The 143093-nt window shown below is 53.6% G+C and overlaps 1 protein-coding gene across 1 annotated transcript; it reads right to left on the reverse strand.

Annotated features, from left to right (window-relative positions):
• Positions 1 to 24578: 24578 nt before the first annotated feature.
• GRIK3 (glutamate ionotropic receptor kainate type subunit 3) lies at positions 24579 to 110743 on the reverse strand. The gene is given in 17 exon segments (XM_032594259.1): positions 24579 to 24649; positions 27263 to 27512; positions 28040 to 28262; positions 38598 to 38653; positions 38656 to 38755; positions 38758 to 38813; positions 41289 to 41407; positions 46421 to 46644; positions 60984 to 61187; positions 70149 to 70262; positions 73379 to 73486; positions 78728 to 78871; positions 79461 to 79634; positions 89172 to 89225; positions 91645 to 91826; positions 98965 to 99222; positions 110595 to 110743. Coding segments are annotated over 17 exon segments (2424 nt in total). The 5' UTR covers positions 110731 to 110743; the 3' UTR covers positions 24579 to 24627.
• Positions 110744 to 143093: the final 32350 nt, after the last annotated feature.

A 143093-nucleotide genomic window follows, 5' to 3' on the forward strand; every position in this document is an offset into this window, starting at 1 on the left:
TTACTTACTTACTAACTTACTTGCCTTAGGAAGTACATTTTAGTTGCTGGCAGTCACAAGATTCAAACCCAGTTTCTCTGGTTCTTACTGGTTCTAAGTAGCTTTGCCTTAGAGGGAGGGATGTGCACGCAGGAAGGTGGGGGTACAGGGCTACAGAGGAGAGTGAGGATTTGGAGGCACTCCTAACACTTATGGTTTTTCTGGGACCTGGGAGGCCGGTCCTTGGCTGAGCAAGAGAGAAGGAGTTGGTTGAATGATGGATTAGAGATTTGTGGAGAGCAGAGGCGTTTTAACATGTGGGGTGGAGTGGGGTGGGGAAGGATAGGAGAATTTCTTGATCAGCAGCACGTAGAAGGCATCGAGAGTGGAGGTGAGGGAGGTGCCTAGGAATCAGGAGAGACTCTAGGTCACATGGCGGTATGGTGAGCCACCAGTAGCCTCAGAGATAGAGGGGTGTGGACAGCCGCGAGGAGACGGGACGTTGGGCCACCTCGTGTTCCTCACCTCGAAAGTGGCAGAAGCGAGAGTCACATGGGTCCAGCCCGTTGACCGTAGGGGACCACACCCAGGCTGCCCCTACACCCCCATTCCCCTTCCCTGATCCTCCCAGAGCCACGTTCTGCAGGGTGACTGCAGAGTCCCAGCTCGGGGACACGGTTAAGGTAAGACGATTTTCCTCTCATTCCTGCTAATTTGCTGCTTCTGCTTAAGCTCGTAAAAAGTTTCCCAGCAAAACCATTCCGGCCTGAGTTCCTGCTGGAGCCCGCTGAGTTGCTGTAATTAAGCTTTGATTAGCCAGCTATAAATTCCCTTTCGGAAGCCAGCACGGCCCTTGGAGGGCCTCAGCAGAGCGTTCAGGGCACGCGTGCCCTAGAACTTGGGTCAAGTTGCCCAGCAGCGATGGTCAGCGAGAAGGTGGTCAGGGAGGGAGACGGGGGCGGCCTGCTGGGGCTGAGACAGGGACTGCCGCGTAAAGACCCAGGCCGGCCCGCCACCTCCCGGACGTGGGACAGCGGCGGGCTGGGGTTCCAGGCTCTGAGGAGGGCGACTCCGAACGGGAGGCCCCGGCCAAATATATTTTTCTACCGCCACAAGCTTGTTGCAAAGTCGGTTTTATGAATGCACTAAACCTGCCTTTTAAATTATCGTCAAGTGTAATAAAACGGCAGAAAATCGTCAATTTTCCTGAGAATGTGAGTAAAGTGAAAGTTAGTTACATGTCGGCGTGGGAGCTGCGGTCCAGCTGTGTCTATGATCGGAAATTAAGCCCTGAAAGCTTTGCGGGAACAGCTGTTTGGGGACAGAGCAGCCAGGCTGAGACTTTATTCAGAGGAGGTGAGGAGGCAGAGAACCGAGGTTCCTGCATGGCCGCACGCTCACCTAGAGGCCAAGGAGGAGGCGATAGCCAAGGTCCCACCTCCCACCACCGCAGCCCATCGGCTGCCAGCTAAGGGCCAAGAGAGCGTAAGACAGTCTATGAAACAGGGAGTGGGCAGTGGGGATGCTGTGTTTCGCGACTGGTTCCCAGACCCAACTCAACCCAACCAACCCCTGATGAGGTACAGGCATTTGCCGAGTTCCACGGTATAAATACGCCCCATGTCAAAGCACCGATGTGATGTCACTACCCTCAGCGACACACCCTTATACAGTGTTTCCGGGTTCGGTAGATGTGAATAAGCTCATGGTCACAGATGATGGTCAAATAACAAAGCCTTGATGACGGTTGAGCATTTATTACCTTCGTTCATAATATAGTTTGTTTAGTTGTTGGTTTACAGAAGTCAGTTTTTAATGATGGCTCGGTTTAACAGCCGGCTTGAACATTCGAGAAGAATTAACTATGGGCCCTTGCCGGCCGGCTCGAGCCCTCTGCCGCACCCCGCAGGGAGCCGGTCTGGGAGCGCCCACCGGGATCGAAAAGTCTCGAGGCACGGCCACGGCGTCTTGGGTCTTGGTGTTGCTCACTGTCGGATCCCTGCCACCGAGCTCAGTGTTTGGCGCTCAGTAAATGATTCCAGAATTTACGAATAACAGGTGGCAGGAAATGTTCCTTGCAATGCGTTTCGCAGTGGCAGGACTGATTCAAAGCCAAATAGCTCTTCTCTCCTCCATCCCGGAGCTGTCGGGAGACCTCAGCAGCTATCCCCTCCTCTCCTCCCGCACCCCCATCCTTGGCTGGGGTCGGCTCCCCTCAGGGCAGCTAACGCTATGGAAAGAGAGTGGACTTGGGAGCCAGATCGCTGGGGCTCAAATCCTGGCCCCAGCTCCTTCCCGCCACGTGACCTTGAGCAGGTTGATGATTTCCCCGAGACGCATCATCAGATGAACAGAAATGATCTCTTCTTCCTTCAACAAATATTTATTGAGCACCTACTAGGTGCCAGGCGCTCCCATGAGTGCTGCAGGCACTCAGAAGAGCAGAGCACAAAAGAAAAGGCAGACACGTGTACTTAGCAACCGTTTATAAAGCATCATAAATTGTATCATGCTACGGAAGGAAAGGGAATGGTTTATGAGAGAGAACCGGGGGGAGCATGGTGTAGAGGTGGTCAGGGACCTCTAGCGAGGGAACAGCATGCGGGATGTTGGGAGCTTGTCCAATGGCAAAGGGGTGGAGGAACATTCCAGGCAGAGGGAGCAGCAAAGACCCAGGTGGGCAAGAGTGGTTGGGAGGTCTAAATCGGTATTGCGGATGCCTGGCATACGGGAGGAGCTCAGTACACAGGCCTCCCTTGCCCTCCTCCCCGATCCCGATTCTCAGTGAGTCCGAGGGGGCAGGACAGCGACTTTCCCGGACAGGAGGCGCCAGCCCTGTCCACCAGCTGGAAGGGCCAGGGAGGGAAGCTGAATCTCCGGGGACAGGGCCCGGGCTCTGGATCCCCGCCATCTGTCCAGTGAGGGGGTGGGGCTTCGGGCCCAGAGAGCACTGCCGGTCTACAGAGTCTGGGCGGGGTTCTGAGGGTGGGCTTCTCAGGCTGGCTGTCGTGGAGAGCATTCCGATATCTGTGCGTCTCCAGACCAAGAGCACATGTGCAACCTGTTTGCTTTTGTTTTGTGGACCCCCACCCCCACCCCAGCCCGCCAAATCCAGCGACAGATCCCGTCTCCTTCTGCTTTGGCCTGGAACCAAATTCCTTCTAGTAACTTATGGTTTGTAGTTTCTATCCCGACCCTGCTCTGAATTTGCCTGTTCTCATTTCTCCTTCCCTCAATGTTCATTCAGTGTATATATTGTTTGAAGCCGCCTTGGATTCTTGATTTGACTGTGGTAGGAGAGATTGGGTAGGGAAGGAAGGAAGGAAGGAAGGAAGGAAGGAAGGAAGGAAGGGAGAAGGGCGGGAAGGAAGCAAAAAGGGGAGAGAAGGAAGGAAGGAGGGAGGGAGGGAAGAAGAGAGGGAAGGAGGGAGGGAAAGTAGGAAGGAAGGGAAGAGAGAGGGAGGGAAGGAGAAAGGAAAGGAGGAGAGACAGAGACGGAGAAAGACAGAGAGAGGGAGAGATTGAGAAATGGAGACACCGGGAAAGAGTTTACTGTGGCCCACCTCAGGGACCTTCCAAGAAAGCCAAACGCCTGGATCAGATGGGCCACTCTTCCCCTAGGTGAGCCCGTTCTGGGCTCCTGGAGGTGCTAGGCAGAGCAGGAGAGATAGAAGTCTCTGGGGACACACAGACCCTAAATTCTAATGTCCAAGGTGTCTTGAAGACACTACTGGGGGTGGCTCAGCATTTCTGGGCCAGCAGCAGATTCCTGAGCGGACTGGCCGTTCCTGGTACCAGGAGTGGGTGGGCAACCTGGGCTGGGTGTGGACCTGGTACCCTGTGGACTGAGCCTCTGTGGCCCCATCCCCACCTGCCCTGGGCCCAGTGGCACCACCGAGATGCTGTGGGCAGAAGCCGGTCCCTGCAGCCTGCGCCTGCTAAAGCAGCCGCTGGGTGTGACCCAGCCCTGCCTCCCGTGGCGGCTGCCTGGCCGTCTCCTCACCTCCTGGGCTCAGCCACCACCCTCTCAGGCCCTGCTTGAGTCCGGGGCTGGGCTCGGCCCCCAGAGTCCTGACCCTGTGGTCCTGAACTGACCCCAGCCCCCGAGGGACGTGTCCTCGGCGCCCCATGCTCTTTCCTTCCTGAGGGATCTCATTCGTTAGAATTCTGTACAACATGAGGCTCTCGACCAGTCCCCCACCTCCTGTAGTAGGTGAATAATGGCTCCTCGGGGATGGCCTCGTCCTAATCCCTGAACCTGTGCCTGTTGCCTTGTATGCCCAAACCGCCTCTGTAGATGCGACCCCGTTAAGGGTGTTGAGATAGGGAGATTATCTTGGCTTCTCTGGGTGGGCCTGATGTAACCACAGCGGTCCTCGTGAGAAGGAGGGAGGAGGGGATGACGACAGAGCAAAGGGACAGAGGGGAAGGGCTTTGGGGAGGCCCTGCTGCTGAAGGCGGAGGAAGGGGACACAGGCTGAACACCGTGGGTGGCCTCTGGAGAAGACAAGGAAGCGGATTCCCCCTGGAGCCACGGGCCCAAACCAGCCCTGATGAGACCTTGACTTCAGCCCCGTGAAGTCACGTCCGACTTCCAGCCTCCAGATCTGTAAGAATATGCGTTGGGTGGGGCGCCTGGGTGGCTCAGTCGGTTAGGCGTCCAGCTTCGGCTCAGGTCACGATCTCGCGGTTTGTGAGTTCGAGCCCCGCATCGGGCTCTGTGCTGACAGCTCGGAGCCTGGAGCCTGGTCCGGATTCTGTGTCTCCCTCTCCTCTCTGCCCCTCCCCCGCTCATGCTCTGTCTCTCTGCCTCTCTCAAAAATAAACATTAAAAAAAAAAAAAGAAAGAAAGAAAATGCATTTGGGGTTTTAAAGACCCAAAGTTTGTGATAGTTCATTAGAGCAGGATTAAGAAAATAAGAGACACACACCCAGCGTCTCACCTCCACCTCTGGCCTCCGAGCCTGACCCGCCAAAGGCTCACCTCCAACAGCTGGCCTCTAGGGATCCCATTTAAGCTCTCCCTTCTAGGTCCCTCTGCCAGCTCTGCCCTCTCATGGCTCACTTCTGACCTCTGATCCTTGAGGCTCCTCTCTGACATCATACTCCCTCCCCCAAACGCACCTCTGATTGCCACCTCCTACGGTCCACTTCCAAACTCTGACTTGCCCCCACAGCGCCACATTTTTACCCCAACATCTGGCCTTGGGGGCAGACCTCCAGCCTCTCACGTCCTGCGCTTGCCTGGGGCCTCCCCTAGGTGCCCCGCGGACCAGCGTGGGCAGAGCCTTGCGTGTGGATGGCTCTCAACCCCTTCTCCAAGGGTAGAGCGAGCGGTGGGTGGAGGGGGCAATGACTTCCGGTGACCCTGCCTTCCCGGGGTTTTATACGGTCCAGTGGCTGGATCCACGTTAGCACCAGAGCAAGTGGTCCAAGGGGGAAACATTCAACATTTTCACCAACCAGGAGAAAAGAAGTGGCTTATTTTGACTACGTAATGAATTCAACCAAGTGGTCAATAGGTATTGAGCTGAACTGACCTGAATAATCTAATAATAGCCAGGGTGACTGTGTATTGAGGGCTAATAGGTCTGATGTGTCAATTAATTTTTCGTCTAAGTCCCATAGTGACCTCCTGGAGAAGTACTATTATTTCCCTCTTATTACAGGGGGGAAAATTGGGGTTAAGAGAGGTCATGGGACTTGCCCAAGGACACACAGCTAGAAGATAGAAGAACCAGGATTTGAACCCACCAGTGTGGTCCTACAGTGCCCATGTTCTCCACCCCAGTCTTAACTATTTCTTCCCATTTGAGCTCCCGTTTCCCCAGCTGTAGAAAGGGAATAAACACAGTACCAACCTCATGGCCCAGCATGTGGTAACTGGACTTGATCTGGGCTCTTGAAATGACAGGGGATGAGGGTGCTGTTCTCTTAGTCTTTGATGCCAAGACCAGACTGGGCACCGATTGCCTCTGGGTCCCCAGGGACCCTCCTCGCCTCGCCCGGAACATGCCATTCCCTGGGAACAGCCACACGTCTCCCACGGCCTCCTCTGGGTTTTCTTTCAAGAAAACCACTCTGTGCCTGCCTGCCTGGACGATGTTCCTTGTGAAGTGCTGTTTGTCTCAGAGCACCGAGGAGGAGGGGGGGCTGCCTGCTGCCTGAGAGCCGGCCCACTAATCCCCGAGCACTGACAGTTCTCTGTGCGCTCCCACCGCCCCTCCACTTCTCAGAAATGCTTTTTAAGTGGCACATCTGTTTATGTGTCCCCTGTGCCAACAGGGCACCAGGACTGCGCACGGTCCGACTTGCAGCCATCCCGAGGTGCAGAGGCAGCCTCCGTGGTCCTGGGAGATGCAAACGCTTAGGACAGAGGTCTTGAGGTGGGGACTCGGGTACTAGATCACATGGGGGGCCCTGCCGACAAGCTGACATCTACGGGTACGGAAAGGCTCCCCCTCACCAAAATTCCTCTCCGGTCCCAGTCTTATCTAATGTCTCACATCCACCCCCCGTCCCCCACCTCCTGCGTGTGTGCCCTTCCAGCAAAGGGCTGAGATCCAGAAGGCAAGTCAGAATACAAATGTGGTATCTAAAATGAGTGAGGGGCACCTGGGTGGCTCAGTCGGTTGGGCATCTGACTGTAACTCGGGTCATGATCTCACGGTTCGTGAGTTTGAGCCCCGCATCAGGCTCTGTGCTGGCATCTCTCTCTCTCTCTCTCTCTCTCTCTCTCTCTCTCTGGAATCTCTCTCTCTGTCTGCCTGTCTGTCCGTCTCTGCCCCTTCCCCACTCCCGCTCTGTCTCTCTTTCTCAAAAATGCACAAACATTAAAAATAAATATAAACAAATAAATAAATAAATAAAAATGGGCGAGGTTAGTAAAGCAGGATCCGGACTGGACCTGAGTCCCACTGAGAGAGGCACTGAAGCAGGGTCCAGAGCCCTAGCTTAGGGTCAGAGGTGACCCAAGCATCAGCGTAGCCTGAGTCTGCCTCCTACCAGCCCGTGACCCGGGGCCAGCCTCTTAATGCCGGCCTCACCCTTCCTCTGGAGCCGGTGGTGGGATCCGTCTCGAAGAGCGATGGGCAGATCGCATGGGAGAGCGTACATCACGGGTCTGTCTCCCTGGAAGTGACCAGCCCCAGGCTGAGACTTGGGCACGTGAAATTCACATTCCGCCTACCGGAGACCCAGGAGTGCCTGACCTCTGCTTTTCTTAGACGGAGCCCTTGAGCATCAAAGCTAGGGAGGGCCCCCCCTCCCCGCCCCCGAGATCTGCAGGCTCAACCCTCTCATTGCACAGCGGGGCACACTGGGGGCCTGGACAGGACGAGGACCCTCCCTCGGCCCTGCAAAATGCCGGCACATGGCCTGGAACTTCCGCTTCCTCTGTTTATCGGCAGAAGGTCTGGTTCTGGGGTTAGGCGGGGAGGGTATCGGAGAGGGACCCGGAAAGCCAGAGGAGCTGCCCAGGGAATTCAGGGATCTGGTGACTTTTGGAGGGCCCTGCCTCCAACGATGAGCTTTCCTGGAGATCTCAGTGAGAAGCTCTTCCTTCATTATTCCAGTTAGCCTCCAAGGAAATAAAAATATTTCACTCCTTTGACACGGTTTTTGTGCTATTTTGCTTTTACAACCATTCCCTTTTAAGTGCATTTAGTTTTAAGCTCCTCAAATCCTTTTTAAGGACATGGGGATAAGACTGCAATGAATGAAGCAATAAATAGAGAAATCCAAAGGGTTGCGAGTTTCCTCTTCTTCCCTGCTTTGCCTCTTGCTCTCCCCAAAGCTGGGCCGGGTGCCCTGACAACCACCAGATCTGGGCCGATCCCTCCAGGCAAGGGATCAAGGTTTACCCCAGGGCGCATGGCTGTATCTGGGCACGGGTCCGTCTAGCTGCTCCGCCTGGGACAGCCCCGGGTCCTGGCCAGCTCCAGGCCACCCCTGGACCTCAGATCTCGTTTCTTGGACCCCTGTTTGGTGTCTGTGTCAGATACTTTGGAAGCAGAGCATGAGATGGGGGTCTGAGGGTGCATAAGGGGTTGAGGAAATGCTCTCCAGGCAAGGGGAGGGAGGCAGCAGGGGCCTAGCTTCACACTGATCTTGCTGCCGAGCTCTGGAGCACAGATAGCATTGTGGCTTGGACCCATCTTAAGGACCTGGGGAGGCCTCTGCACGTCCACGTTGTAGGTCACCGGCTGCGAGCGGCTCCAGGTGCTGGGAGATGGGGAACGTAGCCCCCTGGGTGAGGAGGTGCCTGTAAAATACGCCTAGAAGCCATTACCAGCCGATACCCACAGACGCAGAGGAATGAGTGCACCTTCTGGGTGAAGGCGAGCCGGGCAGGGAAACTTCACCTACAGTGGCCCAACAGCTCTGGAACGGGCCTCTGTCTCCCTCTCGCCAGGCTTCCGCTTATGCCCGGGGGAGGTCTTGCTGTGGGCCACACCCTGTGCCGAACATTTCATATCCGTCTCGGTGCATTTTTCTAAGACGTTCACAAGGCACTTCTTCTGAGCACTCGCTTGCTGAGGCGGCTCAGAGAGGTTGAGCAATTAATCCAAGGTCACACAGCCGCTGCAGGGTAGAACTAGGATTCCGATTTAATTTCCAAAGACCACATGGGCACTGTGTTCTAGTCCCTGCACTCGTTAGGTCTGCGAGATTATGCTTTGTGGGACCTTCCCAATCTCCTGCAGCCCGGCGGCTTCGCATCTCCTAGTTTCTCCTCTGGGTTGCTGCGTCCTCTTCACACACCGTCTTCTCCCACAGAAGCCACTCATTGCTGGTTTCTGGTTCCCTGCCCTTCACCCCGTGCAGCCTCACATATCTACCCCCTGCTCCGACCTCCACTATCTCCAGAGCCCCACGTTCTGCCAGGAGCAGGAAATAACCGACTTGCCCGCAAACGACATCTCTCTGGGGAGGGATCCGTTTCTGTCACCACTGTCTTTACGGGCACCTCCATCAACACAGATCTTCCTAAAGACAACAGACATTTATCCCTGACAGCCAGAGGTACGACTGTAATCAGATGCTGGAGGCCTGAATTTCGCGTTGTCAACAAACTGACGAGGCCTCTTCAATCAGTGAGTGGAAGGGGGCCGGAGGAGAGGGCTGGGGAGTCAGTCAGAGATAGCCTGTCCTCGGCAAGAGCCGTTTCTCCTGGGTCAGGGCTGAACTGCGGCCACAGGGGCCACGGGGTGGCTCACAGGACACGTGGCAGAAACGAAGGGGGGAATGTGGGGTCTTGAGCACGGTGTCAGCTGGGTCTAGGCGAGCCAGCGGGATATGGGGGCGGAAAAGTATGGTGGAAGGTGTGACCGGGGCTCGCTAAAGTTGTTCTTCCCTTCAGCCCGGCTAGGTGGGGACACACTACTACTCTGTTGGCAGTTAGGGACAGTTATGGGTCTGGTCTATGAGATGCCAGTGGAAGGAATGTGTGTCACTTCTAGGTTGAGGCAGTCAAGAGCGCTTCAATGACCCTTCCATCCATTTATTCCTCTGTTGAAGCAATTACAGAGAAGGAGGCCTTCTCTCTAATTGTAATGGTGGGGCCACACCATCGAGTCAGCCCGGATCAGCGATTTTCACAAGGGAGGACAGCTGTCTCAGAGGGCGGCCGGACCACAGAGAAAGAAACATTGTCGTATCGAGTCACCACGCCATCGGGGCCGTCTGTTGTCCCGGCATAGCCCAGGCTGGCCTGACTCACACATTTATGATCACCTGCCGTGTGCCAAATACGTGGTAAGTGCTTGACGTGGATCCTCTCGCTAAATTCAGCACCTCACCCTCCAGGAAGGACCCCGTTGTCAGTTGCCTCTGATGGACGAGGAAACTGAGGCAGAGAGGGATTAAGGGACTTCTGCACGTTGTCCCACAGCTGGTAGATGGCAAGTTGGAAGTCAGGCCCGGCCCTGTGTGATTCCGTATCTGGAATTCTTAACACGAAAGTTCCAGGGAGGCCCCTGTAATTCTTCTGTCCTTACCGAGCTCAGGGCCCGGGGGAGCATGAGAAAGCTGTCCTCAGAGCATCGCAATCATTAGCAGCGTTGCTGACTGGGGTCTGTCCAGGGCCACACGCACATGTGTCTCTGCTCCCATGGCGCTCGAGGTCTGGTGGAGGCACGAGCCATGCCAAGTGTGGAGGCTGGAACGAGTAGCGTGTGTGCGCGTGTGAACGTGAGAGGGTGGGACAGATGTGTTCCGTGAGCAGACTGGCCTGGCTAGTCGGCCGGAGGAGGCAGTGTGCCGAAGGGGAGGGTGTGCCCCAGGCCAGAGAGCAAATGGAGCCCCCCCCACCCCCCTGCCCGCCCCAGCCTCTACTGGTGAAGTGAAGGTGTTGGGCTTACTGGGGGGTATGGGTCTGCCCTATATCCATCAATCCTTCCCAAGGGGACCCGGTACCCCGACCTTGTGTTTAGGAGGCAGGGGACTGACTATACAAGTGTACTTCTTCCTGTTTCTCGGACTACAGGGTGGGGCTCATGACAAGCCCATCTGTGGACAGCGGCCCCACCTCCACCCCTGGAAGGCAGCGAGCCGCAGTGTGTGGCTCAGTTTCAGCCCCTGATGAATGGAAGCCTGAGCCCTGAGCTGGGGGGAAGACAGCACGTAGGATAGAAAGAGGCAGACAGATGTGGGTTTAAATCCAGCTTTGACTACTTGCCCCCGAGTGACCTTGAAAAAGTCTCCATATTTTCCATCATCAATATCCTCATCTGATAAGTAGGAACCATCACTTTTCCCTTGAAGGCTGCTTGTGAGGACTCACTGGCATGAGGTGAGTTTTTTCTTCCTCCCTCCTTTCCTACCCTTTCCAGAATGCTCCCTCCAGCAGCGCCTGGGTGACCGGGGCCAGGCCACAGGTCCTCTCTGGCCAGCGGGGGGGGGGGGGGGGGGGGGGGCTCACCTTGGATCCAGCAGACTGGACCATGGACGAGGCCTGTCCCGGAGGGTCAGCTGGGGCCCAGCTGCAGGTGGCCCCTGCCTTCATCTGGAAAAGAAAGATCAACTTGAACATAAAGTACCCCCAGCATCTCCCAGCATTATGTTCCCAGAGGGAGTTTGCAGGCGGAGTAATGTATGGCTCCATTTTTAGATGTTGCTGAATTCCATTTGCCGGAGATCTGTGTTTTATTGCCGTATCAGTGTTTCTAAATTGCACTATATTTTCTTAGCTTGATGGGAATTTACAGCACCCGGATTGGAGCGAAATTGGGCTCTCCCCGAGGCTTGGAAATCACCGGGGTCGGTTGCTACGGCCTCTGCCCCCCCCTCGGACTGTTTCTGCTAATTATTCATATTAGGAAGAATCTGAATCTGAGAAAGGACACCCGGGAGGTTCACTCGGTGAGGCATGTTTGAAGGCCGGGAGGTCTGTGGCGGCTCCCCGTGGGGTCTGGGGTGCCCAGATGAGGTGGGAGGGCTGTGGTGCAGAGGGCTGAGGCGGAGACGGATTGGCGGCTGGGGGGCCGGGGGGCCGGGGGGCTGGGGAGGGCCCAGCATTTCCCAGGAGGCACTGGACATTAGGTTGACAGCCCAGATCACAAGACTAACAAAGCTGCACGGGGAGCATCCCCTTGCTGGGTCTCCAAGAACTTCCACGTCTTCTGGATTCCCCTGTGAGGAAAGGGGGACAGGGATTACCAGCTCCATGTTACAGATGAAGAAACTGAGGGCTCAGGGGACCAAGGCACGCAGCAGAGCCGCGATCAGAAGCCAGGGCTGTCTGAGCAAAATGGTGTTTATTCTCCCCTGCACCCGTGGTGGGTTTTGGCCCCTCTCCATGTCCACGCTGGGGGCTTGGAAGGGGTGCTCTCGTTTACCGAGCCTGCTACGTGACGGGCACCGCACTAAACATTCATGGCATCATCTCACCCGGCCCTCCTCGAGGTGGGTATTACTCAGCCCGCTTTAGCAGAACAGCCTGGGGATGTTAAACCACGTCCGCGAGCTCACACGGCGACCCGTAAGCGGCCAAGCTGAGATTCAGCCCCAGAAATATGTGATTCCAAAGCTCATTTTTAGCCACCTTGCTCCACTGCCTCTGGTGACACCAGCTAACGCAGCTCCTGCTGCTGTAGGAATGAGTGCCCCGACCGTGGGGTGGGAATCCTGATGCATTCTGGGAGTCAGACGGCACTGACATTCAGCAGGCTGCAGGCTCGCGTGAGGAAGGAAGGCCGGCCTGCTCGGGCTGCACCTGCATTTGCAAATCACAGCTTCCCCCGGCTCCAGCCTCCCTGCGTGAGGCAGTGCCACTCAGGGCGTGGGGCGGGGAGAGGACCGAGTCCCCACGACCCAGCTGCGGCCTGCAGGAAGTTCTGGCCTGTTTTTCTAGCAGGTCCTGGCAGTTTGTCTCACTTGGCAGTGATCCTCTGTCTAAAAGCACGTCCGACGTTTTGTGCAATAAAGTTAATGGACTTCTCCATCTTAGAGCAGCTGAATTCTCTTGGAGCAGATGCTGAGGGTTATGGATGTTCTAATTAGGACGCTGCCTTTGGCACTGAGGAAAGGAGGGGAGGCTCGTGACGTTGCACGTCCTGCGAAGATCCCCTGCCAGACTGCTTTCCCGGAGCTTGCCAGGGCAGACACACTGCGGCACAGGAGAGAGACATTCCTTTCCCCTCCCGTCTCTCCCTTCCTTTCCAGCACCAACGTCCTCCTCCCTTCCAGAAGGGACCAACGGGCCCAGGCGGGGTGGCCGCGGCCTCTCAAGTCTGAGGAACCACCAACAGGGTTTTAGTGTTGCCATCAAATAAAACTTACAACCAAGTTAATCTGACACATTTATTGATGTGCGTAATTGTTATTGGACTGCACCGCAATTAGGCATAAATGGTAGGTCGTTCCTGTGAGCGACTATAATTAGTAATTCTCATTTTTGGCCCAATCAAGTTTGGATTTTTTTTTCCCCCTACAAGTGTAGAAGTTCCCCAGTGTCTGTAAACAGCACGGGTTCTTGACCATTTTCTGATTCACTCATTCGTTGATTCACGTACCTACTTAACGAATCTGTACAGCAGAGGTCCCGCCCCGGAGGCCTCGTGCCCATGCTTTCTGGGTGGCTGTGGGTGAGTTGTTCTACTTTTCTTGGCCTCCGTTTCCACATCTGTAAAATGGGCATGGGGTCTGGAGAGTGCTAGCACAGTGCTGGGTCTGGAGTTGTCGCTCAGCTGGCTGGAATGTATTCTTCTTCTTCTTATTGATTCATTTTTATTTGTAATTAATGACATCTTCTCCTAGCAAAGAAAGATACCAGCACTAAGAGCTCTCAAGCTTTTGGTCATCTGATCAGAGACGGATTCGGAGGACAGAGCCGGCCCGTCCCCTGGACTTCACACGGAGCCGCAGGCAGGGTGTTACGAGAGGGCACAGAGCCAGTGCCACTTGGGTTATGGCAACTGCCCCGATGTCATCGTCACCCACAGGTGAGCGGGGGTGAGAAACTTCCGGTTTTCCACATTTCCGCATTTTTTTTTTCGGTCTCACCACTGCCCAGACCTTCGGAAATGTGGGGCCAAGTCAGACCTCCCCAAGGGGGAAGGTGCCCACATAGGGCGGGAGGCTCTTACTAAATGCTGGGACCTGTCTCTGCCCCAGAGGATGCCCTATCCGAGTCGTCAGTCACCTGAGGCTGGATGAGGGAGAAGCTGATTACCAGTAAAGGTTTCGGGCCAGAGGGGCTGGGCAGAGGGGGGCGCTCTCTTGGAGGGAAATCTGGGAGCCCACAGAGTCCTGAGGAGAGTGGGTACTCCCCCGACACACTTTACACTGGGAGAAGTGACCTGGAAGACAGGCTGGAGCGGGCAGGGACTGCGGGGCTCTCGGGGAGGCCAGAGCCGCCGCAAGGAGCACGGGAGAGGCCAGGGCAGGGCGCCAGCAGGTGGCGAGGCCCCGGGGGCTCCTTGAGCTGGCGAGGCGAACAGCCCTGGGTGAACTCTGCGCTGCCACTGAGTCACCGGAGCTTGGGCAAGTTACGTGGCCTTTCTGAGCCTTAGGCTGCTCGTCTCTACAGGAGGGTCACAGGACATGCGGTCCGTGCCTCGCATGTGTCTCCTGCCTTTACCACTTCCCCAGAAATGGCCCGGTTTCCTACCTCCGTCTCCTGCATTGCTTTCCAGGAGGCTTCATGCTGCCGCAGAGCCCGTCTTGCTGCCTGTGGCGTGCCGGAAGCGCCTGGGATTGACACCCCAGGGGACTAGCCTGGACCAAAGGCTGGCATATACACACTCCTGCTCTCTCCCCCTTGAATGGGAAACTGGGAGGCATGCTCCATGCTGCTCCCAGAGGTCCGTGGCAGGGCGAAACCCCAGTCGCCTTCCACTTTTCCCCTTACATCCTGCTGGGCGCTTACAACTCACTATTCAAGGGCCTCCAGCTGTTGAGGAACTGGGGACGGACGCCCGGAGCCAGGCTGAGCTGACACTTGGGTCTTCGGAAATAAGGGAGCGGGGAAGCCCGGGGGTAGAGGCAGGACGTGGGGGCTGCTTTGGCGGGCACCGAGCATTCCGGGGCAGATCGGATGCTCTGAAAGTCGTCTCCACGGGACCTCCTCGTCCCAGTTCTAGTCTGGAGGCCGAGGCAGGCAATAAATCCCCTCGGTGGAGCTGGTCCCAGCATGGGCCACCCTGCAGAAAGGCTTCATCGGCGGCCTCATTTGCATAAGATAATGAAACCGCAGTAAAAATAGTAAAAGAAAAAATGGCCTGGCAACTTTGTTTCCATAATGACAGATGCTTCTTGAACACTCGGCTTCTGTTTCCCAAGGAAGTGCCATCAAGGCCCCCGGGGGAGCCGTGTGTCCCTGCCGCCTGATTCTCGGAATGGTAACCTGCAGCTCGAGGAGTGCCCGGGCTCTGACCTCCTCCTGCTCCTCGCTCACTCCAGAGGGACCCGGAGGGGACGGAAGTGGAGAAGGGGAGGTGACTGAAAGGCAGAGAAGGACCCCCACAAACAGTAAGCCCGTTGCCTGACACCTGGCGAGCGCTTTCATGGGAAGCCTTTCCTTTCTTTGTCCCATGAGCAACACGAGGCACAGGACTGGGAACCAAGGCCGTGAGCAGTCCAAGGCTGCCCGCTTAAACCAAGGAGGCAGAGGGGCCTGAGGCTTGCCTCTGATTCTGAGTCCCTGGGTCCTGCCATGAGTGACAGGAGGCCTGTGCCACAGGAGGCGGCAGGAGAGGGAGCGGGTCTGTGACCTAGAGGGTGGTGGGGACTGGTAGCAGCCGGCTCGACGGGTCTCAGATCCCTGCGCTCCGAACGGGGCAAGACAACCAAGGTCAAAGGAAGGTGAGCCCTTAACATCAGGATATAGTTTTCTGGGATGGGACTCTCCCAGGCATAGAGGCCAAAGGATCTGCTTTTGGCCCGGGATCTGCTTCGGGACCATCTGGACCCATCACCTCCAGGCCACCAGGGCTCTGCAGGGACTGCACGAGAAGCAGACATAACAACCACCAACACAATAATCACGATGATGATGATGATGATGGTGATGAAGAACACAATAATGAAGAAGTGAGTTGTTCCCCCGGCTCAGAGGGAACATTCTTGTATAGTCCCACTTGGCTAGGAGTGTATTGGGGGATTGGATGCCATGCCACCGCATTCCCTCTAAGTGTTGAGGACAGAGGCCTGGTCCTGATTCAGTGAGAGAGGGCGTGGCCAGAGAGGGTGGGGAGAACGGGGTCTGAGTGAATTCACTGGGTACAGCTGGTGCTTTGCTCACGCAACTTGGCCAGTGGGAGTCACCTGGGTGCTAAGGAAGGTGTCCTTACGGAGGGGCTGAGAAAGACCTCTGGGGGGCACGTCCCTGCTCTGGACTCCTGCAGATCCCCTGGGATCCACTCCCTGGAGCTCGCAGGTTGGCAACTGAACATGGGCGCTCAGGCAGAAACTGAGGGTCCCCCGACACCTGACTCTGTTTCTGTCTGGTGGTTCCTCTTCCGGTTACCTCCTCGTCTTGGAATCTTTGGCTTAATTTGGGAAATGGTGGAGGGGGAGCAGGATCATGTGTCCTTCCAGATGTGTTGGGTCTTAGACTGGGGCCCAGATCTTTGCACTGAGTATTTGATCATCTTTGCTTTCTGATTCCTCTGTGTCTGGGCTCTTGGCAGGTTGGGGAGGGCTCTGCTCATTTGTTACTTTCTTCCACCATAAAAGCTCTCATTGGTTGAGTTGTATAGGTATCACGTAATACAGGCTCCGCTTCCTTCCTTGGGGAGGGGGCGGCGAGAACCCTCTCTGAAGGGACAGAAACAGCACTTCCTGCTCTCGGGGTTGAGGTGAGGAGGGAGAGACAAGGCCTAGTATCATTTGCTTGTCTCCTCGAGACAGGGCCATGGAGAGAGCTCAGTGCCCAGGAGGGCCAGCCAGGTAGAGATGGGCTCTGAGAGGTAGAGTCGGGGGCTCTGAGAGGCTCAGCATATAGTAGACTTTAGTTCTTTTCTCCCCTTCCTCCTTTTTCTTAGTGAAAATTGCTGTCACTTACTGTTGGCTTACGTACTATGTCTGTGCTAAGTACTAACCGTGCTTTTTCTCATTTAGCCTATACGACCATTTCATGAGGGGTGGTTTTCATGACTATGCATTTTGGATGAGGAAACTGAGGCTCAAGGATGTGAAGTGGCTTGTTCGAGGTTACACAGCTCGTAGGTGGTAGAGCTGGGACTCACACACAAAATATTTAAGTCTGTGAATGGATGGATGGAAGGATTGAGGGTGGTGGGCAGGCAGATGTATAGATGGATGGAGTAGTTGATGAATCGGTAGGTGGGTAGAAATGTGTTCACAGGAATGGGGATAGATGTGTGGATGGATGCGTGGATGGATGGATGGATGGATGGGGGAATGGATGGATGGGTAGGTAGATGGATACATGAATGGATGGATGGGTGACTGGGTAATCTACCTGTTCCTTCTCCCTCAATGTGGGCTTCATTCCTACCCGGTCTCTTCCCTCTCTCTTATCCAAGTTATCCTACTCCTTGTTGGACCTGGAGTCTACCCTGAACCCCAGTGTATTCACTCCTAGGCGATGGACTTTACCTCTGTCTCCCAATGACAGACACATATATTTCAACCCAGGGCCTCTACCTACCTCTTACCTGGCTTAGACCCAAAACCTCTTCCCGGGCTGTGGCTGTGGGCTAGACCAGGAGCCCACTGGGTCCTGGCCTCCTCTCCATTCTATAGGGATTTCTGGGACACTGGATTGGCACTTTGTCAGCTGACGGAATAGGAGGGTGGATATTTTAGGAGGTCTGCTCAACCCACATAGCTTTCTTTGGAATTCCGGGTGTTCTCAGCCCTCCTAAAGCAAAGAGCGTGGGTACCATGATTATATTATGAGACCCTTCACTCCCTCTGGCCACAGTTGATTGGGCCACAGGTGACCAACGAACCAGAGCTAGTCTAATAATAGTCATTCTCCAGGGAATTAGAAGGGGGACACCGAGATACTGAGTCAACGGTGGTGGACATTCGGACTGAATGTATGGTTGGGTCTGAGCTGTGTCAGGTTCTAAGGCAAGTAGTAAAGGAGATAATAATATATGTCAAGAGCTTAGCATAGCACCTGCCACGTAGGAAGTTCTCAATAAATATTAGGACTTATGATTGCGATGGGGAGCATGGAGAGTTCTGGATGCAAATCAGTCTCTACCAAGTCGCTTTGCATGAGCTGTGGAAGGCAGAAGAGAGGTGGAGGCCACCTTCCTGCCCCCTTATGGGCTGTCTCTGCCGTGGAAACGTGAGAGTTTTCCACACTAGTGCTTCCCAGGTGACGAGAAGCATCGTGATGGGGCCAGGGGTGACAGCAGCTTCCTGACCCTGGATTACAGGCTTTCTGAGCCCTGGATTACAGCTCGGGGCGTGACCTTGCAGCTCTAGTCCCAGAGTCTCCCTGGATAGGTCTGCTCTGTGTCGCTCTGGGAGCCACGGGGGGCCCAGCTGGCCCTTACTCCCTCATCGCTTCCACTGGTTTTGTACACGTCTGTGTTCAATCCCCTCCTGCTTAACATGTCCTGTCCTGAGCCCTGGTTATATGTACGGTTTCCATCTCCTGAGAGTAACTGACTTACAGCTGCATTATTTCCACTTTGAAAAAGCTCAGGCAAGACCTCTGACTGGTCAGGCTTGGATAAGAGACCCTCCCAACATCCCCAGCTGTGGCCAAAGAGGCAGGGTCACATAAGGACACAGTAACTCCCAAGGTAGCTACGTGGATGGTGATGAGTTCGGGACAGATGTGCCCACAAGGAGACAGAGGTCAGACGCCGTGAAGGACAGCCACCACACCCTTCATATCTGAAATAGGAACCAGGGGCCTGGGCTGGAGCCCCCCACCGGCTCACCACTAGGGGCTCCTGCCGGGACACAGTCAGTCGGGGGTGAAAAGGACATAGCGGCCCAGTACCCTCTGGTTCGAAAGAGAGAGAAAAGCAACAGAAAACACACCTCAAGGGGACCCTGTTTTCTAGAAACATGTCTTTATTTAAAATTTAAAACCATATTACTTCATACAGCAAACTGTGCACTTTAATGTATCACAGTGTCTTAAAAAGGAAAATAATCAGATTTGTTTGGAAAGTTATTTACATCAGCCTAGAATGATTGGCAAGTAACACAGTTACTATGAAACCCAAATCGTTACAAAATGTTTACAAAAAACTATATTCATAGAAATTCTGCATGTCCACAAAGGGCATCCCCTGAATGGCCCAGAGACCAGTGTGTGGGAACCATGTTGAGTGGGAGAGGGGGGCATCCAGGCACTCTGGTCTGGGTGGTGGGACAGGCCAGGGGTCTCACATGGCGCTGTCTGGGGGCTCAGCCCTGGGGCGGGGAACCCAAGTCCCCGACAAGGGAGGCCCAGCCAGGAAGTCGGCCCAGGCAGAGATGGGGTGGGGGTTTGGAGCACAGTGGCATGAGGGCCCCTGGAGCCAGGACAGGCCCCTCCTCGGGGGGCCGGATTCAGATGTGCTCTGGCAGGGGGGCCCCAGAGGCAGATTAGTGCACACCAGCCTGACGCGTGGGACCCGAGCAAAAGGCGGGCTGTTGACCGCACGGAAGTCCACTCTAGTACCTTCTCCCTTGCAGACTCCAGAGGTGCTCTGACCGGTGGCAAGGGCAGGACCACTAACAAAAAGGCTGGCATTATGTAGAACAGGAAGACCCAGGCGGGGCAGGGCCGGAGGTCTGCAGGTATGGTGGGGGGTGGGGGGGCGGTGCTCCCGGCCAACCGCCCTGCCGGGGGAGGTGTAGACAGGGAGAGGAGGCAGACAGATGGCGTGGGCTGTGCTAGGGCCAGAGGGCCTTGCTGGCTTCTCATCTTTCACCGGGTGTCACTGAACTGTTCGCATCTCTGGCTCCTCGGTCACTCCCTAACAGCTGGTCTCTGGGTCAAATGGGTCTGGGGACATTGTCTGCAGTGGGACAAACTTGCTGGCATGACTACAGCCGCTTCCCAGTATCGGGAGGCCCCAGAGTTTTGATCTGTAAAACAGAGACATACTGCAGGGTGGTTTGAGGTCTTCTGTTCTAGAAGGCAGGAGATGGGGACAGGGTCCATAAGTAGGGCACTGGGACACTGCACTGGCATGCTGACAGTGCCTCTGGGGTCATTCCCTCTGAAAAGCGTTTTTTTCCTAGCTGTGAACTGCGTCTCTGTGTGGGGGTGAGAATCTGAGGCAGAGGCCTTTGCCGCCTAGAATGTTCCAGCCTTTGAGGGTATTCCGGGTGGAGCCGGACACATGCCCGGTCACTGTGACAGGCGGAGGTCCTAGGAGCCAGGTCCCGGTAGGGCATTACTCCTCAGGCACAGGCCGTAGACACGCTCGGACTGACACAAGGCCTGTTGGTCTCTCCTGCCCTGCCCCCACCCCCAGCAGAGGCTGCCCGGGCAAGGCTCACCTCCCAGCCACAGGGTCCTCTTCTTCAGGGTTTGGAGCTCTGATGTGTGCTCCCCATCCCCGCGGGGCTCTCTGTGGCCCCTGCCCCAGGTGGCCTCCATTCCAGACTTGGCTGCTATCGCCCCATCCCTCACCTAGTCCCCACCCATACTGGCTGGGTTATGTACACTCTGTGTGCAGACGTGCAGGGAGGGGTGCGTATACACATGGGCTACGGGTCATATATACACTGTGCATATATATATACATATATATATATACAGCATATATATATATATATATCTTTTTACATTCATATATATATGGTACAGAACATTAACCTTCTACCAAAAACAGTTTTGTGACGTCACATATGGCCTCAGCTCTGAAATCTTAACTCCAGGGCAAATCCACGACTGAAAAATGAGAGCTCGATTCAAAGTGGCATGGGGACAAAGGGCAGGGCCCTTCTATGGCGGCAAGCAGCTGGGCCCCTTCCAGATGTGTCCACTCAGCCTGGGAGACTGTTCCGGATGCGTCTATTCCAGACCTGTCCACAGAACTGGGCTCATTTCTTGCATCTGTCCAAGGGGTTGGTCCGTCCCAGATGTTAGGTCCTTACAGCTGTTCGTCCAGATCCCTCGGCCCTTCCAGATGGCTATCCACACGGGACCAGTCCAGACATGGGCCAGAGTTTGGCCACCTTCCAGATGTTTGTGCATACAGCTGAGAAAGGCTTGGGGAGGGACCGGCCTCATGCTGCGCCACGAAGCAGCAGCTTTGCAAAACTCCACACAGTAACCCCTGGAAAAGAAAGCAGGGAGGGAGCCTCTGACTGTTCTCCATGAGCCTGTGCCTGGGTCTGTCCCCTGCTCGCCTCCGGTGTAAGGAGGGGAGTGACTTCTCACCACGTGGAAACTTCATCCGATGCTGCCACACCCCTCCCCCATTCTGGGCCATCACAGTCTGTCTGCCAAGTGCATTGGGGAGGAAGCCGGGATGTGCTCTTCTCGTTGAGGCAGTCTTGGCCGTGAGGTGGGGGTGGGGAGGCCCTCCAACCCTCCAGAGACTCGGAGTCAGCTCACCTGCCAAGAGAGCCTTATTCCCCTGGAGAGACGCTCGCAGAGTAGGGCCGCCTGATGGCAACAAAGCCGTCAGGGTTTTCTTAACTGTCCACAGCAGAGAGACCAGGAACGGGTCAAGGGGAGAGAGAGAGGAGGAGGGCTCATCGTCCCAAATCCCCAGGGTGGCTGGGGAGGGGGTGGCCCCTCAGTTTGGCCAGGCTGAGCAGGCTGAGAGGAGGCACTGGCATGGCGGGTGGGAGACGCGGGTGGAAGGTGGGGGTCAGTCTTCTGTGAAGGGAAGGCGTGTGGGGCCAGACGAGGGCGGTCCGGCAGGTGCTCGCGCGAGTCCCGTCTTCCGTGCCGTCAAAGCCAGCTTTTACAGTTCCATGGGCCAACCTCAGTGCCACCGCGTGTGGGCGTGCCCACGGGCACCCTCTGCAGCCCCGGGGTGCACCTGCTGGCAGGGCGGGCCCAGTCTTGACTTCCTCTTGGTCTGCCTCCACGGGAAAACCTTCTGCCCCACAAGTGCCGCCCGGCACCTCTTCTGCCCCGGGAGAGACGACAGCTCACGCTTGGGCAGAAGCGGTTTCCACTGCACTTTGAACACTGGGCTGGCCTCGAAGCCAAACAGAGGGCACCAGCCGGAGTCTGCCCATTCGCCGCACACACGGACATAAGGCTTGAGTGGGAGGGGGAGTCGGGCAGCATTGTCACCCCAATCACTTAAGTACTTTCTGGGGGAGAGGGGGTTCCCGAGGGAATGGTGCCTTTGATGCCCATGACTGTTCACGCCACCGATGAAGCCTCTTCCCAGCCCATGCCACTTCTCTTTCTCCCCCCGCCAGTCCACGTATGCGCGCGGCCCCAGAAGCACACGGCACGTTCACGGAGCGTCATACGCAAGAGCACACGATGTCGACAGATCCTTGTGACCGACGATCTCTCCCCCACAACAGAAGTGCAAATAGACCCTGGTTCCCTGCCTTGCTGATTGTCCATCTGTGCTTCTGCTGCGAGCTGGGAGCACATGTGTGAGTGTGAGCACACGTGTGCGAGCATGTTCCCCCCAACACTGAGAAACTCCAGTTCCGCATGGCTTCTTGCGTACATGCACTGAGCTGTGCCGGCCGTCTGTCTGCTTCTGTCCTCCCTCCTGCTCTCTGCTGCACACACGAGCCCACACACACGCCCACGTGCACCCCTTGATGACATGGCTTCTCCTTTCCAACATTTGGCGATGCTCCGGGTTCTATCCTGTCCTCCAACCTCTGCCACTGGCGCATAAACGTGCACGCACGTGCACACACACACACACACACACGCACACATAAGCATACCCACTTGTGCACGCGTGTGCACATACGTATACTCACCAGAACCCCATTAAGACATGGCTTCTTCTGTTTTTACGTGTATGGGGCTCTGCTGCTTGTCCAGATCTGTCTCCCTCATCCCAAATGCACACACATGGGTGCACACACACGTCAGAACCCAGGGATTGTGTTCATTTCGTGCCCTGGACTCCGTGAGACGTCCAAATCTGTCCTTCAGCCCCAGCCCCTAAAGCTCACGCACACACAAAGATACACATATATGCACGCACGCACACACTCCTACACATGGAAGCTCACGACAGCATGGCTTTTCCTGTCATTACGTGTTGGCGATGCCGCACATCCAGCTCCCTTCTCCCGCCTCCCAAGCGCACAGCCTGTTGGAGCTGCTGGGATTGCGGGAGCCAGCTGGTCTGGTCCTGCAGCTTCACAGCTTGGAGGAGGAACAGTATTAATCACGAGTCAACTGCACTCTCCTGCTTTGGGAGTCCCTGGGGGGTGGGACTGGAGGTTACCCTTAACCCCGACTGAGAAGGCCCTCGAGATCTCAATGGAGCTCTTCCCTAACCAGACTCCCCGAGCAGAAAAAAGACAGAGGAGCAAGGGCGGTGACTAGTGTCTTCTGGGTCCCTGTCCGGAACCTCCAGCCCTCCCTCCCCTGCTCAGAGACTGCCCTCTGCCCTCGGCAATGGGAAGCCCTGCTGGCCCCATCATGTTCTCTTTAAGGACACTTTGCTCCTAACCCTTCCACGTCTCATTCCTTTTCTAGAATCGTAAGACTTCTAGAGCATCCATTCTACCTAGCTGGAACCCACAGATCATCTGGTCCACCCGACTGTTACCCCATCTGCGAGTATTTCTTTGCTGTACCCCCCAACCCCACTAAGTCCAAGCTGCTCTGGACAAGAGACTGGGGCCAAGATGGCCTGTGTCTCTGTGTGGGGTCTTTGGTTAATTATCCAGGAGGCAGCTTTTCTTTCACCGTTCTTGGGGCCTCTATGAGCTCTGATATTCTGTCCCTGAAAACTTTCTTTTACTGGGGAGCATCTTTAGGTTTGGCAAGCCCAGGACACCAAGAGTTCTTTAGGGACCGTCTGGCTTTCCCCATCTACCCCAAAGTCAGCCTGTGCAGCAGGACTGTGATCCTTCTTTTGAGGAGGGGTGACGACGTTCACTTCAACCTAGGCTTCTCTTCTCCTTCCGAGATGACAGAAGGAGGTCAAGGTCAATTGGCCAGGAATGGAGAGTTGCTGATGAGTAGATGGCGAAGCGCCCAAGCTCTCAAATGCCACTAGGGTTTAGAAAACAGTCCAGTGACCAGCAAAATGAGACCCAATGGCTCGAGGGCCTATGGGATTTCCATGGAATCCATTGTTCTTCTGGCTTCAAATACTGACTGAATCTCTGGTCATCCTTTGTGAGAGATTCAGGGGGGCCTCTATCCTCGGGCCAGAAAGAAAATTTGCTCTGACCACTCCCCCCCACTTTATACTCCTGGAGACCTCCTTGAGGAATGGGAGCCACTGGACATTGTCCATAAGAATTCAAGATGGCGGCCTCTGTGCATTCTCCTCTCTCCTATACCGCAAACTCCTCTTTTTCTCTATGGGGCTTTCTGCCTTCAACTTTGCAAAGATGGGGGCTGCCTGAGACCAGGACTATGTGAGCAGCCTCTGAGGGTGAAGGTCTTCCTTCTGCTCAAGACGTGTGGGGTGGCCATCCCATCTTCAGCTCCTAATGGCTGCCACACTACAACCCTTAAAGTACCCAAGGTTTGTTTCTGGTCTCACGGTCAAGGCCCAGGAGGCCTGGGCTCATGGGGAAAGAGTGGCAATATAAGAGCTGTTTCTCATTTTCTTTGGCCTCTGCAGGGCCGTGGTAGAAACTTCTGACTGTTGAGGAGAATTGAGGGGCAGGTGAGTTTGGCCTGAGAGGCATGTGCTTCCTTTGGCCTTGGCTGTCTCGGCTGGCAGCTTTAGAAACCCACAGAAGAAATGAGAGGCAAGTGGGGGCCTGCTGGTCTCCTGGTAGGTAAGGGCAGAAGGCTCCTGGCCCAGCAGGCAGGCAACGGCCCTGGTCCCCAAGCCCAGTGTGGGCACGGGGGAGGTGCTTCCAGTCTCCTTTGCTTTCCTCTGCCCTGCCCCCAGGCCTTCGGTCCCCACCCCACCTGTGCTTAGGGGAATACAGGGGCCAATGGTGTGCTGCAGGCCATGCTGTCCTTGCCCGGAAGCCGGCGATCGTTGAATGTGTGCATGTTGATGACAGCGTCAGTCTTGACCATCATGGGAGGCTGCGGCTTGTGCTTGACCCGACGCTGGCAGGTGAGGGAGAAACGGATCTCGTCGGCTACGGTGCTGCAGAAGGAGCGCTGGGGTGGGGTGGGAGGGCAAGGGGCACATGGGTGAGGCTTGGCCTTGCAACCCCAGCCAGTGCCTCCCTTTCCTCCCCAGGCTGTGCCAAGGCTGCCTGTCTCTCTCTCACCTTCAGGCCACCCACCCGCTGCCCACTCAGGATGACCAGTTTGTGGGGCAGCCTACAAAGCATTACATTCTTGTTTGGAGACTAAGGGAGATAGGGCAGGTAGTATCATCCTAACCCCATTTCACAGAGGAGCAAACTGAGGCTCTGATTGGCATGTACCTTAAAGTTTGAGGAGCTGACCTGTCTGATTTTTCTCCACTAGATTCTGAGGGCAGGAACCAAACCAGCCTCATCCGGGTGAGCCCAGCTCTGGCCTGGCCCAGAGTCAAGCTTAAGAAACACCTGGTGAATGTATGGGTAACCTTTCCCCTGGGAGGGCTTCCAACTGAGGGGAGAATCACTGTGCTCCCACTAGGGAAAGTCCAGCATGTTTCTCAAGGTGCGCAACTGGGAGGCGGGTCCCTGCGAGGCAGCGGGGTGGCAGTGGCTTCTGGCCTGGGTCCCTCATGGGCACCCAGAAGGGAAGGCAAAGGTACAGCTTTGCCTGCAGGTATCTGAGGGCAGTGGCTCCTCTGAGCCCAACAGACGGAGGCTGTCCTGTGACTTGTCTGGCAGACAGGGGGCGCTGTTGATAGCTCAACTTCTGCATGAGGTCAGGGTATTAGCACACCCAGGCACCTGTGGGCGGCCGGTGTGGTGCAGGGGAATTCGAATTCTGGCTCTGCCTCTTACCCGCTTCCCCTCCAAGCTTCCCCTCCAAGCTTCCCCTGTTCACCCACTAAACACAGAATAGCCTCCCTCTTACCTCCCTTATTCATTCTGAAAATATTTATTGTGGGCCTACTATGTTCCATGCACTGTTCTAAATGTTAGGCATACAGACGTGAAAAAGACAGGTCTCAGCCCTCAGGGAGCTTAGGGTCTAGGATGTGATAGAAACAGGTAATAAACGTGCAAGCAAATAAATCACTTCAGGGAATGGTAACTATCTCTAAGAGAATAAACCAGTGGAATGGGATAGAGCGGGGGCTGGGCGTGGGGGCAGGTGGGGAAGGCTACTTGAGTGGTGGCATTTGAGCTGAAACCTAAGTGGCTAGAACAGGCCAACGACAGGGTGCTCTGGGGCAAGAGCATTGCAGGTGGCTGGAACAGCATGTGCAAATGGCCTGGGGCTGAACTGTGTTTGGTGTGTTAAGGACTAAAAAGAAGGCCGATGTGTGCGGAGCAGAGTAAAGGAGTTCAGTATGAGAGGGAGAAAGTCAGACAAGTGGACCAGGACCAGGTCTTGTAGGCTTTTGGGGCAATGTGGAGCTCATGCCAATGGTATTGGGAATTCCTAAAGAATTTGGTGGTTCTTTTCTAATGTATTGTAATTTTTTTTAGTCATTCTTTTTTATTGGACGTCAAGGGTTCCCCCCCACCCCATTCTTCATGTGACAATTAACACTTCCGTGAACATCCTTGTAAATAAAACTGCATCTACCCTTGGCCACTTCCACTGGGTGCTTTTCGAAAAGTAGAAATTCACTGTCAAAATGTGTGGCCACTTTCAAGACTCTGTCCAGACCGCGAAGTTGCCTTCCAAAAACATATCCGCTTGGACTGATCCCAGCAATACCGGAACATGTCCCTTTCCTCCTGCCCAGGAGAAATGCGACACCAAGAATGATCTTTCCCCTTCCTCTTTGCTGACTCTGGCTTTCTGATTATAAAGGGCCCTATTTCATTTCTGATGGATGTAAAAAGCGCCTGTTTTGAATGGTCCCTTCCACACGGGACTTAACTGCAGTCTCCTTCCACACTGGCCCTACGTCCCTTTGAACTTCTCTGTGAGAGGGACCTCTGTCCAGCCCTCAACTCACGTGCACATTTAAATCACCCTATAAGTACTCTTTCTTAAGACACCAACGCCAGGCTCTGCCACAGACCAATTAAAACTGTCTCTGGGAGTGAGGCCAGGACATTAGCACTTAAAAAACTCTCCCCCTGTGATTCTAATTTGCTACCAGGACCCAGAAACATTGCTCAACCACACTTGAATTAATCAGATGGGTTGAGCAGACTTCTCCTGCATGTACACTTGGGCCAGACCTCTTAACATTCTTTTCTTTTTTAAACTTTTGATTATGGAAATTTCCAACTATATGCAGGAGAGGGAAGCGTATAATGAATCCCTATGTAACCATCACCGAGCTCCAACAATTACCATGGAGGGTTTTGTGAGGGAACGACCGGTTTGAATTAAGTGTGAAACAGGGCACTAGCTGTGTATGGAGAGCGGATGGAGCGGGGAGGCAGGAAGGCCAGACTGGAGGCTGTCGCACGGTCCAGCTGGAGGCGAGGGGCTTGTCCTGGAACGGAACAGCAGCGGTGGGAGTTGTGTGCTTGGAGGTCAGAGCAGGGGTGGGGCCGGCGGGGCCTCCTGGTCGGGGGGGGGGTGGGCAGGGGGAGGCAGGGTGGGCTCAGATACCCCGTGCGCTTGGGAGGCACGAACCCAGCCAGAACCCTGTCCTCCCTTCTCCCTCCCCTCCCTGCGCAGGTCCCGGTCCTCGAGGCTCACCTGCTCTCGCTCCGCTGTTTGCGGAGCTTGTACACAAACTCGCCCACGGCCACCAGCACGGACAGGACCAGCCCGGCGGCCAGGACGATGAAGATGCCCCCGATCTTCTGGACGCCCAGGGCGCTGGCCTCTTTGTTTTCCTCCTCGGGACACCCGCTGCCTCGCCACCACTTCTCCTTCATGATGTGGAGCTTGTCTTCCTCCTGCAGCTGCAGGATGGCAATGGTGATCTTGTCCCGGTACGGGGAGCCTGCGTGGGGGACAGGGGTCCGGCTGGCAGCGGCATTCAGTGCAGTGTGCGTTCGCCCTGCCGGCACCCTGCTCGGTGCTGGCCACCATCTCCATAGGCTCACAAAAGCCCCTCTTTGAATGATCTACGGTGTTTGGGTGGGAGAAACGTCCTGATTTGGGGTGGGGAGTTTTGCCTAGGAGTCCCTGTCTCCACAGGCCCCTGGAACGCACGGTGTATCTGGGCTGCATCAGCAGGGGAAAAGTCAGGGAGAACAGCCATGACCTCTGAACGGACCCCACCCCCCCCCCCCCGCCCTGCCTCACCCCGCCTCTGGGTTGCCCCCAGCTCTCCTCTGCCTAGGCCCCGGCCGACCCCGCGAGGTTGGGACGTACGCCTTGGTCTCTGGGCTGAAGAAATGCCACCTTTTTAGATTCGGTGGGATGAGCTGGGAGAGGGGGCAAAAGACTGTGTGTGTGGGTGGATGTGGGGGCCCTGCCCATCCTCTGTCCCCCAAGCCCCACTCCCGCCTGCAGCCCCTCGCTCACCCATGGGTGTGCCAATGCCGTAGCCCTTGGAATCGATGAGGCCCCCGATCTGGGTAAGGTTGCAGTTCCTCTGGGTGACGTACTCGATGGTCGTGGACTCCATGAGCAGCGCATAGTCGGCCGTCAGGGTCCTCTGGATGCCTTCCTCGTTGTTCTTCACCAACGCCGAGGGCTTGCTGCTCATGAAGGCCCACATCTTCTCAAAGGTGGAGATCTTGGATTTCTGGGCCACGAGGGGAGGGGGGATGCACACAGTCACCGAGCACACGGGGGCCAAGTACCATACCCTCTACTTAGCAGCGCTCTAGCCACTGAACCCTGTCTACGGCCCTCAGAGGAAGGAATGCGACCCGTTGCTCAGACGTGGATACTGAGGCCCTGGGAGAGGAGGGCCCGACACACACAGTTGGGGAGTGATGAAGCCGGGATTCAGACTCAGCCCCCCCCCCCCTCACCTAGGAACGCCTGGCTCTTTGCCGTGGCGCAGTGGTTTTCGGACTGACTGTTTTTTAAATGGGTTTCCTTCCTCTGACATATATTAAAGGTCTACATGTGCAGGCCTTGTTCTAAGAGCTTTAGCTGCGTTAACTCGCTGATTCTCCACGACGATCCGAGGAGGCGGGTACTACCCTTGGCTCCGTTCTATGGAAACGGAAGCATGGCCAAGTAACTTGCTCAAGGTTAGTAGCAAATTTAGGCTTCGAACCCAGGCCATCTGACTCTAGAGTCCATGCTCCTAACCACTTGGCTTCACTGCCTCATAGAAACCTCTGTGAGGGTAGACAGGGAGAAGGGGATGCCAGTGAGGGCAAAGCTTGGTGGGTTCTGGCCTCCCCCCCCCCCTTCCACCGCGGCCAAAGAGGGCTCCCCCTGTGTGCCGTGTTCCAGGGGAAGACGAGGGTTTGTCTGTTGTGCTTCATTGAGGAGGGGGGGGGGGGCGAGAAGTGGGGGGCAGTCAGAGCCGGTGGTCTGCAGGCCCTTTATCTCCTGTGATTGTCCCCAGAGCATCCCGGGCTGGACGCTGCTGTGCGAACACAGCTAGCATGGCTAAGATCAGGCCTGGTGGGTGGGCAGCTGTGCTTGCCCCGGCTGGCTGGGGAGACTCAGAGAAGGTGTGGGGGGCAGGGAGAGGGGGCCGAGGTTGAATGTCCCCTGCTGCCGAGAAGAACGGGCAGATCAGGCTGCACAGCATTCCTGAGTTTTTCTCAGGAAGTTACAGCCAGCCAGCTAGCTGCTCCCAGCGGAGGGGGGGGGGGGAATGGCCCTGCCTCCAGGGTCCCCAGGGGAGCAGGTGGCTCTGTGAGCCCCACTGTGCCCGGCCGCTTCCAAGTCTAGCTGTGCCTGTCTGTGATGTCAGCCTGTCTCACTGGCACCCGGCCCAGCACCGGTGTGCGTGACAGCAGGGGTGTGCTTGAACAGGCTGGTGCAGGGCGGGGGGGATGGGGAGGGGATGGGAAAGAAGCTGTGTTTGTCAGGAGTCAGGGCGGTGGGGGCAGGGCCTGGGAGGAAAGTTGTATCTACTATTCTCCGGGGCCTTTCTGGCTATGGTAAGGGCTGTCCTCTCCAAAACTGGCTCCTGGAGGCCCAAGCATGCCTAGGGGAGCGGGGTGCCCCAAAGCGGCAGGCAAGACCCCACTCCTCCGGGCCTGAGGGCACCTTCCCAGAGAAGCAGCCACCATCCCACCTGCACATATACCTGCCTCCAAGCTGAAGGCCCTTGATGGGTTCCATTCGAGTGCAAGCTGGTTGCTCCCAGCAACCCAGCCATCCTACTTCCTAATCCTGCTTACAGCTACTCCACCATCAGCTACTCTGACCTCCTCAACCTTGTCTCCAAACCCCGTGCTCTCCAGCTACTCCATCTCGCCAGCTACTCTCCCCCCTCAGCTCCTCCTGCGCCACCCCCCCCACCCATGCCCTCTCCCGACTAGCCATTCTTGCCCTTAAAAGCATTCCTTTTTCGAGGACTTTCTGAGTCCTCAGACATTGCTTATCTTCTAGATAATTTCTGGCATCCAGACTCTCCTTCTCTGGCTCCTTTTATCCCACAGGGCCTTTCTCACTCTGCCCAGGTTCACTGTGCTAGGAAGCTTCTATCTAGCTCCAGAGATCCCCATCCCTGGTACTCATGCCCTTGCGTAATCCCCTCCCCTTGAGTGCGGACTGGACTACTGATTTGCTTTGAACTCCCCCTGCCCCCATCACGAGTGATGGGATGTCACTCCTAAGATTAGGCTCCAGGAGACTCGCCCTCTTGCTGGCTGCTCTGATGGCAGCTGGCTGCCATGCGAGTCGCCCTGTGGAGAGGCCCACGTGGCCAGGAACAGAGGGCAGCCTCCAGCCAGCAGCGAACACAGAGCTGAAGCCTTCAGTGCAACAGCGCGGGAGGAACTGACTGCTGACAACAACCATGTGAGCGAGCTTGGAAGCGCAGCTTTGGGATGACTGTGGCCTTAGGCAACACCTCGACCGCAGCCTGTCACAGTCCCCGCGCAGAGGACCCAGCTAAGCTGTGCTGCTTCCCGACCCACAGTCGGTGAGATCGTAATGCCATTGTTTTAGGGACACTCGGTTTCAGGTAATCAGCTGTCCAGCAAAAGGTAACAATACACTCTCTCACCACATATGCACACAAGCTACTGCTGTTCCTCAGATCGTTGTTTTTTTCAGATAATCAGTTCCAATGATTCCTCTAACCAGGTCATCCAAGTCCAATCACCCCTAGTGCCAAGTACACATGCTCCTCAGATACTCTGTCTTCATGGTCATTATAACTAAGTACTATTATCCTATCAGTGGCTCTGGAACCTCAGCTTCTTTTCCATCTCAGTCTCTCCTGCTTCCAAATTCTCCTCCATCAGAAGTGGGAACCAGGTGTTGATGAGACTGTCAGGGCTCCCCTTATACCTCTTAATGCATGAATCCATCTATCATCCATCCATCTATCCACCCATCCATCCAACCATCCCCATCAACCAACATCCAACCAACCAGCCATCCAACAGCCAGCCAGCCAGCCAGCCGGCCAGCCACACCAACCAGCCAGCAACCAGCCAGCCAGCCAACCAGCCAGCAGCCAGCCAGCCAGCCAGCAAGCCAGCCTTCCAGCCAACCAACCAGCCAGCCAACCACAGCCAGCCAACCAATCCATGCCATCCATCCTTCCATCCATCCTCCCATCCACCCACCCATCCATCCGTTCTTTTATCCATCTATCCATCACTCAACCATGCATCCACTTCCCACCTCACCCATCTTACCCATCGCTCTCCCATGAAACCAGTCATCCATCAGTAAATCCCAAGTGCTGGCAAAAGTAACTTGACAACGAACCACTCAGGAAGCCCTGCCCCACTCCTTCTGTCTCAGAAAGCGATTGAAAACTCATCCTCATTCTGCAAACTCCTCCCTGCATCCTCCCCCAACACCTTATTCCTTCTTTCCACAGCAAGTCGAGCAGAAGCAGGGTTCTTGCCATCAAAACATATGTTCTTTCCAGTAAACACTCCACCATAAATGGAGACAGAAATTTCTTTCGGGGGTTGTGTGTGTGTGTGGGGAGGGGGTGTTGAGGCTGAAGGCCTCCAGTAGCCTCAAAGCTGAAGGATTACAGGGAGGGAGCTGGTAAGAACACCAGGAAGCTAGGGCCTCTTGAGAGGAGAGGTGACAAAAAGGCGTGGAAGACGGCTGTGATGCTGATTTCAAGAGGTTCAGCTCTCCCAGTTCCAGTGTCAACAAATTCTCACCTCCAAACTTTAACAGGTGGTTTCTGAAATCTGACTCCCACTGACTGTGCTTCTGTATTTTGGGGCTCCCTTTTCAGATGCTCAGCCATATCCCACTCATGGTCTCTGGCTCCCCTTAAATTCCTTCCTTCTGTCTTCCAGGGATTTCTGTGATTCCAAGGCACATCTCTGAAAAGCTCTCTTCTAGCAGGGCCCATCTGAGGCAGGGAGGGATACAGCCAGGGCCCCTCCTGGAGTCTAGGTCAGAGCTATGATCACCACCCCAGGGAACGGAAGTCCCGCACACCTATGGCTCCCACGTCATCCTGCCTGTCCCAGCTCCAGTGGGAAACCTTAATAAGCATTGCTTCAGGGCCAGTCACCCAAATCAATTAATGGAATCGTTTGGAGCCGCCAATACAGGGCGACGTGCCAGGACGGAGAGGCTTTTTTTATCAGTAAAATTGGCAAGAAAGTAAGTTTCAGGCTCACGACTTTCAATTCCAGCCCCCTCAAAGAAGTAAATTGATTTTCCCCAACTGAAGATACTTAATCTTGAGAATTTAACATTTCTGTACAAGAAAAATGTGTGTGTGTGTATATATATATAATATATATATATATATATAAATTTCAAAGGGAGCTGAATCCCAGGGAACAGGTGCAGAGAGGCAGAAAGCGATGTGATTCCATGCGAGGACCTTGGGTATTTTCCCAATGTTGGAGAGGAGACCTTTCCTCAAAATAAATTGGCTTGCTTATCCCATGGGTGTGGAGGCTTTGCAGTAATCATGTCTCCTGGATTATTTCCTTAGGGACCAGGTGGCTTCCCGGAGTCTGCCTGCTTCTGCCCGCCATTACATGTCACCTCACCAGGACAGACTCACGGATCCCCTCCAGTATAGCGGTCACCCCTGCATGTCCGCACATGCCACCCTGAGGCTTGGCTGGGAAGGCGGGGGCTGCAGGCTGGGGATAGAGGCGGCAGGAGGGGTCAGCTCTGTTGCATGGACTCTGGTGTCATGCCAACCTGGGTTCTCAAATGACAGCTCCTTTGGGACCCACAGGCAAGTGACGTCACAAATCTGAGCCTCATCTTCCACCTCTGTCAAATGAGGGCTGGCTTAGCACAGGGCTGGGTCCCTAGGACGTGCTGGGCAAGTGGACGGCATCATTATTGCTCTTTAAGGCTAAGTTCTCTCATCTGGAAATCGGGGGGATAATAATTGCTATAATGCAGAGTTTCTCCAGAAAATAAAATGACGCAAAGCGCAGGGTAGGAAAGCCCGGTGCTGACGGGGGCCAGGGAGGGCGCTGTAAAGTAAGTAGGAAATGCTGAGTGGAATTGATACACTGGAGAGATTGATACTTGCCTCTTGGCTCCCACAACTGGTGCTCGGCGAGGAGAGCAGCTCAGTGATGCCAAATCTTTCACATTTTCAAGAAGCTGGAAATGTGAATTTTTTAAATGCAAAAAGCTCTCAATTTTAAATGCTGGCAACTCACGTAAGAAAATGCAAGCGATGTATGGCCCCCAAAACTGCATCTGTGGGCTGAAGAGGCCTGCGTATCTCCAGTTTCAACAACAAACAATAAACACAGTTAACACTTAGGGCATGTATACTCCGTGTCAGCTACGGTTTTAAGCTGTTTACGTGAATTATCCCACTTAATCATCTCAGTGACTCTGCGAGATGGGTACTATTATCATACCCGTTCCATAGATGAGGAAAACGAAGGCACAGAGAGGTCCTCAGGAACAGTAGTTTTCAGTCACTTCCCCTCATCACTGGCCCAGCCCTGCACCTGTCCCTGCCCCTCTGCCTGCCCTCTCGGGATCTCTCCTATTCTGAGGATCTCGGGGCTCCTTCTGAGTTCTTAGCTCTGTGCGGAGGCATATGACCATCCCGTGAGAGGCACCAAGGTCCTTCACAAAGCCCACAGACCCAGGGGAAGGGAGATTCACCAGGTGTCCGCTGGCTGGTCCCTCTCCAAATCCTCTGGGGGACTACGGGGCAAAAGGGGAAAAGGGTCCGGCCTGCTTCCCAGTCTTCTGGGTCAGCCAACCAGCGGAGCATCTGACTTGGGTGCTTCTGCGTCCAGCACTGGGCTAACCACTGTACGTGCGGTAGCTCGTTGAGTCCTCTCGCTGAAGTGCCGTCTGGTGGCAATCAGTACCCACGTCATACAGGTGAACAAAATGAGGCTCAGAGAAGTAGTGACTTACCCAAGGTCCCCCAGCAGAGACAACAAGTCCTGGGCGGTCTGACTTTAAGACGGATGTGACTGGACAGGGCACCGAACCTCGCTCCGGGTCCTTGCGTTTTGGCCCTCCGACCCTCCTTCTGCTTGAAGGCAAGACTCTGCCCCTGGACAGGCCGGCAGATGAGTCAGGAGAAACCGGAGGCTGAGATAGGGTGAGGCTTCCAGCTCAGGGAAGAGTCGGCTGAGCGGCTGGAAGGTGGGGGCTGGACAGAGGCCTCTCCAGGAACTCTCCAGGCTCCCTTGCCTACAGCAGGGCAGGGCTATACAAGAGGGAGGGGCGGACGGTGCCAGAGCCCCAGGGAGCCTGGAATTCCTTGGCCCCCAGCTCTGGTCTCTGCCCTGAGCGGCTGTCCTCTCCCACGCAGTCCCTCCCTCTGCGATGTGCCTGCCTCGCGCCGGCACCAAAGGGGGCCTAAATCCTCGGAGAGGCTGTTTTCCTACAGCTTCTCCTTTCAAAGCTGCCCAAAGAAACACGCTTCCCCAATGTTCTTCTTTACATTTTTGCCTACATATTTTTACAGCCAAACAGTGCTTTCAAAGACTTCCTTTTTTCATCTCCTAATTAATTTTTATCTTCCCAGACGGAGGGGAGGACAAGCACAGGAGACGTGGTTTGTGATGTCTGCTGCTCCCCCGACAACTCTTCAAATGCAATTTCCTTTGGAATGCCGGGGCGCCTCGAGCCGCCCTGTCTCCCAGGCTGCAGGGTGGGCGCGGGGCTCTGGCGCACCCCCTCCCCTCCCCCACCCACCCCCCCCCCCCCCCAGAGCCTGGCTTCCGCTTCCCGCTGCTGCCTTTGGACAGGAATGGGTTCTCTCCCTGGAAGCTCTCCTCTCAGTCTGGGGGGGGGGGGGCGCTCTGTAGGAACACACGAAGTTCCCCTCGCCCTGCACCCCAGGATGTTCAGGGAGCCACCTGCTCAGTTCCTTGCCCTTAACACGTCTCCTGCACCTGCTCTACTTGGCTTCTGCCCTCTTTTTTTTTTTTCCAAACTCTAATTCAGCGACGGCGTTCCGCTCAACGTGTATCGCTTGAACAACGACGCGGGATGCAGTGGGACCGTGTGGACTGGGGATACGTAGGCGCACTGGCTGCGGCTCTGCTCTTCCCCAACCGAATCCCAGACCGTGGCTGACTCCTTAGAGGAAGCCGCATGCACACAGCGACCAGAGAGCAGGGCCCCTGGTGCCAGGCCGCGGGGGTTCAAATCCCGGCTCTGCGTTTCATTAGCTGTTGATCTTAGGCAAGTCCGTGTGAACTCCAGGCCACTTTTGAGCCTGCTTTCCTCAGGGGTAGAATCGGAGATGATCACAATGGTCTCTACCTTCCAGAGTTGTGAGGAGGACACACACGGATACAGGCCAAGTGCATGGAATGTTTCCCGGCACCCAGTGAGTGCTTGATAAATGTTACTATTATCGTCGACCTTGCCAATGTCTCCTAGGCTCCCTGTGTCTACTCCTGAAGCTGATCCCCATCCGACCCTAGCGCCATATTCACTCACGGGCAGGGGAGAGAGGGAGGGAGCAAGCTTGTCTGGGAAACTTCTGGGTGGGTGTTGGCTTCTACCTCATCATCCGAGGCAGGGTTAGGGTCCCCATGGTCAAGCTCCTCTCGGCCTGGAAAGCATTCCCACTGCTGTTGCCAGAGAAAAGGGAGCCTGGGCAGGAAGAGCTGCGCTTGGATTAAAGCAGGAGGCAATGTAGGGGCGCCAGGGTGGCTCAGTCGGTTGAGCGTCCGACTTCGGCTCGGTCATGATCTCGCGGTTCGTGGGTTCGAGCCCCGCGTCGGGCTCTGGGCTGACGGCTCAGAGCCCGGAGCCTGCTTTGGATTCTGGGTCTCCCTCTCTCCCTTGCACCTCCCTGTCTTGCAACTCTGTCTCTCTCTCTCTCTTTCTCAAAAATAAACATTAAAAAAAAAGCAGGAGGCAACGTAGCCAGACATCCAGAGGAATTAATTGGTGATCAGGAGAGGCAGGGAAAGTGGAGTTGGTCCCGCAGGAGATGCGGAGTTGCTGTTTCTGGCCGGCGGCCCTTGTGAGAATGGGCCCTCGTGCCCAGCATCCCAGCTGGGTGACAGCATCTGTGTCCCTCCCCCGCCCTCCTCGCTGCACTGTTTGCAGGGAAGGTGCGTGAGGGCGGAGCAGGCTGCCGGGGGTGCTGCTTGATGCTGAGGACAGAGGCTCGGCGGGGAAGCTGGAACCTAGGCTCTTGGAAGCCAATCTGAGCATCTTAGCGTGGAGGGAGGCAAGGGCATCCAATCAGCGGCAATGAGCCTGCACCGGCCTTATTTATGCCGCTTCCCTTTGATCGGGAGCCCTGCTTAGAGATGGGCTCATGTGTAATGCATGAGAGATGCTTTGGCACCAGTCAAAGGGCTGGGCCACAGCCTGGGGGACTGGCACGAGCAGGCACACTCACACCAGCACACACCACACACCACACACACACACGCACACGTATGTGGAAACCATCACACGCACATGCAGGACCACAGCATGCAGGGGCTATGAGGCACACACACATGCACGGACCATGACATACACTTGCTGACACACGCACGCAGACACACATGCGTGCAGGGGCCATCATGCACACATGCAAGCTATGACACACATACACACGTGGGCTGACACAGAGGTCCACCCCCCCATGCTCACATTTGTCTAGACACACCACGGGGACATGAAGCAGACACGCACACACATAATCTCCATGCACACACACGTAGACATTCTGGCATATACACCTATGTACACATCCACATGCCAGACCACAGACATACCACGCACGCATACGCTCGCCCGTACGCCCACAGATATATGCAACAGCTTATGTCTGAGCACCAAGATGCACATAGACCCTGCACAGGCAGACTTTGTACAGGGCACCTGTGTGCACCCATACGTGCCTAAATGCACGTTTATGTGTACATATACTATGATACACACACGCAGGCACACACATGCTCACATACTGCCCACACTCATGAACACCTACACGGGGTCCCAGAGAGCCCCCAGGCATGCCTGCGACGACACTTTTATATGCTCCTCGCACCAGATGCATGATAGTGACCTCTCAGGAAGACCACATTTGCCACTCTTGGTTGGCAGCAGCGATGTTCACAAGGGAGCCCTTTTCCTCTCTTTCCTCTTCACTAAACATCTGCTGTCCCTCAAGGAGGGACCACAGGGGAGGCCAGGGTAGGGGCCGGTGCTGGTGGGGTTCCAGGAGGTAGAGGCTTTCCCTCCCCGCCCTCTCCTTCCTTCCTCTCTCCTCCCTCAGGCCCCTCTGGAGGCTCAACTCATCCCTCAGAGGCTTAGCGTGGAAGGACCCAAGAGCTGGGGGGATGGGGAACCAGGGCCAGGGTTCCAGACTGATTGAGAGCAAGTGACTAATAAATAAATGGATGGATGCCTAGACCTACAGTCCCCCGAGTTCCCGAATCCTAACCATTTTCTGAGAAACCCTTAGAGTAGTGGTTCTCCAAGTGTCGTCCCTGGACCACCACCAGTGGCACCTGGGAATGCCTTACACATGCACGTTCGTGGCCCTGCCCTAGACCTACAAAACCAGAAACGCCGAGGGCAGGGCCCAGGAATCTGGGTTTTCCCCAAGCCTTCCAGGTGATTTGGATGCATATTCCAGTCTAAGAACAAACGGCCTGGAACATGGGCTTTGGAGGAAGGCAGACCTGGGTCCTTCAGCTCTGAGTTCTTGAACAACCTGCTCAATCACTCTGAGCCTCAGTTTCCACACGCGCAAAGTGGAAATAGTTGTGGTTCCCACCTCACAGGCCTTGTTCTGATGATTCAGTGAAGCCAAGCCACCAGTCTGGCCCACTGTGAGCTCTCGGCGGTGGCCGCTGTTGTTTTTACTTTAATTTCCAGAAGAACATTTACTGGTTCTCAGGGTCAGTCAGTCTCCTCCACCATAGCTACTCTGGTAGGAGGTGGAAACCCTGGGGGAACTGAGCCAACACCCTACAGGAGGAGCAGGGAGGCCATGGCTGGATGCCCCTCAGGACAGTGACCGTAGCAGGTGGCAGGGGCTGTATCTGGACACCGGCATTCCAAGAGTGTAACACGCTAAGAAACGTTTATAGACGCCTGTTCAAGTTTTAACCTCCTCCCTTCCTTGGAGGACGTGCCCCGGCCACGCTCTCCGTGGTGGAGAGCTCACCTCCAAGGGCAGGCCAGCCTCTTGGAAAATGGAGGTCATGAAGACCCTAAGCCAGGCACAGGGAGCCCACTGCCCCGGCCCCCGTTTGGGTGTCCGGGCCACGCTTCTCCTTCCCCTTTTCCAGTCTCATCCTCCCACCTGTGACGATTTAAGAGAACAGCACATTTACCCTGCCTGTCCCAGGGGTGACAACATGTACTCTCTGTGCCGGGACCAACTCAGGTGGCCACGTCATCAAAGCTCCCTGAAACCAACCGGTCTCAAACAGGCCGGGCCTGAGCCCCCGGGGTTCCTGCCCCATGGATTCTGTGCAGTTAGGGAAGGACAGTGAAGGGCATGGGAGGGTCAGCTTGTGGTGCTGCAAGGGAGGGGGAGGGTCTTCACCTTGAAGAAGGTCATGGTGGGCCCGTCTTTGACAGCCCCATACTCGATTTTGGTTGCTTGGCCAGGTCATCAGCAGAGTCGTGGAGATTCATGCGCTCCACGGTCAGAAAGGCGGCCAGGTTGGCCGTATAGGATGAGATGATGATGAGCGTGAAGAAGACCACCAGATGCCACCGATGATGCGTGTGGACAGGGTTTGGGCATCCAGTTCCGACCCTGGGAGAATGGAGAGGGCAGGCGGTCCCCGGACAATGTCTAGGGCCTGCTCAAGTCCTCTGGGGCCCAGACTCCACTGATAATCCAGTAAGAGCTGAGCAGCGGTTCTCAGTGTGGTCCCTAGACCAGCAGCCTCAGCATCCACCGGGGAGCTGGTTAGACGGGCACGTCCCCAGGCCCCTCCCCAGGAACCTACTGAATCAGTCATTGAGGGGTGGGGGCGCCGCAGTCTGGGTCTGGTGAGCCCTCTAGGGGATCCTGGGGCAGGCTAAAATTAAGAACCACTGTTCTAGAACACACCACGCACACGCACACCATTTCACAGGCTTGTCAGCCCCCTGGGGTCCCAGGTTCCGAGTAGAAAGCCCTGGGTTCCTGAGGAATCATGCTCCTAACTTTGTGTGATTATGCCAGACACTTTCCCCTCTGGAACACTGCAAAGCACGGAGAATCGTCCTTCCTCTGTCCCAGCCTCGCACAAATAGCGCGATAGAACTGGAGGAGAAAGTGTGTTGGAAATACAAGCGGTACACAAACACAGGATTGCTGGATGGTGCTTCGCAGGAGGAGAAAATCAACATTTTTTGAAGCTTTTTAGCCGAAATAGATCAGTCTTCCTCCCTGACCTTGGGTGCGGAGCACAATTTAGATGAAACCTTCTAACTGAAGTAATTAACGAGGGCGGCTTTCAAGAGATTTAAATAGCAAGTAACTCCTGAACTTCCCAGAATGTTTGGACCTGCAATCTGAAAAGTGTCTGCTTTGATATGGATGATTTTTTTTTTTCCAAGAAGAATCACTCAAAGGAGAGTTTTTTCAAATACATAACTATTTTTCTCCCTCCCTAATCAAAACCTCGTGGGGAATACATCAGGGGCCCATGCTTTGAATAGCAGCTGGAGAGAAGCTATTACTGCATTGAGGGGGCTTTCCAGGGTCTTCCCAACTGTCACCGGAGAAAAGATAACGATGGACAAAGAAGCAAGGTGAGGCTTCAGGGTACTCATTAATAGTGAGGACTGAAAGAGACACTTCCGTCAAAAGGCGCCTGTCGCTTCCCAGCTCTGGAGACCACTGGGAGCTCTGAGGCTCCCTTCCCCACCCGGCCACACCCAGCCCCATCAGATAGCTCCCAGCTATGGCGAGGGCCTGCCCCCCCAAGAGGGAGAATGAATTGTTTTCCCTGTTTCTTCGTGGACTCCGCCAGGCCCTGCTGGACCCCTACCCGGGCCCCTGAGCTGGCCTCTGTCCTGGCTGGGAGATCGTTCGAGTCGGGGGCAGATTTCTCTCTCCTCTTCCTCCATTCTAGTGCCCAGCACAGGGCTTGGCACGTAGCGGTCACTCAGGACACACTGGGATAATACCATCATTTGGCATTCGCTGGTCGAGGTCTACTGAGGACCGGGGGTTTGTAGTGGGCCTCGCGAGCACACACAGGTGAGCGAGGAACAGAGAATTCTTGCCCCTGGGATCTCCTTCCCTTCCTTGCCCCCTTGTCACCCACTGCCCCGCAGTGGGACCCTAACATAGGCAGAGACTTTGGTTCCACACTCCCCCCCAACACCTCATTCCCTGAATAAGAGGCTTTAGACGTGTGACTCGAGCAGGCAGAAGCAAGGAGCATGTGGCTCCTGGCCAGCAAGGCTGGCTCGCAGGGCGGCGGTGGTGGGGTCCTCCCCGGGGGGGTGTTTTCATGCCTGGGGGCTCCTCTCCTTGCACGCGCGCTTCAGCCCGTGGCGGTCTGCACCACGCTCCTTGCAGCCCGTGCAGGTACTCTGCTTTGTGAGACGTCTGAGCAGCTGCTGATCTGGCCAAAGGGGAGGCCACCAGGCTGGCGACAGGTGCGGTTACACCAGCCCCCCCCCACTCTAGAACACGAAAGAAAACGGTATATCCTTCCGTGCATATCGTCCCTGACGCGCTCAGGCTAACGTCCCCACCTCAGCCAGGACCCTTTCCGGTTCCCAGGCTCCCCAGGGCTGGGTGGTCACCAAGTCCTGTCCCTGCGACATCCTGAAGTTCTCTTGGCCATCTTTGTGCTCCACCCCCACGGCCACGACTCCAGTTCAGGTCTCATGCTTTCATTCCTGCAGTGACCTCCCGCCCTGCCTCTCTGCCTCCAGTCTGGCCCATTCTCAGCTCAGCTTTGCTCAGCCAGAGTCTAAGGTGGCGAGGCCATCGGTGGGGCTGGCCCCCAGAAGCAGGATGCTGTTATGTCCACTGCAGCTAGAGCAGGAGAGGATAGGGATGAGCCCTGCACGCCACGGGTGGGCTGGCTTTTCTGCTTTTGCCTCAGACCATGAGCCAGTTCGGCCAGGGACCCGAGACAAGGGTACACACCGGACTATCCAGGTGTCTCCAACCTGCTGGCAGCTTAGCAGGTCTGAGGCTGCCCTGGAAGGTGGGCAGGCTCTGCGGACTCAGGAGAGGAGGTACCCCCTCCTGGAGAGAGGCCCCTGGGGAGAGGCCACATACCTTGCTGCATCAAGGACCCCATGCCGAACCAGAAGCTGTTGAGCAGAGTGAAGTTGTTTTCCACCACCTCGGAGCCAGGGTTGCAGGGATGTGCATCGTACCACTCGTAAGGGCTGAACCTGCAGCAGGGAGAGGGGAGCGCTGGGGCGGAGCTGTGGGGAGCCGGCAGCGGGGGAAGGGGCATCGGTGCCACCACCGGGGCTGCTTGCTTAGCAAACGCGGCCGCGCTGCCCCTTTAACTCCGATCGACTCAGTGTTCTGCTGGGGAGGCAGGGAACGGGAACTCAGGGCCATTTTGCTTCTCGTTCTTTATTGTTAGTGCCCTTTTCTGGCTGTAAAAGTAATTCAGCAGTATCTCTTCAAATTAAAAGTGCACATGCCCTTCAACCTAGCAATTCTGCGACTCATTATCCAGCCTAGAAAAAACGCCCGTACACGAGCATAAAGAGGGTGTTTATCAAAGCATTGTTTGTAATAGCAAAAACTGGAAACAGCCTAAATGTCCTTCAACAGAAAAATGATTAAGTAAACTATGTCAGAACCATACTCTGCAATGTCACACAGCTGATGGGAGAGAATGAGAGATGTCTAGATGTCCCGACAGGGAGAGTCCTTCCACACATGCTGTTGGGTTAAAAAAAAAAAAAAAAAGATGATAAAAATACGAACAATATGATCACATTTATATAAATAGATTCCTAAAGACACAGCCCTACACCTCTTCACATACATGTATACAAACCCATTGGAAGAGTCTGGAAAGATTCCTGTCTAAAAATATCAGTGTTGCCCTCTGGGGAGGGGGTCAGAATGGTGGCAGGAATTTCAGGGAAGCCTGTTGCTTTATATGGATTAAATTAATTTTTAAAATAAGAATTGGCTTTTCTTTTTTTTAATATTTTAATGCTTATTTATTTTTTTAATTTTTAATATTTATTTATTTTTGAGAGAGAGAGAGAGAGGTGAGTGGGAGAGGGGCAGAGAGGGAGACAGACACAGAATCTGAAACAGGCTCCAGGCTCTGAGCTGTCAGCACAGAGCCCGACGCGGGGCTCGAACCCATGAACCGTGAGATCATGACCCGAGCCGAAGTCGGACGCGGAACCGACTGAGCCACTCAGGCGCCCCAAGAATCGGCTTTTCAATTACTTACATACTTAAAATGGAAAAAAAAAAAAAAGAAGCAAAACATGCTCTTCATAAAATATTCAAACGGTCTAGAAGAATACAGTGAAAAAGTGAAAAGTACTGGAGGGTTCCCACCCCGGAGAGAACAATGTGTTACATAAGTGTTCAGATTTTTTCGCTCTGAATCTACAAATACCTGTATGACAGGAAAAAAAAATTGTTACTTAAAGCCCCCCACTGCCTTCTAAGGAAGAGAAGTCCTGATTACGGAGGGATCTTTGTTTATCGCAAAAGGGTTGCAGTTGGAGGGATCTTTGTTTATCGCAAAAGTGTTGCAGTTGAGGAAGTGGAAAGCCGGAGGAGGCTAGAGTCCGGGGGGAGACTGAGAGCCCGTGGAGACGATCCCCAAGAGGCTGGCGTGGCTGGCGTGGCTGGCGTGGGGTAGGATGCTGAGACGAGAGACCAGAAGGAGAGACGTGTCCAGGGGAATTTTGTTTTTTTTTAATGTGCGCTACGCTTTAAGCATGCTGTTGTGACTTTTCCAGCCCCCTCTTTAAAAGCTTTAATGAATTATACATTGATCGCCAAAGCTCACGTGAGAAGAATTTTGTCCTCACAAGGTGGGAAGATCCTACCCGCGTGAGATTTTAAAGGGAGGCTTCCAACCAAGACGGGGATATTCAAAGGCAGTGGCCACAAACTGGCTAGGGGCTCTAGAAATCCAGAAGGAAGAATGAAGCCCGAGGCGAGTGGAGGCGGAGGCTGCTGTGGAAAGGTTCTGGGGAAGAGACCTCTGGAGAGCCGTGCATTCAGCGGTCCTCGGATCTCCCGTGAAGTCTGGGGAGAGGGGTTCCCGCGGGAGCCGGGGGGAGCCCGGCAGGCGGCTCTGTAACGAGGGGACCGCCGCCTGGGTCCATGGTGTGTGGCTGAGGTGTGCCTCGTGGATGCACGCAGGAGGGCAAGTCCCTGCTGCACGGCATTGGCCTGCGTGCCCAGACACAGCCAGGTGTAAGGACCCTGGGCCAACAGGGCTTCCCTGGACCGGATGGGCCCGGCTCCACCTTGGGTCCTATCCGAGACGGGCGACAGGACCGTAACAGGGAGAAGCCACGGGGCCTGGGCTGTTGCAGGGCTGGGTGCTGAGCGGGGGAGCAGGCCGACCGAGGAGGCACTGCCCAGGCGGGCCCAGGTGCAGGCGAGGGGAGAAGTCTGATTTGTGAGCGAAGGTAGAAATGTCTAGAAATGTCGAGGACTATACCGGACCCAACTTTCTGATTTTTTTAAGTTTGTATTATTTATTTTTGAGGGAGAGAGGTGAGAAGGGCAGAGAGAGAGGGAGGAGAGAGAGAGAGAAAACCCCAAGCAGGCTCCGCGCCATCAGCACGGAGCCCGACCCAGGGCTCGAACCAACCAACCGCGAGATCACGACCTGAGTCGAAACCAAGAGTCGGACACTTAACTGACGGAGCCACCCAGGCGCCCCTCAACCTTCTAGTTTCTGAATTGAAACAGTGTTTGTGGTTGGAGAGAGACCTAGGGTTTCTGAGACCTAGAAGTGCGCCAAAAGTGGCAGGCCCCGAAAGAACTTTCACCGAGGGCAAGGACAGCCTCACCTCTGAACACGCTGGGAGGTGGGGGGGAGATAAAGATGATTTCTGACGAGACCCCACCAGTCCTGTGTGCCCACATACACGGTACCTGTGATACTTTTTAAACACAAAAAATCATACCATAGTATCCCTAAAATTTGGATTTTCCACTGAATAAGTTACCAGCCTCTTTCCAGATCAGTTCTTCTGGATCTGCCTAACTCCCTGTAATGACTTCATAGGTGCTTTTTACCACCCCTCTGCTGACGAGTGCCGGCAGTCCTGTCCTCTGTGAGAATGCACACTCCCTCCTTTCCTGTCCTTCTACCTCTCCAGGCATAAAGCAGAACATTGGTGGCGGAAGAAGGCCTTGGTTAATGCCTCGACTCCTGGTGCCCGACAGACACAGGCCAGGCCACTTTACAAGACGGACGGTCGTGCGACACAGCAGAGCGGCCCTGAAGTGGGCCTGGGGACCTGCCCACACTTCACGGACCCCACCTCTGGGGCAGCTGTGTCCAGCTCTCCAGCAGCCAACATGGAGCGGTCTAAAGGACACAGGCCACATGGGAGGGGGGACAGAGGGCCACCTCTAGCCTATGGATGTGCTGGGCTTGACCCTGACAGTGTTGTAAAAAAATCAAGTTAGCGGCTACCTATAGAAGTCATGAGCTGTCCCTTGAAAAATCTACATGTGTCTCTAAAAACCATGAACTCTGCCCTTCTGGCCCCGCATTCCTGCCCAGTGCCGTCTGCTGGAGCCCAGAGAGGCTGTCCTCCCCAGGGGAGCGTCCTCCAGTCTGCTTCCGTCTCTCCCCTCCCTGCTTCCCTCCCTCTCACTTCCTGTCCAGCCCCACGGGCACCTGTGTTTGCCACCCGACTCCAAACTGACAGGCCTCGCTCTGGGACCCAACTCTGCAAGAAAAAGCTTTCTGACCTTAGGCACCGACTTAGCCGCTCTGAACCTCGTTGGCTACTTCTGCAAAGTGGGGAGAATTATACCCACTTCCCTAGACGTTTCTAAGGATCAGACGGGAAGGGGTAACATGTGTGTTACCTAACGTGCCAACTGTACTATGACCCTGTTCGCGGCTCTGTGACCAGGTCCCTTGCCCCTCTCCTGTCCTGTCATTCCAGCAGCTGCAGAAATCCCATCTCTTCCAGAAAGTCTCCCCAGCCTAACCTTGTCAAGGGGGCCCCTTTTTCTTCGCCGGGAGGCAGGCGGCGAAAAGCAGGCTGAAAGGCCAGGGGCTGGAGGGGGACTGGCCGCACACGGAATGGGCGGAAGGAACGCCAGAGAAACTGGGCCTGTTTGCAGGGGGTGGGGAGCCGAGAGTGGGCTGGAGCTGCTAAAATTATAGTAAGAGCTCTGGAGAGTGGCTCCTGCTTTCAAAGGCTTGTTAGGCCATTAGAGAAAGAGGCGTGATAAAGGCCTCTCCGTGGCAGGCGGGCTGGGCAGAGCAGGCAGCGCGGCACCGGCCAGCTGGCAGCCCAGGGCTTCCGAGGCAGGCAGATTTCATCCCTCACATCCTTCCCTTTGGTCTCTCTCTGTGCGGGAGGAGGGAGCGAAAGGGAGGGAGCGGGGGGGGGGGAAGGCTTTCAAAGAAGACTCCGGAGGGGGAAGGAAAAAAAAAGGCCAAAACACCAAGTCCTTGGATCTCAAATTGCCTCTCTAGAGAAGCCCCTCTTCGCACCTCGTTAGGATTTAGAGAAAAAGGAACCAGGGCAGGGGCTGGGGCCGGAGCCTGGAAGGAGGGGGCAGAGGGCCCAGGGCCCGGGAGCTGCCACCTTGGGGCAGGGGCAAAGGACAAACGTCCAGGTGGTCAGAGATGTGGGTCACACATAAAGCACCAGGTGACCAGAGTTCAAATGCCCGATGTGTCACTTATTGCCAGGATGGCCTTGGCAAACATGGGACCTCTGTGAGCCTCAGACGTCTCCCCTTCATGGCGGACTGAGAGAATCACTTAAGACAATGGCTCTAAGTTCCAGAGCACGGTGCTTGGCAAACGCCAGGTGCTCAGTAAACACCAAGCTGAACCTGCCCCCTAGTGACCTCCTCCCACCAACCACCATGGACCATCCTGCACCTCTGTCTGTCGTACTTGGGTGCCTGGCCCAGGTGAGCAGCTCTGGGTGATGGCTTAACCCGCTCCCAGGGCCTGGGATACAACAGTTGCCTCCCAGTCGTGGACACAGACTAGAGTAAGGCCTGGGGGAGTCATGCCCAGGGGGCTATGGAATGTTGCTTGAAGGATGTAAAGGGAGCTGAGCCTCGGCGAAGGACACAGGGACAGGCAGCGCAGTGGCCTTAAACGTGGGCCTTCTGTGTGAAGGACTGAGGATGTAGGGACCAGTCTGGCTCCCTGAAATCCCAACCTTGGGCCAGAGCTCTGGCCAAGGCATTACCCTTACCTGGCAATGACAAAGAGGACACAGCTGACACCCAGGTAGGCGAGGAGCACGTACATCCAGATGTCTGGGGACAGCGGGTTGAGGAAGGAGAAGACACTAGGGTTGGTGCCATTGGGTTTTCGATACAGGATGCTCACACCGAGTGTCATGAAGGGCTTGGAGAAGTCGATGGCCTTCTCGCGGACATGGGTGATGGTCAGGGGGGCCCACGGCAGATCTGCCTTCTGCAGTGAGAGAGATATGCACAGGACAGACGTAAGAGCAAAGCCTCAGATAGCAGGGGACAGACACCTCTCCCGGAGGAGGGAGGGTTAAGGGAGTGGAATGGAGCCCGTCGTCTGAGCCTTGGGTCACTTGCGCACTCTTCAGTTTCAACTTTTACTAACCTTTGTCCTGCGCCAGGCCATGCCCAGCATGCTGGGGAGACCACGATGAGTTAGACTTGACCCCCGTTCTCCAAGAGCTCTTGGCCTCCAGGAAGAGGACAGCAGTATCGACACGCAGAGAATGGAACCCCTATTAAAGCTGTAACCCATGGGGGTTCATTCTCAAAATGGGGTTTTGTCAAATGAATATAGTTCAGCAATCCACAAACCTTCAAAAATAGCTCCTGCTCTTTCTCTGTGACTTTCAAACATCATGAATCCACAACCAACCTTATTTGAATCTGTTTTCCTCTCCTCTCCACATCTTGACTGCTTCGCTCTCTGTTCTGGATCTTCTGTACATCCTAACAGCCCCCAAAGACCAGTTGGGCAAAAATAATACCCTCTTTGGAAGGAGAGATAAGTCCAGAGCCCTCTTCCACAGGGGAGGGGAGGGAAGAGAGCAAAGCAGAGGAAGAAAGGAAGGGGGTGGGGAAGGCTAGGAACGTTCCTATGTTGGCCAATTTTAGCTCACCACAATTTTAATGAGGGTAATAATTAAAGGTCTCTCTTCGGTCTGAGCTTTTGCTGATTAAAAATCTATAATCCCTCATTCTCCCACCTTTCCAGCCTCCACCCCACTGCTCTCCTGCTACATGAGACCCCATGTAACTGCTTCCTGATGACCACATTCCCTTTTTCAACTCCCCGATTTGCACACATTGTGCCCTATTGAGAATGCCCTCTCCCTGCTGTCTCTTACCACCTACGATTTTTCTTTGCACAGGCTACCTCCTCCAAGAAGCCCTCCCTGATAGCCTCCAATTCTAAACTCCCATGAAGCTTGCTCTGCCCCACGGTAAGGTCCTAACCTGCTGAGGTTGAATGCAGGATGTGTGGCCATGTGACTTTTTGTCTTATCTGCCTATGTACCAGTGAGCTCCTAAGTGCAGTTGGGACTGTAGCTGATTTACTGCTTTGTTTGTCCATTCCCAAGCCCCATCTCAGCCTCTAGAATATTTGTTAGTTAATAGCGTTTTCCTCTGGGAGGGCTCCTGTGGCTATTTACATATCAGAATGTGAATCAAGCTATCACTTCCCTATCTCAGGTGTAGGCAGAACAGAGAGAGAGAGCTCGGGTCCTAAAGACCAGTACTAAAGACCTTTTTGCAAGGCGGGGTGGCTGCTTCTGAGATCTCTTTCCAAGGCAATGTGTCTAGGCAGCCACCCACTGGCGTGGCCCAGCTTCATTCATTCATTCATTCATGTGCTCATTCATTCGTTTTATGAGCTCTGCCAAGCACTAGGGATGCAGAGCTCAGCCAACAGACATGGTTTCTGGGCTTACAATCTGGTGGGGGAGATGGACATTATACAATTGTTTCCTAAATGGTAACCGTTAACACTAACTCTGACTTCACCAATCCTAGAACAGGAAACCAACAACCGAGTTGAAATCAGATTCAAGGAAGGGAAGGCTAATCTGGGTAGAACCCCAGCTCGTAAAGACTCTGCAGGTGCTCCGGGCTGGGGGCGGAGGGCGCTGACGAACACACAACCCTGACGTTGCAACCCCATGATTTTCCTTTTCAGCGGCAGCCCCCTCAGCCGATTATTGACATTGGGAGCCCAAGGGTTCAGCGAACCTTGGAACCTGGGACAGACAGGGAGGAGGAGCCTAATACAAAGGACGTTTCATACTGGGACCTTCCTTTGTAAATGTCTGACCGCGTGAGTCGGAACTTGCCTAGCTGGAAGGCAGAGGAAGATGAAATGCTGAGTGGCTCCCTGGGAGCCCTGTCAGTTCAGGGTGTGTACAAAGGAATGCAACGAAAGGAGAGAACTATCAGGGAAGGTGCAGAGTGAATAATATGTGTCTTCTCAAGACCTACTACGCTCCGGTCTGGGATGCAAGGCTGAGCCGGAGTCCCAGCTCCCGCTCTTACGGAGCTTCCTGTCAAGTGAGCCCCTGCTGGCGGATGCTGCTGGGACTCAAAGGGGTGGGGGCCAGGGTGGGGCATGCTGGAAGGTTCCTTTCGGTGCTCGTTCCAGGATCCTGTATAATGTTGGCATGACAGGAGTGTAGTGGGCTTCTGATTCTAGAACTTGGCTTCCCCTGGCCCCAACCCTTCAAAGCACATTGCTTTGAGGGGCTCTGCTCTGACTCCAACATCATCGTCACTGCTCATTTGGAGCTGGCCTCTGGGAATGGCCTCTGAGGCTTGGAGTGGGTTCCTGGCAAGAACCTCAAAGTCGATGGTGCCAGTCTTCCTTTGGCTTTGATGGCAAGTTGGATGAAAGGGCTAGTGACTGGGATCACGGAACCTTCAGGATCTTCCCACCAGCCTCCGGTCCTCCGGCTCCCGCATGCTGGGAGGCGGGCGTCCACGGCATTCTGTGCTTACGGCAGAGAGTCAGCTGGTCAACCTGTCCTTCCTCAAGGGGGTTTTGATGTGTGTTCTCCCTTGGGGCTTCAGGAAAGCTGGTGTTGCGGCCGGAAACACTACATTTCACCGTTGGTTACGATTTCGCTGCTAAAAGGCATTATTTTGTCCAGCTTCCCTTGAAAGAGGGGAACAGATGTCAAGCCTCTGCTGTTTCAGCTCATTACTCAGAACGAAAGGCCCAATCTTGGCAGGCTCTTCCCACTCGTGCCAGTTTTCTTTGAGGATGGTTGGTAAAATCGTGTGGCTGTCGGAGCTGGATGAGAGACCTTCAGAAACCTCGATTCCAAACCTCTATTTCTTATGGAGGGAAACTGAGGCTGCAAGAAGGTCCAAGGCCCTTGCCCTCATATTCACAGCAATCATGCCCTTGGCCAAACCAAACCTGACTTGTCCAGCACACTCATTGGTCTTACGAGTGATCTGTTGGTCCCATCTGCCTGAGGACCTTTCCATACCTTTCCTATACCTCTAAAACGGGCCGGACAACCCTTCCTGGGCATTACGTCATCCCCATAAGCAGCTCTCCCTTACCAAGAATCTGTCAGGACGCAACCTGGCTCCAGCCTCTCCTACTCTACGCCATACTGTGCGCGGCCACTTGTCGCCATTTGCTCCACCGTGTGTCCAACGACCAGAACCGAAGGCAAGAACCACTTACCCAGCTACAGCTCCGCAGTCTGGCCCTTAGCATCCCGCCCTCTTGGCTGCTGCTTGGATACTCGCCTCGTACCAGAAAGTGAAACCAGGGGAACCCGGCTCCCCCGCTGATCCCAGGGAAGGATCTGCCCCCAGAGCCCCAGCTTGCTCCATGTGTCCGGTATTCTGGTTGGCACCTGCCCTCCTCGCGTTCCCAAGTATGGTCTCCATCAGATTCCCCACCTCTGTGCTCAGCCTCTTGGTTGGATCCCCCAGGATGTCTTGTTACTCAGACTGCCACAGTTAAAACAGTAATGACCACGGCCATTCATGGATGATTCCTATACACCAATCATGGCGAAACATGCTACATATACTTTACTGCCTTATATGACCCCCCCAGCAGCCTCCTGTGGTGGTAAATGTTTATTACCACATTCTAGATGAGGGTTCTATGGCTCATTCAGGCTAGGAGATGCTTCGAGCTCTACTGGTCTGAGTGACGGGTGGTGTTTCCGGTACAGTAATGAGCATAGCTGCCTTCCAAGCAGGTGAATGGCTGAGCCAGTACCTGGACCACGTTCACCATGACCTCAAACCCCAATGCTTTACACACTACCGTGCAAGTCACGCGTAGGGGTTGAATTGCGCGCGCCCTCCAAATACGTTCAGGTCCTTGTCCCTAGTACCTGGCAGTGTGACCTTACTTGGAGATAGGCTCTTCCCCCCCGCCCACCCGCCCCCCCCACTAAAATAGTGTTTTATTACTGCCACTGATATTAAACGGCATCAGATAAATTGCTGGGAGAGTGTCTGGGGCTGTGCAAAGAAAGGACATACTCTCACTTCCCCAGAGATCTGTTTCCGGCTCCTGCTGGGTGCCCCTAAATTCATCAGTGTGCCTAACAGCCGTTCCCGAGCATGTGGCACTGGGGGCGCTAATTAGGGAATGACTCCTGGCAGGAGCCTGTGTTTATCCGGACTCCGCATCACAGTAGTTCAGATGTCCCCAGCAACACTCCCCAAGTGGTGTAAAAACTCTCATAATACCACTGCTTACCTATCAGAATAGCCAGAAAAAAAATATGATGATACAAGTGCTGATGAGGATGTAAAGCAAGTGAATCCCTCCCCCCCCCCCCCAGGACTGTTGGTAGGAATGCAAAGTGGTTCATCCGCTTAGGTCACCAGCCATTAGAAAAACACAGAACTCAGGAACAGCTGATGGAAGAGAGGCACAGGGCAAGGTAAGTGGGAAGGGCACGAAGGTCCCACGTCCTCCCTCTCTCTCACCATGTGCCCCCTGTATCTCCACCCGTTCACGACCTGGGAGCTCCGAAAACAGGGTCTTGCAGAAGGAATCAAGTTAAGGTGAAGTCAATATCGGGTTAGGTGTGAGCTCTAAATCCAATGCCTGGTGTCCTTGTAAGAGGAGGAGAGGACACACAGGGACACACAGAGGAGGCCCCGTGACAATGCAGCAGAGACTGGGCTGATACAGCTTCCAGCCAAGGAATGCCAGGACGGCCGGCCACACCGGAAGCCAGTGGGAGGCGTTGGGACACATTCTCCCTCAAAAGGGACCAATTCCGGGGCGCCTGGGTGGCTCAGTCGGTTAAGGTCCGACTCTGACTCAGGTCATGATCTCGTGGTTCGTGGGTCTGAACCCTGCATCGGGCTCTGTGCTGACAGCTCAGAGCCTGGAGCCTGCTTCAGATTCTGTGTCTCCCTCTCTCTCTGCCCCTCCCCTGCTCGCACTCTGTCTCTCTCTCTCTCTCAAAATAATAAACATTTTTTAAAACTAAAACAAAAAGGGACCAATTCCACCAACACCTTGACTTCCGATTTCTGGCTTCCAGAACTCAGAACAAATTTCTATTGTGGTCATTTGCTGTGACAGCCCTGGTCACTCCTACACCTGCCACTTAGATCCTGGGCAGGATGCACAGAGCGCCTTCCACCTCCCCATTCAGATGAGCATTCCGCTATGGCTGGGCCCACCCTGCCCTGTCCTGAACGTGGGTTCCATTCCCAGAGACAAGAACTTGACTCTGGCTCCTGACCATACGCGGCTTTCACTGGGTCTCCCCAGGATACACATCACATCGGCTGGTGGGGGCTTCTCAATCCTATGGCTGCAGAAACCTGCAGATTCACCTCCACTTCCCTCCAGATGCTTCCACAGCCACCCAAGGACACCAGTCTCGCTCCTGCTATGCATGCAGGACTTTCCCCCAGGGCTTGGTCTGTTGGCTCCCCGCCTCTGTATGTGGTATCCATAGAATTCACCTTCCATTCTTTTCTCAAAGTGATGTTTCTCCATCTAGAATTTCCCCACTCCCAATCCTACTTAACGTATGTCAAGACTCCCCTCTGGCCCTTAGGATAAAAAAAATTCTTATCAGGGGTTCCTTAAGCCTTCCGTGGCCTAAGACAACTTTCTGTCCAAGAGAATCTTCTGCAACAGTGGGAAAGTTCTACATTTACATCCTCCAATATGGTAACCACTAGCCACGCCACGTGGCTTCTGTAACTGAGGAACAGAATCTATACTTGTATTTAATTAATTTTGAATTAAATAATTTTAAAAATGGATTTTAATTAACTTAAGTTTAAATTTATTTATTTATTTATTTGTTTATTTATTTTTCAACGTTTATTTATTTTTGGGACAGAGAGAGACAGAGCATGAACGGGGGAGGGGCAGAGAGAGAGGGAGACACAGAATCGGAAACAGGCTCCAGGCTCTGAGCCATCAGCCCAGAGCCCGATGCGGGGCTTGAACTCACGGACCGTGAGATCGTTACCTGGCTGAAGTCGGACGCTTAACCGACTGCGCCACCCAGGCGCCCCTTAAGTTTAAATTTAAATAACCCCAGTAGCTGGTGGCTACTGAGTTGGAAAGCGTGGACCTGGTCCTCCCTGCCTCTCCGGCCTTTCCTTACCTCATGTCCCCTCGTTCGCTTTCTACTGGCTTCTTTCAACGCCCCCCCCCCCCCCGCCAACGCATGCTCTCTCTCACCCCAGGACCTTTGCACCTGTGCGTTTTTCTACCTGGAACTTCTTTCTCCACAAGCTCTCTGTCTTGCTGAAGTCTACTTCTTCAGACCTCAGCTCCAATGTCACATCCGCAAAATCCTCACATGACCTCAGGTCTCCCTGGTGACTCCTCTCATGGCATCAGGTGGGTTTTTTTTTTTTTTGCTCCTAGCACTGAGCACAGTTGGGTTTTAGAGGGACTGGGTGACTTCTCCCCTCCTGGACCATATAAGCTCATGGGAGCAGGGCTTGAGCCTCTGTCCTCGCACCACACTACACCCCACGCCTAGCACAGCGCCTGGCTCAAAGCCCGTGGATGGCAGAGGTCGTGGGGCCGAATGATTGTGGATGTAGAGGAGAGACACCCAGCAAGCACGTCCGTAGCATCTGCTGGCGGCTCCCAAATTCCAAGCTGAAGAAAACACTGCTCCTGGAACAGCCCCGGACAGGAGCCTGACAACGAACAGCCTCAACAACCCAAAATCGGAATAGAGGGCAAACGGTGCTGGCAGATTCTTGAGTGTCGATGGATGGGTCAACCACTACACCTGTAATTCACATGCAGGCTTCCTGAGCCTGTGACGGCCTCACCTCCTGCCTGTGGGGAACGCGGCCTATGCCTCTCCCTGGCCTGGGAGAACTGCTATCTCTGTCTCCTTCAGGAAGGAAGGGCGGGTCTTCCCTGTTTCAGAGCCACAGGCGCCCCAGGTCGGACACTGCTGGAGCTCCGTCTCCAACCACCGGTTCCTCTCCCCCCACCTCACAGGGCCCCGAAGGTGGCATCAGCCCAGACAGGCCTTGCCCTGCAAAGCCCGAGGAATTGGGGGCAGTGAGCCCCTCTCCCTCCACATGCCGCTAGGTCCCAGTGATGCGTTCCCATAGCCTCCCATGCGGCTCCCCGGTGCCCTTGGCACAACTAAATTCTTATTTGTGAGTCACCGTTTAACACCTCGCTCATCTGCAGGTACATAATCTCCAGGAGGGCAGGGACTGAACTGATGTATCCCCCACATTAGCACAAAGCCTGGCACTAAGAAAAAGCTCAGGAAAGTTCTTTGGTAAGACGGAGCAATGAAGTACCTCCCAAGGGTCCTGACCAACACTTACCCCAGCCTAAGGGGCTGAGCTCTGGCCTCAGTTTCCCTAATCAGTACCCCCATTGTCCCTGAAGCCACATGACCCATGCCAGTCGGCCCGGACCCTGCTCCCTTGCCTGTCTTTTTCTAGAGTTAGGACTCTGCTCCCTGGACCCCGGCCCTTGATGGGCCCCTTACTTCTGGCCTATTCATTGAAAGCCCTCACCTGTCCTCATGGCCGTCCTCAGGTAGGTCCTAGTGACTATCTTTAGTTTCGCATCCCTCCCCAGTCATTGCCCGGGACTTCATCAGCACTGTGGCCACTAATAGCCTGGGAAAACCCAGATATATCTAAAGAGATGGGGACGGGTGCCATGTAGACATGACTGAGGGGTCACGTACCCATGCTTCGCACACAGATCTCCGGAGCTGCTGGGCGCCTGACCGTGAGAAATGAAGTCTGTGCCTTTCCCGGGGCTGTGAGAAGGGCCCGATTCCCACCTCCCAGCAAAGGCTGTCCTGCGTCTGTCTTTTAGGACGACTCAGTAGGTGTTCCCCGCTTCGTGGCACACTGTGGGGGATGAACCACACCTGCATTCCCCCCTCTAAGAGAAGCCCCCTTCCCCATGCCCTGCACGACCCCAAGGGTGGAGAGGCTGGCATCCTCAGTGAGCCCCCCCCCCCCCCGCCCCAGGTAGGTACCCCACCCATGCCCTGGATAGCTCTTCCTCAGTATCTCTTCCTGACCCTCAGGCTCACTCCAGACCATCCCGCTGTGGATGCTGCTGCAGGGGCCTGACTGGTTCCCACGCCTGCTGTGCCAGACCCGGAAATGCATGGAAGTCCGGAGCCTGGGGATAAACCTGTTCCCCCTTCTCCCTTCACCCCGAGACATCCCTGGCAAGGCCTTCCTAGGGTGCCGACTCGGAGACTGGGCACACCGAGCGCTGACCGGCTCAGTGCGGAGCCCTCGTATGGCCTGTCCTGCTCCCGCTCCACTTCTGCCCCTCGCTCTCTCCCTGGCCCCCCAGCCCTGAACTAAGTAGTGGCATCGAAGCCTCCGTCTCAGGCTGTGCTCTCCAGCAGCCACGCTGAGACCGTGTTCCATAAGGCTTTGTGGAATGAAGGAAGGAGCAGGTGGCCCTCAGTAGGGGGTCAAGTATGCCCCTATCGCTCCCTCTGACCTTTGTTTCCTTCCAGTCCCCCCTCACCCTGGCCACCTGTGCCTTGACCACTCTTGCTTCTGGCTGTCTGGACACTGACCTCCTGCCAGGCTCTTTTCCAGGTCTTTCCCAGGCTCTCCGCTGGCTGAGTCCTGGCAGCTAAGAGTCCTTCACTGAGTTGAATCTCAGTGTGGTCCGGGTCCTTTCTGCGTCCCTCGCCTGTTTCCCTGCTCGTTCTCAGGCAGATCCCGAGCTTCCCCAGAAGTCTTCAGTCATTGCTCTGGGCAACCCGGCCGCCCTGACAAGAGTCCACCTTGGCACTCTTATCAGGAAATCCCCTGCCCTCAACTGTCCTGTCCCATCCAGGATTCCACCTGCCTCAGGTGAGCTCCCAGCATGCCTTGCGCTGGCCAGCCTGAAGGAGGCGGTGTGGCAGAGCCTTTCCTGGCCACACGAACAGGGGCCCGGGGCCCCTTCTGACACTAAAGCACGTAAGCCAGAACTAAAATCCGGGTTATTGGCTGGAAAGCAGGGGACAAAGCGGGTGATGGGGTCACAGCCTTGCTTGATGCCTGACCGTCCGCTTGCACAGGATGGGAAGCTCAGTGGTTATGACGCCACAGCCACGTCTCTGGGGGAGGCGTGCAAGTCCGCGTGCTCATTCGCCGGCGCCTGCTCTGTGTGCCCAGCCCATGCCAGGCGCTCGGGCAGCAGCCCAGAGCAGTTCATCAGGCACTCGCTGTCTGGAAGAAAGGTCGGGCGGGGGAAATGGGCACTTGCGGCTACGCCCTCCTCTTCGCTCTGCACTCAGCACTACAGGGGGGCACAGGGGCTGTCCGGGCAGTGCTATTTCTTTCGCGAGGGCAGAGACGACAGGCCGGGGCTACCCATGACTGCTCCTTGTCTCCATCTGGTTCTATCCCCCATCTTGGTCCAGCCCCATCTGTGAGCCGGGGAAATCTCCTTATCTGCTGTAGGGAGATGGAAAGACTTAGAGAGAAGAGAACTGACGGCTCCCTGTGGCCTGGAGGGCATTTACGCGTTCCCTCAAGGCCAGGCTCTGCTTCTTCTCTGCCCCACCCATCCCCTCCGATTCCAGGGCTGAGAAAGGCAGCCAGGACAGGATTTCTGGGTCTCTGAGAAGAGTTTGCAGGAAGTCAGGCCAGAAGCGTGCAGGAAGCCCACGCTGAGGGCTGACGCTGCACCCTCAGGAGATCTCAGTCGTGCCAACTCGCGGATGCTGCTTGTTCCTCTCCTTTGACCTCCCTGCCTGCCACTTGTGCCCCTGCGTCCATGCTTTTCCAGCAGCCTCTCTGCCTTTGGCCCCTGCCACCCGTGCTCCCCTGGTTCTCCTTCTTCCTCTCTGGCAGCTCGGGCATCTTTTTTTTTTTTTTTTTTTATAAATATTTATTTATTTTTGGGAGACAGAGAGACAGAGTGCAAGCAGGGGAGGGGCAGAGAGAGAGGGAGACACAGAATCTGAAGCAGACTCCAGGCTCCGAGCTGTCAGCACAGAGCCCGATGCGGGGCTCGAACCCACAAACCGTGAGGTCATGACCTGAGCTGAAGTCGGACGCTGAACCCACTGAGCCACCCGGGCGCCCCAGCTCCGGGGTCTCATAGAGTCCTCCTTTTCCTCTCTCCTTACACTTCCGTGCTGTTTAGGTCCTGCCCAGGTTCCCATCTCTCCTCTCCCCAGCGGTCCCGCCTCTGACTGCCTCCTGAGGTCCCCCCTCACCCCCCGAGGCTGTGCTGATGACCCCCAAAACTTAGCCTCCCGCCTTGCTCTGTCCTCTGAGGGCCCAGCCATCTGGCCAGCCACCTGCTGGGACCCCAACCCCAGAATGATCTCTGTACCTCCCGCAGTCCTCTATTTTGCCAGGAGGCTCTTCACTTGGGAAAGACACTGCCACCTTCCCAGCTAGAAATTCACACCCCGTCCTGGTGCAGAACTCCTCCCTGCCCCTCACCTCCTTCACCCAACCATCCGCCAATCTTCTCGATGCTACCTCCTCATCTCCATCCTGTGCCACCCACCTCCCTCCTTTTCCATCACCATGCTTGCCTTCACCCAGGTCGCAGTCACAGCCTCCAGTACCAATCTCACGTGACCCTGTCACTCCACCTCTTCCAGCCGTGCCCTGTAGCTCTCAGGATGGAAATCAAATCCCTCCGTTTAGCACTCAAGACTCTTCAAGACTCGTCTCTTGCCCCCTTCAGCAGCAGCCTCTCTTCTCGGATTCAGACTCTCCACACTCTGAGAGCTCTGTTTCCACTCTCCAGCACGATCCTGGACACCGGGTGCCGGGACAGAGCTCTGGATGGCAGGAAAGGCCAATGCCCCAAGTGAAGTAAGGGGCTGATGCCTTCGTGTGGGCCTCAGTTCCGCGTGAGTCTAATCAGCGTGAGTCAGTTTCCTGAGGCTATTTGGATCCAGAGGCTATCAGATCCCGGATCACTGTGGCCCACCAGGATGACCACAGCTGAGGGGCAGGCCCCTGCCACCACCATCATGTTCTTCCATGTGCACACTTTAGACAGCAGGGCTGTCCCCGTAGGAACGCTGACGAGCAGGACAGCTCCCAGCTGCTGCCCCATTTACGGAGCGCCAGGTACTCTGCTAAGCAACTTTGGGCTGTATCTCATTAAATCCTCCTACAGACTCGGGGAGAAAAGGCTTTTTTTTTTTTTTTTTTATTATTCCCATTTTACAGATGTGGAAACGGAGGCCAGAGACGTTGAATATGTGCTAGACTCGGAATGTGAAGTCACCTCTCTCGGATTCCAGAGTCATTAAAACACCCGGGAGCAATTTAAGGCATAGACGGGAGCAGAAGACCTTCAAGAAAGAGGAAATGACAGACAGCGGGCAGTGAAACTGGAGAGAGCGACGGTCTGGGAGAGCTGGGGTGATGGATGGAGAAATCAGGCTCTGTCCTATCCTGTCTGTTGCTGGCCCTGGGGGAGGGGGCGGGGCTGGGGGAGGGGAGCGTGTCAGCAGGAGGGGGTCGCACCCCACACATGCCATCTTCCCCCATAACCCTGGCTCCCTGGAAGGCCGTGTGGCATGGGACAGAGGTGAGCAGAGTGTCAGAGAAGGACTGAAGTCTTGCTGGTCAGAGGCTCCACCTGGGGCCTCCAAATGGGCCTCGGGGGGCAGCTTCTTGCGAAGGTGGGCATTCATCACTTTTACGTCTACGTTCAGATCCCTAATAAGAAAGTAATAATATTGCCAAGCCTTTACCACGCTATCTATGAGCTAGCGAGAAGACTAATTATCTGACGACACTAATAAATGGTTATGATGTTATTAAAAATGGCACCAAGCTAGGATTTATAGGCTCAATTGTAGGGAATCAGGTTTAACAAGGTCCCCTGCATGTCCCGTCAGGGCCCGCACCTTGATGGATACTGGGCTGCACGGAGGCCACAGACGAGGCCCCCTCTTTTCCCCAGCTGAGGGTCAGCTTACAGAGGTCTGGTTGCTGCTGGGTTTTTCTGATCCACCCCCTTGCAAACGCTCTCCAAAGCTCTGGATGCCGGAGATGCTGTGACTGAGGAGGCTGGCACCAGCCCAGCTCACTTCCACATGTGGCCTCCGCTCTCCGTGTGACCCCCTCTTCCCCCGCAGCCCCGCCGGCCTCTGCAAATGACAGGCTCAGAACCCACCGGGGGCCCCGCGTTCCAGAGCCCCACTCACAGAGCAGGAGTGGGGGAGCTGATAAGTGGAGATGCCTCTGGGGCCTGCTGACTAATTTCCATAATAATTATAGTTATTACTAATAATGGTGACAACACCACTCCCTTCCGTTTATATTGAATTCCACGATCTAGGAGTGCTCCCCTACCAGCTCTCTCCTCCCAGCCACTCAACACGCTGGGAAGAACGCAGGGCAGGTATTAGTATTCTCACTGTTGAGTTAGAAAGTGGAGTTCAGGGACACAGAGGTACTTCCTGAAGCCCCCTCCCCCGGCCTCGAAGGAATAACCATAAGGATAAAGACGAAAACAAAGCAAGTACTGACATAATGCACATGGGTGAACGTAGCCCTCCCGACAACCTATGGGGCTGGTTCTGTTACCATCATTCCCATTTTACAGATAGGGAGACCGAGACATAGAGAGGCCAAGACGCTTGTCCAGGGCACACAGTAGCAAGTGGCAGAGTGGGAATCAAGCCCAGCCCAAGTTCATGCCCTTTACCCATTACAGCCTCTCTACCGGCCTTCCACAGGAGCCCGATTTCCTGGGGCCTAGGAAATGATGCCAAGGTAAAGCTCTTCGGGAGCCTTCCCACTCTGAGCTCCAGCTCCCTCCCTTCCAAGTCTCCAAAGTCCCCGCTGGGCTGGGCGTTCCTTTCAGCAGGGGCTGGCCAGGCAGGCAGGCGGGCGGGGAGAAGAGTGACAACTGTCCCAGAGTCCCAGCGGCTGGTACTTTTCAGGCAAAGGTCTGAAGCCTACCTCTCTGCCCTGGCTCCTGCCACAGATGGCTCTTTGCAGAGGTTGGACAGAGCTTCAGAAAGCAGAGAGCCTCCAAAGATTTGGCCGCTTGGAAATCCCAGCTCCCCCACTTACTAGCCGTGGGTCCTCACCTCTCTCTGCCTCAGCTTCCTCATCTGTGAAAGGGGTGGTGATAACAGTACCCACCTCACAGGCTTGTTGCGAGGAGAACTGAGAGAAGGGATAGAAGGGGGTCTGGCATAGGTTAGGGCCTTGCATACGTTAGCAGGTCCTTGATGAGCAATGCCTCTGGAAAGCTGAGGGCCCCCGGCTGGAAGGCAGGCAATGTTTCTTACGTGCCAGCTGAGCCTGTGCTAACGGCTCCTCACTGAATTCCTGCAACAAATGCAGAAGCTTTGGTAGCTGTGGCTTACTCCTATTTTAGACGTGAAGACACTGAGACTCGGCGAGGTTGATGAACTTTCTCATCCCACACCTATCAGGTGGTAGAGTGGGCATCTGAACCTGTTCTATCCGACTGCAGCCCGGGCTCCCGACCTACTGCCTCTGACAAGCCTTCCTCTTACCGGGGGCTTGCCGTGGGCCACACCCCCTGCCTCGTACCTCCCATCCCGTGTCACAATAATCCTACGAGGAAGGGAGGATTAACGCCCATTTGACGGATGAGGAAACCACTTACAGAGGTCCCCTGACCTGCCCCTGTTCACACAGCTGATGAGAAACGGCACCCGACCCTGGGGCCCCTGACTTCCCCCCACCTCCCTACCTTGTGGTGACCCTACACTGTGGCTTCTGTCTTCCTCCCAGGGTCCCATGAACCCCAGGCCCCTCCTACCAGCTGCTCCTTTGCCCCCCAAAGCTCTGCCTGTCTGCTTCCCTGGGTCACCTCCCCGTTCGGGCACAGAACTGCCCAGCTGGGCCTTGCCTGTCCCTTCATACAGCCCTCAGCTCCCTGCACCACCTGTCTCCCCCACGGGGCGCAAAGCTGTTCAGGCACCGATGAATCTAACTCCGTGCCCTAGAGTGTGGGAAAGTGTCTTGCGTGGGCACCTTGCCTACATGGCTGGGGCATCCTCTGGTCACTCTTAGGGGAGCAGGAAGCAGTGGGGAGCTGAGGCATCCCTCCAGAGGGAGCTCACCAAAGTCACCAAAGCGGGGAAGGCTCGGTCAGATGGGAGGCAATACATTGGTGCAGGGCAACGTCTGGGACCCGGGGAGCGTAAGCAAGGCAGGCAGGCCCAAGGCAGTTGGGTCCTCCCCAAGGTCACAAACTTTGTCTCCATCTTCCCTGCTCCCCGGAGCCCCCACCTGCCAGGATGCCCCACCCTGATGTGTATGGACTCGGCCAAGCCTCCCAGGGGGTGCCCTCCCACTTACATGGTCGATGAGCTCCTTGATCATGCCGTTCCACTGGCCCTTGTCGTCCTGTGCCCCGTACTTCCCGTCCTCCACCAGCCGGATCTCGTAGGAGAAGCCGAGGATGTGGGCCAGCTCCTTCAGCAGGTCGATGCAGTAGCCCTCGAAGCGGTCATTCCCGAACAGCGTCCGGTCGGACTTCCGGAACATGACAAAGGGCTCCTCCTGCAGGGACAGATGGGAGAGGGGCTGACCAAGGCTGAGTGGGTTGGGGGGAGAGCTCAGGCTGGAACTTCGGCTTGTGCGTCTAAGAAGCCTTGTGGGGGGGCCAGGGGGCTTAGAAGAATGGCCTGTTAAGTCAGGCCGACACCGTGCCTCACAAATAGGCACCTTCTAGCAGTCCCTGGCTCGAGGTGGACTAATTGTCCCCTGGTCACAGAGCTAGTAGGTGGTGGAACAGGCATTTGGACACAAGACGATCTGATTCTGAATCCCAGGCTCTCTGCTGCACCATCCATGAAGGCCAGCGGTTCTCAAAGAATGGTCCCCAACCAGCAGCACCCAGGAAGTCCTCAGAGATGCACACTCTCCAGCTCCACCCAGACCACCGGGCCAGAAGCTCTGGGGTGGAGCCCAGGAATCTATTTTAAGACGCTCCCCTCCAGGGGATTCTGATGTCTGCTCACCCTGTGGCACGAGGCTCTCCGTCCAGTATCCTCCCTGACTTCTCCCCCAAATACCTTCTCACGCCCCCCGATACCTCTCTCTCCTTCAGAGGATCTCAGTCTCCAGCATTAGGATTTGCTGTGGAGAGCCTAGCACGCAGCCCAGCAAGGGAGCGCTCGACAGACAGCGGCTGGCATTGCCTCCTCCCACCTTGACCTCACCCTTTCGGGGGTGGGGACCCACAATCCCATTTTACAGATGTAGTAAGGGAGTTCACGAAGACAAGTGACTGGTGTGAGCTCGCCCTGCTGGCACGGAGAGGATATGAACTCAGGCTTGTGTGGCCCCAGAGTGTAAGCTCTTAACCGCCTCACTGTGCCAGAGGCGCTGAGCCACAAGGGTGCCTCTCCCTGGTGGGCACGGGGTCCCCGGAGGGTAGCTTGTAGGGCACAGGGCCCCCTATCCCTTGTCAGGCTCCCTCCCTGCCAGGCGATGGGGAGCCGCAAGGGGCTTAGAATAGGGCACAATTCTTATTTAAGAAACAAACCCCTCGCCGCCCTGCAGAGAACTCGAAGAGACAGGACAGACAGTGAAAAGTAGCCATTGATTGACCTTGTCCAGTCTGAGGTCCAGGAAATGAGGAACCGTGGGCTCTGCTGTGGCAAAATCCAGGCGCACAGCACTGTCCGGAACCCGGGTCAACACACAAGTCTGTGTTTCCACTGGCTGCATCCACCCAGCTTCACTGACAAATCCCTGTCACCAGGCTGCGGGAGACAAGCCACCTCTCAGCAAACTCAACGTTTACTGAGCTCCCACTGTGCACCCGACACGGCCTTAAAGTCTCTCAAGGGTTGTTTGAGGCAGGCCTCACAGGCTTGCAAGACAGGTGACATTATCCCCATTCAACAGATGAGGAAAACTGAGGCTCAGGGAAGGTCAGTAAGTTGCTCAAAACTTACTCCAGGAACTGAACTGCAGTCTGCTAGAGGCTAGCTCCAGTCCTTCATGCCTGTGGCCTCTTGTTGGGCCTTAATCTTCCCTAAAGCCACCTCAGCATCCCCACCCCCATGTCAGAATGCCTCAGGTCTTTAGCTGACAGGTGACACAGTAGCTGACAGAGGGCACGCGTCCTGGCAATCCCATGTGCACATGCCCACGAGAAGGCACACGCCCGATTATGGAGGTGTCTTACCATTTTGTCAACCAGAGTGGCTATTCCTTTGACACTGTGGGCCCGTGGGGCAGGGTGAGCAATGAAGTCCCCAGAGGACACCCTCACCGGAGAGTCTCAGAAGCAGGAACCCACCAGCAGCCTCTTACCGGGCTCCCGTGGGGACAGGTGGCCCCGATTCTCTGGCCCTGTGCCCCCAGCACTGCTACCTTTCAAAATCCCACCCCACCCCAGGACTCATTTACTCTAAATTTTCAACAGTCCTTCGGGATGCCTCACAGAAAGGATGGGGGGAGCGTGGGAAGCCCCAAAGGGTTCCCGCCTCTCCAGGGATTCTGAGAAAACCACCTCATAGCCTAACTGGGTGAACACTGGGTCCTTCAGCTAGACTCCATGCTGAATCTCCGAATCTCTGTGTCTCCTATCCCACCCTACAACTAAGGAGGCAGCTCACAAGGTCGGAGAAGAGAGCCCAGGTTCTGGGCGGGGCAAGGTTCTGGGGCTACTTGGAGAGGAGGGGGCTTTGGTTTGGGCACACATTGCCATTGTGCAAATCCGTCTCTGGGAAGGTGCTGCCCGAACCCTGGCAGGGGGCCTAGTGAATGAGAGTTTCAGTCCTAACCTCTCCTTTCGCTTGGACATTCTTGTGCAGTGAACAACGTGCACCACTGTACCTGGCGGTGCCCTGATCTTAGCTCGAGGAAAGAACTGGAGAGAAGGTAATATCTCCCCCAGGGGAATCACCAACCACACACTGAATCCTGGGCACAATTTACCTCCTTCTGTAAAATGGGGATAATAATGGAACCTACCAGACAGGGTCGTTGTGAGGATAAACGAGTCAATCTGCGAAAAGCACTTACAACGGTGCCTGGCAAATGTAAGCTGCCAATATGACTTATTTATTTATTTATATTAATATCGTTACCTTCTCTCTGTGTGCTGGGTAGTCCATTACTGCAGTGCCCTTTCCAGCCTAGAGACCATGCCCAAGGTCAGCAAAGGTTAAAAATCATAGCTGGCAGCCGAAAACCATTTCGGTAAAGGTCCCCGAGATAGCTCACTTCCTGACCCTCCCTCCACGCCCCTCCCTGGGCCTGTTCTCTAAAATTAGCACTTCATTTGTGAAGCCACCACAGCCCCAGAATCTATACATCTCCATATAAATACGCTGCCTTCGGAGCAGCTGTAAAATGCCATTAATTTCGGGAAGTGCTTTGCGGATGGCATACATATTTAACAGCCAAAGCCCAGAGCATTAAAATGGTGCTCGCCTTAGTAATGTGTCTCTAGACCTGCAACATTTCCTAGGGGGTAATTCTGAACTCCGCCAACTACTTATTCATGGACTATTTCACAATTTATTACTGGAAATGTCCAGACAGCCAATTCACAAGCTCTCTCGGCTGCTAATCGATTGCTCAGTGAAGGTGCCCTCAATTTCATAACTTCACGCTCTTCTATTGCTCTGGGAGAACAGCCGTAGGAGCGGGGTAATATTTCTCTTCAACAAGTCACAGGAAACAGGGGTCCAGAAAAATAACCTTTTCCGACTTTTCGTTGCCAGGGCTCACTTAGTCTGGTTTCTCTCTGATCACTTATACCAACGTGAGAGCCGGGCCTTGTGGTCAGTTTTTCCCGGCGGCAGGACCTGTGGAGTTGGGAAGGGGTCGTTTGGGGGGGTGGGGGGGGAAGGATCCAGGGTGAGCTGCCGGGTATCAGCATTCCCAAGCCCCCTTCTGACACAGGCAGTGTTAACACACACCTGTATAAGCATCCACACCTGTACACAATGCCACGGGCACTAATACACCCCATTCTCGATGTCCTGTCTGCCTAGTCCTGCTTGGACACAGAAGCTGAAGGTCCTGGATCCAAGGCCTCGGTTTCTGCCTGTTAGAACCAGGACAGAGCATTAGGAGTCCTCCCGGCCCAGCAGGTGGGACCCGGAGGGGGTCCCTGGCCTGGGACGGTTCTCCCCGCCCACACCCTGGCCTCCCTTTGCTTTTCACCTTCTCCTGTGGCCCGGCGCCGTGGGTCCCGCCTGCCTGGGAGTCTTACGAGGGCCCAGCGTGCACAAGGCACAAATACACCCATCGGTGTGTATCCAGTCACCCGGGTGTAGCTGGTCCAGTCCCACACCCACACACGTACCCACAGGCACGTCGACACCGCTGCTTTCTTCAGCAGCCCAGAGAACCCTGAACCTTCAAAGGCAGGGCCCCCAGGAGTGAGTCAGGTGCGTCTTCTCCATGTGTGAGCTGAGGTTGGGGCGGATGAATTTTTCAGGAGCCCATGCAAGAGCAGAACCAGAGCAGAAGCCGGGGCCAGGCAAGGAGGGGGCGGGAGGGGGCGGGTGAGGGCAGGCTTCCAGGCTCTTGCTGCTGCAGTTTGACCTCAGGCACGGGAAAGGCCATCTGCAGCTTGGAGGGGCCCGGGGGTGGGTGGGGGGAGTGGAGTCAGGGCTCTGTTCATCTGTGTGTCCAGGTTGAGCCGCGCTTTGCACCTAACTCCAGGTTCCGGGCTAGGGGAGGAGAGGAGGCAGGTTTAGGGGCAGCCCACGGGGAGCTGTGGCCCCTCTGCCACACCCAGATTCCAGGAAAAAGAAAGAAGAGAGACCCCTCTCAATAGGGGTCCAGCCCTGTTCTCTAAGGCGAAAGGAGTTGGATGCTCCTGAACTGTGCTTCGGTACCCGCCTGTCACTCAAAGTGCCGTTGCCTGGACAACGCACTTCCAGGCCGGCTGGCCCACCCCACCCATCAGTGCTCTCAGCGGGAGATGCTGGCCCCTCTTTCACCAGCCAAGCAGGGTGGAGGTGGGGGCTGGGTTTTCAGCCAGAGCAGCTGGGGCTGGGCCACCCTCCACCACTGGAGTAGCTGTCCCAGAGAGAGTACCCCCGCCCCCCCCCCCCCCCGGGGCTGTGAGACACTCAGACCACACTGAGACTTTCAGGAGCATCTGGACCGGCTCTAAGTTTCCATGAAGGAGGCACTAGGCCAGTCCTCTCCTGGGAGTGGGCCCCTCTCACTCAGGAGACTCGGGGGACATTTTCAGCTGGACACAGTCTTCCTCGCAGACTAGCTCAAAGGCCGTGCGTCACATCATCCCGTCCCCATCAGGGATAATCCACAGGCTCTCTCTGCCATTTCTCTTCCTCCAGGAAAGACTGGGCTTCTCTCATTGACCCACAGGGAGAAGCAGACCCTACCGTCCATGAGCTCGGGGCAGTGGGCAGAGAGCTCGGGGCAGTGATTGCAGAGAGCAATCACGGGTCCCCCCCCCACCCCGCCCCCTGCCTCAGTCCATGTGAGCATCTGATACTGCAGGATGGGGTTAAGATGGTTGGTGGGACATGCCCCTCGGGTAGGTCGGTAGCTTTGTCAGAGGTCAAGGCAATAGGGGCCAGGGGTGGGGAATTACCATGATGTCAGGCCCAGGAGCTCAGACCTTGAGCAGAGCGGATGAGAAGGTGGTGGTCGGGAGCTGCAGTCGGACATATCGGTAGGAGACTAGAACTAGGAGGGACGCCGGAGGTCAAGGTCACAAACCCTAAGGCCTCCAGGGGCCGGCCAGGGAACAAGGAGGCGAGAGGCAGCTGAGTGTCAGCAGTGGGTAGTGGTGGGGTGCTGTTGGACGCAAGTTCCAAGTCTGTAGGGTACCCTGTGCTGGAGATAACCTCTGTGGTCATGGTCAGGGGTCAGTCTTCAGAGAAGTCCAGGGCTCAGCTGGGGACAGAAGCAGAGGTTTTCTCTACAACACTCTGCATACTGTACTAAGCCTGCGCTCTCTGGGGACCGGATCTAGAATCGGTAATAGTAATTAGTAACAATAGCAGCTACCATTTGGCATGCATTTATATGTATTAACGTGTTTGTATTAATTACCAACAAATTACAGAATATAAATTATTCATTTATTGACTTATCTTCATGAATCACTCCGCCTCTCAACTCTATGGAGTAGATGCAGTTACCACCATCTCTCTTTTTCAGGTGGGGAAACTGAGGCATGGAGCGGTTAGGCAGTTTTCCAGCATCACAAGGCTGGATAACAGTAAAGCCAGGGCTCAGACCTGAAGGTTTGTGGTCTTTTTTTTTTTTTTTTTTTTTAACATTTATTTATTTTTGAAGGAGAGAGAGACAGACAGAGAGTGAGTAGGGGAGGGGCAGAGAGAGAGGGAGACACAGAATCCAGGCTCTGAGATGTCAGTACAGAGCCCGATGCGGGGCTTGAACTCACTAGCTGTGAGACCTTGACCTGAGCCGCAGTCTAACGCCCACCGACTGAGCCACCCCGGGGCCACCGGAAGGTTTGAGCTCTTAACCATCACAGTCTTGCCCCGGCATCCTGGTCACAATGCACGACCCAAACGGCTGCTGGGCTACTGTTTGCCTGAGACGACAGACGGTGGGCCAAATGGAGCTGCGTGCAGGCTAGGGGCCGAGACGGGCTACTCTCCTTCCCTATCTTCCGGGGTGCCTGAAGGCCAGTGCGACCGTGCGGGTGGGACTTCCGGCAAGGGACGGAGTGCCTCAGGTAGGGGGCTTTGCAAGAAGCTGTGAGTGCGGACAGAGAAGGGCCTAGGATGTCTGCTGCATCCTGCCTCTGCTGGTGTAGACAAATCCTGTGCACCTTTGCGGAAGGGTCTTATGCCCTTGAAATCAGGCCGCTGCCATTTTAATAAAATTCACGCCTGTGGTCTTTCAAGGTGTGTGTATCCTGTATCCTGCTGGTAGATTACCTCTAGCTGGTCGCTCACTTGAGGGCATTGTTTTGTGGCTGAATCACCTCGGCTCACTTAATCACCCTTCTTCCCAATCTCTTAGAGCACACTGGTTTTACCTTTTTTAATCTTGCCTTGTGAAAAGTGTTTTATTTATATCTCACATTTTATGCAGTTCTGTTTTTAATCTTTTACCACCTTTTTATTATTTTATTTTCCCCCTTTTAAATTTTAGCTTTGTCACACTCGTATCCTTTTGCTTTCTGACATGTGGTTTTACATTTTTTACCTTGTCTAGTTGGAGCCGTTAATTATTTATGTTAATTTCTCGTCTTTCCTGATGGCTTTCCTTTTCATCTCGTTCCTTATTTTCATTTTTCTCATTATTATTTTCCTTTTAACCTTTGTGTTTTGTTCCCTTTCAACTCTCTCCTTTTCTATTTTCCTTCCCATCAGTATCCCTTCAATTGCTCATCTGTCTTTAATACCTTTGTTGTTCTTTTTTATTTGTTTCTTTTTAATCTTTTATATATACATATATATATATTTAATATAATTTTCCCCCATTCCTGATCAAATCTTTTGACTTCCTGGTCTCAGCAGTCTGATTTTTATATTTAAAAAATATTTCTTTTTTTTTTAAATTTTTTTTTTTTTCAACATTTATTTATTTTTGGGACAGAGAGAGACAGAGCATGAACGGGGGAGGGGCAGAGAGAGAGGGAGACACAGAATCGGAAACAGGCTCCAGGCTCCGAGCCATCAGCCCAGAGCCCGACGCGGGGCTCGAACTCACGGACCGCGAGATCGTGACCTGGCTGAAGTCGGACGCTTAACCGACTACGCCACCCAGGCGCCCCTCTTTTTTAACGTTTATTTATTTTTGAGACAGAGAGAGGCAGAGCATGAACGGGGGAGGGGCAGAGAGAGAGGGAGACACAGAATCTGAAACAGGCTCCAGGCTCTGAGCGGTCAGCACACAGCCCGACGCGGGGCTCGAACTCACGGACCGCGAGATCATGACCTGAGCCAAAGTCGGAAGCTTAACCCACTGAGCCACCCAGGCGCCCCGATTTTTATATTTTTTTAGTTAACAACAATTTAATCAATAAAGGCAGGCAGGATGTACGGTGTTGGGGAAGATGCCTGGGGCAGGGGGGTTCATCCCCAAACCTGCGGGGCAGGTGTCTCCCCAGCCCTCTCATCCTGGATCCGGCTCTGTCGGCAGTAGGTCCAGAACCAAGGTTAGGACTCCATCACCTTTAACATGGATCCTGTCAACGGTCATGACCCTGAAGGCTGGAGGTGAGACCCACAGGCTATAGTTGCTCTCTAGAAGCTGCTGGTGTCCCCGTGTCTGCTGCTCACTGAGAGAATGGGGCTGAACTCCTATGTCCCTTCCTGCCTGGGGGTGTCCACCATTTGGCCACCAAGCGTACGTCTGGTGAATCACACTAGAGAGAGGACACAGGACCGTTCACCGGGGCCTGGCTCAGCTGCCTCCCACGGGAAGCAGGTGGGGCAACCCCATCTCGGCATCATGGAAGGTCCCAGTGCCCAGCCCCGCTCCCAGGTTCCATCCTGGGGCAGCCTCATTTTATCCAAGCCCTTCAAACCAGGTTGAGCCCTCTTTTTTGTAGAGAATTTGCTTTTCTCATATTGTATTTATTGTATCGTATTGTATGTGCTTTAATATAAGGAGAAGCTCCCTGAATCGTCCTCAAAAGGTCTTTGGTCAGGATCCACCAGGCTGTGATCAGGCTACCTGTCCCCAGTGTGGCCCAGCTTGGGTCCCCAAGAGCAGTGCTGTGTCTCTGAAAGGGTGGGCCCTGAGTCTGTGGCTGCTCTGGAGGCCTTCCAGAAGGGGCCAGTGCAGTGGAGAGGGCACAGCACTGGCCAGTCAAGAGGCCAGTGGCAGGGTATGCCCTTCTGCCCACCCTGAGCTCTAAGCTGCAGAGAGCCTGGGAGACGCCAAGAGCCACTCCTTGGGTCAGAAGAAGGAGGCGCTATTCAGTCCTGGTGAATGGAGGGAGGGTGACAGGTAGAGTGGCCACAGAGGAGAGCTCTCAGGATGGGACACCGTGGACCGTGGCATGTGTGTGGGCTCCCGGCACCCACTGGGCTCTCTGGGTGTGGCCACAGTACCCATCAGAGCTGGGGGGACCACTGAGAAGGACCTTTTCCTTGGGAACTGAGGTAAAGAGGTGGACCCTCAGTCCTGGTGCAGAGGGCAGGCTAACCTCTTTCCTTCTACCCCTTCGTGGTTCGTGCTTGGGCTCAGGGGTGGGTGGGGGCAGGAGGATAAATGCAAACACACAGGTCTCCGAAGATCGGCTTCCAAGCAGTTCTCAGACGGGCACGAGGACCAGCCCCCTCTGCCTTTGGGAAGAGGCCTCTGAAAGCCACCCCCTGGGCTCTTTGGCCTGTGGCCACAAGCAGAGCTGCTGTGCTCCAACTGCCGAGCGCTTTCTGAGGGACCCTCAGCGCTTCCACCTCCCCCATCTTCCAGCCTAGCAGCAACCCCCTGAGCGGTGCCCGGTCTGGGCTGGGTGGGGCGACAGAGGGGCCTCTTCAGCCCGTCCCTGGCTCACACAGTGCCTCCCACAGGGCTGCAGGCTCTTACCAGCACGGTGGTGACGATGAGGGACCTGTTCGTCAAAGAGTCGGTGACATTCGGGCCTCGGCCTTTGGCAACCTCCGTGATGTTGAGCCCCTCCGCAGGACTCCACACCCCAACCTGGATGGACAGACAGACAGAGAAAAGGGGCTGAGTCCTCAGACGGCCAACAAGGCCATCATCTCCTTCCCATTCTTGGTGAGCATCGTCGTCATGGCTGACAGGCTGTGAGTTAACTCCTGACAACATTGCTGCCTCCCTTCTTCTTGGAGGAGGTGCCCAAGGTGTGGAGTCTCTTGAATTCCATCACCTCCCCCTTGCTGGCTGGAGGGGAAAATGCAGAGGAGAAGGGGAGTGTAAAAACAGCCCAGGGACCTCAGCCTGGGGTGGAACAGATACACTAAGAAATCAGGGGTCCTGGGTCAGGGCCAGTCCTACCCCACGACAGAGCCACTCTGAGCCTGGTGGGCCTCCTTCCTCCTGGGGAAGACGCTGGGCACCCAGCTGCTCACTCACTGGGTCTCTGCCCTGGGGCCACTTCCCAGGGCCAGGACACCCTCCAAAGCCCGGAACAGGGTCTGGAGCAAGGGGGATGTTCACCCAACATTCTCGGACTGGGTTAATGGGTGATGAGATGTGTCCCATGCAGGAAGGCAGGCTGGGCAGGAGCTAGTCTTTGGCAGACCAAAGAGCGGAGGGCCCTCACTGTGGGCCTGGTTGCTGCTGGGTTTGAAGGCAGTTTGCTTTGTGGTTTTACTTCTAAAGCTGGCGGATATCCTGGCCAAGGTGGCATAATCTGTCTCTCCACGGTGCCCTAGTTGCTATCAGGCCTGAGGCTGGAGGACGCCAGGGAAGATCAAGTTTACCAATCATTGCCTCGGGCCTCATGAAGGTCCCACTCTGCCCAGCTCCCCCGACTCCCCTTCAGGTCCCCTCCCTCAAGGAAGGTTTTGGCATGCCCATTGTGTCCTTGGCCTAGCTGGGGGGCACTCGGGAAACTTAATCAATTAAACAGAGAGGCCAAATGCAAACATCCCATTAAGAGAGCTGTGCAAAGCAGATAGCAGACAGACATGTAATTATGCCTGGGTAATTCTGCCTTAATCCTCCCAGAGCCACCGGCTGGAGCTGGCTGGATCAGCTATGACCCCGCTTAGCAAACAGAAGTGATGATACAAGAGGCAGGGCGGCTGTGTGGGGGCTTAGCACCCTCTCCAGGCAGGATTTCTGTCTACGCAGACCCCCTAGAGCCAAGAGAAGAGACAGGCAGACCGCCTCAAAGTGGGCCCAGCCCATGAGGGGTCCCTAGCAGTACACCTGGGTGCCCCATACACATCTGTCCAGTGGTTCCTGAGCAGCTGGAACCCTCACCCCAGAAAGCACCTACTGACTTCCCACTGCATGCCTGGCTAGATCCCGGGAGTCCCGGGGAGGCGAGAACACTTAGGACGGAGGAGGACCCAGCCTCTACAGGCTGTCTGCCCACCACTCCCTGTGGCTGTGACCGGGAGCCTCTGGAGAAGGCAGGTCAACCTCTGTCCGGGTATATAGTAGGAGGGCTTTTCTTGGGTGTTAGCTATCGTCACTCTGTCCTTGGGAGAGGGATGCTGCGGTAGAAGGCTCAGATGGAAAGTGCTCTCATGATCCCATTACTCGCGTCTGCTGCGGGCATGGGAGCGGGTCGCACGGGCATACGTGTGTCTAACTGCCATCCTTAGAATTTTAGGCCATCTCCAGAGATGGACAGTTGAGAGAGCAGAAAGGAGATGCCACCTGAGTGAAAACCACTGCAGCAATACTGCTGGAGAAGGAAGGTCCACCCCCCACCCTCCCACCCCCAGGCACTGCCGGAGTTTAAACAGGAGCTGGCATACCGCCCGGCGAGACCTTGTGGTGCGAGTAGGTTGGACCAACCGGTCTCCCTGATCTTAGGAGCAGAGGCCACAGCGCCTGTCCCTAACGGACTGACGCTGTATGCAGAGGAAAGGTGGCGTTTCCCTGGCCACCCCTGCACAGGAGCCCCCATTAGTCTGTGGGACACTCAGGAGTGGGCGGAGTAAACTTGGCCACAAGTTGCAACCCAGCCAGAGCCACGTCTGTGCCTGAGGGAGCGACCCCAGGAGACAGAGGGCACCTCCACAGCCAGGGCGATCACTCAGCCAAAGGAGGGGCCAGAGGGAGTGGGTGTGACTGCGCCACAGGGAATGTTCTGGGGCCAGTGGAGGCTGGGTGTGGAGAGGCAAGTTGGGTTGTTTCTCGGAGAGCCATAGAAGTCCAAGTCAGGGGCTGGAGCTTAACTCCGCACTGGCGGTGGAGGGGGCAGGGGGGACCATGCTGTGCTTTGGGAAGCTGTGTGTGTGTGTGTGTGTGTGTGTGTGTGTGTACACTGAGCATGGCTGCAGGCTCGGGGTGGAGGTGGAGAGGCCAGGGCTGAGTGCTAAAACAATCCAAGGGAGGGAGGCCTGATCAATGGCAGACAGGGGTGGAGAGGAGAGGAATCAAGCCATCCTGAAGTCTCAGAGGCATCCAAGCTGGCCCCTCCCCAACTTCCGGGTTTTTGTTCACCCTACTCCCAGGCTGGTGGGAGAGGGTGTGGCTGACCCCTTGGTCCTGAGGTCCCAGGAATTCGGAGAATTAGGGCTAATGTTGAATCTCCTCCCCAGGCCAGCAGCCTGACTGGACAGAATATGCAGAAGGCTCCCAGGGAGAATTGGCCTCATTTACAAACGTCTGATGGTAGCCAGATGGAGGCCCCAGAAGGGCTTGCTTTCTCATCAAAACCCCCTGAAATCACTGAGACCTTAGAAATCGAGAGTGAGATCAGAATTCATGTGCTTCAACTTCTCTCTAAGGATAAGAACCAACTGCATTTCCCAGACAAGCAATCATATTGCTTAATCTTTGCTTAAATGCCTCCAGTGACAGTGAGCTCACTACTCCCCAGGCAGCCACCCCCTGGTGGTTAGAGTTTCTGTTACCCAAAGTCGGGTCTGTCCCTCTGCGCGCCGCACCCCTCCCCCTCCCCCAGCCTTTCATGACTTTTCCCAGTTAAGCATCCCCGGTGGCCCTTGCTCACCGGGAGATAGCCTGGGTGTCTGCCACGGCCAGGCCACTGGGTTCCGTACCCTTCCAGTCTGACCAGGCCTCCATGTTCTCCGAAGGGCCAGGGCACAGGCCATGCCAGGTCATGTCCAGCCCCCAAGGTCTTGTCCCCTCCCTCTCCTGAGCCCACGCACCTTCTCCAGGCCGTCCTCCTTCAGGCTGATGATGTCCAGATCAAAATCCGTCCGTAAGCCACTGGTTTTGTTGAAAACAATCCGTCCAGTTAATCCTTCCCATTGAGCCTGCCGGAAGGGAGAGGGCAGAGCGGCAATTCCTCGGGCTCATAAATCATCATTCGGTACAACTGTACAATGCTTCATTTTAATTACTCTTTGCACTGATACTGTTCCCCCAAGACCATGATTAATTAATAATCACCTCCATCATTGCTCGGGCTGTGGTGCGAGCCAGCGATTTCCATAAATTCTATTATGCTCTTTAGCCAGCTTTACATTTGCACCTTCTCGTGTACAACATCGATCTCAGACGCACTCAAATGAGCCCCCGCCTTGAAGCCAAAGAGGAGGGGAAGCCCGTGTCAGGTCCCCAGAGAGGGGCAAGGAGGAGGCAGGCGGGTGGCTTGGGGCAGGTGACACCTACCCAGAGGCGGAAAAGCCAAGGGGCCAAGCCAGCCCTGGAGGTAAGACCAGACGCGTGGAGTCGAGCAGGAGGAGACCGAGAAGTCACCCCCACCGCCCTCGGCCCCAGCTCCACGAGCGTCGAGGTTAAGAACTCTGGGGTCAGAATGCCGGGTCCAACCGCAGTCAGCTGTGCAAACTTAGGAATTCTAGGTCACCTCTCTGCCTCAGTTTCCTCTTCTACAAAACGGGATTCATAATTGTACCAAAACGCCACGGGGGGTGAATGGAGATAAAGCCCATAAAATACTCAGGACAGTGCGTGGTACCACCCGAGCCCTTGAGCTCATGGTCACTTTTGTGTATTGTCATTAACATCGTTAACAGAGAGAGATGCAGAGAACATGCAGGACCCAAGCTGAGAAAGTCCCACTCTTCTAGATCAGGGGTGAGCAAGCTACAGCTGGTGCCCCGATAGGCCTGCGGCCTGTTTTTGTAAACAGTTGATTAGAACACAGCCACACCCATGTGCTTACTTACTGTCTTTGGCCGCTTTGGAGCCGCTGCCTCAGGCCTGGATAGTTACAAAGAGACCATCTGGCCCACAAAGCCCAAATATTTACTATCCAGCCCATTGCAGGAAAGGTTTGCTGACTCCGTTCTAGAAAATACCTTTCCTGTGGACCCAATGCATCCCTGCAAAGTACTTCACACCGCTCAGAGCATGTAACCTCCACAGCAGCCCTGCAGGTGGGCCAGGTGAGGTCACGATTCCCATTTTACAGACCAGGAAACAGGCCAGGAGGGCCGGGCGCATCACCCAAGCTCGCAGAGGGGGTCAGAGCTCCGCACTGCAGCTGGGGTCCCAGGGCCCCACCCCTCAGGCTGGAGCCCCGTCCTTTCTCTCCCTTCTCCAAGGAGGTAGGAGGCAGCCAGCACACGCGTAAACGCCCCAATACCCACGGGCTTTCTGTATCTGGGAGAACAAACCCATCCATCCTGGAGGCCCTGGGAACCAAGGGAGGCTGCAGGCTGGAGGTGGGGGAGGAAATCTGGAGCTCACACAGTCCACTGGGCTGGAGGAGGCGCCAGAGAACATGGGGGCGGGGGAAGGTCTGATTATGGAAATGTTTGCTTTGCCAAGGTGGTTCCCAACCACACTGGGGTCATGACCCTCTGCAGGCTCTGAAAATGGCCCCAGGGCCTCTCCCTGGCTGATTGTCCCTGGCGCACACACTGACACTCAGAACTGGACGCCCAAGTTCATGGGACCATGGATCCCAGGAGTCCAAAATAAAACCCGTGGGCTCTCCAAGCATTTGGGCAGCTCTAAGGCCCCAAGGTAAGCGTGCAGATGAGCCAGCTGGTAGACCGACCGAGGCAGAGGGGCGGGGCCTGGGAGGGGTCCGGGAAGCTCTAAGACAAGTTGGACAGAATGCGGGCTTTGCACAAGTGATCCAACCTCTCTGAGCTTCAGCAAGGAGAAAATGATCTATTTCACAGGTGTTCAAAAAGATGTATAAAGTGCTTAGCACAGTGCCTGCCATCTACGATCCCAGCTAAGTGCTATAAGGTATTATTTCTCCCTTGGATTACAGGGCTGGTGCTTAGCTGGGAGGAAGGCTGGGGGCTTGGGCCAGGGCCTGAGGCCTCAGTAGAAATCCTGTCACAGAGAGCTAACTAACCCCCTTTCCTGAATGTGCTTTGTCTCATCACAATCCTGCCAGGTGGGTGTCACTGTCGCCCCCATTTTAGGATCATAGACACAGAGGCTCAAAGAGGGGCTGAGCTATAGAAAGCTGCACGGGATGGTGCTGCAGGGCAGAATCCGGGTCTGCAGGAACAGAGTTGAAGAGCGTGGGGTCACCATGCCCAAGTTCAGTGGGGGAGGCTTACAGAGCCTGGGGGGCTGGAAACGGGGTTGGGGACAGAGACTAAAATATCAGACAAGGTAAAGACCACTGTTTATAACTTCACAGGGAGGCTCAGCTCCCCTCGGGCTGGTTGGCTCCCCCCTCCTCTGCACCCTCAGGCTATCTCCTGGCCCCCAGGGGAAATCACAGCAGGTGCCTTCAACCTGCACTGGGAGCAGACAAAGCTTCCCCCTTGTCAGCTCTGGAGGAATTAAATGCCAGCAGGGGGGCACGGACTGTCTGTGGGCCGGGTGGGCAGGGCCAGGGCAAGGAGCCACTGGCAGCTCCTCCCCGTGACATTTCCCGGCCTGCCCGCCCCTTCCAGCCACCGCTCAAGACTCGCTAAATGAAAGATGCTTCACACGCTCTGAACTCCGGCCTGGTATTTTCCAGCTCCTCTCGGAAATGCCAAGTCTTTAAAATGATTTACTGTCACGCAGTCAGAGAAGGAGACGGGCAACTTGGAAATGGTCTGAGGGAAGACTTGTGCTGGGCTCAGGCAGGGCACTGGGGTCCCGGTCCCGGGCAGAGGTGGCACTGTGGGCCAGCCACGCGGCTGCTCGGGGCCTCCGTCTCCACCGCCCTCAAATGCAGGTGGCACAAACGTGTTTCTGAAAGGGCTCCGTAAGAGTGTGAGTGGTGAGGGCCACTCACTGGGCCAGCGGCCAGGAAACAGGAGGTACACCGGTGTGGGCCAGTCAGCCCCAGGAGGGAGAAGGGGCCCCTTTCTATGGGGCGGGCGGTGACGAATCTGCTCCCTGTAGGGTTTTGTCACTGAGCCTCAAAAATTCCAACAGGTGAGGGGTAGACAGGGTGGGGGTCCCCGAAGCTATGTGGCCCAGAGATCCTCATGAGCTGGAAACCCAGCATGGAGAAGAAGCCATAGTCAAGGCAGTTGTGAGGACAGTAACTGCAGCCAATCTGTTCAGCATCTGCTCTGTGCCACGCTCTGTCCTGAGTGCTTCACCCACACCATCACCCACCTCATCCTGCAACAACCCTAGGAAAATCTCCAGGGTACAGAGACAGAGCTGAGGCACAGAGACATTCAGTAGCTTGTCTAAGGTCACACAGCTAAAAAGTGGTTAAGCTTCAAAGCCACTTTTGCATGGCTCGTAAGGGTCCCAGGGTCGTGGCTCGGGTCACCGACCCCCTCACGCTGGCCTCTGACCGCTCCGTCGGAGGCCTGCCGAGGAAGGAGGCACAGGGGGCTGAGAGTCGGGTCTCAGAGTTCCCCGAGAACAAGCCGGTGATCGCTCAGGCCAAGCAGGCCTGCTCAGGGCACTGGACAATCAGACTTCCTCTGCAGTTTTGAGGGGCTGGATGAGAAGGGACCATCATGGTCTTCTTATACCAAAATATCCGACACTGGATGGAGCCCCTTCGAGGCGTGAGGGAGCTGGTCCCAAGGACTTCATGCCACCCTCACCATGATGGTCACCAGATGGTGACATCTGCCAGGAGAGGAAACGGACACTTGGGGACATCTAGGACCATGCGTGAAGCCACACAGCTGGGAGAGGCAGGGACAACTCCACAGGCACGTACGTCAAACTGCAGCCCGTGTCCCATCCCTATTCCTTTTAGCGCTGTTTCCAAGTGGTGGTGGTGACCTCGGGACTTGGGGTAAAGCTAACTGTCCACTGAGAATAAAGTGGTAGGTCTGTTACTGGCCCTCCTGGAGCTGCCTTCCTTTGCACGTGGGATTACATTCCTGGAGGCAAGGGCTTGCTTCGTGTCTGCCCCCTCTCTAGGCTGGGAGCTCTGGGAATGCGGGGGCTCGTCTGTCTCAGCCCCACTGGATCCCAGCGCAGGGTTCTGCGCCTGGCACCCAGCGGGCCCACCACAATCAGCTGCTGAATAAACGAATGAACGCTCAAGGCAGCCTGCCTCATTTCCGGTCCGCTGTGATTGCTACAAAGAGATCGTCTACACAGCCCTCCTGGAGGGCTTCCCCCGCCGCACTCCGTGCTGCCTGGACGTGGTCACTCCCTCTGACCCAGGATAACCCTGTCCGGATCTCATCCCCAAGCGGTCTTCCTCCACCAGTCACTGGGATTTGCCTCTGCCCACGTCCTGGGCTAGATGCTTTGCGTCCAGTTTCACACGGTCTTCTAAACAACACGGAGGTAAGGACTCTTAATGCCCATTTTACAGTCCAGGAAACTGAGAATCAGAACGTTAATCCTCTCACCCGAAGGCACACAGCTAATCGTGATGCAGCCAGGACGCCTGGCCCCGGCCTCAGCTTCCCCCGCCTGTAAAATGGGAACGGTAACTGCCACCCACAGCTTACAAGGACAATGGTGACGGAGAGTCCTTCGAAATTATCCGTTGGCACTAAGTGTTTCAACGGTCATCTGAATAGCAGGATGGATTTCTGCTCTCTGGTTCCTCTGAATCAGCCCCACGGATGGGACTTCTTCACAGCCGCTGTGATGCCGGGAGAGCCGAGTCCCAGGGGGCCCACGACACGAAGAGGAGTTTGGAGGGCTGATTATGATCTACCCAGCCTCCTCTGCCCTGGCACCTCCCTGAGCCCTTTCCGCACGGGGTCTCATCTCCGCTTCACAGCATCCCTGTGACGGGGCATGCTTCGTACCCCGTTTTGCAGATGAGCCAATCAAGGCTCAGCAAGGTTCTCTAGCTTGCCCAAGGTCACACAGCCCGAGGCAGAGACCCTCATGTCTTGCATCAGAAAGCCCACGCAGGTCCTGCTGACCGTGCTGACCGCCCACGGAGAACCTCCTACACGCCAGGGCCTCTGCCTCTCAATCCCCCTGTAAGAACGAGCCCGTCAGGCCCATTTTCCCCCCAAGGAAACTGAGGCTCAGAGAGGAGAAGCACTGAGGCCGGGTTTGTGCGGACTGGAAATGGGTTCTGCCTGACTCCCACACCCGGGCCTTCGCTCTGCAGCTCTGCTGACCCCATGATGATCCCCAGGGGCAGTGGGGGGAGGCCCTGGCTGGGGGAGGTGCAGGGGAACACTCACCTCCTTGATGAAGTTCATGAAGCGGCCGCCAAAGCGCCAGGCCTTGTGCCGATGGCACTGCAGGGAGTTCACGGTCATCTGGGGTGCCCGCTGGTAGCACACAGACACGATGTGGACGGCATCATACAGTAAGGCCGCGTCAGTCTGCAGGGGAGGGCCCAGGGCCTGCCTGAGAGCAGATCCCAAGTCCCGAGAGTCCTCGGCCCAATCTGCTCTGTCCCTTTTCCCCTCCCTCGCCAGACACGAGGGGTCCGGGTGAGGGAAAGGCCCACGGTGACCCCGTCCACGCCCCCAGCGAAGGCCAGATTTGGGTGTCCCTGCTGTTCCACAGACACTCAACTTCCACCCTCTGCAGCTCAGACCTTCTCCCTCTAGGCCCCCTCACCCCATCCCACCGCTCCTGCTGCTCCCCTAGGCCCTGCCCACACCTTCTCCCTTCCCGCTCCCCAGCCTTCGGCTGGTCACAGCCGAGGGTCCTTATCCCCGTGCTCCAAAACAATCCGTTTACAAGCCTCCACTACCACCTTTGGTGTGGGACTGTGTCTGATTCCTTTATGTTCCCAGAACCTAGTCTAAGGTCTGAGGAAGGGAAGTGGTGGGAGGGGAGAAGAGATAGGGAGGATGGAGGGAAGGGAAGAAGGATGGGAGGAAGGAAGAAAAGATAGAAGAGGGAAAGGAGAGAGAAGGACAGGGAAAGAGGAGACCCCGGATCTGACCCGCCTGGCTGGAATACCATCATCACTCCGTCCAACAGGCCGGACTCTGCCCGGGGAGCCGCCTGCAGCCTCTCCATGGACCACTTCTCCACGATGGCCGAGACATGGGGGTTGTCCACGTTGAGGATCCGGAACCCTGTCAGGTTCACCCCTGAGTAGCGGTAGGGCTCCAGGTCTAACGCATATAGATCCTTGACGGAGAGAGGTTCGAGTAAATAACGGTGTGGCTGCTGTAAGCTCCACCCCCTGCCCCCCCCCACCATCCCACACTCAGAGCCCCACCGCCCAAAGCTGCATCTCCCAGCAGAGCCCTGCTCTGCAGGGGGGAGGCTCAACGGTGACGGTGACGGAGCACCTGCAGGAGCACTGATGTGGAATTGACGGGAACACCCTCTGCCTGCTGGCCGACCTCACATACTCACGGCCGGACCTCTGGCAGGTGGCTCAACCAATTTCTTCATCTACGGAATGGGGACTGTGGCTCTTTTATAGGACCCGGTGCAACAGGTCACATAAAGGCCCAGCCCAGAACATCACAGGAGCTTGGTAAAGGCCATCATGGTCATTCCCAACAATGGGGGAGCCCACTTTGGGAGCACAAAGAGCACTGGGTCTGGGCATCTCCAAGTTACCCAGAGGGAAGCCCAAGAGAATTATTTTATCTGCCCCCAAAAGACTAGTTGAAAACAGTCCTTTCTAGAGGTGCCTGGGTGACTCAGTCGGTTAAGCATCCGACTTCAGCTCAGGTCACGATCTCGCGGTCCGTGAGTTCAAGCCCCGCGTCAGGCTCTGTGCTGACAGCTCAGAGCCTGGAGCCTGCTTCAGATTCTGTGCCTCCCTCTCTCTCTGCCCCGCCCCTGCTCATACTCTGTCTCTCTCACTCTCAAAAATGAATAAATGTTAATTAAAAAAATAATAAAAAATAGACTAGTCCTCTCTAGCTTTTGCACAGTGAAGAAAACCATCAACAAAATGAAAACACTGAGCCGGAGAAGTACTTGCAAACTATATATCTGACAAGGCATTGATACCCGAGATATATAAAGAACTCCTACAACTCAGTAACAATACCACCACCAAAAGCCAAAACCAGATTAAAAAATGGGCAGTGAAAGAAAAAAAAAGGGGCGCGTGGGTGGCTCCGTCGGTTGAACGTCCGACTTCAGCTCAGGTCACGATCGTGGTCCGTGAGTTCGAGCCCCGCATCGGGCTCTGGGCTGATGGCTCAGAGTCTGGAGCCTGCTTCCGATTCTGTGTCTCCCTCTCTCTGCCCCTCCCCCATTCATGCTCTGTCTCTCTCTGTCTCAAAAATAAACAAACGTTAAAAAATAAAATGGGCAGTGAACCTGAAAACGCATTTTTCTAAAGAAGACATCCAGATGGCCAACAGACACATGCAAAGGTGCTCAGCATCACTCATCATCAGGGAAATGCAAATCAAAACCACCACAAGCCCTCACCTGGCACCTGTCAGAATGGCCAGAACCAAAAAGATAAGGAACCACAAGTGTTGGCGACGACGCAGAGAGAAAGGAACCCTCGTGCACTGTTGGTGGGAATGCAAACAGGTGCAGCCACTGTGGAAAACAGTATGGAGTCTCCTCAAAAAATTACAACCAGGACCACTCTATGATCCAGGGGTTCCACTTCTGGGCATTTATCTGAAGCAAACAAAAAAATCTAATTTGAAAACACACGTGCACTCCTGTGTTCACTCCAGCATGACTTATAGTAGCCACGATGTGGAAGCAACCTACGTGTCCATCGACAGCTGAACGGATAAGGAACATGTGGTGTGTACACACAGAGGAATGTAAGTCAGCCATAAAAACAAACAAACAAACAAAAAAGACACATTTGTAACAATGTGTCTGGACCTAGAGGGCATTATGCTAAGTGAAGCAAGTCAAACAGAGAAAGACAAATACCGTATGATGTCACTTACGTGTGGAATCTAAAAAGCAAAACAAAACAAACTCACAGACACAGAGAACAAACTGGTGGATGCCAGAAGGGGAGAGGGGTGGGGGTGGGGGGACGGGCAAAATAGGTCAAGAGGATTGAGAGGTACGAACTTGCAGCTATAAAATAAGTCAGTCACGGGGACGTAATGTGCAGCACGGAGAATGCAGTCAGTTATACAGTCATGACTTTGTATGGTGACAGACGGCAACCAAACCTACTGTGGGGACCGTTTTGTAACGTATAAAAATATTGAATTGCTATCTTGTACCCCTTAAATGAACATAATATTGTAGGTCAGTTATAATTCAATAAAAAAGAAGAGTCTTTCTGCTTGGGACTCAAGAAATACTGCTGTCTTCTTCTCACAAGCCAGGCCTCTCACCCTTTGCCTCCTAGGAGCAGCTGGCCGACAGTCAGCCCGTCTGTCCGTGGCCAGGCCACATCCGGTCTGGTGCAACGGGTAGGCCCTGGCCAAAGGGCCAGGAAGACAAGCCTCAATGCCTGGAGCGGCCCAGCTCCGGCCCCTCCCTGCACTCCAGCTCTGTGGCAAGGTGGGCCGGTGAGGCGAGGAGGCAGAGGGGTTGGGGGGGGGGGAAGGGGGGGCAAGCCAGGCATTAAGAAAAAGTGGCAGGTGGCAGGGGCAGGGAGGTGGCAGGTGGTAGCTGGAGGAGCGGAGCAGAGTTCCGTCCTGTTAAGCAAAACTCCCCAAACTTGGAAATAAGGCGGAAGGGAATGTCGTAGGGAATGTCGTAGGGAAGCATCGCTGACCAGGCCCGTCCTGGATTCTGTGATGCTCTGGGAGAACGCACCTGGGCCTGACTTCACTCTCAGCTACTGATTAAAGGCCCAGACTCAAGGTTAACTTGGAGATCTTTGCCAACTGGAAAGATAAACCCCAATGTTGTGGTTTATTGCCCTGTAGGACATTAATTCACTGAGCAGTCTTACTCTGTGTTTTCCCCTCCAAATAAAAACTCAATCCCTCAAAAGCTCTTGGAGACAGTGTTGCCATCCTACTGGTTCCCTTGTTAGTGAACGGAATCCGTCGTTGATACGTGTTTATCCTATATTTGCATGAGTCATTTTTTTACTTTTTGAAAATGTAACACACTAAGATCCTCTGGATTGGCCCCTTCCTACTAGTGGAGAAACTGCGTCCTAAGGTCCTCCTGGCCAACTGCCTATCCTTTTCCATGCTCTGCCCTCATCAAGCTGCCTTCTGTCCCGGACCCCGGTCCATCCTCTTTCCTGGGTCCCTCGACTCAGACCCTCCATCCTGTGCTGGGAGAGCGGCAGGGCACCCCGTGGGCTGTACTCTTCTCTGCATGGCCACAGCCGTCGGGAATAACACCCCAGCCCGTCACAGTCCAAGCTTCGGTTAACTCAGTGGTGGCTCGAGGAACAATGAGCCCACGGAGCAGGTTATCCACATGGTGCTGGCGTCCTCCTGTCTCCCACATGTCCCTAATTGATGCTAAACTCCTGCCGCTCCCGCTGCACCCCCAGAATGGGCTTCTTCTGGGGTGCACTCTGTTGGTTTCCCCTCTGAAGGCTTAAGGGGTAGGGAGCAGCGGGGAGGTTTGGCACAGACTTGAACCGACAAGAAAAGTCAGTCCTAGCCTTGCCCAAACAAATAGGGTGCTGATTCTCCGCCACGACTTGGGACGGGGAAGGGGTCGGGTGGGAGCACGAAGCTGGGTCTTCAGCAGACGAGAGGGTCTCGCTGGGCCGGCCAGAGGGTGCCTGCCCCAGTCTCACTGGGGAGCCCAGGGTGGGCACCGCGCTCAGCCCTGATGTGGAAGACATTGTCCCATCTCAGTAACCCCCTGCGAAGTAGCTGTTTAATCATCTTCTCCTTTTACAGATGAGGAAGCAGGGTCAGGGGCATCAGGCGACTGGCCTGCGGTCACGAAGTTCCTACAGGGCGGAGCAGAATTCGGACCCGGGGCCGCTTCAGTGGTGTGTTGGAGCTGACTCCCACGGGCCCGTGGGAGCTAACTGTTCGCACTTCCTCCTGTCCCTGTGCGCGTCCAGTGACATCACATTGGTAGCTTAATACCAGCCACAGTGGAAGTATTCACACCACGGAAATCAGAGGCCCTACAAGTCCAGGGGCATCCCCCCTCCCCTCTGAGAGCTGGTTGTACATTTTTGTCTGTCTTATTCAAAAATTCCCGGGCTGTACTGTCCCCAGTGGTTGCCAAACACACAATATGCATCAGGATGGATTCTGGAGCTTTTGGGGGGGGGGTACGTATAAGCCATGGACAGTCTGGGGCGTGGCCCCTGGTTGTCGGGAGGTGAGGGGCAGACAGGAGTCCGGTCCTTCCCGCCTTACCCATCTTGGCAATAGAGAAACAATCACGACGAGCTGATAGCTATGAGCACCTGTCAATCTTACACCTCAGGCACCACTTAATTCGCATCTCCACCTCACACAAGGAGGGTGTTGTTGGCACCCCATTTTAGAGGAAGGAACTGAGGCACAGAGAGGTTAGGTTTCACCGCTGGGGAGCGGTGCAGTCAAACCCAGGAAGTCTAGCTCCCGAGCCCTCCCTCTGACCTGTGACCAGCCCTCGGTCCACACAGCACACAGAGGGGTCTTTCTGATGGATCAATCCACCCCCCCTCACTCCTGTGTTTACGGATCCTTGCTACCCTCTCAGAAGAAAGTGCAATTCTTTAGTTTACAAAGCTCTCCACCCCGCCAGCCCCACTTTTCTTCCCACCCCCTCCCATGTTTGTTTCAGGAGCCAAACCACTTTCGCTCCCCTTTTCCTTTCCTCGCTGGCCCCCATCACACATCTCCTCCTCCCTGTGCCGGCATTTGTGCATGTTCTTATCCTCTGGCTGGAACGTCTCTCTTCTCAACCCTCTTGGGTGGGCTATTCTCTGAGATCCAACTCAAGGGGCACCTCTTCCAGGAAGCCTCCCCTGACTACTCCTTTACACATGCACAACAGAGTGGGTCAGGGGTGCTTCCGCTCTTACCCTGGGACCTCTCGGCTTTCACCCCTCTGATGACAACTATCAGTGTCTATGTCTGTCTCCCCCGTGCACCTGTCACCCGAAGTGGAAAGAAGGGTCGGCCAGCTGAGCCGCTCTCTGGACACCCAAACAGCACTGGGAAGAGCCTGGGATCAAGACTAGTGTTTCACATCCACCTCTCAGGGGGAGCTCTCAATGACGTTGGAGGTTAGGAGCAGTTTGGCAAACTGCCTGGGGAGGAGGGACAGACCCTTAAGGAGACTGCTTCAGTATCAAGAGATCTTCCCCAAGTCGCCTCTGAAGAAGGCAGGTAAGGGAAGATGAAGCACTTTTGTTTTGCAGAGTGGAGAACGGGGAGTTCGGGGCCAGAGCTGAACTGCTGGGGCCCCGGGAGAGAAGCTGAGCTCTGCCCCCAGGGGGCGCCCTCCTCACGCCGCCCCTGCACAGGCTGGTGGGGGCAAGGCACAGCCTCCTCTCTGATGCGGCGCTAACCTAATATCAAAGGCCTGAAGGATTGCCAAAGCATCAGCCTAGGGCCTCCGTGACTCAGGGGGAAGGGGGCATCTCTGGCCCTGTGGGGGCCTGGATGCTGGTGGCATCGGGCCTTCCAAGCCTACAAGACGTAGCATGTGGTCTGCTGACTCGCTGAGCCTGGGAGGGAGCAAGCTGGGGTCACTGCTGGGGTCACCTCCCTCCCTGTCACCCTGAGCCCGGGGTACAAAGTGTGGTAGGACCCGTGGCACCAAATGTCCCCGCTCCTGTGACACGAGGGCAGTGACGACGGGGCGCTGCTGAAGAGGCCTCTTTGTCCGGCTCCGATTTTTGGTCCAAACTGCCCCGCGCCGAGACCCCAGGTGCCACGCACGGCGAACCGAGCGCAACCTTGCCGCTTGGCAAAAAGTTGCTGTTCTCGATGCCAAATGTTGACACGCCGAATTCAGTGTCGACGAGGGACCTTTTAGAAACATTCAGCATAACATAATAGACTAATTCATTAGCACCCCATGGGTCTGACTGGGTAGAAGCTGAAGCTCGGAAAACATTGCCTTAAGGAATGACAGATGAAAATATCTTTCCCATGATATAACTGTTATTGCCGGGAAGTGGCATTAATTGTGATTGCTTATCTATTAATTTATTATAATTCTTCTTCCACCTCCAGGCTTTTACCTACACATGACATGTACCAGGGGCTCAGCTGGGGCTGATTAACGCGGGGTTATCTGGGAATGGCTCAAAGCTGGCTGGCACAGATACTGGCCGCTGGGGTAATTAAAATGTCTTCTGCGTGAAAGAAGCGAGTTTGGAGAATGTTTTAGAGGCGAGGAGTTGGTGACGTGGGTTTGCTAAGGGGAAGGAGAGAAATGGCAAATGCCACTGCCCTCCCCGATACAGCCTCGACTGACCAATGGGCAGCAAAGAGGCGGAATCACGAGGCCGACCCTGAAGCCAGCGGGGCCGGGAGGAGGCTCCTGGGGCTGGAGCCGGAGCTGAAGCAGGACGTGGGCTGGAGCGGAGGGACCCAAGGGACACGGCTGATGCCCTGGCAGGCAGGCGGCCGGGGGCAGTCGGGAGACACGCTGGTTAGAGCCCCTGATACACGCGCGCGCACCTACTCGGCTGCAAATTGCAGAACTCTTTGTGCGGCAGGGTACCTCCCTGGAAAGATCCACTCTCCCTGCTCCTCAGAGAGGCCCGGGGAGCACGGGCAGTGGGCTGGAGAGACCGTGCACCAGACCGGAAGTCAGGAGCCACGGCCTCCACCACCGATCCACTGTGAGACTCTGGGCAAGCCACTCAACCTCTCCCGTCCCAGGGTTGCCCATCCATCGACTGGGAGCAAAAACTCTGCCGTGGAAAGAGGAAAACCAGCGATGTGGAGAAAGGGCTTTGGAACCTGTGAGGTGTGGGCAAGGCTGGGATTTGTGGAGGCTCCATTTCCCCTCGTTAGTGTCGACCACCGTGCCTGGACCATGGCTGCCGTGTGTGGCCAGGGGAGGCCAGCCATGACGTTGTGCGGGTTTTCAGGGCGACAGGTCTCCACAGGGACCTTTGGAGCTAGACAGCCCCCAGCTGGTAAAGATCCAGGCTCCGCTCCCTTTCTCGCGAGTGGCCGCTCTGAGCCTTGGTTTCTACTCTCCTGTAAAATCGGGACATCGTTCCTCCCTTGGAGAGTTGTTCTGAATTTTGCATGAGATGGGCGATGCTGAATACAGAGAAAACACGAGCAATTTAACACTTCCATAGTACTTAATTAAACATCAGGCACTCAACATACTTAATGCTCTGCGTAACAATGCCATGAGGTGATGCGGTTGCTGTGGCCGTTTTGTGGACGGGAAAATGAGGCACAGAGAGGTGAAGTAACTTGCCCAGGGAAGCGGAAGAATCTCGACTTCTAAGTCAGGCAGGCTGGCCCCAGGGTCCACGGTCTTCACCGTGGCTATGACAAGGGTCTTGGTAACTTGACTGATTACTTTCTACGTTGTACTGTCGTTATTCATTCATTCAGGCATTAATGGCCACCTCCTGCCTGGCCAGGCACTATCTGGGCACCAGAGATGTACAGGTGAACGGGTCGCAGTGCTTGATCCTTACGTGCATGAAGGGAGCCTGCCAGCTGGTGGGCTTTGTGTTGGGGCCACCTCTGCACACTGTCACCCACCCAAGTGCCCTGCTCAGTCCGTGGGGCTTTGAGAGCACCTGTACGTGGCTGCTGGACAAGGGAGTAAACGGATGCTTGAATTAAGGAAATGAAAAAGAGAAGTGGACACTGTCTGGGGCCAGAGGAAACCGCAGGGCACTCCCTGCCCTGAGCCTCCCTCTAAGACCTCTAGCCTTGCCCCCAGGAGGGCAGTGGCATTAACGTAAGGAAACTGGGGTCACTAGGGAGGTGCCGTCTCCAGAGTGTTGCCTGAAAGGTGGAGTCAGGCCAGAGGGCAAAGGGCCCGGACGTTGGTCTCCGCACCCCAGGAGCCCAGGAAGGGGTGCATGGGGCTGCCATGCCAGGGGACAGGGCCTTGGACCCCTGGAATGTGCCCACCACACCTTCCCAGCCTTCCTCCTCTGCCTCGCTCCGGGCTCCAAACAGAGGTGAAAACATGGGAGACCTGATGGCCTCATCCTCCAGCCTGCAATGACTTTCCAGCATATAGCATGGCATGGAAAAGTCAGCTTGGGTGGGCAGAAATCCAGCAGGGACTTGCGGGAAAAGGTGCCTGATCTCGGTCTCCAGTTTCCAGGATCCCATTCTCCCAGCGTGACTCATGGCACGTCCCCAGGTCTGAGCTCTGGATCAAGAGAATGTGCAGGGTGGCCCCTGAGCTCTGCCACGGGCACAGGGTATGTGGGGGTGCAGGGAGGGGAATAAGAAATGGCGTGCTGGCAAACGCTTAATAACCAGCTCTCAGGGGAGGGGAGGCTAAAAACTGTCATTTGTATTATTTGCCACCTCCTGTGGCACGAATATTCCTTCCACCATGGCTGACTTCAAGCCACCTACGTGCTATCGCTGAACGTGGATTTGCGAAGAGATGAACACAACGGGGTCTGGCAATCAGCCAGAGCGAGCCAGCCCCAAGCAATCCGGGGAACCGCTAACGTGCCTCTTGCCTTTTGCTTATGCTGTTCTCTCGTGTGGAATCCCCTTCCCCTCTCTCCTTGGTGAACTCCTACTGATCCTTCAAGAACGTAAGCATCTGCTTTCTTGCCTCGAATTTCCCACCTTCCACCGGCCCCTCCGTACCTGGTGTCTCCTTGCACTGTGCCCCACGGCCATCTGTCCAGGCCTGTGATGGCACGAGCCTGTCGAAGGACCTAGACACGGAGGTGCAGACCGCACAGGAGAGGAGCTCCTTGAGGCCAGGGCCTCAGTGCCAGTCGTCAGGAGATACTCAGCGGAGCCCAGGTGCTGGGTAAGGAATGTTATCTGGGTCCCGGATGGATGAAGGAACACAGAAGCCTGCCGGGCTGATGCAGATGTGGCAGAAGCTCGTTTCAGTGACAGAACGGTTAGCCGTGCTGTCACTTGCCCCAGAACAAGGCTGGATGGAACAGTCCCCCCAGGACCCCCGGGAGGTGCAAGGGTGTCTGGCTCCACGCAGGGCGGCTGGGTGCTGGTGCCCCTTTGGCACGGGGATCTCTTCATTCTGCTGATTTCAGGCCACAACTAATTATCCTAATGGGTTTAAATGGCCCTAAATGTTCTCAGAGTTTGGACAGGACCCATCTGGAGCCTGCAGGTGGGCTGGGCCGGCTGACAGTGAGTGGGGAGACTTCGGCAGGGATGCTGCAGAAATCCAAAGTAGCAATGCCTGTTGTTGTGTGAGGCCTGAGACATTCGAGGCGGAGTGTGTGGGCTGGGAGGCCGGGGTCACCATAGTAAGAACAGCTAATACTTCCACAGCTCTTTGCACGAACCAGGCAGCACTCTCAGCGTTTTACTTAATCAGCACATTTAGTCCTCAAAACCATCCTAGGGGGTAGAGGCCATGATCGTGCCCATTTCGCAGATGAAGAAACCGAGGCAAGGCCGTGGCTGGCAATCAGAGGGGCTTGTGGTCGCATGGGCAGGTCTAGACTCACTGCCCTCGGTCACAACACGATGTCACTTCTCAAAGTGGGCGGGCCACAAACATCCCTGTGCCCCTGCCTGGGCCCACACCTAGAGCCTCAGGAAGCAAGGCCAGGCTAGCTGCAGCAACTGTCCCCACCAGGCTGACCTTGCTCCGAGGGGGTCCCACCCCGACCCATGCCATGACCCAGCGGTACGTTACCAGAGTGGTGAAGATAAAGTGGTAGTATTCCGTCATCATGCCCATGGCCATGGCCTGCGGGAAAGCAGAACATTAGCAACTTGCAGGGAGTGCCCGAGAAGCAGCCTCCCCACTTCCACTCCAGTGGTGAGGACTGGACGGAGTGGTGGTGGGGGGTTGGGGGTGGGGGTTGGGAGGGTCTGGCTCCTCGCAGGGAGGGGGCTGTTCTCTGAGACCACCTCCCCAAAGCGACAACGACCGGCTGGTAGACAGCGGAGGGTTTCACACGGGAGTGTCCGGGAAAGTCACCTGGGACAGATTAAAACGCAGAATCGTGAGCCATACTCTGCAAAGATTCCGAATTCCGCAGGGCTGGGCTGGGCCCGGTAGTCTGGCTTTTCAGTAAGCGTCTCCGGGCCTGCCACACTTAAGAGAAATGCCGCCGGGATCAGCCCCAGACCGCCTCTGCCAGTGCCCTGACTCCACCCGGCGGAGCTCACCGTCCTGGCTCCAGAGAGAGGTGTGGGAAAGCCCAGCCCCCACCAGCCTCCAGCCAGGCCTGAGGAGGAGAGGCTGTGGTCAGGCTGAGAGCCTCCCAGGGGGGCCGAGACAGCCAGGCTTCCCTCGTCCAGCTGACCACGAAGCAGCCCGCACGGCTGGAATTATTACCATGTACCATCATGAAGCCTGCATTGTACACATTTATGTATTTTATTAGAAACCTATCATCTATAATAATTACCATAATGCATTTTCTGCAAAGATCTTCTGGGCCCACAAAGTGCTCTGGAGGAATAAATGTCACGGGCTCAAGTCCACTCGGAAAATGTCACTCATTCTCTCGCCCTCTTGGAGATTCACAGCCTGCTTCAGCAGGTTCAAGGCTCAGAAAAGGCTTCAGTAAATGGATGTATTTACCTTTGTGGGGTGCAGTGTATAGCTGCTGAGCACAAAATCTCCACTTTTAATTCTGGATGTTTTCAAGTTAGGCAGAGTAAATGGGAGTAAATTTCGTGGGGAGTAAATTACATGGGGAGTAAATTTCGACTTTCTGGCTGGATGACCTTGGGTCCATTCCTTTCCCCCTGAGCCTCAGTTTCCTCACCTGTAAACTGGGCGTGATAATCCTTGCCACCTCCCAGGGTGGCAGTGAGGGGCTACATGGACACAGCACATAGTAACTCGGCGAACCGGGGTCGTGACTGTCTCTATTACTCCGTGATAGAAGGAAGCGCTGGCAGGTGCCCCGGGAGGAGGGTTAAGGGACTACTGGGGAGTGTGGGTCTCCTCCATTGTGACTTTAAAGATGCCCCACACCGGGTGCCGACTGTGCACCGGACCCTGGGCTAGACTCTTTCCTTGCCTTGCCTCAACAGAATCCTCCGTCACCGGCTGAGGTAGGGATCATTGGCTCCACGGACAGAGGAGGGGACGACCCTGGGGTCCCTCGCTCTTGGGCGCACAACACCCAAGGGCAGAAGCAAGATCCAAACCCCTAAACGAGCTATCTAACCACTGTGTGAGGGAGCCTGGGGGAGGACAGAGGCGGCCAGGAGGCTTGGGCAGCCCCTTGGCAAGGCCCAACTGGAGGCTGAGACCGGAAACCCCCCACCCCCCCACGGACTTGAAAATGCCCCGTCCCCAGCTCAGCGCCTGTCTCCCTGCACTCCGTGTCTCCCCCCGACCCCCCACCTGCCTCTCGCAGGGTCATGAGTATAGAGCCCCACGGAATGCCTCCTTCTATCACCAGGGACGCTTTCTGGGACCATATAATCGCCTTTTACACAGAGCACTGGCTCAAATTTGAGTGTTTTGGGTTTCCGCTGCAGCACCCTCCAAGGGGGTTGTAGGCGATTTCATTGTTTATTTCTTAGGCAGCTGGCAGACACTGCTCTTGCTCCCAGCATGCCATGCCAGGCTGCGTCTGGGAAGGAACAGAGGCCCATCCGGGACCGAGAGCCACTTTCCTCCCCCACTGTCACTGCAAAGTGGAGCAGATGGTGCGGGGAACTTCAATAAACCTAGTAATAGGAAGAGTAACACCAAGTGCTGTGGGCTACGGGGAACTCATGACGGAAGAGGCGGTGAGGCACCCCTGGGGCTCTTCCCACGACCCCGAGGCCTCTCCGTGCCTCCTGAAATGTTCTGTCCTGTGTGGCTTCGGGCCCTGCGCGGCACCCCCTGACCCCCACCTGCAGTGATGGCACCGAAGCTAGCATTCTCACAGCACCCTCCGGGTGCCAGGCTCGGCTCAACCCTGGTCTCATTCCATCCTCCCACCAAGCCAGAGCTTAAAGACCACACTGCGTCCATTTTGCTGCTGCTCGAACGGGCTCGCAGAGGCCGGTTCCCATCGCCAGAAGGAAGCGGAGCTGGGGTCCAGCTGAACTCTGGCCGGCGTCACGCCCGAGTGTGGGAAAGGGAAGGCGGGGGGACGTGGCAGGCAGATCCCGACCATGCCTTCCATCCCTCCGGCTGGCCCGCGTTCACGCACCTGCTTGAGGATCTGGGCGGCCATGGTGTGGCTGCAGTCGAAGATGATGCGGAATTCACGGCCCCGCTTCATCTCCTTGAGTAGGGGGCGTGAGTCATCAGAGTCAAGGGGGAGCTGGCGGATCTTCAGGCGAATGTTGTACCTCGATGGGGCCATGATGAGCTCCTGCAGTCGGATGAGCCCTGGGAGGCCCCGGGGTGCAAAAGACACATGTGTGCACACAGGTATACACAGCTGCGGGCATCTCGGGTGTCCACACACGCCTGCGGCCACAGGTCTGGAGACACACACAGACGTGGACGCGTGGCCCACAGAGATACGTGCACGTGCACGGACTCGGTTATGTGTCCGGACACAGGCACCGGGCTGTGCACGCACAAACACATGTTTACATGGACATGCGTACTTTGATACGGACACACGCCTGGGCTTGTTCACATATGTAAATAAGGGCGTGTGCAGACACAGAAACACATACAACACGTGCAGATCCAAAAGTAGGCACAGAGAGACAGCAAGTCCCCCCTGACCACACCTCCCCGCTCCCCTCTAAACTAGAAGGGGGTACACAGATTTACGGAGCCCAGACCCGAGGTCACCACCCCTCTTCATCACCCCACCTGCAACACTGGGAAGCGTGGGACCTGCCTCCAGGATGTGGCACAAGTGGAGGCTCCAGGCTCCTCCGTACCAACTACTGTTGGGACTGTATAAGCCCACGTGGTATTTGTGTCCCCCAACCCAAGGACAGGCTACCTCAGTAAACCCGACCCATTTTTTCCAAGCTCAATGGAATCTCTTCCTCCGTGAAGCCTACGCCTACTGCTCTGTCCAAACAAAACACCCCCTCCTCCAACCCGGTGGCCTCGCCCTCAGCACCTCGTCTCACCCCCCACCCTGGGTCCCCGCAGCCTCGAGCACAGGGCCTGGCGCTTAGGTGGTGCTCCATGCAAATTTCCGTAATTGAACTGACTTACTGTTTTGTTTTGTTTTTTTTTTCTCCCCACACTGAAAAATCCATCCTCCACCTTGGCATTTTGCGAAACCACTTAATCTGGGGACTTTCAGGGAAAACTGAATGTCACTTCCTGGAGACAAATGGCTTACTTAGGTCTAATTAAGTTCATTTCCGTAGCTATTTCAAGGTCTGTTCTTGCTGACTCCCCTCTGTTTAGCCTGGGAGCAAGCCTGCTTGCTGCCCTCCGTACCTCTCCCCACTGCAGGGAGGGGCTGAGCCAGCAGGGGCCAGGGTCCCAAGTGGGCCATCCCCTCCTGCCCACTAGGCTCCCCGCCCACAGTCAGGGCTTAGCATCTGTGTCCTAATTGTGCTGTCCACCGGCTACAGGTCATTCCCCCTCGACAGTACTCGGGTTCTCCTCTGGGGAGCAACTCCACCTCCATGCTCGCACCACATGACTCAGGAGGGATCTACCCCCAGCTCTAGGGGCACAGCATGCGGCCCTAGCCTGGCCAATCAGCACACACATTCCTCCAGGCAGAGGTACGGGCTTAGAGATGGGTATGTGACACGAGCTGGTCCTATCAGACGACTTCCAGAAATGGTGCCTCAGCCACTGGTAAGAGCTACGCCCCCTTTTCCACTTCACTCCAGAGAGGGAGGAAGTAACTCTGGGCATCACCACACAGAACCTGAGAAGGATTCCAAAACCACAGAAGTCAGGACAAGTAAGTCCTAATGATACCCATTTGAGCCTCTGGATCAAATAGTACCTGAAGCTAAAATTACTCCTGAACTCTCCAGTAAACACAGCCAACAAAATCCACTCCTCCTTTTTTGTTTGTTTGTTTTTGCTTAAGCTAGTTTTCTCTGGATTAAAGTTTGCAATCAACTATTTCAGTGTCCTTTGTCTGGACAGAGTCCCCCCACACAGACAGCCTACTTTGAGAGCCTTCCAACAGAGCATCTGGGTTTCCAAATGCATTTCTGATACAAATGCCTAGATCTGGTCAGCCTCTCCTTTCCATTCGTGACGGCTGGTCACCAGGAAAGCAGTTTGAATGGCATCCATCGTTCCCCTCTGCTGGAAAGGACAGAGATATATCCTTGTGACCTAAGCCTCCCAAGGAGCTCCCAAACAAGTGTTGCCATGGCCACGGTCATCAGGAACCCCCGGTCTCCTGGAAGGCCTCAGACCCAGGTGCATGGGCTGGCAGAGGGCTCTGGCATCCTGGAATGATCTGGATCAAACAGGGGTCACAGTGCTTCCTAAACTTGATGGGGCACAGAACAAGGGTATCAGTCGACCCTCACAGAAAAGGGAGGGGCCTAGAGCCCCTCTGGAACACACACCCAGCCTTACCCTCCCTCCCCAACTAACCCCAGAAATTCTCAGTTTGGGTGAATGCCGCTGCCTGCTCACACCTGTTACCCTGCAAGGCTCCGAGTCTCCACTTTGCGCCCGCTCGCTCAGTGTTCAGAGTCATGCCCAGCTTCGGTAGGCAGGCACGTGGGCTTTGGGGATCCAGGACATGAGGACGGGGACAGCCTGCATGCTGGAGCAGAGGCCACCAGGGTCTACCTGTCAGCCAAGTGCATTGCCCCGTGTAATACACAGTGACCCACATTCTCCAGCAGCAAATGTCAGACCTCCTTCTCATCAGCGTATTCCCAAAGGAGACCAGAGGCTCGTCTCAGCGCCCCCCACAACAGAGGATGAGGCTCTTGGCTTGCCCGAGATGAGCTTTTCTTCCTGGCTGCCTCCCTAATCAATCTCTCTCAAAATATCTGCAGTGAATCATGGTTGTTGGACTCATGCTTTTCACTTACAAAGCACTTCTGCATATTCATTACCCTATTTAACCATCTCCCTGTCCTAGAAGGCACGTAGGATAGAGACTTTTCTTCCCAACGTTACAGACGAAGAAACTGAGGCTCACAGAGGTCACGTGGTCTGCCAAGGTTTCGCAGCATGCTAGCAACGGGATCAAGATTTGAGACTCAACCTGTTGGCTGGCTCCTACAGTGGGGCCCTTCCCTCCACCCCAGGTTTTTCCAAGACCCTTCCTTTCATTCTCGACACCAGTTTGTCTCTGGGTGCAGATCAGGTTGTGAAGGCGACCACCTGTCAAAGGTCACGGGCCAACCCTGTTGGTTCCTGTAATAATCACTCTTGAATATTCTGTAACTGAGGATCTGGCCTCCCGAAATCATGCGCCAAACTAATGGCCGCACTTGTCTATGTTCTTACTCTCCCTCTGTTTCTGAGTACACAAGGCTCCCATTATAACCCCCAACATCTGTGTTTTGCTTCCTGCCCCACAGAGGATGTCTCCGCCTAACAAATCCCACCTGTCGTACTATAGGCTACATTAGGGTAATAAAATAATTAAAGTCTCCAGAGTAAAAAAGGCTCGTGCCCGTGCTTTCCGCTTGCCCCTGCCTCCTGGCAGATCCCGGTGCTTCTCCATGAGGCTCTGTGTGCCACGACGTGCCCCGTCCCGCTTCTAGGCAACTGTAAGAACTCTTCTCTCAATGGCATTGACCTTTCTGCATCATCAGTTGGTCATCCGCATCTATGGGGTCCCCGGGTACATTTAAAAAGTGTTCTCCCTTAGGGAGCCTGGGTGGCTCAGTCGGTTGAGCGCTCAACTTCGGCTCAGGTCACGATCGCATGGTTTGTGAGTTCGAGCCCGGCATCAGGTTCTGTGCTGACAGCTCAGAGCCTGGAGCCTGCTTCGGATTCTCTGTCTCCCTCTCTCTCTGCCCCTCTCCCGCTCATGCTCTGTCTCTCTGTCTCTCTCTCAAAAATAAATAAACATTAGGGGCGCCTGGGTGGCTCAGTCAGTTAGGCGGCCGACTTCGGTTCAGGTCACGATCTCACGGTCCGTGAGTTCGAGCCCCGCGTCGGGCTCTGTGCTGACAGCTCGGAGCCTGGAGCCTGCTTCCGATTCTGTGTCTCCCTCTCTCTCTGCCCCTCCCCCATTCATGCTCTGTCTCCCTCTGTCTCAAAAATAAATAAACGTTAAAAAAATAAATAAATAAATAAAATAAATATTAAAAAAAAAAAAAAAAGAGTTCTCCCTGCAGTAGATTGCATTGGTGACCCTGGTTCTTCACCCCTCCCTAGAGGCACACCTCTGGCCACGTAACTTTGCAGTGACCTCCAACTGTGGGCAGGTGACCTGCCCCACTAATGACACTGGACCCAACCATGTAACCTGTGTTGGCCAACAGGGTATTAGCAGGCATTGGACACCAGCCGCTCGAAATGGAACTGCACTCTGGGTTTGGTCTCTTGCATCTCTGCATCGTCATGACACGTCTGGGCTAGCCTGCTGGTGGAGGAGGGGCCCGTTGCCCCTGTCATCTCCGCCAAGGCCGGTTTACATCAACCGACCGCCAAATGACCCGCAGGCACGCGAGTGATCCAGCTGAGACGAGCACGACCGCCTAGCTAACTCAGCCAACCACTGACCCTGAAGACTCGTGGACTAAACAAATACTGTGTTAAGCCGCTCCGTTTTGGGGCCGGTTTCTTACACAGTGTTATTGTAGAAATATTGTAGAAACTGGTGCACTGTGCCCCCATCTAGGTGGGCGAAGAGAGCCATGATTTTGTTCAGGGGGCAGTGCGCCAGTCCCAAGAGGTGACTGGTGATTGGTTAAGAGCCAGTCAGTGGCTGGGGCGCCTGGGTGGCTCAGTAGGTTAAGCATCCAATTTCAGCCCGGGTCATGATCTCACAGTTAGTGAGTTTGAGCCCCGCATCAGCACAGAGCCTGATTCAGATCCCTTCTGCTCCTCATCCCCTCTGCCACTCATGCTCCCTCTCTCTTTCTCAAAGGTAAATAAACATTAAAAAAAAAAAAAAAAAAGAGCCAGTTAGTGGCAATCTGTTTCCTATTTGAACATGCTTAGGGTAGTAGGCACAGACTCAGCGAGCTGGACAGATGGTCTGTTGGAAGGTTCTGAGACAGATTTTCCTTCTTGGTAAGAGGCATGAGTCACATTAAGAAAAATCCCGTTGGCTCCTACCTCTTTCCTTCTACTTCCTGGGGTATCATCACATGAGGATGTGATGGCAGGAGCTGCGGCAGCCCTCTTGTGACTATGAGAGGGAAAGCCAGGAGAACTGCATGGATACTGACCCAGCGTCCTGACTCTGTTGAGCTGTTAAACCGGCTCATCTCTAGACCTCCTGTCAGTCAGATAACGAACGAAGTGCCTATGGCTTGAGTCAGTTTGAGTTGAGTTGTCTGTTACTCCAGCCAAGACATCGGAAAGCACAAAGCCCCCAGAGCAGATATAGCCAAACCCTGCTCTTAAGTGCTTCCCACTCTGGGGCTTTGATGACCCGCAAGCTGACGTTTTGAAATATCCTGATTCTGGGAGCATACCTCTTACCACCCACTAGTCATCATCAAAGTCAGATCATTATTTGACCGAACCCCTAGTACCCATTGTGTTCTTGACTGAACCAGCTATGCCACGGACTCCCCCACGTTTTGAAATGTTTGTTAAGCTGAATGGAACCAAATTGAAAATCAAGTTGAACTCAACTAGGCTGCTCTGACTGCTCTGTGTCCGTGACACTCCAGCTACACCTTTTCAACATCACTCCGTTCACATTCAGTTCTTCCCTTCCCCCACCGGCCCCAAGCTCTCTTCCAAGCAGCCCCTCGAATCCAGGCCTCCTTTGTTCCTGCCTGGATCAATCCGGCCACCTCTGCTTGCCTTCTTGTTCCGGGCTCTCCCTGCAATCCTCCCTGAGCGTGGCCGTCACAGTCGCCTTCTAAAACTCTGCTTTCATTATGCTACTTCTTTGCGCAACAACGCTCGATGGGGTCTTGGCTGCTTCTAAGATAAAGTCTGAACTCTGAAGCTAGACAGCAGAGACCTGGCACAGCCTGATATGCTCTGTTTATCTGACCTTTTCCTCCCACCCTCCAAACGTGAATCTTCTCCCCCAGCCAGGCCCTGCTCTCGAGAAAGCTGTGGTGCACGTCCCGCCTCCTCATTTTTGCTGGTGCTGCCCCCGCCTCCTGTGATTGCCCTCGCGACTGCTCTCCCCGTCCATCCACCCTCAAGGCCTAGCTCACGTCTCTCTTTCTCTAGTAAGTCAGCACAGATTAGCCAAGGCCACAGGGCCTCCTCTCCCCAGGGGCCTTGGCGCTGACTGTATGTACCTGTCGCCGGATTCTTAGCTCTGATGGCCTGGAATGACCAATGACCTCTGGGTACGGACTCATGCCCCTATGATATGATTAACTCCTCGAAAGAAGATGGGATCACCACATCCTCATTCTTCTTCCTTACTGGTGCCCACTACTCTCTTCCTGCAAAATTTAATTATAACTTATTTCCTCTTGATTTTTCAATTCGATTTAGTTCAGTTCAGTTCAACAAGCACTTAAAAACATTTATGTTGTACCAGGCCCTGTGCTAAGCCCCGGACGCACGCAAGGCTCCTGTCTGGACAAGGAAGCAGGCTCGAAGCCACACTATCATTCCCAGCAGTGTGCTAAGACCGATCATCTACAGGGCTACCCAAAACATTGGCGGGGACCCGGAGCCAGGTGCCAGTGCCCCTTAAAGGCAGACGCCTCATGCTGGGGGCACTGAGCCGGGGTGGGGTGCCCTGCCCTCCAGGATCTCCTGTCTGGTACTTTGGGCATAGCAGGTAATCAACAGATGCTCGTAGAATCCCGAGTTAAATAGACAGCTTTTCTGAGGGATTCTCTCCCTATGATTCCCACACCCCATTAGGAGGTAATCAAAAGCTGACATAGAATCACAGGCAGCAGAGAGCTGGAGGGCTCTTCCCAGGCTGGATGCGATAGCTCTCGACTTGGGCAGAGAAGGGCCAGATGGGTTAAGTGACTTGCCAAGGTCACTCTCTCTTAAGAGGCCAGGCTAAGAAATGTCTCGGGACTCAAGTCTTTGCAATGAAAGAGGAAGCGGGGGAACAGCTAGTGAGCGTCAGAGCCGGCACGCACGCACGGGCCGGTCCGAGTCCCGAGCCGGGTATGTTTGCTGCAGGCAGGAATGTGAGCCGTTAGCGCGCGGCAGGTCGGGCATGGCTGGGCAGGGGTGAGTGCAGCTGGTTGGTGGCTGCTGAGTGCAGACCTGAGCAGGCTGCAGGGGTGGAGGCAGGAGCATGGGGAAGGTGGGAGTGTGGCTGGTGAGCCCGAGGCTGCGGGGGGAGTGCAGGGGGGAGTGTCCGGGTGACTAGATAAGGCTTAGGTGTGAGTGTGGATCCTCCTCCGGCGACAGCTGAGTTGGGCGAGCAGACAAGAGCCTGACCCTGGGGCTCCGCCCCCCTCCCTCCCCGCCCTCAGCCCAGCCGGGCCCGGCTACCCACCTGTACTGTCGTCATAGACCACGGTGGCCGATCGCCACTTGAGGTACTGGACCAGGTCGAGGATGGCGTGGCTGAGAGAGGCGTAGTCGGGGTAGAGGTTCACGTAGAAGGTGTCCTTGTTGTCCAGTGGGTGGTGCTTCCAGCGTAGCTGAATGTGGGGCACCTCCAGGGCATTGCAGATGGACTGGACTGCGTTGGTGCAGGAGCCCTGTGACGGCCCGAAGATGGCCACCACCCCCAGCGCCAGCTGGTCACAGGCTGCGGTGGAGGGAGGAGGGGAGACAGGGAGCAGGGGTCAGTGCCGGGCCTCGTCAGGTTGCGGGGGGTGGTGGGGGGGGGGCTGCGGGCATGGGGACGCAGTGATTTTCATGATCCCATGAACACGCTGGAGCCCTCGAGGGCGGATGACCGAGGGTCTCTCTGAACCTGTCGCCTCATCTGGAAGCCGGGGTTGCAATCGCCCGGGCTCAGGGGATCACAGGAAGGCGGGGCGAGATCACGCGCACAAGACCCTCAGCACGGCTTGTGAAACAGAGATGGTGATTCCTTTTGACGTTATCATCACTCTGTTGGGCGCCCCCAGCTCCATACCTGGTCCCGTTCTGGGGGGTGGGCGAAGGCTGAGAAACAGGTAGGATGAAACCCCTCCCCGCTGGGGGCTGTTAAGCCTCCAGCCCCAGCCTGTTCCCTGAAGTCCAAACGTGCGCGTCTCACCTCTCCCTGCACACGGCCACGTGAGTGTCCAAGATGCATCTCAGACCTGACGTGTCCCAAACGCGACTCCTCCTCCCCTCCCAGCCTCCCAGCTCCACCACCCCAGTGCCTTATGGCCTGAACCCTGGTTTTGCCCCAACTCCCGTTGTTCTCTCCTATCCCACATCCCAGTTCATCCCGATCTTGCGGCTGCACCATGGGGATGTTTCAGAATGTGACCGCCTCTCACCAATGCCACTATCCGCTTCGGCTTGGGTTACTGTAGGAGCCTCCTCCCCGGCCCCAGCCTCCTCAGGGGCCCGCCCTGCCTTCCTTCCTCTCACAACCTAAGGTGTTTACTTTGCTCTTTGACTCTAAAGGCTCTAGTTTCACCCAGTCTGAAGCCAAAGTCCTTCCAGTGACTGATGAGGGCCTGCTTGCTGCACTTCCTCCCCATCCCTGACCCACCCCGGCCCCCATTACCACCCCCGCTTTCCTGACTTCATCTCCCATCCTTCTCTTCCTCCCTCACAACACTCAAGCCCCACTGGCTTCCATGATGTTCCTCAGACACGCCAAACACACTCCTGCCTCAGGGCCTTTGCACTTGCTGTCCTTTCTGGCTGCAGTGTTCTTCTTTCAGATATCCATATGACTTCCCCTCACCCCCCCTCAGGTCTTTCCATCTGTGTGGCCTTATTAAAGAAGCATCACGTGCCCAACCTGTAATACGAATCCCCATTAAGCCATGGTCCCTAAACCCCATACCCTGCTTTGTTTCTTTTTTTAGTAAATGACCACCAGAAGTCTCACTCATTTGTTGACTTTCTCCTCCCACCAGAATGTAAGCACAAGGCAGCAAGGGCTTGATCTATGTTGTTCAGCACCGTCTCAACAATAAACAGTACCTTCATAGTACCTAAACAGTGCTGAACACAGTACTTGGTCTGAGCATGTGCTTCCCAGCATCTGCTGAGTGAATGTGTGTTGAATCCCTGCCTTCAAACAGTTTGCTTTCTTGGGCGGGGGGCCAAGAGCTCAGGCAGGCCAGACGGCCGATGCTTCTGGGGAGGGCAAACATTGGTGGGCACAGCAGAGCATTAAATGAGCAGCCTCAGGGCAGCTGCAGGCTCAAAAGGGGGCATAGGCTCATGTAGGGATTGTCTCTAAAAGATCCCTACAGTGGGAACTGTCAGGGGCAGTCAGGAGAGGGCTCCCCAGGAGCCACTGCCCTTTCTTCTGGCAACTGTCTCTGATTTTTCTTTGGGCTCCACTGCCTTTTCCACTCCCAAGCCACGAGGGTTAAGGCAAGTGCCTTAGACACTGGCCTCCTTCAGGCCACAGTCGTTGGTTTTAATGGTCATGTGACCAGTCAGAGCTAATGGGATGCCATGAGACCTCACGCTGAGAAGGTAGCACTCTCCTGCAATGGGACATGGTTGGGCGGGGAGGCGAGGGGGGGGTGAGATCTGGAGGTGCAGCAGCCACCCTGTGCTCACCAAGCAAGTACAGTGCTTATCTGGGGACAGAGTCATCAGTGGTGGTGAGCAGAGCCAGAGAGGACGAAATAAGAGCCCCTGATCAAGTGGAATCTTGGGCTTTGGTTATATGAACCAATACGCTCTCTTCTTGCTCAAGCCACTTAGGATTTGGTTTTCTGTCACGTGCAACCAGAGGAGCCCTAACCAATCCATCAATAGAACGTCACCAAGCCTGCAGCCACAGGACCGATACTGCATGCACGCGTGTGAACGTGTGGTACATGCGGGAGGCGAGACACAGCGCCTGAGCATCGGTGCACAGGGGGCTCAGACATGTCCTGGCTGCCCCAAGGGCCTCTGGGAATGACCTACTGTGCTCAGGCCACCCCTGGGATTTGCAGAGCCCCAGACGAGAGTACAAATGGAGGTCCACATACTATGTGGCCAAATATTTAAATGCTGTATGTAAGTCAAGCTAACAAACTGTCACATAAAACACACCCTTTCCTCCTACCTTGACAAATACACCTTCATAACAACCTGGAAAGTCAAGTGAGAATGGAGACTTCCCATAGGCAGTGATGTGGGGAAAGCGGGGGCAGCTCCCACCCTGCCCCCTCTCTTTCATTGTCGGCTCCACCGTGAACCATAAGGGGTCCTGCACTCTCCATGTGCACACCCCGCTCCCATGTCCAAGCTCCGTCCACATCTGTGCCAACAGCTGCCCTTTGCTCACCCCTGGAAAGGGCCCAGGCGTGTGACCGTGGCAGTGTGGCTGTCCCTCTGGAGGACAGCCCCAGGAAGAGGCTCATGCAGGCCTGGACATGGGCTCAGGATCAAGTGGGTAGGAAATTCAGCGTTCTAGATACTTCTAGGACTAGAAGGGCAGGGCACAGGCTTCTGGCAGGCAAGTGCGCTTGGTCCCACGAAACTTTTGTTCTGGAAGGAGACACTGACCAGAGGGGGGTGAGGGCAGCCCCTCCAAAGCACAGACCCAGGGACCCAGAGAAAGGGGCCTCTTGCCCGGGCTAAGGGTGGTACCAATGGATCCAAAGATATAGGGCGTGGTTTTTTGTTTTTGTTTTGTTTTTTTTTGAAGTAGGCTCCACACTCCACGTGGGGCATGAATTCACAACCCTGAGATCGAGAGTTGCATGTTCTAGCGACTGAACCGGCCAGGCATCCATCCCTAAGGAGGTTTTGAATTGATCAGAATGGGTGGTCTTCAGGGTACTTTTTCCTCTTCATGAACATCCACTCCCTTCTCCCTCTCTGCCTCCTGGGACCAGGATGTCTTATATAAGGTGCTTATTCCCCTGAGATTTGTGTTTCCCTCAGGAACACTGGAGAATGCCACTTATGGCCCAGGTGAAAGACAGAGCACCCTGCGGGGGGGGGGGGAGCCAGTTATTGTCAGGAGTCTGCTGGAACCACCTGGAACGTGGGACAGGGCAGCCTTGGATGGGAAGCAGCAGGGCCAGCACAGAGAACATCTCCTGGGTGACCAGGGCTCCTCATGGCCAATGCCAGGTGCAGGAAAAGATGCCCAGTGGGGCACGTGGCACCTTCCCAGTACCCCCCCCCCCCAGTTGTAGGACTGGGGACCAAGTTGGGAAAACACTGCTGTTCCCACCCTACAGTCAAGAGACCTTGAGCGGCGCTCTGTGTGAGATTAACCCCAGGGATAATAAATGCTTCAAAAACAGGAACCCGGGTTTGCTGGTGTCCAATTTCAGGAAGTTCTCCTTTTGAAAAGGGCTTTCGCCCCAAGGAGGCCATGCTCTGTCCTATACACTCACTGCTCATTCATGCTGTTCCTCTGCTCTCTGGGTGTATTGAGTGTCTCTTCGGCCACTCTGTCCCCCTGAGAGCAGGTGCTCCCTGAAGGAAGAGACCATGTAGGAGTCCCTTTGTAGCCATGGAGGCTGGATACAACATGAAGGAGATGGTGACAGCTGTCCAGGCCTGGTCACCCCCTCTTGCCCACAGCTTGAGGCTGTGAGCACTCTATGAAATCTGTTGGTTTCTCTCATGCTCTGCCTCTCACCCCAGTTTTGAACCTTCTAGCTGTCCTATGAAGTCCCTGGTTTCCACCTGTCTCTACTCTTTTCCTCTTGTCTCTGGGACCCTCTAGTTGATAATTTGGTCACATGACTAGTATGTTTCCTTGCCTCACTACCACCTCCAAGAATCCGCCCTTTGGATTTTCCCCTTTGATCTGTGCCTGGTACTTCCTAAACCCTCACCCTCACCCAGCCCAACCTCTTAGGTCATGGCCCCCTGCCCAGGCCCAAGGTCTAGGTATCCTGTTCGACTGAGGCAGGGGAGAGTGTTGTAATGCAAGTTATGATTCTGCAGAGGATTATAAGAGCGATCTTAAAAAAAAATTAAATTAAAAAAAAGAGCAATCTTGAAGGAGGGGATTCTGATTTCGACATCAATTGTGAAGACAAGGATAAAGGTAATAGCAATGAGAGTTGTGATGGTGAAGACCATACTGTGTGGCTGTTGATGATCGTGGCGATGGCAGTGGCGAAGATGGAAAGGATGATAATGTTGATGTTGTCACATGATGGCGAGAGGATGATGACAGGATTGATGATGATAAAAATGCCAGTGCTGTGGCAGTAATGGTGATGACGATGGTAGGAATAATGACGGTGATACAAGTGTTGCTGAGAGAGGAGGTGATGACAATTTGACGGTGATGACAGGAATTATGGTGATGACATTGGTATTGACAAGACTGGCGATGACGAAGATGCTGACGCCACGACAGGGATGAAGATGAGGAGAAGGATGACAGTAGGGGTGGTGATGTTGTCAAGGGTGCGAATGGAGGCGATAACAATTCTGATAAGATTGGTGCTGACGAAGATGTCAACGTCATGACTGTGACAATGGTAGGAATGATGGTGATGATGCTGGCACTGATGAGATTGGTGCTGATGAAGATGTCAACGTCATGACTGTGATGATGGTAGTAGGAATGATGGCGATGATGTTGGCACTGATGAGACTGGTTCTGACGAAGATGTCAATGTCATGACTGTGACGATGGTAGTAGGAATGATGGCGATGATGTGGGCACTGATGACATTGGTTCTGATGAAGATGTCAACGTCATGACTGTGACGATGGTAGGAATGATGGCAATGATGTTGGCACTGATGAGACTGGTTCTGACGAAGATGTCAACGTCATGACTGTGACGATGGTAGTAGGAATGATGGCGATGATGCGGGCACTGATGACATTGGTTCTGAAGAAGATGTCAATGTCATGACTGTGACGATGGTAGTAAGAATGATGGCAATGATGCGGGCACTGATGAGATTGGTTCTGACGAAGATGTCAACGTCATGACTGTGACGATGGTAGGAATGATGGCGATGATGCTGGCGCTGATGCGATTGGTTCTGACGAAGATGTCAACGTCATGACTGTGACAATGGTAGGAATGATGGCGATGATGTGGGCACTGACACGACTGGTTCTGATGAAGATGTCAACGTCACGACTGTGACGATGGTAGGAATGATGGCGATGATGTGGGCACTGACGCGACTGGTTCTGACGAAGATGTCAACGTCACGACTGTGACGATGGTAGGAATGATGGCGATGATGCTGGCACTGATGAGATTGGTGCTGATGAAGATGTTGCTGTCTGGCAGTGATTGGTGGTGATGGCAGGTGCTGATGACGTCAAGAATGGAGGTGAAACCGCTGTATCACTGATGGTGATCATAGTCATTGTGGTGACGGTGCACTGGCATCTGTAGTGGTGACAATGGTGGTGATAGGAAGACGATGGCTATACGGGTCTCCATCCTGCCAGAGATGCGGTGATTACATGTCACTGCTGCGTGGCAGCAAGCATCAGTTCTGCCTTTCACCCATTTCTTCTCTTTGGCCTCTCTCTGCATCCCTTTTTCTGTCCTCTCCACGTTCCTTTCAGCTTCTGAGGATCTTCCAGCCTGGAAGAGCACTACTGCCCCCGAGGGACCAGGGCAGGGGTTACAGCAGCGGCGGCGGCAGCAGCTTTATCCCCAGATTCTGGCAGCCCTGAGCACCCACTGTAGTAATTACATTATTTGTAGCTTCAATTTGGAATCCATTTTCTGGTCATTTTACAGTAACTCAGTGGTTCACAGTCCTTGCGGGAGTCCACAGCCTGAATGCAGCCCCCCTCCCCCTCTTTCCATGGCAATTGTAGTTATAGCACAAATTATCCCAATCAATTTGTGTCTTAAAAGGAATTGAGCAGCCCAGAGAATAAGTGACGGCAGAGGAGCCTGGGGAGTGCTGGGTCGATTCCAGGCCCGCTCCGGTCAGGCTTGGAAGAAAACACAGGCGCTCTCTGGGCTGCTGGCTCGGGCACCGTTTGGCAGTCACTCATCTTTTAATTTTCCACAAAACATTTAAAAATAAAGACAATACGTGAAAGTCCCTCTTAATGGGGAAAAGGCCTCTTGGACCTCATGCGGAGGGAAGGACTAATTCAAACAGAGCTGGCGGGCACACAATGCCAGGCTCCGAGCCTCTGCGCCCGCTCACCCCGCGGGGCCCAAGGTGGCTGGATCCAGCTGTGATGGCAGAGTTTATCATTACCAATGGGTGAGTAAGAATGAAGCCCAAGGTCATCCCCCAGAAGAGTCCTAACGATGCTCCTGAGGACTACCTTTTTGAAAACCAAAGATCAAAAGAAAAAATAAAGATCACGGAAATCAGGGGTTCCCTGAGGAATGGAGAGTGACTAAAGGGAAGCACGGTCCAACCGCAGAAATGCCCTCAGGGTCAGACAGGGGTGGTTCCAACCACAGCAGGGGTCTATCTTAGGTACATTATCGGAGGGGCATTAAGGGAAAGTGATGGCAGAGAGGGTCCTCTTCAAAAATGTTTTTATTGAGGGGTGCCTGGGTGGCTCAGTTGGTTAAGCGACCGACTTCGGCTCAGGTCACGATCTCGCAGTTTGCGAGCTCGAGCCCTGCGTCGGGCTCTGTGCCGACAGCTCGGAGCCTGGAGCCTGTTTTGGATGCTTTGTCTCCCTCTCTCTCTGACCCTCCCCACTCACACTCCGTGTCTCTCTGTCTCTCAATGATAAATAAACGTTAAAAAATTAAAAAAATTTTTTTATTGAGATGTAACACAATACAGCAAAGTGTAGAGTCAAGACACAGACTCCTATGAAATTTTACATGGAACTGCACTCATGTAACTACTGCCTGGATCAAAATATAAAACATTTCCAACACCTAAGAAGGTTATCTCTTCCCTTTTCCAGAACACATGCTTCATACTCCTCCCTCCCCCAGAGGGGACCACTGTTCATTCACTCAATGTTATATCTGCGAGGCTCATCCATGATGTTTTGTGTAGGAAAAAATGTTTTCTTTTTTTTTTTTTATTGCTCGTTCAAATTCCATTGTATAACTATACCCCAATCTGTCCATTCTTCCGTCGATGGACCTTTATTTCCCACGTTTGGCTATTATCAATAAAGTGGCCAGGAACACTTCCAAACAGCTCCCCTGAGAGGCTCCACCAGTTTTCACTCTCACCAACACTGCATTGATAAAATAAACCTCAGCTCCTACCTCTCACCATGCACAGAAAATCGATGTAAGACAGATCATAGAGCCAACTTTGAAAGACAAAACAACAGAGCTTCTAGAACACAGGAGAAAACCTTCATAACTTTAGGACAGGCACATACAGAACCCAAAGCCATTAGATGTAATGGAAAATATGGATAAATCAGACTTTTTCAAATTAAGAACTTTGTTCCTCAAGAGACAGTAAAAAGGCAAGCTCACCTGTGGCACCTCTAATGCAACGCGTTAAGTCCCATAAAGGACTCCTACCCGCCCTATGTAAAAGACTCCTACAAGTCAATAAGAAAATGACAAGCAACTCCATTTTAAAAGTGGTTGAAAGCCTCAAAAATCACTCCGGGAAAGAGAAACTTCAGATGCCCTATTAGCATATGAAAAGATGCTCAACATCTCTGGGCACCAGGGAAATAAAAAGTACAACTATAATGAGATATCCATCACATGAACCACCAGAAACAAAACTGACTTTACCCGTAGTGTTCGTGACGACGTGGAGCGATTGCCACCCACTGCCATTGGATGCCCAAGGGGTTGGTGCTGTAACTTGGAAAGCTGTCTCGCTGACCATATGGCATCCTGTGACCTCGTACTTCTAACTCCTGGGTGTCTCCCCACCAAACAATGTGCACACTTGCGTGCCACAAGACATCTACCAGAACGATCAGGGCAGCGCTACCCTGTGGGCCCAAATGGAAGTAACTCAAACGTCCAACAATAAATTGAGTTTTCAAAATTGTGGTATGTTCATATAATGGGACACTATACAACAATGAAGAAGAGACTCCTGCTATATTCAACATCCTAGATGAATCTCACAGGTATATTATACACGCTGGAGGTACACACTGGTGTTCTATTTACGTAGAGTTCAAAAACAGGGAAAACGATGTATGGCACCAGCCGTCAGAACAATGGTTCTTTAGCACAGCAGTGGAAAGACAAAAGGTGGGTAATCTAGCAGAAGATATGGACAATGGTCACATAATTACACACACACACACGCATATCCATGGATCAAGGTTGTGAAAGAAAAGTCCAGAGCTTTATGAGGTGAAGACTTGACCTGGTTTGGGGACTTGGGGAAGGCTCCCCCGAGGACCTAGACAAATGGCAGGGCAGAGGTGGGACAGGGGAAGGGCATTACAAGCAAAGAGAACAGCATGTGCAAAATCCGTGAGGTGGGAGGAAGCATGGCACCCGGAGGATGGCAGGTAGGGCTGGAACCCGGAGGCCGAGGGAGCATATGGCACAAGAGTGGCTGGAAGGTCACATTTGGGCTAGACTGGACAGACCTCCCTTGGGCTCTGATGATTTGGAGGAAGGAAAACAGGACACACCATTCAGGGTTTTAAGCCAACAAGGCATGTGGTGGGGGATGGTGTGTGTGTGTGTGTGTGTGTGTGTGTCGCTTTGGTCACTTGGATCGGTCTGACTAGACTTCCAGAGCTGGGTGGTTCTGTCTCAGGCCTAGTTACCCACCACTTGGCAGTTCCACATAGTTTGGGACTCTAAGTTCCTGCTGGAGGAAGTGCCTCAGAAGGCTCTGGAGTTCTGCCCCGAGCTCAGTGCTGGCTGGGGAAGGTCCCTATGCTGACTCACAAGTGTGCCGCTAAAGAGCTGTCATATTATTTTAGAGATTTTTAGAAAAAAAAACCGAACAGAATACCCAGCCTAGCCCTTTGGGGTCATCGTGCCCACGTGAAACTCTGTTCTGATTCCAGGCGTTTGTTCTATGTCCTCACCTTTTCACTGAGGAGTTTTGGTTGAGTTCAGTTACTTTCTAGCTGGACGAGGCCAGGCAGAGGATGCCAGCAGGAACTCTCAGTAGGGAGGTGGATATCTGACTGCACGGCGTTGGCCACAGGGCACGCGGATAGAGAGCTGGGAGGACACAGGTAGGGAGGGGGGCATACCAGCACAGGGAGAAGGGTGATGGGCAAAGAACCACTCTTCGAGACTAACAGCATGGGGATGCTCTAGTCTGTCTGCAAGTTGGCTCTGAGACTCAAGGCAGCGGTCTCAAAAATGCCAGGGAATCGTGCTCAATGTCAGGAACCCTGGGCCCTTCAGCTCACAAGGCACGGAGGAGCAGGGAGGCAGGACAGGAGCCAGGAGTGGAGAAGGTGCCTGTAGATGTGAGGCCCCTTAACCTGACGACTCGGCGGGTAGAGAGCAAGACAGCCAATGTAATAAGAGCCAAGTCGTGCTAGATACCGTTCTAGGTGCTTCACAGAAGCGTGTCCACTTTGCAGATGAGAAAACTGAGGCACCGGGTATTTTGTTCAAGGTCACAACTAGTATCAGCATGGGCAAGGTGCAAGGCTAGGCACTCTGGCTCCAAGCTCACGCTACACTGCCTTTCTGTGTTAAGATGTCTCCCCACGATGGGGCTTTGGAAAACAGAACCAGCATCAGGAAGCACCTTGGCAGATTTATCCCTGGGAGCCCAGGAGACCATGATTAGCTATTGGTAACCCCTTAGGAAGACCAAGGAGATCTTCCCAAGATACATGAATGATGCTGTCCCTAAGCTTAGCTGACAGGGGGCCTGGGTAACGATGCTCAGACTTCCACGCTCCATTCTCACATCATTCATTCATCTATTCACTCGATAATTATTTCATTGAGCACTTACACTACACATCAGTCTTTTAGGTGCCAGGGCTACATCAGCTAACAAGAGAGAGCCTTCCTTTCAGTAGTGTTGGAGAGAAGGGGAAACACATCAAACACACACCATCATTTAGCTACAAATTGTGATAAGGGCCTTGAAGAAGAAAAGCAAAGGGCTATGATGACAAATTATAGGAAGGATGACCTTGTCTTTCCTGGGAATGGGATTCCTTAGGCCTGAGATTTTATAAATAGAGTTCCGTGGACATCTAGGGATATACGGAAGCTATTTCTAGAGTTGTTTGAGCCTCTAAGTTCATTTCAGTTAAATACGTGTGTGTGAGTGTGTGTGTATAAACTATATATTTAAAACAGTAACAATAAAAGCGTATGTGTATACTCAAATGTGCTATACGACTCACTGGGAACTGTGAGCTCATTCAGGTATTGGCAAGTTGCCTTGTTTTTGTTTTTTGTTTTTGTTTTTTGCCTGACAATGTTGGAATAAAGTTCTCCAGTCATTTCTGTGCAGTTACAGGAACTTATTGTGAGTGTGTCACTAATAAGGAAGGCTGCAACCCAACATTTATTTTGTTTCTTAAAACTCAGGTGTGGGGAAAGCTGATTGGATTTACTAAGACCTATTTTTATGACTTATAATTTTCTTGTTACTGTGAAGCTAAAATAAAGCATGGAAATGTATTGAATGTCAAACTTAAAGTGTTACCCACAGCCTCTGGGGTGAAATCATTGTAGCCATAGAAGCAACTTCATTGTTTTCAGTAGGTCTTTTTATGGCAAGGAAATGTTGCATATTTGAACTTATACATTATCTGTTTTATAGGTATTTTAAGTATTGTTATCTGGATAAGATTTCAATTAAAAAAAAAAGTTTGAAAATGCCAGCTTCGGTTCAAAGATGTTGGGGATCTGATGCGAACTCTCCAGTCCCATCTCAGACCCCCATCCCTCATCCTCCCCCTGCTCCCATGGCCCCTCATTCCCTCATGGCACCTGCCAGCGGCCTGGAAATTCCTGATGGACAACCTAGGGGATGACACAGCCTAAGCTGAGCTGGGAATGAGGCAGGACCCCAACCCAGACAGAATAGACTCTAAGCTTCAAGCCCACCAAGAGCTCTGGCCTATTTTCAGGACCCTGGATAGCAAACAGGCTCCTCCTTTATCCCCAAACCTGGAAGACAATAGTCAGGGCTGCATACTCACCCTTTTTGGTGGCCTCGAAGCTGTCGTGAAAGTGAATCCTCTGGATATCATAGGTCAAGGTTGTGTTGGGCAGCAGAGTCCTGTTCCTGTTGATGATGTTGGCAGAAAATCGAAAGGCATGCTCCTCAGCATTCATGACCTGGGCGTTGGGGCCATCTGCATACTCAAAGATTCCTCCTGCGAGAGAGAGGTAAACTCATGTGTGCTGGGGAAGGAGGCGCATGCCAACAAAGATGCTCGGCTCAGAAGGTTTTATGGGCAAGATTTTCCCCTAAAAAAATGTTCAACAATATCCTAGATAATTCCTATACGTAGAAATTGTGCCAGAGCAGAAGAAATAGGAAAATTCTCCTAGTTCATTTCACTCAGCCAGGGACTGGCAAACAGAGCCAAATAAAATGACCAACTTATTAATATCGCTATGAAAATTTTCAACAGAGTGCTTGCCAGTAGAATCTATTAGAATGTGACAAGGATAACATGACCAGGTAGAGTTATAGTCAATATAAAGAAACGGTGGTTCAACATAAAGAAATCTATGAATATCATTTCATTACATCAATAGTTCAAAGGAAAAAAAATAACACATGATCAACTCACAAGATGCAGAAAGGCATTTGATAAAATCCAATATACACTGCTGTTAAGAATGTTTAATAAACTAGCACCAGAAAAGTCACCGCCTTGAAACATCTTTAGCTCAAATCTGCCTTCAATATCACACTAATGGTGAACACTAGAGACATTCCCATTAAAGAAATAAAGGAGGGATAAAGATCCACGCCACACCATTAACCAACAAAATAAGAAAAAGAATTTAGAGGCACACTCTTGGAAAGAAAAAAAATGCTTGCAAATGTTATAAATGACTTCCTACAACCCCTTAATCCCCCAAAACAAACACTAGTTAAGAACTAGTAGGAGGGTCGAGTTAGATGCTCAGTTAGCATAAACTAACACCATTTCTCTATATCACCAACAATCAGTAAGAAAACCTAATTGCAAAAGATCTCCTTTATAACATCGACAAAAACATTAAATAGCTAGTAACAGAGCAAATAAGAAGTATGCAATTTCAGCATTAAAAATGACAACAACACTACAGTAGGGAGATATAACAGTAAGTTTAAATGACAAGGCATGTTCTGTTCCAGGATGGTTAGGCCCAAGAATGGAGGTGTCAGTTTATTCCAAATTAATTTTTCAGTTAATTTAATGCAATTCCCATCAGAATCATAGAAGGGTTCTTCTTTTACTTGACAAGATGACTGTCAAATGCATCTGGAAGACTAACCGAGAGGTAACAGCCTGAAGAGAAGAGAGGTGATCTACACTGCCAGATTTAAAATGGATCATAAAAGCCAAAATAATTAAAAACATGTCCTAATGGCATATGAAAATACAGACAGATCAACGGAATGAGATAAAAAGCCCCCAGAGAGAGATTTAAGTAGAGATGAGTATTTAAGACACGACAAAGGTGGCCATTTCCAATCAGTAGGTAAAATATAAATTATTCATTAATTGTGCTGAGACAATTATTCCATTATTTGGGAGAAATTTAAGTTAGATTCCAATCTTAAGCCATATATCAAAATAAGTTCCAAGTGGATTAAAGATTAAATAGCAAGAAAGTCAGGGAAGGAAGGAGGAAAGAAGACAGTATAAAAGTACCAAAAAAGAAAATATAGGTGAATGTTACACAATATTGAGGTGGAGGAGGCCTTTCCAGGAATTACAGTAAAGTCAGAAATCATAGGAGAAACATGGATAACTCTACAGAAATAATATATATCAAATAATGATCTATCAAAACTACCATAAGCAAAATTAAATGGCAAACATCGAACTTGGAAAAATATTTGTAACTTACTTGGCCGTATAAAAGTTGGTGATCTTATTTAAAAAAAATAAACACTTAATGAAAAAAACCCAAATACTCCAATAGAAAAATGTGCAAAGGATAGTTCCCTAAAGAAAAAAAAATGACACGGGGCGCCTGGGTGGTTCAGTCGGTTGAGCATCTGACTTCAGCTCAGGTCATGATCTTGTGGTCTGTGAGTTCGAGCCCTGCGTCGGGCTCTGTGCTGACAGCTCAGAGCCCGAAGCCTGCTTCAGATTCTGTGCCTCCCTCTCTCTCTCTCTGCCCCTCCCCCACTCATGCTCTGTCTCTCTGCCTCTCTCAAAAATAAATAAACATTGAAAAATTTCTTTTAAATAATACAAAGGAGCTGTTAACGTATTAAGAAATGTGTATCGTCCCTAAACATCAAATAAACTCCATTTCAACCATCAGTGAGATACCATGTTTTGCCCATCCCGTGGGCAAACAAAACAAATTATAACACCCAGCTTTGCTGAGTGTGTTTAGAAACAGACGCCTGCCTAGCTTTTGATGAAGTGAGAACTGGTACACCCCGCCTTCCCGGCGGCTACCAGAAAATATCAAAAGCCTTAAAAATGCTCAGGTCTTTGACTCAATACTTTTTGACTCAATTTCTTCGGTTTCTAGGAATTGACTCTGACAGGAATGGTGGACACACCAATCATGCGTGGGGCAGGGGGTCTAGGGACGTCCAACACCAGGGACAGAGTCAATAAACCACAGTAAGCTGTATATTTCCATGTCATAGCAAAAATTTAATGATTTGGAACCTCCCACGACGTAGTTTTAAGTGAAACACAAAGGTTATAAGGTGCAGTGTGACTCCATGTCGGTAGAGGAAGAACGGAAGGAAGGAAGGAATGGAAGGAAGATGAGGAATTTCTACCACTGACATAAAAATAGGAGATGTTTTCAAAACCGCACAGGTGAACGGTCCCATGAGGTAGATTTCTTATGTTGTTCTTCGTGCTTTTCTTTATTTTCCAAATGAAGTTTTTATGTTTTCTTTCTTCACTCCTTTAAGGAATCAACTTTATCAAGGTATGATTTACATTGAGAAATTCCACAACATGCGCCTTGTTTTAAGTGCATGGTGACTTGTGGTGAATGCACTGACTTGGGTGGCTACCGTCACAATCCTGAACATTCCCATCACCCCAGTAAGATCCCTTGTGCCCATTTACGGTCAATCATGGTTTCCGCCCCCAGCCGCAGGCAAGCACTAATTTACTCTCTGTCTCTAGAGATTCCTCTTTTCTGGACATTTCCTGTAAATGGAATCCTATAAATGGAAGAAGAAATAGGTGGTCTTCTGTGTCTGGCTTCTTTCACTGAATATATTTTGAGCCTTACCCATGTTGTAGCGTGTCTCAGTACCTCATTCCTTTTGACCATCAAATAATATTAGTTTCTACAGATGTGGCACAGTTTCTTTATTTGGGTTATTTCCGTCATTTTGAAAAAAACTTTTTAAAGTTGTTCTTAATGTTTATTTATTTTGAGAGAGAAAGAGAGAGAGCGCGTGCGCGCACTAGTTGGGGAGGGGCAGAGAGACAGAGACACAGAACCCGAAGCAGTCTCCAGACTCTGAGCTGGCAGCACAGATCCCAACCCGGGGCTCGAACACATGAGCTGTGGGATCATGACCTGACCTGAAGTCGAAGCCTGAGCCAGCCAGGAGCTCCTGAAAAACAAATTTTTTTTGTTTTGTTTTTTGTTTTGTTTTTTTTTTTTTTAAACTTTCAACGTTTTTTTATTTATTTTTGAGACAGGGAGAGACAGAGCATGAACAGGGGAGGGTCAGGGAGAGGGATACACAGAATCCGAAACAGGCTCCAGGCTCCAAGCGGTCAGCACAGAGCCCGACGTGGGGCTCGAACTCACGGACCACGAGATCATGACCTGAGCCAAAGTCGGCTGCTCAACCGACTGAGCCACCCAGGCGCCCCTGAAAACAAAATTTTTAAGTGAGTATTTTAAGGGGTGCCGGATGGCTCAGTTGGTTAAGCATCCAACTTCAGTTCATGGTACGATCTCACGGTTTGTGAGTTCAAGCCCCGAGTCGGGCTCCGTGCTGATAGCTCAGGGCCTGGAGCCTGCTTCCGATTCTGTGTCTCCCTCTCTCTGCCCCTTTCCTGCTCGCACTCTGTCTCTTCCAAAAATAAATAAAATTAAAAAAAATTTTTACGTGAGTATTTTATGAAAAGATGCTTAATGTCATTCATCATCAGGAAAATACAAATCAAAGCCACACTGAGATACCACCTCACACCGGTCAGAATGTCTAAAATGAACATATCCGGAAACTATACATATTGGTGAGGATGTGGAGAAGCGGGAACCCTCTTGCAATGTTGGTGGGAATGCAAACTGGTGCAACCACTCTGGAAAACAATATGGAGGTTCCTCAAAAAATTAAAAACAGAACCACCCTATGACCCAGCAATAGCACCGCTAGGAATTTACCCAAGGGAAACAGGAGTGTTGATGCATAGGGGCACATGTACCCCAATGTTTAAAGCAGGGCTTTCCACAACAGCCAAATTATGGAACAAGCCTAAATGTCCATCAACGGATGAACAGATAAAGAAGATGTGGTTTATATATACAATGGAATACTACTTAACAATGAAAAAGAATGAAATCATGCCATTTGCAGCAACGTGGATGGAACTGGAAGGTATTATGCTGAGTGAAATAAGTCAGTCAGAAAAAGACAGATATTGTATGTTTTCACTCATATGTGGATCTTGAGAAACTTAACAGAAGTCCAGGGGGGAAGGGAAGGGGAAAAAAATCGTTACAGAGAGGGAGGGAGGCAAAGCACAAGAGACTCTTAAATACAGAGAACAAACTGAGGGTTGATGGGGGCGGGGGAGAGGGGAAAATGGGGGATGGGCATTGAGGAGGGCACCTGCTGGGATGCGACCGGGTGTTGTATGTAAGCCAGTTTGACAATAAATTATATTAAAAAAAATAAAGTGAGTATTTTAAAAAGTGGATAAATAAACCTGCGCCCCTGCCTCAGGCCTCCAGCAGGCTTACAATTTGTAACATGTAGCGTGTATGCACGTGAGTGTGTGTGGGTGTGCATAAACGGTCTGGGCGCACGCATAAAACAAGACGAGAAGAACTGTACCCCAAACCGTCAAGAGGGGTTCTCTCTGAGTGACAGGATTATGGGTGACTTTAATTCCCTTCTTTGTGTTTTTCTGTACTTTCCAGAAGTTCTACAGTGAACATGTGTTATATTTCTAATCAGAAAAGCCATCATGTGACTGTGTGTATGTGTTTAAAGGAAAATAAATGATCAAAATACCATATGATCTGGTAATTCTAGGGATTTTAATTTAATGCTGGGGAGTCAGCATTTCTAGGGATATAAATTTAGAGTAAGTTAGAGACACATAAACACATTTATGTATAAAGATCTTCTTGACTATGATATTGAAAAAAATAGAAACAATTTAATGTCCCAAAGTAGGAAATTACTCAATATATTAAAAGCCACCCATATGGCAGAACAACTTGCAGGCATTAAGAGTCAGGGTAGGGGCGCCTGAGCAGTTCAGTTGGTTAAACATCTGATTCTTGATTTCAACTCAGGTCATGATCTCACCGTCGTGAGATCAAGCCCCACATAGGGCTCCATGCAGAGCGTGGAGACTGCTTGGGATTCTCTCTCTCAACCCCTGCTCTTGCTCGCGTGCGCTCTCTCAAAATAAATAAATAAACATTAAAAAAGAAAGAGTCAGGGGTGCCTGGGCGGTGGCTCAGTCGGTTAAGCGTCCAACTTCGACTCAGGTCATGGTCTCGTGGTTTGTGAGTTCGAGCTGTGCTGACAGCTCCGAGCCTGGAGCCCTCTTCGGATTCTGTGTCTCCCTCTCTCTCTGCCCCTCCCCTGCTTGTGCTCTGTCTCTCTCTCAAGAATAAATAAAACACTAAAAATAAAAAATAAAAAATAAAGAGTCAGGGTATAGGATGGCATGATATGGTGCCTAGCATTTGCTGCAAAACAAAAGGGGAAGGGTGAGTGTGTGTGAAAAGGATACAAATGGGGCATAAAGGTGAGGAGTTGCTGATCATTGGGGCCGGATGGTGTCTGCAGATGCTTATTACTGTTCTCGTAAAAACTCACGAGACTCAGACGGAAACCTAGTAGAAATTAAACAGCTCATCAAGGAGCCAGCGTACAAATAGAGACAAACATATAGCCTTCCTATATATCAGCAATAAACCGTGAGGAATTATAAGGAAAAAGAGAGACCCTATTCACAAAGGCAACAATAAGAAAATAAAATACTTTACAATAAATGTGCAATTCTTATACCAAGGAAACCACAAAACTTTACTGGGGGACATAAAAAACTGGAATAAATGGAGAGGCATAACTTTCTCCTGGAAGAGAAGGCTCAATATTGTAAAGATGTCAGTTCTCTTCAAATTAATTTATAAATTTAATGCAACTCCAATTAAAATCAAAAAGGACATACCAGAAGGGCATACACGAAAATGTTAACAGAGGTTCTTTCTAGAAAGTAAAAAGATAATGGATTGCTTTTGCTTAGTGCTTTTTTTCCCCAAGTCCTCTGCACCAAGCAAGAGCTTTGGTAATAAGGAAAAAGCTTTAAAAGAATGCTCTTAAGGAATACTTAATGTTATAGAAAATGCTCGTTCTTCGCCCCCCACTCCACCAAAGCAACAAAATTATATTACAGTTTGAAATCTATTTATCAAGGTAAAAGCACATTATCTATATTTACAGAAAAAAGACTGGAAAGATTTGTACCAACATCTGATCAATGCACATCTCTGGACAGAAGGGGTTTATGGATACGTTTCCCTTGCTCCTTGTATTATCTTGATTTTTCTAGATTATTCACAATAAATATGCATTTTTTTTGTATTTGAACATGTAAAAAAAAAAATGTATCAAAGAGAGCCTGGGAAGAAGTCCGGTCACTATAGATCCCATCCCAAATGAGGGTCAAAGGTCATGGGACAAGGAGCCATTTCCTAGGGCTTCACATCTTCCCGGCCTCTCACATCCTGGTGGGGAGGAAAGGAGAGAGGTTGATATCTCACAAGGGTGGTGACACATCTCAGGCACTGAGACCCCAGCCTAGGGGGATATGCGATTCAGTTCCATAAACAACCACCAACCTCTACCACATGCCAACCTGTCACCGGGTCCTAGGACATCAAGAGAAGTTGCCACCAGGCTCCTGCTTCTCAAGGAGTGCCTAGGCAAACAATAAGCAGAAAATACCCAGCACCTGTGTGGTGCTTAGCTGTTGGATGCAAAAGTAGAAAGGTTCCCAATTTAAACTCTGGTGACAGTTATGCCTCAGTCTAAACCCAAGCCCTTTACGCTTGATCTCTCTGAGACTCAGTTTCTCCATCTGGAAAATGGGTACATACTACCAAGGGTTGACCATGGCAAGGAAGAAAATGATGTAACTCAATGCAGGTCACATGGAGAGAATTTAGCTTATGGTAATTCTTTATTTTTTTAATTTTTTAAATGTTCTATTAATTTTTGAGACAGAGAGAGACAGAGCATGAGCAGGGGAGGGGCAGAGAGAGAGGGAGACACAGAATCCGAGGCAGGCTCCAGGCTCTGAGCTGTCAACACAGAGCCTGACGCGGTGCTCGAACTCACAAACCGCAAGATCGTGACCTGAGCCCAAGTCGGACGCTCAACTGACTGAGCCACCCAGGCGCCCCTCACGGTAATTCTTAAAGGAAGACACAAACAATGCCATTTATTTATTTTTTAATTTTTAATTTTTTTTAACATTTTATTTATTTTTGAGAGACACACAGAGACAGAGTGTGAATGGAGGAAGGGCAGAGAGAGAGGGAGGCCCAGAATCCGAGGAGGCTCCAGGCTCTGAGCTGTCAGGACAGAGCCTGACGTGGGGCTCGAACTCACGAACTGCAAGATCGTGACCTGAGCTGAAGTCAGCCGCTTAACTGACTGAGCCTCCCAGGTGCCCCCAAACAATGCCATTTATAAAAACAAAATGAATTTTAAACTTCCACGTTTTAGGGCAGGGGGTGGCAAACTTTTTCTGTAAAGGATCAGATAGTAAATATTTTTGGTTTTGTGGGCACGATGGTCTACTCAACTTTCCCACTGTAACATGAAAGTGATGGACAGTATGTAAACAAACAGGTGCAGGTGTGTTTCAATAAAACTTTATTTACAAAAACAGCTAGCTGGCTGGATTTGGCTGGTGGGCTGTATGTAGTTCATCCCCTCTTCTAGGGAAGGGCAGCCTTTATCTTAGAGGTAAAAGGACTTTAGGGCCCGGATGGAGAAGAGAGCACTGTGATAGTACTAAATTGCTGGGCAAAGAAAAGGAAAGATGCAAAGTTGAGTTCTGAACCGGGAGGATGGGAGAAGGGCCCAAGAGGAAGGGAACAGGCATGCTGTGGACCCAAAAAGGGAGACAGGAAAAGAATATGACTCATGGCCAAAACCAGATGAGACCAGTATGAAATCCTTCACGGCAGGAAGGAGTTGTGGTAGTACAGTGATGCCCGGTGCTTAGTTTTCTGTGAGCCTGCACTGTGCTGTCACCTCCCTTCCTTACAGGAACCCTGACATTTAGTAGAGTTGCCCGCAGAAAGTGGACACCAGCTTGTGCTCTTTGGGGGAAGTGACGAAAGGTGGGCAGCGCCCAGCACAAAGTGAATTGGGCAGAAAGAAGATAAGAAGTAGAGGAGGTGGGAGAGAGAGAAGAGAAGTTGGAACAGGAGAGGTTCGGAGAAACCGGAAGCCCTGGAGGATCCTCAGAGACACGGCCTGGAAGAGGCGGCCCCTCCCCTGCTCCCAAGCAGGGTGCAAGGATGGGCGTCATTCTACTTGAACGTGTAAGGGCAAGGTGATCCCTAAAGTTGAATGTCTTGGGACACCAAGGCAGTACGTATTTGGGTACAACACAAAGGTTGAGAGAGCAGGTTCTGGATGTAGCAGACCCGGGTTTGAATTTTCCCTTCATAGGGTGCCCTTTTCTCTAGAGAACTGTTCTCAGTTGAAGGGAGCCACCTTGCCCAAGAGGTTCCACCACTCATCTTGGCCCCGGGGACAGTCTGCAGCCACTGATAACTCATGAACACTGGGGCTCAAAAGTGTGGTCCCCTTGCCTCAAGATGGGAATAACTGTATGCATGTATGCAAGAGCCCGCCCCACCCCCACCCCCGCCCAAGCACCTCCATATTGCATCTGGCAAAGGCCAGATCTTACCCGGGGCCGTATCTTTGCCTAGCCCTGCTTCTCTACCCTGATTTGCCTATCCCCCTACAGAATTTTCCTAAAGAGCTCTCTTCCCCTCTATCAACCTCATGCATCCCAATCTCTGCCTCAGGCTCTGCGTCTGGGAGACCTGATCTAAGATGGGGGTGACATTACTCCAGAAGAAGTATCAACCACACTTTACCTTTCCATGCTTTTGAAGGAAGGGAAAGGGGGCACCGAACCTCATCAATTGATAAACCATCAAGGGTTCTTCTACCCTCTCCCTACTGGGTCCTCTTGACCCCTTTCCTTTTTGTGCAGGGGGCTTCTACAGACCAGGGAGCTTTGGGAGCTCAGGGTCTGATAGGGTAGGGCCCTGATTCAAGCTCCGCCCCATGGAAGAAAGGCTGCTTTGGGTCTTGGCTTCTGGAAAGAGCACCCTGCCCCACTTAGATGCAGTTCCCCCATTCAATTGGCTCCCCTCCATTTTCTCCCTTCCCATACATTCCTCATGATCGTTATTTAAAGAGGCTAATAAGTAGGTTGGCACCGTTGATTAATGCATAATCTTAATCATGATTGCATAGTGTAATTGGCATTAATTTGAAGAGCCAGTTCATTATGAAAATAATTGTCACTGCTTTCTGCTTTAATAAAATGGAGCAGAGACACCAGGGCTGCTGAGAAAATGGGGTGTGTGTCTGTGAGAGAGAGAGAGAGAGAGAGAGAGAGAGGAGAGATGGGTTCCAGAAGATGTAAGCAGGGGTGGAGCACAGCTGGAACTGGAATATTTTCTTTAAACAAGATCTTGAATGGAAACCTACTGGGTAAAACTAATAATAATAATAATAACAACTAATGTGTCAGGGATGATGCTGAGTGCCTTCCGCACTCTCCATTTAATACTCACAAGAACCTCTACAACCCATTAGATAGAAGCTATTACTGTTCCATTTCACACAAGAGAAAACTGAGGCCCAGGGAGGTTCAGGATGCTGTTATTAACTACTGTGTAGTAACTTCTCTTCTACAACCAAAGCCAGCTTGTTAGAGCCAACTGTGAAATTTTCAGAATTTGTAAGTGAGCTGGCAGCTTGAAATCAGCCATGGTGAAAGTATTTACACCACGGAAATAAGCAGATGCTACAAGTTAGGATTTTTTTTTTTTTTCTGGAAAGTGTGCTTCCTAGCACACCGCTGCCCAAGCCTATTTCCATCATCTGGGCATTTAAAGACTTGGTGCCATGGTTCTGGAGAAGGCTCTGTAGCCCCCAAGGAAGGCTCCACCAAGCACAGCACAAAAACCACTGCTCAAATCTACCCTCGTCTGCGGAGTGAAAGTCAGGGCCAGGGGTGAGGGAGGGGGGGATCGAAGTGAGCTGTGCCCACCGGAATGAACCTCCTTCTGGCTCCTTCTAAAACAATGTGCTATTGTGTTTTGAGAAACACTCTGGATACCCTAAGCAAAAATGCCCATATTAAAAGTTGTTTTAATGTGTATTTATTTTTGAGAATCAGAGAGACAGAGAACAAGTGGGGGAGGGGCAGAGAGACAGGGAGACAGAATTGGAAGCAGGCTCCAGGCTCTGAGCTGTCAACACAGAGCCCGGCGCAGGGCTCGGACCCAAGAGCTGTGAGATCACGACCGGAGCTGAAGCCAGACGTTCAACCAACTGAGCCACCCAGGCGTCCCAGAAATGCCCATATTTTTAAGATTGCTTTTTCTGTCTCTGAAAACGTGCCCAAATGGTGGAATTTCCCTGCCTCCCAGGTGAGCCTGCTATGCTGGCCTGTGTCAAGCTGAATGGGACCTCAAAAACCAGGAACAAGGATTGTCATGGCTTCCTTGCCAGGCCTCATCCTTATAACATTAAGGGCAAGGGCCCTGGAGGCACCCCCACCCCCCTAACACATATTCTTTCTGGTCAGATGGACCTAGAAATACCCTGAGGCACAGGTCTTAGGGCAAACAATAGCACAAGGCTGAGTCCCTTTGGTCAAGCCCGTGACCTCATGACTGTCTAGGGCTGGTCTGGAAACTGTTGAGATTTTCCTTTCTCTTGAACAACTTTGTGCTCCTGAATTTGGCCCTTGCAAAAGCAGCCCAGCCCTGAGTGGGGTGAGCCTGGGAGACTCAGCAAAGCCTGTGCTTGCCTCCCCCGTCTGTCTGGCAGCAGAGTCCCAGGAGACACTCATGTTCCCAGCACCAGGCCCAGGCACTGTCTGTCCTCCGGGGCCTGAGTCTGCTCTTTTTTTTTCTAGTGTGCTTTGTTCTTTTTCTGAAGTTTCCAAGGTGTCGTGGAGATTAATTGAGACGCTGATCAGCGAGATTGTTGCTAACAGCCTCTTCCTGGGGCCCGCCTCCCTGTCTGTTCTGATCAGGGCTTTCTCTTCTCCCTGCCAGGGCCCCTGCGGCTCTGTGCAGCCTGTGGGTTGGAAGAACCAGGCTCTGTTCTCTGCTGTACCTTGGCCAGCCCTTAGGGGACCCTGACAGCGCTTCTGAACTTGCTTTTGGGCCTCTCTGTGCTGTTGTCTCAGCAGGAGGAGTCAGGGGACACGTTGGCTGGCTTTCCCCGCTGGGCCTAATATGTGGTTTGCAATAGGCAAGCAGTGCCCAGCATAAAAGGCCCAATGATGGGCTTTCTGAGGTCGTGGGCAAGGGGGGAGGGGGCAAGGAATAGGCGTGTCTCCCCTTTCATTTGTTCGATCATTCATTCGTTCATTCATTCTTTCGTTCCTCAAGCAGTTTATTGGCTACAAGTGGGAACACGGCTGTGTGCCGGTCACTGTGAGTCAGCCCGTGGCTGGACACCCTTTCCAACCCTCCAGGGTGTTCCTCCAGGGGGTGAGAGGAGGAACACCCATAAAAAACACTACATGGGTAAAAACTCTCCATGTGATAAGAATGGTCAGAGAGCTGGTGAGGCTCAGAAGGGTGCCACGGAGGTCTTCACGGAGGAGGCAGCATCTGACCTGCTCGAGCTGAGCTGTGAAGGGAGTGTGGCAGGCTGCAGCAGGTAGGGAGACTGGCCTGGGGCGGGCACCGTGGGCATGAGAGAGTGCTAGGGCGGGTGGGACCCAGGCAGGAAGGGAGGACTGGTCAGTGAGGAGGGGCCGGAGGGAGGCAGGGTCTGGGACAGAGTGCGCCAAAGACACCCCCAGAGTCTGGATGAGGACGGAAGTACAGTCAGGCGCGTAGGTGCTACAGCCAGATAGCTGGGTTTCAGTGGACCCCACTGCTTCCTGGCTGTGTGACCCTGGGTGGGTGCCTCACCCCTCTGGGTCTCTGTTTCACCTTCTGAAAACAGGGATATTAACAGCACTTGTAACACAGAGCCATTCTGAGGCCTAAATGGCATAAATCATCAAAGGCACGCCGTAAGCCCTCGAGAGGGGCAGGAAGTTACTCTCACGAGGTGACAAGGAAGCTGGTGAGCACTTAGCTGAGACAGAGGCATCCAGAGAAGCAACAGATTGGACAACAGGATGTGCAAGGCCCATAGGGTCCCGGGGGAGGGGCTCCTGATTGAGTTCCGGGGCCTGGTGGCAGTTGTTTTAATTGATCCGGTGATATGCGGAGCTTTGTCTGTACAACTCAGGGACACGCAAGTCAAATATTGCAGAATCGACCGTGTCGGGAGGATGGCTGGAAGGCTCCAGTGCCGCCCAGAGACCCTGATGACCGATGGGCTGTCATCAGGCAGAGGAACAGGAGCTAGAGCTGCTGGGGACAGGGCTGGGAAGGGGGCTGCTGCGGAGGGGTGCGGTGAGCAGACAGTGCCCTTGCCGGAGGAGCCAAAGGAACAAAGACCTAGAATCCTTGAGAGGCTGGTGGGGCCGGCCTGCCTCCCGGAGGTGCTGAGCCGTGACACAGCCCACCCTCGAGCACCCATGCCCACAGCACAAAGACCGGCCCCTAGCTGGCATCCTGGCCCAGTCCGACCTCCCCCAGCCTCAGCCCCTCCACACAGCACGTCCTCTGTCCACATCACGGAGCCTGCCGGTCTGTCTGCACCTGTCCGTTCCAGTGTGCTCTTACCCCGCCTGGGTCACCTTCCCTTCTTCCTCCGTTTCATCCCTCCAAACCTGGCTCCCACATTTCTCTTCTGAGCCTGCGGAGCAGACACTGTCCCTATGCCCTTGTCCCACCCAAGGGCCACCTGTAGACACTTCCTCTGCTTTCTGGGCAGAGGTCTGGGCTTTCGGTATCCGGGATATCCTCTGGCAATGGTGCAGGCATGGCCAGTGCAGGCCATAAGAGCCAGGGCGTTAGGAACGCTGCAGAACCTCTGCCCAGAAGACATGGGGCAGATGAATGAACTCGTTCCCTTGCCCCTTGGGGGTGCAATTCTGAGGTCCACTTCTATAGGGCCCGGCCTATAGGCCTTCTATAGGGCCCTGGCAGGGCTAAGCGCCAGTCGTCCACAGTGCCCCTCGTCCCACACGCCTGGGATCACCTCCCAGATAAAACTGCTCACACGAGAACCTTTGTTGCAGGGCCTGATTTTGGGGTCCCCTACTAAGACATCCTCCCTGAGCTCTGAACTCATCCTCTGTGGGTAGGCTCACACGTGTTACAATGCGTCATAGGCTCCTCTCCCTCTCCCTGTTAGGCTGTGGTCATCTGGAAGGAGGGGGACACACCTCAGTCATCCTGGCATCCCTTTCCCTCCCCCAGTCCCCAGCACATATCTATCACAGAGAGGATATCAAGACCCATTTGTTAAATAAATGCATTTGTCAATGCACATCACACACACACACACACACACACACACACACACACACACAGAGCTCATTTTAAAAGCTAATTCTAGTTCAGGATGTTAATACAGTTCAGTGACAAAGCAGAAAACATGCAAATATCCTTCAGACCACCTGCCAAAAGATGCTCAGCCAGGAGGCCACCCGGGTCCCACAATTTCCCAGCTGCTCCCACCCCAGCCTGGCAATGATTGGCTCCTACTAGATGAGGAAGCTTCAGCTGAGGTGTTCTCAGGACGCATCCTTCCAGGCCCCTGCCCCCTGCGTGGATGGCCAGGTGCCCTGTGGCTGGAGGCATGGCTGGTGGCAGCAGAGAGGGAACCCGGCTCTCCCTGGCTGGGCACCCCCACCCCCGGCCACCTGCTCCGCGGTGGTGTCAGCCTATGAATGACAGCCCCACCTCCAGCGGCCCCTCAGCGCCGGCCTACACACCCACAGCTCTGCACGGAGAATGCCAGGAGGCCCAACTGAAGGCCGCTCTGGATGTGGAGTGGGCAGAGGTGAGGGGCAGGAGGAGCAGAGGCCGGGAGATTAGTGGAGGAGAAAGGAGCAGCCCGTTCTGCATTATTACTCCCATCCTCATCTGTTTTAAATATCAATTGCTATGCAGGTTAAATACTTATTCAGATGCCTTTTAGCTTAAAAGCAAGCTAATTGATCTCTGGAGATCCTGAATGAACAGTGAAGAAACTGCACTAATTATAGAATCAACTTCCACTTCTCTATTTTGTTTTGTTTCTTCTCTGACGATGGCTGTAGGAGTGACAGGGGCCTGGTGGGGCAAGAACGCATGCTGTTTTCATTAGGCTGCAACAGCGAACATTGCCCCACAGCCACTACACACACACACACGCGCGCGCATGCACACACGCATGCACACACGCATGCACACACACGGACACACACGTGCATGCATACACACGTGGATGCATACACACACGCATGCACACACGCACATGAGCATGCACACACACGGATGCACACACGCTCACATGTACACATACATAGATGCACACACATGTGCATCACGCACACACGGACACACACATACATGGGTGCATGCACACACGCACAGACTCACACGCACACATACGCATGCACACACACAGACACACACACGTGCATGCATACACACATGGACGCATACACACACGCATGCACACACAGACATGCACACACGCACGAGCGTGCACACACACATGAATGCACACACGCTCACATGTACATACATAGATGCACACACACATGTGCATGCACGCACACACGGATGCATGCACACACGGACGCACACATACATGGATGCATGCACACACACGCACACACAGATGCACACACAGACTCACGCGCACATACGCATGCACACAAAGACGCACACACGTGCATGCATACACACATGGATGCATACACACACGCATGCACACACGGACGTGCACACACACACATGAGCGCGCACACACGTGCACATCTACACATACACGAATACATACACATGTGCATGCACGCACACACGGATGCATGCACACACACCCACACACGAATGCACAGACTCACACGTGCACATACGCATGCACACACACACACGCACACACACGCACGTGCATACGGGCGCACACACATGGATGCACACGCGCAGGCACACACACACACGGACGCGCACATATGGGCATTCACACACACACGGACACACACACACGCCCATGTACACTCACATACACGTGGATACACACGGACGCACACAAAGGGACACACACACACACACGCGCGCGCGCGCACGTGTGGCCCCAGACTCTGGGGTGAGCTCTCCCAGGCTCCCAGCCTCCTGGCTACACCTCTGCCAGGTCCAGGTAGGAGCTCTCCAAGGTAGGACCTTAAGATGCTGAAAATACCAGTATACTTCACCTGCCATTGGCTGGAATCCAATAAAGTTGTCCACCCTCAACCCACCTACCCTATAGGCCCTCCCCCCACAACACCCCCAAAATAAAAAACCCAACACAAATGCTGCCAAAGCGATTTCAGAGCCACTTCTTGCTCAGAGACTCTGACTTCATCTGGGCTCCTGGCTCCCGACATCTTGCTGGCCTCCTAGAACTAGATGGTACAGAGCAGCTTTGCTCTGGCACCCCTCAGGTCCCTCTCGGGGCTCCCTGCTCATCTGTGTTGCGGGTGGGGCGGCTGCAGCCCCAGGGTGCCTGGACCTTGTGAGAGCGTGCCAGCCTGGGCTTCCTTTCGCTCTCTCTCCCCCTGCCAGGGTTCTGACTCCAACCACCGTGCTGCTATGGGTAGAGAATGGGTGCTTCTGGCTTGGCTGGAGGGCAGATTATGTCCCTGCTATTTCAGTGAATCAGGAAATCACGGTGCACAGGGAAGCTAGAAGTTAAACGAGATGGAGAAGTTTCCTTTTCTGCAGGACTTCTCTGGGCATTTATTCTGCTCATGTGCAGCCTCAGAGACGGGGGTAGTAGCATAAGCAACATTTCCAAAACTTACTTGACAACTGTGGAAACCTGTCTTGGCAGAGCATCTCACTGAAAACACGCTTTGGGAATCGCTGCGTTACACTGCTTTGGGCAAAAGTGGTCTTTATTCCCCCTCTCCAAGATGTGAGCTATTTGACATCCAGAGCTAGACGCTTCACAACTCAGTCTGCCCCACATACCTGGCCCTGAGCACCACAGACACACAGAGAGAATGAAGAAAGTATGACAAAGTATGACAGTGAAAGCGTTCGGTCTGCTTAACACCAGGGGCCCAGTGTGACACTTTTTTTTTTTTTTTTTTTTTTTTTTTTTTTTTTTACCGGACTGCTTCCGGGACACTAGCAACTGGTTGTTTTAAGAGAGCTTGGAGGTGTGACTACCCTGCCAGGTAATGAGCATGTGTCTGTGTGTGAGCACACATCTCACCTGGGCGGGGACACAGCAGGGAGGGAAGCACATAGAGCCAATTCATCAACCCAGTGCTTCGTGCCTCTCTCCCCAAGGGGTTGAGATAAGAGATTGTCTGAATTATGATCATTAGCAAATGAGGCTGCCTGCATCTTCACAAGCTCTTGGCTTGTGCAAAGAAATTCCAGGCTCATACAAAGGAATTCCAAATGACCTTGCCCTCCACCAACTTGACTTGACAGATAGAGCTGTTCATCCGCTCCGCCCTCCCTTCATTCAACACTCAGAGAGCACCCTCCGTATGTCAGGCACCGGACATACAGCAGCTAAACAGTAAGGGGGACCTTTACCTCTGCAGCACCTTGTTTATTTCCCCAAAGCTCTTCATGCAAGTTGCAACTGATCTCCAGGGGCACCTGAGTGGCTCAATGGGTTAGATGTCTGACTTTGCCTCGGGTCATGATCTCATGGTTCAGGAGTTTGAGCCCCGTGTCCGGCTCTATCCTGACAGCTCAGAGTCTGGAGCCTGCTCAGATTTTGTGTCTCCCTCTCCTGCTCATGCGCGCTCTCTCAAAAATAAATAAAAACATTAAAATAAAAGAAACTGATCTCCAGTATTTGTCATCTAGTTTATAGGATGCCACCACCAGAACATCAGCTCTTTGAGCACACTGAGCCAATATCTCACTTTCTCTCCAGTGCCTAAAACAGTGCCTGCTACATAGTAGGCACTCAGCAAACGCTTCTCAACTATTACTGAATGTATGTGAAACATACAAGTCTAAGCAAGCATGAAATGACTGGCCAACAAAACTCCACAGGGATAACACATGGACAGTGGCTTTTAACCAGGGCTGCTGCTTCAGGTGGCAGAAGGGGATGCCACAAAAAAGTAAGAAAGCTTACAGGTGCGTCTGGATCAGAAATCTGAGCACTTCTTTCCAAGAGCCAGAAAGATGTAGAATCCCCTCTGGTCACAACGACTCAGAAAGCCCAAGGCAGTCCCAACAGGCGGGACAGCAGGTGCATTCGAGAGCTGGAGCAAAGTTGCAATCTTAAAATCTGCATGGACTGTCAGCACTCGTGGGGAAAGAAAGGAGCTTGAATTTTAAAACTACAGGTTTAAAGACACCATCCACAAAACTCCACACTTTGAACAAATGCAAAGACAGAACTTTCTGCATAACCATCTGGTGTGGATTAGCTGGGGGACCAAAAGCAGTTCAGGAGTTGGACTTACTAACAGGAAGGAGAATCACTAATAGCTACTGAGCCTGTGTTCTACGCCTTCTCCACTCATTAGCTCGTTTAATCCTCACAAAAACCCCATGACAGGGATTCTACTGTTATTCTCATTGTTTTCAGAGGAGGAAACGGAAGCTCAGAGAAGTCAGGGATTAGTCCAAAACCACACAGCTTCTGCATATCCAGGAGTTATGATCTCTTCTGGTTTGAGTCAGGAGCTTAAGACTGCAAACGGCACACAGGTGATGAAATTGGGCATCTAGCTCAGAGCCAAGGTACAATCTCCTCCGAGCCTCATCTGAGAAAGGATCTCCCGTGGTAGTTCACATCAGTGCCCACAGAGTCCTTAAATCTGGAGCTTAGCATTGCTAGATTTATGTTTAACTATTTAGGAAACACTGTGTGGTTCTCATTCTACAGTACGGGTTCAGTCATTTCCAACTAATTCTTTCTTAGGGCAATGCTTAAAAGGTTATAATTAATAGCAACAACAACAAACTTCAAGTATTTCCAAGCAGAGGGAATTAGGCCACGGGAATAAAACAGTGCACTCCTGTCTTCCAAAAAGATCAAGTAAATGGCCCCTTCCAGAGCAGACCCTGTCCCTGCCCAGGTGGGCTGCCTGTTGTCCTCACCCAGGAGAGGGGTGCTCTGCACCGGTCCCAAATGCTGTCACTTCTGATGACAGGCTGGTAGCCTCCAGGCTGTGGTTGAGGAGCAGGCTTTTGTAAGGCAAGGATCTCTGTCCTGTGACCTGCCTTCAAGTCCGCCATGGTATCTCTAACCCAACGTCGCCGAAATCAAACACAGCACCTTCTCCCCAAATCTGCTCTTTCCCTGGCTTCTTACCTCCAGGAAGGGCATCAGTGCCCTTCAGTGGTCCAGACTAGAAACCTTGGTGTCTTCCCCTCCCACCCCGACCCCCTCCTCACCCTTCAGTCCCCAGATGACTCTGGGGTCTGTCTGGCACTGCCATCTTCAATGCCACCTTCCAGCTCATGCCCTGCACCAGGGCACCAGCCTCCCCAGGCCCTCCCTTCCCCCGCCCTCTCTCTTCCCAGTTCCCCCTCCTTTCATCTGCCCAGTGGCCCTCAAAGCCCAAACTCAATGGTGCCAGGGCTCTGCCTCACACCCTCCCTGGCTTCCTCTTGCCCTGAGGCTCAGGCCCCCAGTTTTCTTTCTGATTTTCGATGTCTTCATAAATCTGGCCCCATCTATCTTTCCACCTCATCTCCCACTAAACCCCTCTCTGCAATGTGTAGTTTGGCACATCAGTTTCTCAGCACGCCCCAAGAACTGCCACATCTTTATGCCTTCGCTCCTAACATTGCGCTTCTCATTACTGGTGACAAAGCACTTGATCCTTTCTCGTGCACCAGATACTAGGCCAAATACTTTATGAGCCTCACCTTGTTTAATCAACATCCCTAAATGTTAGATTCTCACTACATAACTAATCAGGAAATTGAGGCTCAGAGAGAGTGTAACTTCCCTGCAGCTCACACCTGAAACCCAGGTGCCCCCAGGTATGTCCTCCCCATACACCACACTGATTGGTCTTGACCTGGAGTTTGCGTTTACCTGTCACTCTTTCCATGTTGGTCCCCCAACTGGACCATAGGACCTCCAGGGGACGTGTCGTCCAGTGCCCAGTGCAGTGCCCAGATACTGAGCGGGCGGGAATAAAGCCCACATCTTTGGCCCTGGTGACTGAGAGCTCAGAGCGGCCCTTCTCCAACTCACTGATCCCATGCACACCTACTATGTGCTAAAGGACCATTCCAGGCACTGGGGATACAGTGATGATCTAAGCGAACAAGGTCCCTGCCTTTGGGGTGCCAACTTTCTTGTCATAAAAACCACGAAAGGAAAAAACAGGGTGAGATCATACCAGTGCCTACGGGGTACTGGTTTTTAAGACTCTCCCAGAGAAGGTCACTGGTACCTTCTTAGTGTAGGGGAACAGAAGAATGGATAAGTCCATTGTCTCCCTGGGTTGCTCTCCCTGGGTTCCCTAAAGGGGGAAAGGATCAATTAAATAATTAACAGGATGGGGGCGCCTGGGTGGCGCAGTCGGTTAAGCGTCCGACTTCAGCCAGGTCACGATCTCGCGGTCCGTGAGTTCGAGCCCCGCGTCAGGCTCTGGGCTGATGGCTCGGAGCCTGGAGCCTGTTTCCGATTCTGTGTCTCCCTCTCTCTCTGCCCCTCCCCCGTTCATGCTCTGTCTCTCTCTGTCCCAAAATTAAAAAAAAAAAAAAAAAAAAAAAAGTTGAATAATTAACAGGATGGATGATGCCTGCTCTGTTGTGGTAAATACACAGTGCATCAGGAATGAAAATGGCCAGGAGAAATCCCAGTAGGGTTCCTGGAGGAGGTGATGTTTAGCCTGGGCCCTGAAGAATGAGTAGAAGCAGATGGAACGGGCAGCAGGACAGCAGGGGCGGAGCATGACAGAGCCTGGTGATTTCAGCAAGTGGGCAGGGGCTAGTGTGGTCATGCACGGGCCCCCGGCTGGCAGGCCATCTCCCCCAGGCATCAGGTTTTCTCAGTCCCTGCCTCGGAAAGCCACACTGCCTCGAGGAACCACTGCTCCTTTCTCTAGCACTGCTGTGCTCTGTTGCCAGCTGAACACTGCATCTCCCAGTAGGTGCTGGGTCGGCCAGGGAGCCCAGCACAGGAGGACTGGAGAGTTCAGTGGGAAAGCACAGCACCCAGGGCCTCCCGGGTCCTGCCTGCTGCTGGGAGCACCCTCATCTTCAGGAGGGAGGCACGTGGCACAAGGCAAAGGACTGAACACCCCCTCTAGCTGGACAGCCAGCTCCGCCCTGGCCAGCAGCAGAAGCATGCAGGCTGCAGCACCGATGCCCAGTGGATGCAGCTTGGCTCCCAGTTCTCAAAGGCAAGGCCTATGTCCCCCTGCCTCCACCCCCACGCCGCCACACCCCGCTCAACCCTGCACAGGCCTATAGGACCACAGCTGAACAGCGCTGGGGGGAATCAGGGAGCTGAAGCACCGTAGTCCCTGAAGCTCTCCTGTGCCGCTGTGTGCCCCAGCTCCGGGAGCTCATCTTGCCCTGCCTGGCTCACTTGTCGAATGCCTCAGTTTCCCCAGAAGGACAGGACCACAGTGGTCTGCAGTCAGTTTGCCAAGTGCAGTTCACACCCCTCACAGCCACTAACCAGCTCACCTCCTCTGCCTATCAACTGGTGCCGCTGAACAGGTGAGAGGAGATGGTGTATATAAAGCCCTTGGCCCAGTGCCTGGGACACAATAGACGCACCTGTGGCCTCTGATTCTCCCTCTCTGCTGTTCTCTGCCCAAAACTTGGAACAAGGCCAGCTCCTGAATTTACAGTCCCTGGGTCAGCCCCACCTTTGGCCATGTCCAATCCTCCGGAGCTGCCGTTTGCCCTTGGGATAGACTTTGGGCCCTTCGGCCCATCTAGCACCCACCCCTTCTCCTTGCATCAGGTGGGCCTGGGCCCTCCCATCCACCTGAGGGTACGGGGGCGGGGCAAGTCTCCCCAACTCCAGGCCAGTTCCCTGGGGAGGCCGAGCCCAGGCTGACTTCTAAAAGGGAGCTCCGGCTGTCCCAAAGCCATTCCCCATGCCCGTGCCTGAGTTTTGCTCCAGCCAAGGCCCTCATGCTGCTTGCCTGGTAATGGTTGGGGAAGTGAGCTGATGGGCAAAAAAGAGGCTCCATTTCTCTCTGGGACCAATTTGTGAGTTTTCGGCAGCAGCTCTAACTCTCCCGTTTCTGCCTCATCTCCACCTGCCTGCTGCCCCCACTCGCTCCGCTGGCTGGTAGGAATCCGAAGGAGGCCAGAGAGGTGGGACTCACCCTCGGCTGGCCAGCCAGTGGAGGAAGCAAGTGCCCATTGGAGGGGGGGAGGGGAAGGGGGGAACCTCCAGGGCACTGGGAGGCCAGAGAGAGGCTGAGTCCTGTAGGGAGACACCAATGCAGAACCACCCGCTCTGGCACCCACCCTCTGCTCTTGAAAAGAGGCCATGTCCGCTAGCTAGCGATTGGGAGCACAGCGTGGGGGTGGCTGGAGCGGGGTTTGAGCTCCGCCCCTGCTAGCCGATTACAGGACGGTAGAGTGGTCACTCAAACCCAGCGGCTCTGCCACGCACAGGCTGCAGGACCTCAGACAAGTCTGTCAAGCTCTGTGGGTCTCCGAGTCCTTACTACAGATGTGGAAGCGGATCTTGCTGGCACATAAGCACGGTCAGACACTCTGCTAACAGGATTGTCTGTGACCTTGTGACGTTACTTAGCCTCTCTGAGCGGTGTCTCGATTTCCAGGCTTTGTGAAGACGCAACAAGGTGCGGCTGGTATGCCCCTCAGCAGAGAGCCTGGTGCACAGAGAGCCCTGGATAAACAGCAGTGACTGTTTTGGGGTTTTTTTTTCTTTAATTACCATATTTCATTGATTCCAAGTCACACTTTTTTTCCCTCCGCATTTTAACATCCATGAAATGGAGATGGGTTTGCAATAGATGATAAGAAAGCACTCTGTCATAGTTTAATTGGTGGCATTTTTTTTCTTTCTTAGGGAAGTACATAAAATTATGTATCTTACAGTCAGTGGTGTTTTAGAATTGATGAAATCAGGGCAGACCGAGGCAAGAAGGAAAGTTCTGAGGACCTGGCCCTGCTGTTCCTGAGGGTATCCCAGCTGCCCTGGCCCCTCCAGGCTCCCAGGGACAGATCTCTCTGGTCACCTGGGGCTAGTGTTCCCCCTCAGCCCACCCCTCTTCGACTTCTTCCTTACATCTGCCCACTCTTTCTTCTTGGAGTGAGGTCAGTGTCCTTCTGGGCTGTGTAAGAGGGTGAGGCCTGTTTTCCCAGCACCAGGCTGCAGGCTAGAGCTGGCTGGTCAGGCAGTGGATATTCACAGGGATCCAGTCCTTATCCGCCCACCAGGAGGGAACACAGTGGCTTTGCCACCCTCAGGGTCCCCAGCACCGTGGGTAGACGGGACACAGACCTGAGCGGGCTGAGTACTAGTCCCAGAGATGCAGGTTCAGAAGCGGGACAGCACGCCCAGAGCTCTGGCTGCATCATGGTTTCTGAGGAAGGAGGAGAAAGCCGAGAACCCAGGAAAGCCAAGACGTAGGGGAGGTCAGGTGGTGGGTCTGTCCTACGTCTGGCAGGCCCCCCCGCCGCCCCGCCGCCAACCTCCTCAGCCAACCAGCAATCCCAAGCATCTCAAGTTGCACAGCTGCCTCAATAGCTCCCACCCCCTTCTCGAGCCTTCCATGACCCAGTAACTAGATGCTTAGCCTCCGGCCCCACAGGAAGCTCTGATTGGCTGCTGCTTCTCCTTCCCTCCCAGCCTGGTAGGTATTTATTCTGAACCTCACTCCTGACTCCCCCAAGGTAATTCAGGCTTTCAGCCTTTTTGGGATTGGTCCTGATGCTCGGGACCATGAGCTTACTTAGACTCAAGGAAGGAAACCTTATATGGAGCACCCGCTCTATGCTCGGCCCTGTGCCTGATCACACAGACTTTCCCACTGAATCCTTCCAACAGATCCAAGAGGTGGTCGGGGAAACTGAGGCTTGGGAGGAGCAGCTGCTTGCCTGGGAAGCAGCTAAGCTGCACTTAAAAGCTCAGCTCTGTCTGTTGGCATCTCCCAACATACACTCAACAGTAAGCAGAGATCCAACCTCTCCCGTAACCCAGAATCTACCAACAAAGCGGTGATCAAAGGCAGAGAGATGATGTTTCTCTGGAGCCTGGGGTAAAAGGAAGGCCATGCTGCCCGCTGCAGCCTGGGAGCCCACGCCAGGCACGGAGCAGCACCCCCAGCCCTCACCCTTGGCCTGCAAAGCCATTAAATATGCAGAATCTCATCTTGTTCCTGGGCAGCCGAGGGCTCTGAGTCACGGGAGGTGACATTGCTCTCCAACAGGTAAGTTGTTCAACAGATGGGCAGTCGAGTGGCAAAGAAATACATTATTAATGTTTCTGGTTAAATTAACTGATTAAAACCACCCCAGGTAAAAATGTACATATCAGCGCTTTGCCCACAGCAAATGAGGAATTAATGGAATATGGCTGCGTCTTTGTAATGAAACACAGACAGGGGATGTCTGGAAAGGTTCTCTCTCTTCAGCAGCAGCAGCAGGGGGTGGGGGGTGGGAGGTCTGATCCATCTGTTAAAGGGACCTCAGCTGATTGGCACAGGGGCAGCAGGGAGGGGAGAGACCGAAGGGGGCTTCCACTGGCTCACAGGAAACCTGAAAAACATAGACTTTTTGACCCCTGATTTGCTGGAGCCTCGGAGGGGAGGGAGTCAAGGCAGAAGCAGTGGGCCACTCCAAGGACAGGGGGCTGCAAAGGTGGAGAACACTGCCTGGGAAGCAGGACCATGGGATGGGACTCCAGCTCTGCCCCTGGAGACTTTACACAAGCCAACTTCCTGGCAGGGCCTCAGTTTCCTCACCTGTCAATCGGGGAGGAGAATGAAACCTTCTTCGATGCTCTCTTCCAGCTCAGCTTCTTTCATATCATGGGCTTCTAGAATAAATCCCAATGTTCACCTTGCCCTCACCCTCAGCAGATAACCTAGTGGGGAGCTGAGCCCCATGTGGGGTGCACCTGGATATCCCAACCCTTGAATGGCTTTTGGAAAATCCCTTTTTTGACACAAGCACAAAAGGGTACTCATACGTCTACGCAGCTGGTAACGTGCACATGCATATACATACACGCACACACATGCGCTGGCTGCCCCGTTCAGGCATATGTCGGCATCTAGGACCTACGCATGCAAACAAGTGTGCACACAGACACATACATGCTCAGAGCTCCCACACATGAGTACATACATGTGCACACACAGTTGCATTAAAGGTGAAGCCTTGTCATAGTCCTGCACGGACAGGAGGGTCTCGGGCACACGTGGCTTGGGCACATTTCAGAAATAGCACTGGGGGTGAGGGGCAGGGACGGCATTGCTGGGGTGGACCAAGGGCCACTTTTCTCATCAACCAAATAGGTTTCATGCCAGGGTTTCAGGAGTTCCCAGAGGCCATGACCCAATTCAGACAAGAGTGAGGTTTTGCGTAAATTAACCAGGTAATCACATCCCTACTAGGGCTTCCCCAGATCCAGAGACCTGGAGCAGCTGGAGACCCACAGCCCCAGTCCTGGCTGCACCTGGAATGAAGGGGGTGGGGGAGCTGGTTATGTGCCTCCCCCCACCGCCCCACCCCGCATGCATTCATCAGGAGCTCTCCGAGGTGCTGATGGCTGAGGCTTGGGGAGATTGGCTGAGAGAAGTTGTTTTTCTCCTCCCTGGCACCTGCCAGCTTCAGGGAAGGGTGGGGGAGGGTGGTGGGGGTGTGGGTTGGGTGCGGAGCCCCACTGTCCTATCACTCACCCGGCCTCCAGATGCCACGCTGGGGGAGCGGGAGGGAGGCATGAGCCAGAAGCCTCCTAATGACTCCCAGCATGAGAGGACGCCTGCCAAGGGGGTCAGCGCTGGCATCGCGGTATCATTAACTGTTTACCCTGAGAAAGTTCACACTTCTCGGAGGCCGCGCTCGAGCTGTCAGAAACACTGCACGCAGCGCTCGCAGCTCTGCCAACTGCACTCCCCAGGGCCCGGCAAAACAAATATTTAGTAGGCGCCTGGCTCTGGAGCACACGTGCACACACCTACTCGCACAGGGCACAGCATGCCAACACACAGATACAAACATCCACACAGACTTATTCCCCAGACACATACAGAAACCTAGAGGCACGCTTACCATCAGTACACAAACAGATACCCACATGTAGACCTACACACACAAACCCACATCCTCGGGGTAATAAGATAACCCCGTAGGTATTGAGAACCTACCACGAACACTGTTTTCAGGCAATTAGTATGCATTATCCTATTTGACTCTCCTGACAACCCTCAGTGTTCGCATTATCACGCTCCTATTTTTCAGATGACAAAATCGAGGCTCCAGCAGGCCAACACCACGGCTAGGGCTCTTACCATCCACTCTGCTGATACACACCTGCCCACCCGAGGTACATGTGCATCAGACACACTCACCCATAGACATGGACACACAGGTGCACACGGAGGCAAACTTGGGCTACACGTGTGCATTCACAGAAACGAACTCGCCTGTACATATGCATGTATACACGCACACGCGCACACGCACAGCACAACCGTCTTCCCCCAAGCTTACGTATCCTCTGCCTCAGCGCCCCTCGGGGCCTGGACACACTGCTCGAGAGAGCCAGTTCGTGCCTTCTGAGCCCTTCTCCCATAAGCTGTCCAGATTCTGGTAGGGTGAGCTGGCTCATGTCGAGAACAGTACTGGCAGCCATCGAGAGAGTGGGCTTTGATTGGGAGCAAGTCCAGATGGTGGCGGTAAGCCCCAGATGTTGTATGGAAACAAACAAGCCTGCTGAAATTGGGAGCTCAGCTTCAGCCAGGCCCTGCACAGCAGTCTCCTAGAGGCAGGAGCTCTGCTGAAGGTGCAGTCGGTGTGGCTACTACTATAGGCCAAGCCTGGCATAAGAGCCTGGTGACATATGGGGAGGGCTCAGCTTTGGAGTCTGGACTTCTCCAGAGCTCTGGGCAGCTTAGCAAAACATCACTTGGGTCCTAGTAGCCCCGGGGAGAAAAAGGGTGTTCAGTGCTGGTGTGGCAGGGGCCTGGCTAAGGAACCCTTAACATCGCCCACAGTCTCAGTCCACACTGGCTTGGTCCACTCAGGAACCCCAGGCCTGACCTGTTGCCTCCAGTCTCCCTGAGCACTCTCGGATTCACCAGATCTCTACTCTGATTCCCAAGGTCATTGCACAATGATTTGGCTGGTCAGTGGGCAGAGATCTCGAAGACCACGTGGATTCCTGAGATCACAGTGATACCTAGGGCCAGCCGCCAAGCATTCCTAGGGCCCACTTCTACTTTAGGAAGACCCAGCTCTGCTGTCTGCCCTGGCCCTTTGGGCTCCTGACAGAAAGGCAAGCCCTATGAGCAGCGTAAACTTCCGGACTGGATGGTTAGCATCACAGAGTGGGAATGGGGGGTGGTCACGGTACCGATGGTGGTATGTGCCTCACCTGAACTTGGTAATATGCATGCAATGCACACACTTGGTGCTCCTCCTTCCTTCCCTCTCTCTCCTTCTGTCTTCTCCCCTGCCACCCCCTTCTATGGAGCAGGATCCCCCAGGCCTGTCGAGAAGGAATCTATTATTATTTCCCAGGCCAGAGCCAGGGTCTCCCCACCTCTCAGACTCCCTAGGTTTTTATATTCACTCATTTTTCATTCTCAAGAAACTATCTTATTAACCCACCCCCTGATGAGGTAAGGAACTGAGTTCCATGGGTTCTCCTGGGGAATTTGTGTGAAGAGAGGTCATAAGCCAAAAAAGAGAACCTGTAAGAGGAGACTTTGAGACAAGGAACTGTAAGGAAAAGCTCCTTCCTAGAGCTCAGCAGACACATCTCCCTTCCCTAGGTACCGCCTGAATTGCTAAGCAAGGAAAACATACACAAATAAAGTGTCATGTCCTGACGTTTGATAATTTAAGTCGAATGTTGAAGAGAATCTGCTAATTACACACAGAGCTGTGTTTGAACACCAAGAGACAGGCTCTGGGGAAGCAAAGACCCCCATTCAAGAGTGCTAACAGCCACACAGCCCAGGGCACACAGACAGACTTGTCTTTTGAGGTTAAATTAAAGCCCACGTTTCATTTTTGACGCAACCCAATTCTTCTGATTTTCTCCTTCTACCTCCCCAAACTGGGGCCTTAAGTGGAAAAGATGCATTGAATAGCAAATGCAAGTCAACAAATATTATGACATGCTGTTCATCACGAGCCCTAAATATTTAATGGTTCAACTTTATGGGCTTTTCATTTTGTTTTATTTTCTTTTTTGCCAGACACGATGAATTTAGCACAAACAGGCCCCGTGCCATGGAACTGCGGGTGCCCTAGTTTGCAAAACGAATGAAGCGAATTTGTCGAGGTATTTGTGACCTCAGTCCGCTCGGGCCCCGTCACCTTGTCTCAGCTCTGCCCAGCTGGCGTCTATAAAAAAAATAAAGAGTGAGATCAAGAAAGAGAAGGGGAAAGTGGGAGGCAAGAACGGAGAGGGTCGTAAAGTCTCCATCGGCCAATTCATTTCTGTTTAATCCACCTCCGTGCTGCAGAAAACTCCTTTGTGGTGATGAGACCAAAGGTCGGTAATAGATTTCAACAGGTTCCGAGAGGCTGTTGACTGCTTGAAGCGGAGTGGGAGAGTATAGGCTCCCCGAGAGGCAGGGGGAGAGAGATAATTGGAGACCCGGAGCCCCAGTTTGCCCTCTGGTTCCTGATTTCACGGATTTAAAAAGAAAAAGAGATTGTCTAGCATTCTGCCTCCGGAATTGCGTGTGAGAGGGAGAGAGAGCAGAGGTGGGGGCACCAGGCCTCGCCTGGAACCCCGGGAGCTGCTGGCACATGGCCGCTGTCCTGCTCAAAGCCAGCAGGCTGGGAGGGAGGTTCGGGCACCCCCGAGCCAGGCTGCTGGTTGGAAACTGCCTCTGGAGACCGGGAAGGCCTCGGAGTCATCCCCGAGACTCCTTCAGAGCCGTGGCTGGGCGGAGAGGCAGCCACCCACTTGTGGTGGGGAAGGAAGAGGTGAGTGGAGGCAAGGGCTGGGGGAAGCAGATACTGAAGTGAATTTACCAGCTGTTCTCTGCAAAACCCCTCTGAGTGTGCAATGCAGCTGGCACAAGACAAGAAACTCCCACAGCCACAGTCTAGCCCACAGTTCCCCCCACCTCAGGGATGCAGACTCCAGAGACCTAAGCAGCTTCCCTATCATCACTCAAACCTTGCACTGTGGCTCCCCAGGTGAACAAAGAAGGGCGTTACTTGGTATATTCCAGACGTGTCTGAACAAACATGGCAGTGGCATGGAGTGGCAGGAGTGATGAGGTCACCGCCTGCCACCCAAAACACAGGCTACCGACCCAAGGCTTAGTACAGCCATCTGTTCCCGTGCGTGTAGGGACAGCCTTGTGAGACATCATTCCAATGGCAGGCCGAGCCCAGCCACAGCCTTTCTCCCAACCCTCTCTGGTTTCCTATCACCCAAGAAATCTAGCCTAGACTTCATCCTGGCGAGAAAAGATACCCCAAACCCACCTCTTCAGCCCCATTCCCTTATAGTCTCTGCTTTGGCTGTAGTAGGCCACTCACTGTCTCCAGTTACATAATAGGAAAATGCTCTGATGGAAGTAAAGGCAGGATATTCTCAAGGAAGCAGATACTAGGGGCACCTTGGTCAGCTTGGGGGGTACGGGTGTCAGAGAATTCTCCCCAGAGGAAATGCACCTGTGTTGAACTTTAGGGAATGAATAATAAACATAATGATGACAGCTCACGTTCATTCAACACCTACGACGTGCCAGAAACCAAATCAGTGCTTTACCTACGTTATGCCACTTACTCCTTAAAATATTCCCTATGGGATAGACACAACCAGTATTAGTTTGAACTTGCAAACGAAGAAACTAAATCAGAGAGGTGAAGAAAACCTGCCCAAGGTTATCCAGCTTGTAAGGGACAGAACTGGGCTTCCGAATCAGGCATTATGACATCTGAGCCCTCGCTCTAACCTCTCTGCTAAACCCCACTAGACTGAGCCTTTGAAGGCAGGGGCTGTAGGATTCGTTTCTGCACTCCTGGTACATAGAATGGGTTCCAGGAGAGATGAGGTATCCGTGAATGTTGCTGGATGGATGAATGAATGGATGGATGAAATGATGGAGCAGTGAATGAATTCAGATGTAATCAGAACACAAATAGACCCTGAGGTAACAAATACGTAAGATTACAGCACATTAGTACTTTAGTACATTAGTACATCAAACCTTCCATTTGTCCTAGAACAATAGTTCCCAGAAAACATTCCAGGGGGCATGAATTCCTGGAAATACAGGCACAAAACGGTATCCATAGCCATGCGAGTTTGGAGGGCTCTAGGTTAAACAAAGCTAAACAGGCTTCTTTACTTTAGGCCTTCTTAAGTTCTTTTGGTTGGTGAGCATCTCCTGGGACCAGAGCCCCAGCAAACAAAATTTGGGAAGCACCACCCTTGAGTCACATGTTTTGGACTACAAGGGAGGGTGTATTTGTTATTTATTGCCGTGTAAGAAATATTCCCCAAAACTCGGCAACTTAAAACAACAATCAGTATGATCTCACACAGTTTCGATGAGTTAGGAATTCAGAAGCAACTTAGTTGCATGATTCTGGCTAAGGTTCTTGCGTGAGCTGTAGTCCGGATGTCAGCCAAGTCATCTGAACGCTTGACGGAGGCCCGAAGACCCAACACGGCACACTCATGGGGCAGGCAAGTTGGTGCTGGCTGCTGGCATGGGGCCTCAGTTCCTCACCATACGGATCCCCCATGGGGCTTGCTCAAGTGTCCCCAGGCTATGGTTTCTCAAGAAGGAGTGGTCCCAGAGAGCAAAATAAAAGCGACAATGTGTTTTATGGCCTCGCCTTAGGAGTCACAGACTATTGGGACCACCATATTTTATTGGTCTCACAGGGCATCCCTGATACAATGTGGGAAAGGAATACATAAGGGCATGAACACCAGGATGCAAGGATTACTGTGGGCCTTCTTGGAGGCCCGCTGTCCAGATGGCCTTCTGACCTAAGCTTCTGGAGCTTGGTGATAGGCATGTGTCTCCTCCTTCAGGTCTGCAGGTAAACACAGACCTATTTTCAACTCACACAGCCATGCCCATTGACCAGTTGGTTTTTACACTCTGCTGCCATGAGCTGCCTCTCTTGACCTCCTAAATCTCTTGACCTTGTGGAATCATAAATCCCACGTGTCAGAGCTAGAAGACATCCAGTCCTAACTCAATTCACGGGTAGGGAAACAGAGGCCGATAAAAGCAAAGAAATTGTCCAGGGTCACAGAGAAAGTTAATGGCAACCCATGGCTTGCAAGTTTTGTGTTCCTTCTCCATCACACATGCTTGACAAGGTGCAAATGTAAATCCACTGGCCAGAAATTCCAGGGGTGCTCCCCATCCCTACTGAAAGCCTTGACATTTCTGCGCACCTGACCACATGGGCCAAGGGTCCAGGGAGCTCCAGGCCAGGGATGGTGTGAGTGGAGGCTTTACGGAGGTGGGGGTACACCTGATTTCTGAGCAACTCCACTATCACCATCCAAGGGAATGACAGGAACTAGGAGCTTTCTCTTCAAAGCCTACCTCTTGAGACCCACCCTTCTCTCCAAACCCAAGCTCAGCCAACCATCCAGGCCGTAGAACCAGGAAGAACGGAGCATGAACACGTGACATGCTTGCTGACCCTGTATCTTTGTCATGGCTTGGATGTGCACAGCAGACTGCCAAGGATGAGGTCCTTCTAGGCATGGGGCCTGCCTTTCTGGTCAGTCCCAAGTGGCTGGTTGAGCTGGTTCAGCAGGGTCTCCCCTCCACCCAGCTGTTGGGACTCCAGGTACCTGTCACAAGTTTCCACAAGCATGTTCTTGAGATGACTCAATAAATGCAGGATACACGGAGAAAAGTCAATAAGGAGCAAGACTGAATCAAAACGGAGACACCTGCCTGCCCTCACTGGTCAAATACGCTCCATCTCGGCTCCCATCCCCGCTAGAGAGAGGCTCTAGCTCAAAACCTCACCCTCCTCAGAGAGCTTTCTCTGACTCCCTTCTCTGAGGTTTCATCACCGTGTTCTTCCTCATGGTGGGTCCTGTTTGTTCCTTCACAGTACTTGATACATGGTGTGCTCATCCACGTATGTATTTACTTATTGGTTGTCTGTCTCCCTTACAAGACTGCAAGGATCACGGGGACATGACAATGACTGTTTGGTTCCCCACTCTGTCTTCAATGTCTAGCACAAAGCTGGCACTCTGCAAATGATTGTTCTGGACTCGAGAGAAGAGTGTTTCCCTTTGCCACATGCAGGACGGCTGAGACATCTGGAGGAGAGGCCATCTTCCTGGTCATCGGGACCAGATGAGAGCTTCTCCAACTCACTCCCATAGAGAGACTGTGCATCCCCTTCTCTCAGGGTCTCAGATGCTGTGTCTCTGGCACTTGACAAGGAGCCCTGCCTGCTCCCCAGCTGACCCGCTGAAGCCCAACTTGCTGACCCTGGTCTCGCCAGCCCCCGTATCTCAGGAGTGGGCTGCCCATCTCATATTCACCCTGTCTTGTCCCAGTTGGATCATCCAGAATTTCTGCATCAACCCTTCTGCCAGCCTTCTCCTCCCTCTCTATCCCCGAGACAGGACCCATCTCAGACATCGATGCTTGCTGGGACAGCCTGGATTCATCACTCTCTCCCTTTCCTGGACAAACCTGTTCTATGCTTGGGACTTCCTTGGGAGCCAACATCCCACATACCTACTGACCTCTCAGTGGGTTCCTCCCTCCTTCTCCGGGGCACAGAAGGCC

Source organism: Lynx canadensis, chromosome C1 (genome assembly GCF_007474595.2).
Source record: "Lynx canadensis isolate LIC74 chromosome C1, mLynCan4.pri.v2, whole genome shotgun sequence".
NCBI lineage: Eukaryota > Metazoa > Chordata > Mammalia > Carnivora > Felidae > Lynx > Lynx canadensis.